Here is a 129632-nt window from a genome sequence, read left to right as displayed (position 1 = left end):
TCTGGGAGTTGAAGTCCACAAGTCTTAAAGGACCAAGGTTGCTGGCTGAGGAACTCTGGGAGTTGAAGTCCACAAGTCTTAAAGGGACCAAGGTTGCTGGCTGAGGGACTCTGGGAGTTGAAGTCCACAAGTCTTAAAGGGACCAAGGTTGCTGGCTGAGGGACTCTGGGAGTTGAAGTCCACAAGTCTTAAAGGGACCAAGGTTGCTGGCTGAGGGACTCTGGGAGTTGAAGTCCACAAGTCTTAAAGGGACCAAGGTTGCTGGCTGAGGAACTCTGGGAGTTGAAGTCCACAAGTCTTAAAGGGACCAAGGTTGCTGGCTGAGGAACTCTGGGAGTTGAAGTCCACAAGTCTTAAAGGGACCAAGGTTGGAGACCCCTGAGCTACAGGATCATAAATGTGGTTGGAGGCCTGAGGGCTAGAAGGGGTCTTCTCGAGGCCATACGTTCAGCCATACTGGCATTTCTGCGTAGCCCTTTCCTGCTCCAATGGAACGCTCTCCACTCTCCCTTGAAGTCCATACATCTTAAAGTTCATTAGCATGCCAACTGGGGAATCCTGGGAGTTGAAGTCCACAAGTCTTAAAATGGCCAAGGTTGGAGACCCTTGACCTATAGTAAATATTTCGCTTGCTCCTTCCTGCAGGGTCTTCGGCCAAGTGCTGCCCCCACACCCACCCATTTCTGCCAGCATCACAGAGCATCCCCTGCCTGCCATTACGCCCTTGGTTACCCATTTGACACTCCCTGCCTTTCGCTTCAGCCCATCTTTCCTTTAGCTGTGAATCCTCATTGGACCTCCAGCAAAAATAAGTAGATAAATCAAAGTGGTCCCACGGCCAAGTGCCAACCTTCTCCACAGCGCCTCCTAGTGGCCGCTCGCTCCAGCATTTCCCCCTTCTTAAGCCTTAAGCATCCTTCCAACCGCTGATGCTGCAAAGGACCTGCGCATACACACACACACAATAAACCGGTCGCACATGACACCCGTCCTGCTTTGCGCTGAGTCAGCAACGCTCCCTTGTCCTAGTACTGTGTGTTCACCTTGAGCATTAATTTTTGTTTTTCATCCATCATCGGCAAACAGGAGGGAGTGTGTGTGCGGGAGAAGATATTGGTTTCTGCCTTCTTTGGTCCTTTGGTCGAGGTGGGGCGAGGAAGGAGGGCCAAAGCTTAAAAAAATAAAAATCTGGTCCTGCACTCTGAAATCTTACCTGGGAGGAGATGATGATGATGATGATGATGATGATGATGATAATAATAATAATAATAATAATAATAATAATAATAACAACAACAACAACAACAACAACAACAATGGGCTGGGAAGTGGCTCAACAGACTAATGCAGTCTGTTATTAACACAGCTGCCTGCAATTACTGCAGGTTCTAGTCCCACCAGGCCCAAGGTTGACTCAGCCTTCCATCCTTTATAAGGTAGGTAAAATGAGGACCCAGATTGTTGGGGGCAATAAGTTGACTTTGTATATAATATACAAATGGATGAAGACTATTGCTTGACATAGTGTAAGCTGCCCTGAGTCTTCGGAGAAGGGCGGGATATAAATTCAAAAAAAAAGGGGCCTCTGGTGGCTCAGACTGGTAAGACAGTCTGTTATTAATAGCAGCTGCTTGCAATTACTGCAGGTTCAAGCCCCACCAGGCCCAAGGTTGACTCAGCCTTCCATCCTTTATAAGGTAGGTAAAATGAGGACCCAGATTGTTGGGGGCAATAAGTTGACTTTGTATATAATATACAAATGGATGAGACTATTGCCTTACACAATGTAAGCCGCCCTGAGTCTTTGGAGAGGGGCGGGATATAAATTCAAATTAAAACAACAACAACAACAACAACAACAACAGCAGAGTTGGAAGGGACCTTGGAGGTCTTCTAGTCCAACCCGCTGCTTAGGCAGGAAACCCTACACCACTTCAGACAAATGGTTATCCAACATCTTCCTTAAAATTTCCAGTGTTGGAGCATTCACAACCTCTGGAGGCAAAGTTGTTCCAATGATTAATCAAGTCCTACAGACAAGAAGTTTGCCCAGCCACAAAAGAGTAAAAGAATAAAAACCTCGACTAAACCAGCTTCAAACACATCGTGTCCCTGAATACAGGTAGACCTTGACTTGTACAACCAAAAACTGGACATGGTGATCCGTTTAACAACTGAACCTGTGGGCTCAATTATGGTCATAAGTTGAGGACTACCTGGTTGGGATGAGAATACAGGGAGTTCTCAATTTACGACAGTTCATTTGAAGTTACAATGTCACTGAAAAAAATAGTCATTTAGGACCGTTATTCACACTTACGACGGTTGCAGTATTCCCACCGTCACGCGATCAAAATTCAGCCGCTTGGCAATTGACTCATATTTATGACGGCTGGGGTGTCCCAACGTCACGCGATGGCTTTTTGCGGCCTTCTGATGCGCGAAGCCAATGGGGGAGCCAGATTCACTTAGCATCCGTGTTACTAATTTAACTGCTGCGGCGATTCGCTTAACAACGGTGGCAAGCGAGGATGTGAAATGGGGGCAGAACTCCGTTCTAACAGCCGTCTCGCTCAGTGACAAAAATGTTGGGGCTCGATTGTGGTCATACGTTTGGGGCTCGATTGTGGCTCTCACTCCACGGGAAGCAAAGTTTAGCTGATCCGTTTCAAAAAGAGCTGAAAGTCTTGCTACGCAGTGCGATCAAAATTCATCCTCCACTAGAGTTGAGGTAGGAAGTCCCCAACATATGACCACAATCAAGCCCCAACATTTTTGCCATTGAGCGAGACGGCTGTTAAAACTGAGTTCTGCCCCCATTTCACTTAACGACCATTAAGTGTGGGAAACGGCCATAACTCACTTTTTTCATGGCCACTGCAACTTTGAATGGTCACTAAACGAATGTTTGTAAGTCGAGGACTAGCTGTACTGGAGGCCACCAACAGGGAGAGGAGACCTCAGGCCGGAGGTGGGATTCACATAATTTACATATGTGTAATACAGATAAATTATGTAAATTTACATACAGGTACCTGTTCAGCATCGACCTGTTCAGCATCGACAATGTGTGCTTTGCTCGTGCACACAGCTTGCACGCATGCACGCGGCTTAGAAAACTTGGCTTAATAGGACGGCATACCGCCGGGGCAGGTGGGCGGGGGTGTTCTGTCTCCTTCCCCACTTCAGACCCACAAGCTGGCCTTCAGCCAGTGGATTCACGGCTCTTATCAGTCCTGGCAGAGAAATCGCAGCTGTCTGCCAAAGTTCAAACAAATGACTCACGTAGCAAGACTTTCAGCTCTTTTTGAAACGGATCAGCTAAACTTTGCTTCCCGTGGAGTGAGAGCAGTCCCAAAGCTCCTTATATATCCTGTGGGGTGGGCTCCTGCCCCACCCTCCCTTTTGATGACGCCGCCTCTCTAATCTTCTGAAGCGCGGGTCAAGCCAAGCTTGATTATTATTATCAGCTGGGTCTGAAGGCGTAGCCTTGGGAAGGGAGGAATCAGGGGATGACGGCCTCATTATGTCCTCCGACTGGTCTGGTTCTGGCTCCTGGAGCCGAGCCAAAGGAATCGGCGCTCCTGAGGTAAGCCGTACCAGCCCTTCCCCCTCACTCTCGGAGTCACTTTCAGGCATGGGGCCAGGTTCGGGGGTCACAACAGGAGGCAAGCCGACTCACAGTTTGCTACTATTGGTTCGCCTGAACCGGCCCGAACCGGCTAATACCACCTCTGCCTCAGGCTGAAGGCCTCGCGTCTGGGTTTCCAGAGGGCATCAGCCCATTTTTTAATATGAGGCGGGGGGGGGGTCTGTTTTCTTCTCTTCTGAGGTGCCATGACTGGATCCAGCGAGCCACAGAAACCGACACGGTGGCTTTTCCACCACTGTTACACCAGGCTGGCGGGGTGGGTGGGGGAAGCAGCACACAGCAAATTTTCTCTCTCCTCTGTGCAAGGCTGAGCGTTCAGGGGGACCAGCATGAAATGGATCTGCAAACAATGAGATGAGGAGGCTGACATTTGCACAGCCATCCTTGGCTTAAAGGTGAGGTGAGGATTTCTGGATTGGGCTTTTTCCAAGGAAGACAAGCAGGCTGCAGAGGAGGAGGGGAATTGGAATTGGGAAGCCGAGAGGAGGGAGGGAGGGAGGCTACTTTTTCCTAGAGCTGGTGAAGTTGGACCACGGATTGGGGTCTTTTCGCTGCCGTATGGATTTTTGGCGGCCCAGATTCTGGTAGCAAAATCTGTCATTCTTCTTCTCTTGCTATTGCCAAAATTCTCTTTTCTCCATTGGTCTTAGGGGAAGAAGCAGGCACTGCCGTTTGGGTGGCGAAAATGGTCCCTTCTGTGCTGTGGTCACAAAGGACGCCTCCCTGCATTTCTGTTACAGGAAAAGGTCGAGTAGCTGCACATCCAAGCTAACTTGTCCCACAAAAGATCAGGAGATGTTTGTGTCTTCTTCAATGCCCCCGCCCCTCCCTGCATCAATCCGATGAGCCTAGACTACAGGTGGGCAACAATGGCGCCTTTACAACTTGTGGACTTCAACTCCCAGAATTCCCAAATGAGCATTGCTAGCTCAGGAATTCTGGGAGTTGAAGTCCACAGGTCAAAAAAAGGCCATCATTGCTCACTCCTGGTTCGCTCAGGAATTCTGGGGGTTGAAGTCCATGAGGTCAAAAAGAGGCCATCATTGCTCACTGCTGGTTCGCTCAGGAATTCTGGGAGTTGAAGTCCACGGGGTCAAAAAGAGGCCATCATTGCTCACTTCTGGTTCACTCAGGAATTCTGGGGGTTGAAGTCCATGGGGTCAAAAAGATGCCATCATTGCTCATTCCTGGTTCGCTCAGGAATTCTGGGGGTTGAAGTCCACGGGGTCAAAAAGACGCCATCATTGCTCATTCCTGGTTCGCTCAGGGAGTTGAAGCCCACAGCTCGTGAAGGAACCATAGTTACCTACCCCTGACCTAGATGATGTATCAATGCTTAACAAAACTGGGAACCAATGATGGGAAAACAAAGGCCACATTTTGGAATCCAATACTACAGATAGTTGTCGATGTACAACCACAATGGGGCCATTGCTAAGCAAGGCAACTTGGTGAATGAGTTGTGCCCCATGTTACGACCTTTTTGCCACAGTTGTTAAGTGAATCACGTAGTTCAGGGGTGGGATCCTAACGGCTGAACAACAGGTTCGTCGAGCACGCACGCCAGAGCAGAGTTTCCATAAAACTGAACTTCCGCATTGCAAACAAGGAAAGGAGCAAGGAAAAGAGCTAAGGAGGGCCAATTCGATCTGCTGCCCCTGATCAGCTGGGCTTCAGAAGCAGAAATAGAGGTCAGTATAACCCGAGGGGCGGGGGGACCCACTTTCACAGCAACAAAGAACCAGTTCGCTCTCGGCAGGAAATGGGTACTACCGGTTCGGCCGAACTGGGCCGAACTGATAGAATCCCACCATTAATGTGGTTGTTAAGTGAATCCGGCTTCTCCCATTGACTTTACTTGTCGGCAGCTGGCTGGGAAGGTTACAAATGGCGATCACATGAACCTGGGACAGTGGAACTGACATAAATACACAACAGTTGTCAAATGCCCACATTTTGATCGCATTAACACGGGGTTGCTGCAGCGGTCCCAAGGGTGAAAAACAGTCACAAGTCACTTTTTTCAATGCCGTTGCAACTCTGGTCACTAAACGAATGTTTGCAAGTCCCTCCTTTACTCCCGTTCGAGGATTTGCAAGAACAGTCTATATTCTGATTATCCAACGCCAGCTCCAATTAAGGACTGTGCCTCCCAGCAGGCGTTAACACTGTTCAATAAATCCGTTCTCGAAAATGTGCCTCCAAAATTAATTAGAGATTCATTTTCACAACAGTCTCCGAACTGAATTCCAGAACCAACTTCCAGGAGTTTTCACACCGAGTCTGTTTTTTTTTTATTTAAAAAAATGATTTCTTTCATTTGCATGCTGAGTGAAGTTGAGCTCCTGGCGAAACCCGTAGCAGAGCTGGCATCAGCAGTTGGCATTGTTGGGCCCTTGCCAAGCTGCGTTGCTCAGCAGGAGCCCACTGTTAAATCTCCTTCCCGTGGCACCCCCTCAGCCCCACGGCTCTTCCGCTGTTTGATTTTGAGGCTTATCCACCTGGCCTCTTGAGTGAAGGAAAAAGTGTGAGGGGAGGGAAGCCAGTTTGGTCTAAATCAGGGGTCTCCAACCTTGGCAACTTTAAGACTTGTGGACTTGAACTCCCAGAATTCCTCAGCCAGCTTTAGATAGATAGATAGATAGATAGATAGATAGATAGATAGATAGATAGATAGATAGATAGATAGATAGATAGATAGATAGATAGATAGATAGATAGATGGATAGACAGACAGATAGATATTAAATAATATAAATATATTTATTAAACAAGCCACACAAATAGATGGATTCATGCAACTCGTAAGTTTAAGTCTTATAAACCAGGGGTCTCCAACCTTGGCATCTTTAAGCCTGGAGGACTTCAACTGTCAGAATTCCCCAGCCAGCTTTACTTTGCTGGCTGGGGAATTCTGGGAGTTGAAGTCCACAAGTCTTAAAGTTGCCAAGGTTGGAGACCCCTGGTCTAAGTGGTGAAGTTAGAAACCAGGAGACGGTGAGTTCTAGCCCGGATATAAACATGAAAGGCGGCTAGGTGACATTGGGCCAATCACGAGAAGACGATGAGTTCTAGTCTCGCTTTAGCCAATAAAGAGGGCCGGGTGATATGGGCCTAGTCTCTCTTTCTCAGCCCAACCCATCTCACAGGGTTTTTGCTGTCGCCAAAAAGATGAGGAGGAAGGAGATATTCACTTTTTTGAATTATTTATAAAAATAATAAAGGCGGGACTTAAAAAACAAAATTCAAGCGCATCCAGTCATCTATCCTAACAGAATTTTCAGGATGACTGACTATAATATATTTAAAGCTACCTCAGCAAATTACCTTCCCCGATTTTGCCTACAACACTTTCCTTCCATCCCTAAAGTGCTCTCTTCAGGTTGACGGTAGCTGAGCTCTGTAATCTAACCACAAGACAGATCAACGAAAACAAAATGGCAGCTGTTGTTGCTTGACTGTAGCCTCACACCTTGAATTTCATAGCCTTTCCTTGAGGAGTTTCAACCACCCAACTACTGGCCATTCTCTTGACTGATACAAGCGGATGCAGCCTTGTCCCAAATACATGAAAGCTAAGCCTTCAGAGAAGGCCTGGGATATTGCTGGTTGGTGGGGTTTTCCTGACCATGAGTGACCGTGTGCAGAGTGCCTTTTCTATCAGTTTGTGGATGCCCCAAAATCTGAGCGAACACATGGCTGCCAGTTACCCTAGACCAGGGGTCTGCAAACTTGGCTCTTTTAAGACTTGTGGACTTCAACTCCCAGAGTTCCTCAGCCGGCTTTGCTAACCAGAGCATATAAAACATTTGCTAGACCAATTCTTGAATACAGCTCGACTGTTTGGAACCCATACCACATTTCTGACATCAATACAATTGAACGTGTCCAGAAATATTTTACAAGAAGAGTTCTCCACTCCTCTGAATACAACAAAATACCTTATGCCACCAGACTTGAAATCCTGGGTTTAGAAAATTTAGAACTACGCCGCCTTCGACATGACCTGAGTTTAACTCATAGAATCATCTATTACAATGTCCTTCCTGTCGAGGACTACTTCAGCTTCAATTGCAACAATACACGAGCACACAATAGATTCAAACTTAATGTTAACCGCTCCAATCTTGATTGCAGAAAATATGACTTCAGTAACAGAGTTGTTAATGCTTGGAATACACTACCTGACTCTGTGGTCTCTTCCCAAAATCCCCAAAGCTTCAACCAAAAACTATCTACTATTGACCTCACCCCATTCCTAAGAGGTCCGTAAGGGGTGTGCATAAGAGCACAAACGTGCCTACCGTTCCTGCCCTATAGTTTCCTTTCGTTATATCCAATTAATATAGTCATTACATACTCATACTCATATATAAGCTTATATATTGTACAATTATTTCATGCTTATGCTTATATATACTGTGTGACAAAATAAATAAATAAATAAAATAAATAAATAAATAAAATAAATAAATAAATAAATCTTAAAAGAGCCAAGTTTGTAGACCCTTGCCCTAGAGATACTGAGCGTATTGCCCATCTTAGCATTATCTAGGACCAAAAGCTTTAGACCAAGGGGTGTCCAACTACGGGCAACTTTTAAGACTTGTGGACTTTCAAGGATAGCTGGGGAATTCTGGGAGCTGAAAGTCCACAAGTCTTAAAAGTTGCCAAGGTTGAATACCCCTGCTTTTAGACCAAGGCAATAAGGAGGGAACTGCCGTGAGCAACTTCTCCAGCCTGGCTCTCGACTAATGAGGTAAACAGCATCTTGGTACCACGTGACTACGGTTGCCAGGCAACAAGAAGCTGCTAACAAGGATGCCACGGTTGCTAGGCAAAGCCATCTGCAGTGCTGCGTCCCTTCCCAACTATCAGTTGCCCCTTCTCTCCTCCAAGGGAAGGGAGTTCCTTCAAAGGACAGCAACTGGCCCCCACTACGAGAGAAAAGGTCGGCTCTTCTTTCCCTCCTTGGCTATCCCACCCCGTGTCCATCAAGGGGTCCTGAGAATAGAATAGAATAGAATAGAATAGAATAGAATAGAATAGAATAGAATAGAATAGAATAGAATAGAATAGAATTCTTTATTGGCCAAGTGTGATTGGACACACAAGGAATTTGTCTTTGGTGCATATGCTCTCGGTGTCCATAAAGAAAAAATAAAATATATCCGTCAAGAATCATAAGATACAACACTTAGTGATAGTCATAGGATACTAAATAAGCAATCAAATCATGCCAGGAAACAATAAAAACAATATAAGTTGTAAAGATACAAGCAACATGGATATAGCCATAAGTGGGAAGAGATAGGTACTAGTAAGGATGAGAAGAATAGTAATACAGTCTTAGTAGTTAATTTGAGAGTGTTGTGGGAATTATTTGTTTAGCAGAGTGATGGCATTCGGGGGGAAACTGTTCTTGTGTCTAGTTGTTCTGTTGTGCAGTGCTCTATAGCATCGTTTTGAGGGTAGGAGTTGAAGCAATTTATGTCCAGGATGTGAGGGGTCTGTAGATATTTTCACAGCCTTTTTTTTGACTCGTGCAGTATACAGGTCCTCAGCGGAAGGCAGGTTGGTAGCCATGGTTTTTTCTGCAGTTCTAATGATCCTCTGAAGTCTGTGTCTGTCTTGTTGGGTTGCAGAACCAAACCAGACAGTTATAGAGGTGCAGATGACAGACTCCATAATTCCTCTGTAGAACTGGATCATCAGCTGATGATGGGGAATGATGGAGAAAAGAATTTTAGGTGTGATTCTGGATGGCCACTTGTCTGAAATGGGGTCTCCTGCCTGAGCAGGGGGTTGGACCAGATGACCTCCAAAGTCCCTTCCAATTCTGTTATTCTATGTTCTTTTCTCTCATCAGCCTTCAGACTTCAAATTTGGCCCAAATTCTTTCTCTGGAGCGAAAGCTTATTGGGAGACACGAGGATCCAAGGATCCCCATTTGCGCACCTGAGGGAGACCCAACTCTCTTCTGTGACACGAACAGGTCATAACACCTGAGATCATGAATAAGAAAATCCTTGGTCTGAAAAGAGACACAATGTTCCCTCTTTTCCAGCAACTAACTCACACCTCACAATCTATAAAGATAAGAGTCAGTTTGATGTACCGGTTAAGGAGCTGGCCTAAAAACTGGGAGACTGTGAGTTCTAGTCTCTCAACTTATGCATGAAAGCTAGCTGGATGAATTTGAACTAGTCTCCAAGAGATTATAAATTCTAGTCCTGCCTTAGGCATGAAAGCCAGCTGGGGACTTTGGATCAATCACTAGGTGACTGTGAGTTCTAGTCCCGCCTTAGGTATGAAAGCCTGTTGGGTGATTTGGGCCCAATCACCAAGAGACCGTGAGTTCTAGTCCCGCCTTAGGCATGAAGGGGCCTCTGGTGGCTCAGACTGCTAAGACAGTCTGTTATTAACAGCAGCTGCTTGCAATTACTGCAGGTTCAAGTCCCACCAGGCCCAAGGTTGACTCAGCCTTCCATCCTTTATAAGGTAGGTAAAATGAGGACCCAGATTGTTGGGGGCAATAAAAGTTGACTTTGTATATAATATACAAATGGGTGAAGACTATTGCTTGACATAGTGTAAGCCGCCCTGAGTCTTCGGAGAAGGGCGGGATATAAATGCAAATAAAAAAAAATAAAAAATGAAAGATAGCTGGAGGACTTGGGGCCAATCATCACTAGGCGACTGTGAGTTCTAGTCCCACCTTAGGTATGAAAGCCTATTGAGTGATTTGGGGCCAATCACCAAGAGACCGTGCGTTCTAGTCCCGCCTTAGGCATGAAAGGCAGCTGGAGGACTTGGGGCCAATCATCACTAGGCGACTGTGAGTTCTAGTCCCGCCTTAGGTATGAAAGCCTATCGGGTGACTTTGGGTGACCGGTCACTCTCCTTCACTCCCAGCCCACCTTGGGTTGTTGTCGTTTGGGAAAAGAGGCAGCGGAAGGAGTGTCAGATATGTTTGCCACCTTGAATTACTTATAAAGTAATAAAGGCAGGATAAAATTCAAACAAGCAAGCAAATAAATAAACATAAATAAATATGTGCAGGGAAAACAATCCTATTCAGTCTCTTCTTTTATCCTACAGTGTTTGGTTCACTCTCATCCTCGGTCCCTGTGGTTATTCTTTTTTTTTTATTCTTTTTTTTTTTTAGAATTTTTTAAGGCGATCATCCTGTTTCTCCCGGGAGCTTTTTAGATTGGACTAGGCTCTGCAAATTTTCCTTTCCTTCTAAAGGTTCGGGAGCCATTCTGCATACAGTGCCTCAGGCCAGCCTCTGCCTACAGCTTGGAAATTTGGGGCTCCGGTTTCAGGTGCTGCTTAACGGAATATTTAAATGCCAAATTCTCCCTCATTGACTTGCATGAGCGTCATTCATATTCACAGCACATTTGGAGTGGGGGGGGGAAGAGTATTTGCATCCAAGTTCAAACAGGAATAGACCCAGTCGTATGCCTTCCCGACACCCACACCACCTTCCTGGCAGGTTAACAACCTTGGATGCGTTCTTAAAGTGCATGTAAACAAGGTTATAAAAATAAAAGAAAAAGAAAAAGGAAGAATAAAAGGATTTATGGAGGAAAGCTAAATATGCCAACCTTCTAATTTCTGAATAATTCTGTCTGCATTTTGTTCTCAAAAGACTTGAGAAAGGTACCCTGGATAGATAGATGATAGATAGATAGATAGATAGATAGATAGATAGATAGATAGATAGATAGATAGATAGATAGATAGATAGATAGATAGATAGATAGATAGATAGATAGATAGATAGATATTAAATAATATAAATATATTTATTAAACAAGCCACACAAATAGATGGATTCATGCAGCTTGTAAGTTTAAATCTTATAAACCAGGGGTCTCCAACCTTAGCATCTTTAAGCTTAGCAGACTTCAACTCCCAGAATCCCCCAGCCAACTTTGCTTTGCTGGCTGGGGAATTCTGGGAGTTGAAGTCCGCCAGGCTTAAAGTTGCCAAGGTTGGAGACCCTTGTTATAAACCATGCCGGTTAGGTTCAACCAACACCAAACAAATTCTAGATCAGCATTTTGAAACTTGGTGATTTGGTTAAGGCACGATGCTAGAAACCAGGAGACTGTGAGTTCTAGTCCCCTTAGGTATGAAAGGCTGGGTGACTTTGGGCCAATTGCCAGGAGAACTGTGAATTCTAGTCCTGTCTTAGGCCTGAAAGCCATATAGGTCAGGGGTCTCCAACCTTGGTCCCTTTAAGACTTGTGGACTTCAACTCCCAGAGTCCCTCAGCCAGCAAAGCTGGAAAAAAAAGTTGAAAAAAAAAGTTGAAGTCCACAAGTCTTAAAGGGACCAAGGTTGGAGACCCCTGAAAGAGATGACTTTGGGCCAGTCACTCCCTCTCAGCTTAATCTATCTCACAGGGTTGTTGTGGAGAAAATAGGAAGATATGTTAAACAGGTTCTCAACTTCGAGTTATTGTAAAAATAATCAAGGTGTTTTGTTTTTGTTTTTTAAATCACTTTACAATGGGTAAACAACTCTTCGGCTTTATTTTGTCTTTATTTTAATTTAAATTGTACTTTTTAATGGTGTTTTTACGTCGTCTTTAATTATGTACACCATGCAGAGATACTGTACGGCTATATAAATGTAATAAATAAATTCCCAGAATTCCTCAGCCAGCAGAGCGGCTGGAGAATTTGATGAGCTGAAGTTCGTACATCTTAAAATCGTCAAGGCTGAAAAAGGCTGCTCCAGATTGTAGCTTGACGCGATATGTGACTATCCACCCAGACAATTGTAGATTTCAACCTAGGAGCTGCAAGCGGGTTTTGAAAAGGCTGCCTGCCTCAAACCCAGTGTAGCCATTCCTGGCCAGTATGGCTGGCACTGGGATCATCAGACAGACCTAAAGAAATATATTCAGTTGAACATTTTCTTGGTTCGTGCATTTTTTTTTTCTTGAATACATTTTTCAAGAGGGAACGAGTTCGCAGTTTCAAATGCAGGTAGTTCTGGAAAACCATTCCTCGAGCGACTGTTTGAAATTGCAAAGGCCCCGAAAAAGAGCCAATTGCCAGCAGTTGTGACCGTTACAACATTCCTCGCCGTCACATGACCAAGTCACGTATTTACGGTCATGCGACCGCCCGTTTGCAACTTTACCAGCCAATCAGCTTCTCCCGAGCCAAGTCAATGAAGGGAAGCTGGATTCACTGAACGACCGCATTGTTTCACTTAACAACTGTGGTGATTCGCTGAGCAATTGTGCTAAACAAAGGTCCTAAAATACGGGGCGGAACCCACCTAACCCTGCCTTGCTTAGCAATGGAAATTTCGGTCCCAATTATGGTCATAAGTTGAGAATTGTCTGTACTTCCTGTGAAGGTTCTCAAGATTCTTTCTTTCTTTCTTTCTTTCTTTCTTTCTTTCTTTCTTTCTTTCTTTCTCTTCCTTCCTTCCTTCCTCCCTCTTCCTCCCTCCCTCTTTCTTTCTTTTTCTTCCTCCCTCCCTCCTTTCTTCCTTCCTTCCTTCCTTCCTCCCTCTCCTCTTTCTTTCTTTCTTTCTCTTCCTCCCTCCCTCCTTTCTTCCTTCCTTTCTTTCTTTCTTTCTTTCTTTCTTTCTTTCTTTCTTTCTCTTCCTTCCTTCCTTCCTTCCTCCCTCTTCCTCCCTCCCTCTTTCTTTCTTTCTTCCTCCTCCTCCTTTCTTTCTTCCTTCCTTCCTTCCTCCCTCCTCTTTCTTTCTTTCTTTCTCTTCCTCCCTCCCTCCTTTCTTCCTTCCTTTCTTTCTTTTTATTTCTTTTTCTTTCTCTCTCTCTTTCTTCCTTCCTTCCTCCCTCCTTTCTTTCTTTCTTTCTTTCTATTTCTTTCTTTCTTCCTTCCTTCCTTCCTCCCTCCCTCCTTTCTTTCTTCTTTCCTTCCTCCCTCCCCACTCCTTTCTTTCTTTCTTTCTTTCTTTCTTTCTTTCCTTCCTTCCTTCCTTCCTTCCTTCCTTCCCTCCTTCCTTCTTTCTTTCTTTCTCTTCCTTTTTTCCTTCCTTCCTTCCTTCCTTCTTTCCATTCATTCATTCATTCATGATATTTGTGTCCCACCCACGGTCATAAGTCAGGAACTATCTGTACTTCCTTTGAAAGTTCTCGAGATGTATTTGTTTGCTTGTTTATTATTTATTCATTTATTCATGAGATTTTGCTTGCCGCCCATCTCATCTACAGGCGAGACTACAGGTAGTTCTTGACTTACAACCCCAACTGAGCCCAAAATTTCTGCGGCTAGTTAAGACAGTTGAGTTTTCCCCTCATTTTAGGACCTTCCTTGCCACGGACGTTAAGCGAATCCCTGCCGTTGTTAAATGAGTTAGGTGAATCCAGCTTCCCCATTGACTTTGCTGGTCAGAAGGTTGCCCCGGGGGGGGGGAATCCCACGACCCTAGAAGACGGCCAACCGTCATAAGTGTGAGTCAGTGGCAAAGCGCCTGAATTCTGATCACGGGGATGCTGCCACTGCCATGTGAAAAATGACCCAAAAAGTCACTTTTATTCAACCCTGTTGTAATTTTGGCCACTAAATGAATGGCTGGAAGCCGAGGACGACCTTGGTGTGAAAAATGAGCTACCTGTATCCAGTTCAAAGGGCCCCAGACCAGTGATGAAAACTGAACCGGTTTGCCAATTAAAAATAGAATAGAATAGAATAGAATAGAATTTTTTATTGGCCAAGTGTGATTGGACACACAAGGAATTTGTCTTGGTGCATATGATCTCAGTGTACATAAAAGGAATAGAATAGAATAGAATAGAATAGAATAGAATAGAATAGAATAGAATAGAATAGAATTTTATTGGCCAAGTGTGATTGGACACACAAGGAATTTGTCTTGGTGCATATACTCTCAGTGTACATAAAAGGAATAGAATAGAATAGAATAGAATAGAATAGAATAGAATAGAATAGAATAGAATAGAATAGAATAGAACATATGATCTCAGTGTACATAAAAGGAATAGAATAGAATAGAATAGAATAGAATAGAATTTTATTGGCCAAGTGTGATTGGACACACAAGGAATTTGTCTTGGTGCATATACTCTCAGTGTACATAAAAGGAATAGAATAGAATAGAATAGAATAGAATAGAATAGAATAGAATAGAATAGAATAGAATAGAATAGAATAGAATAGAATAGAATTTTATTGGCCAAGTGTGATTGGACACACAAGGAATTTGTCTTGGTGCAGATGCTCTCAGTGTACATAAAAGAAAAGATACGTTCATCAAGGTACAACATTTACAACACAATTGATGGTCAATATATCAATATAAATCGTAAGGATTGCCAGCAACAAGTTATAGTCATACAGTCTTAAGTGGAAAGAGATTGGCGATGGGAACTATGAAACGATTAATAGTAGTGCAGATTCAGTAAATAGTCTGACAGTGTTGAGGGAATTATTTGTTTAGCAGAGTGATGGCCTTCGGGAAAAAACTGTTCTTTAAAATGCTTTAAAAAGTTTAAAAAAAAAAAGTTCCGACGATCGCGCGTCGCTCAGCTGATCTTCGGAACTTTTTTTTTAAAAAAAATTTTTTTACTACCGGTTCAAGCGAACCGGCCTGAACCGGTAGCATTTCACTCCTGCTCCAGGCCTTTATTAGCTGGCTAAAAGGAAGAGCAGGTGAGAAGGGGAAATTTGCCATTTTTTCCCCCCCACCAGGCCTGCGATGTCTCCAGAAGCCGGCTAGCAAAAATAAAATAAATAAACCAACAGGTGTTCTTCATACCAGCAGGACACTGGCAGCGATGAGTAAAATGTTAGATTTAACTCTTTGCCTATCTACAGGTATTAAAATACGGAAGAATCCCACGGAGGGAAAAGGGAAACAACTCCACTGGGCGTTAAACAGGCACCGCGGCAGCTGTAGGATTGCGTAACTCTACCTGCGTCATGTTTTGAACACGATGCGGTGACAGGCAGGCAGTCCTCAACTTAGGACCGGTTGCTTAGTAACTGATGTTACAACAGATCCCCCCAAAAAGGGACTTGCGGATGGCTCTCCCCGTCCCCCCCGCCCTGCTGTCACAATGACTGCATTTTGGCAACTCGGCCTGCGTTTACAACCGGTTGCAGCATCCTACAGTCACAAGATCACGATTTATTACAATTTTACCATAAAAACAGAACTGCGGTAGTTCAGTGGCTCAGATGCTGAGCTTGTCGATCGAAAGGTCGGCAGTTCAGCGGTTCGAATCCCGAGTGCTGCGGAACAGGGTGAGCTCCCGGGACTTGTCCCATCTTCTGCCAACCTAGCAGTTTGAAAGCACATAAAAAATGCAAGTAGAAAAAATAGGGACCACCTTTGGTGGGAAGGTAACAGCGTTCCGTGCGCCTTTGGCGTTGAGTCATGCCGGCCACATGACCACGGAGACGTCTTCGGACAGCGCTGGCTCTTCGGCTTTGAAACGGAGATGAACACCGCCCCCTAGAGTCGGGAACGACTAGCACAGATGTGCGAGGGGAACCTTTACCTTTATCTTACCATAAAAAAAACCAGCATTTATTTCTGGTTTCTAGCAAAAAAAAAAAAAAAATCAGTGCCCTCTATGGTGAACCATGAGTTTGCTTAATGAAAAGGATTGTAATAATCGACGTGGTCATATATGGCGATCTGCTTAATAACTGAAACTGTGGGCTCAATTATGGACGTACGTTGAGGACTACCTGGAGAAATAAGGTTGGGGCAGGGGGACGTACAGGTAGTTCTCAATTGGCAGCAGTTCATTTAGTGACCATGCGAAGTTACCATGTCACTAAAAAAAGTAACTTTGGGCTGTTGTTCACACTCACGACCGTTGCAGCCTTCCCACGGGTCACGTGATCAAAATTCGGATGCTTGGCAACTGACTCGGATTTATGACGGTTGCAGTGTCCCGGGGTTCAAGTGATCCCTTTTGCAACCTTCTTGTCGTGTCCCACTCCTCCGCTGACGGCCGGGTCAGGGAAATCCGAATCAGGCTTGCCTCTGCAGCTCTGCCCAAAGTCCTAGCAAAGTCCTCAGAGCAGGCAGGAGACCAGTAAGTGACTTCAGCAAGATATGTTCGACTTTGCCTGACTCAGAGACTGCCAGAAAGTAGCTCCTTTATATAGGCCATGGGGTGTGGCTCCATGACTCAGCACTCATTAAGGCCTGCCCCTACCTTCCTTCTGTTGCCTCCGCCTATCCAATCTTCTGATGCGAGGATCACTCCAATCAGCTGTTGGTAATAAACCCTCCTCAGGCTCACATGCTGTGGAGGAGGGGGAGGGGTCTAGCTGCTCCGTTTGCCTGGGCATGGAGTCAGGGCTGGGGCAGGGAGATGCTCCTTCTTCTGCAGTTTGTCTGGGCATGGAGCCAGGACTGGGGCCGGGAGGCATACATTCCTCAGTGTTCGGGAGCAGGTAAGAAGGCCCCGGCTGCTCTGAGGGCGGGCAAGACACAACACTTCTGGTGAGCAAAGTCAAATGGGGACGCCAGATTCACTTAACAACCATGCTACTAATTTCTGCAGCCATTTACTTAACAACCAGAGTGGGAAAGGACGTAAAACGGGGCAACGTTCATTTAACCACTGTCTCAGTTAGCAACCATGCTGGGCTGGATTGTCGTCGTAATTTGAGAATCAGCCGTATTATCCCACATTTTGCCTGCAAGTTGAAAATGGCAGATGCCCTTCCAATGTTTTGTCACAAAGCCGACCATATTTTCATCCGTATCTCCCGACTTTCTGATGAAACTTTTCCACGGCCCTCCAAAACGGTGCAAAAAACACTGGATAATTCATTGTCCTCACACAACCTTGCAAATCCATTACTTAACCCCCCCCTCCCCCATTTAAAGTATTCTAGGTTCGTGAAACAGAAGGAGTCCACAAAGCTATATATGGAACAAAACTTAGCCATCTCCACTTTTCGGCTCCAATTTACACATTCAGCTAAGAGTGAAGATTTAAACGCCACCCTTGAAAGCGGCAGGAAAAGGCCTGAGCGGCTAAACATTTTATTTATTTCTTTGTATTTATTCATTTTGTGCCCTGCCTTTGTTATTTTTACAAATCACTCAAAGCGCTGAATAAATATATTATTCGACGGTATAAAAATCTAATAAATAATAATAATAATAATATATATTTATATATCTATTTATTCGTGCTTCTGGGAGCAAATTGCAATTGCTCCCAGAAGCACGAAGCTGAAGCCTGAAGATGACGAATGAGACTTCGTCGAAACATCGCCAAGACACTTCCAATTTTACGCGGGAGAAAACCCGAATAACCAAAGACCTACATACAAACACCCGCGAAAACCTCAGAAAACAAATATATATATATATATTTATTTTCCTGCTCTGCACTGATCCCACAGAGACCTAGTGTGTGTCGTTCTGTTTTTTAATTGTCTTGTTGCCCAAGAAACATTGGATAGGCAGAAAGGAATGCTACCGTGTTTCCCCGAAAGTAAGACCGGGTCTTATATTAATTTTTGCTCCAAAAAACGTATTTAGGGCTTATTTTTTGGTTAGGTCTTATTTTGGGGGGAATACGGTACTAAAGGCATCCATCTGGCTGACAACCTTAACTGGGGCTTATTTTGAGGGTAGGGCTTATATTATGAACATCCTGAAAAATCATGCTAGGGCTTATATTCCAGTTGGGTCTTATTTTCGGGGAAACAGGGTAATATGGCTAAATACTGTACCTTCCTCCTCCTTTTCCCCCTCACAACAGCAACCCTGTGAGATGGGTTGGACTGAGATATAGAGTGACTGGCCCAAAGTCACCCAGTCAGCTTCCCTGCCTAAAGTGGGACTAGAACTCCCAGTCTCCTGGACACCACCCAAAATCACCCAACCAATTTTTGTGCCTAAGACGGGACTAGAACTCCCTGTATCTTAATGATTGATCCAAGTCACCAAGCTGGTTTTCATTCCCAAGGCGGAACTAGAACTCCCAATCTCCTGGAGACTGGCCAAAGTCAGTTTTTCTACCTAAAAGCAGGACTAGAACTCCCAGTCTACTAGTGATTGGTCCAAAGTCAGCAAGCTGGTTTTCATTCCCAAGGCGGAACTAGAACTCCCAGTCTCCCAGAGACTGGCCAAAGTCATCCAGACAGCTTTTGTGCCTAAAACGGGACTAGAACTCCCTGTATCCTAATGATTGATCCAAGTCACCAAGCTGGTTTTCATTCAGTTCTTGTACATTCAGTTCTTTCATTCTTGTTCTTGTACCCAAAATAGGACTAGAATTCCCAGCCTACTAGTGATTGGTCCAAACTCACCAAGCTGGTATTCATTCCCCAAGGCGGAACTAGAACTCCCAGTCTCCTGGAGACTGGCCAAAGTCACTCAGCCAGCTTTTGTGCCTAACATGGGACTGGAATTCCCAATCTCCTGGGGATCAGTCCAAAAATCATCAAGCCGGTTTTCATAGATAAGGCAGGACTAGAGCTCCCAGTTTCCTAGTTCCTAGACCAGCAGCTTAACCACTTAACATTCCCCCACTTTTTAAAAAAATGAATTCTGCCCACCTTTTTTTTTTTTTAAAGCCAGCATGTTGGATCAAAGGATCCCATTCAATGTCCTGAGAGGGTCTTTCTTCCCACATTGCACAGAGGCATCATCAAATTTGCAAAAAAAACAAAAAACAAACCCTCCCTCCTTTCCACCCCCTTGCAAACATGGGAGAGCGAAACGAATCAAATTCGCACTCAATGCTTTACTACCGGAAAAAAAATATAAGCCAGTCTACAGGTATGACGCACAAATACACCCAAAGCAAAGAGTTTTAATTCAGGCCTTGCTTGCCACTAATCAAGAGATTTTTATTTTTTTTTAAATTTCCCCCCATTCAGGACGGCTATAACACAAGGAACAGCCCCTCCGTGGAGGCAGGCGGTGAAACCGAGCAAAAAATTAAAAACCAAAGAAAGCAAGGAGCTGCTGCTATTTAACATGAGTAGGTGGGAATGAATTAACATTCTTTGACATGTTTGTTTTCTATTTATAATGCACTCTTTGTGGTGCGCCTCTCTTGCCTCCGCCAAGCCTTCCTGGTCTGTATTTATCTGACAGTTCAACTGTATTAACGGTACTTTTCGGCATATCAAATGCTTCCTGGGCAAAGAGACAATTAGAAAACAGAACGGCCCCGTGGAATCGATACAGAGCAGGGAAGGAGGGGAGGGAAAAAAAAATGAGAATGAAAAGATAATGACGCTTAATAGATTAGCCTCCCCCTTTCCATCCTACCCCTTTTTCCACTTGCCCTGGAAGCTTAGAACGGTCCCCCCCCCCAAATGGGCTTAGTGTCTGGCAGTGTCCCCAAGGAGACCTTTCTCCAAAAAAGAAAAAGAAAAAAGCGGAAACCAAAATAGCTGATTTCATCCAGAGACCTTCAGAAGCCGGGCAAAAGGTTCCTTAAATCCGTTCCTTTTTGTACAATGAGCTGATGGAACCGTTCCAGTCTCTAAAGCTTTGGTACACGGTGAGGAAGCAACTGAGGACGTCAGGAGGACTTCAAGGCAAAGGGGGGAGGGGGCCTTCACGTAGGCCCCTTAACCAACCCCAAGGATTCCCCCTCGGCCACATGCACACACACACAACCCTCCCCCCCACCCCCGCAAAACGGACTTTCTTGGGTTCACACTGGCAGGGATGGACCAACGTGCTTTTAAAAAAAAAAGAAATTGTATGGTTTTGTTTTGTTTTTCATTGAAGAAATGTTGGCCGAGATAAAAACAAGGTGAGGGTTAGGAAGAAACGAAATAGGGAAGAATTGTGGATAGGGAAGAAAATAAAAGGGATAGGATGAGAAGGAGGGGAGGGGGAGGGGGGAGGAGGGGAAGGAAAAGGGGGAGGAGGAGGAGGAGGAGGAGGAGGAGGAGGAGGAGGAGGAGGAGGAGGAGAGGACGAGGGAGAAAGAAAAGGAGGAGGAGGAGGAGGAGGAGGGGAAGAAAAAGAGGAGGAGGAGGAGAAAGAGGAGGGAAAGGAGGAGGAGAAAGGGAAGGGGAAGGAAAAGAGGAGAAGCAGGAGGAGGAGAGGACGAGGAGGAGAGGACGAGGGAGAAAGAAAAGGAGGAGGAGGAGGAAGGAAGGATAAGAGGAGACAGAGGAGAAGGGAAGGAAAAGAGGAGGAGAAGGAGAAGGGAAGAAAAGAGGAGGAGGAGGAGGAGAAAGAGGAGGGAAAGGAGGAGGAGAAAGGGAAGCGGAAGGGGAAGGAAAAGTGGAGAAGCAGGAGGAGGAGAGGACAAGGAAGAGGAGGAGGAGGGAAAAGAGGAGGTGGAGGAGAAAGGGAAGGAAAAGAGGAGGAGGAGGAAGAGAAGGAGGAGAGGAGGAGGAAAAGCAGGAGGAGGAAGGAAGAGGAGGAGGAGGAGGGAAGAGGAGGAGGAGGAAAAGGAGGAGGAGGAGGAAGGCAAAGAGGAGGCAGAGGAGAAGGGAAGAAAAGAGGAGGAGGAGGAGAAAGAGGAGGAAAAGGAGAAAGGGAAGGGAAGGAAAAGAGGAGAAACAGGAGGAGGAGAGGAGGAGGAAGGAAAAGAGGAGGTGGAGGAAGAGGAGGAGGAAAGGAGGAGGAAAAACAGGAGGAGGAAGGAAGAGGAGGAGGAGGAGGAGGAAGGCATAGAGGAGGTAGAGGAGAAGGGGAAGAGGAAGGGGAAGGAAAAGAGGCAGAGAGGAGGAGGAAAATGAGGAGTAAGGAAAAGAAGAGGAGCAGGAAGAGGAGGAGGAGGAGGAGGAGGGGAGGAGGGGGGAAGGAAAATCGAAGGAGGAAAGGGGGAAAGAAAAGAAGAAGAGGAGGCAGCTTCTCATCTTTTTACACTGGCTATAAATGCATTTATATTTTACTCCCTTTTTCTAAGGTTACATCACCCCTTCCTTCTTTCCACAAGCTACCCCTTCTAATCTTGGTTGGGGTGACACAGTCCGAACCCTTCAGCTTGTACCCCCTTGCTATGAAAATTGTTTTTGGTTTTGGTTTTAAATTGGGAATTGGACTAAGCTCCCACGCTACCTAGTCCTCGGCTTACAACCATTTGCTTAGTGATCATTCAACACAACAACGGAAAACCGGGCAGGGGGGGCAGGAGTGGGAAGCAGACTTAGGACCAAACGGAGCAAAACTCCCTTAACACATGTTTCGCTTAGCAAAACATAAATTCTAGGGCTCCGTTGTGGTCGTAACTTGAGGACTCCCCGTACTGCAGAACCTTCAACCGCCTCTGGATTTTGCCTGCTGCAGAAGGAAAATACCGATAATTTAACCACGGGGCCCAACTGATTCAACTCACCGACCAGCTGTTCGGGGACGAACAAACTAACAATGATGTGTACCTCAGTTCTGCCGCCCCGTGGAGCAGCCATTGCCGGTTCTATTGATTAGGAACTTGGATTATTCCTCCTGTCATACATTTAGGACCGAACTTGTATTACAGCCCTTCTCCGTAGGAATCCCCGATTAGCTGCGGGCAAAGCCTTACTAAGAGTTTAATGGGATCAAAGAACTCCTGCCTACAAAGCCTACGATACCAGCAACGGGAAGGGGTTGCTGAGATAATCAGCTTACCGTAACGCTGGTTCTGCCAGCTGCCGTAGCCTTTTCCAGACCCAACTCGTATCTTTCCCGAGCAACGCGAGAGGCGTGAAACTAACCGAGTAGTAACCGGTTTGGCTGTGGGTGTGATTTGCGTCCGCCTGGGGTTCAGCGAGGATGAACGCTTGCTTACCTGGGGTCGCTTTGGCGAGGTTGATCTCCCAAGGGTGCTCTTCTGTCAAGAGGCACCTGGACTTTCTTCGTTTTGCCTTGACGATGTTCCGCTTCTCATCCAAGAAGCTTCTTCACTTCTTCCGTCAGAAGGGAAGGTGCTTCTCGGAGGAGAAGCGAAATGCCTTCAAGGAAAAAAAACAAGGAAGTCCCGTTGCCTTTGGAAAAAGCTCCTTTGGGACAACCATGACCTAGATCAGGGGTCTGCAAACTTGGCTCTTTTAAGACTCGTCGACTTCAACTCCCAGAGTTCCTCAGCCGAACTCTGGGAGTCGAAGTCCACAAGTCTTAAAAGAGCCAAGTTTGCAGACTCTTGACCTAGATGATTGAGAATCTCCATTGATCACCTTCTACGGAATATTCCTTCCCCAGAGGAGTGGGGTGTCCCCAGTGGTGGGGTTCAAGTCATTTAACAACCGGTTCTCTGCCCTAATGAGTTCTTCCAACAACCAGTTTGCAAAACTGCTCAGACAGTTAACAACCGGTTCTCCCAAAGTGGTGCGAACTGGCTGAATCCCACCGCTGGGTGTCCCCTTTCTCTTGGCTTCCCAAAAGGGGTTTAAACATGGTTCTGGGGCCTTGCATGGGGAGCCCAAAGAAGCACACCATATTAAGGTTGGTTGGTGCCATGAGACCCCCATCCCCCCCCCCACATTTGCCTTTGCAAAGTATTTTTTAACAGGGTTTAATTACAGCACTGATGATGTTACCTAGTTGGGTCACGAAACGTCTGCAAGAAAACAACCAAGCTCAGAGAGGACCAAGGACCCCCTCAGGTCAACCCTGAGCTACACATATTCTCCTTTATAAAGGTTTCATTATTCCCTGAGCTACAAATATAGGCGGTTTCATTATCCTTGCTTCCTTAAAAACGTCGATGTTTTTTACTATTTTTAATTCTAAAATTTTAACTCTTTTTTTAACTTTTTAATTTTTATATACTACTTTGTCTTACTTTGAATACGAAGCAAGGTGAACCTGAAGGCAATTCTTTCTGTAATGGCCGCTGTGTTTTGGAATATCTTGGCCCCAGAGATTTTCCTAGCAACCCTCTTTATTAGCCTTCTGTAATAGTTACAGTGATTTTATTTGATTTTGCCTGCAGTATATAAAAATTAAAAAGTATATAAGTATTTTTTTAAAAGTTTTTTTTTATTTTCTATAACATTTCCAACAATTTAACCAGTGTAAAGTAAAATCAATTGTCCAACAATTATTCCTTCCCTTAAATTGTACTCAATCGGGCCTGCCCAGCCGCCCCTCCCTTCCTTAATCCTTCCTACCCTTCTCTGCCTTCTTCTACTTTCCCCATCCTTCCTTCACCTCACTTTCCTACTTCCTCTCCTCCTTCCCTCCTTCTTCTTCTCTTATCCCTTCTTCCCCCTCCCTTCTTTCCTACTTACCTACCTACTTTCTTCCTTCTCTCTTCTCCTCTCTCCCTACCCTTATCCTTCTGGAGTGGTTGCTGAGCAGCCCCGACTTTACACCATTCCAGATTAATTAATTCTTCAATTATTCCTGTACATTGGCGATCAATCAGTTGTTGTTGTTGTTGTTTTTGTTTACATTTATATCCCGCCCTTCTCCGAAGACTCAGGGCGGCTTACAGTGTGTAAGGCAATAGTCTCATTCTATTTGTATATTTACAAAATCAACTTATTGCCCCCCCCAACAATCTGGGTCCTCATTTTACCTACCTTATAAAGGATGGAAGGCTGAGTCAATCTTGGGCCTGGTGGGACTTGAACCTGCAGTAATTGCAGGCTGCTGTGTTTTAATAACAGGCTATCTTACAGCCTGAGCCACACCGCGGCCCTTTTGTAATCTTCCCCCTTCCCCCCCCTTCCCCCCCCCCCGAGACTTCCCAGAACAGAATACAGGGTATTATATATATTTATTTATTTATTTATTTATTTATTTTATTAGATTTTTATACCGCCCTTCTCCCGAAGGACTCAGGGCGGTGTACAGCCGAAATAAAATACAGAGTATATACAATTAAAAGAAATTAAAAGAAACTATTAATAAATGGCCGATAATTTAAAAATTTACAAATATTTAAAATCCCTAAATCCCTAAAACCTAAAATCTAACAAACATAATCTAAAATATAACATAAAACACAATCCTCAATCAAAAGTATATAAGTATTTTTATATAGTATTTGTATATACTACCGTTCGTCTATAGACGAAAGGAACAGCAGTTCATTTAGTGATGGTTCAAAGTTACAGCAGCACTGAAAAAAGTGACTTGTGACCGTTTTTCACACTTACGACCATTGCAGCATCTCCTCCCCCCCCCATGGTCATGTGATCAAAATTTAGTTGCTTGGCAACTGACTGAACATTTATGACGCTCGCTCTGTCCCCAGGTCGTGTGATCCCCTTTTCAGCTCTTCTGACACGCAAAGTCAATGGGGGGGGAAGCCAGTTCCACTTAACAACTGTGCTCTTAACAGCTGCAGCAGTGACTCACTTAGCAACGGTGGCAGGAAAGGTTGTAAAAATGGGGGCAAACTCGCTTCACACGCGCCTCGCTGAACAACAGAAACGTTGGGCTTCGTTATGGTCGTCCTTCTACTTTGTTTGATGGTTTACTGCCGTGATGGCGAGCCTACGGCACGCGTGTGCCACTGGTGGAGCGTGGAGCCATATTGGTGGGCGCGTGAGCTCAGCTCCGGCGTGCATGTGTGCGCCAGCCAGCTGTATTTTGGGGCCTTCTGGGCCCACCGGAAGTAGGGAAACAGGCTGTTTCCTGCCTCCAGAGGGCCTGGGGGTAGGTGTGGAAGGCTGTTTTTGCCCTCCCCAGGCTCCTAGAAAGGCTCTAGAGCCTGGGGAGAGCAAAAAACGGATCTACTAGGCCCACCGTGCCATTTGCGCGCCAAAAGCGGGGGAGCGCGTGGGGTTGTTGGAGCACATGCGCGAGGTGGGGTGCATGGAATTATGGGTGTGCACAAGAATGTGCGCGAGTCCCCCCCCCCCCGTTTTTGGCACGCGATGGCAAAAAGGTTAGCCGTCACTGGCTTACTGTACACCACCCGGACATGTGAAATCGAAACGAAGAATTCAATATAAATTCTAGCTGAGTAGCCGAAGATCTAGCAAGTCCGGTTAGCCAAGACGTCTGCTCTTTTTAACAGCCCAAATTCTCCCGACACCCCTGAACGAAAAAGATACTCAAGGTGAAGAATCATTTGTAGCTCAACCGTCCTACAGGCATAAACCTATTTCTGAATTGTGCCACGGGGGAAAATCCCAGACAATCTAGTTAACAGGAACAAACCAGTGATAAAGCAGAACAAACATTTACTCAGTGCTACACAAGACTAATGCATTCTGATTGATGGCTGAGGGAGAATAAAAATATCGGGTAAAACATTTGGTACAGCTCATTATCCCCGAAGTCTTCCTTTCCTGGGTCCCTTGGACCCTTCAGATCACACCTGTCCGCCATGAGCTCCATTCTGTCTTTAGATAATCCTGAGAGATGGTCACACACCCAAGTCAACAGGCGAACTTCAAAAAATGGAGGGGCTGGAATTGGGTTTTCTCCCATTTCTAATACGACACTCAAGATGGAGACCTGTGGCCTTCTAGAAATTACTCTCCTACAATTCCCAGTATCCTCCTTGGTCTAGTAATTAAGGCACCAGGCTAGAAAATGGGAGACGATGAGTTTTAGTTTCGGCTTAGTCGTGAAAGCCAGCTGGGTGACTTCGGGCCAATGACCAACAGGCAGGGAGTTCTAGTCCCGCCTTAGCCACGAAAGCCAGCTGAGTGACTTTGGGCCAATGACCAGCAGGCAGGGAGTTCTAGTCCCGCCTTAGCCGCGAAAGCCAGCTGAGTGACTTTGGAACAATGACCAGCAGGCAGGGAGTTCTAGTCTCGCCTTAGCCGTGAAAGCCAGCTGGGTGACTTTGGGCCAATCACCAGCAGGCAGGGAGTTCTAGTCCCGCCTTAGCCGCGAAAGCCAGCTGGGTGACTTTGGGCCAATCACCAGGAGACTGTGAGTTCTAGTCTCGCCTTGGTATGAAAGCTGGCTGGGTGACTTTAGGCCATTCCTTCTCTCTCCAGCACAACCCACTTCACAGGGTTGTTATTGTGGGGAAAATAAGAGGAGGAAGGTGTGTTGAATATGTTTGCCGCCTCGAGATGTTTGTAAAAATGATAAAGACAGGATACAAAGTAAATAAATAAAATTTAAATAATCCCTCTGTACAGCAATGTTGGCTGGAGCTTCTGGGAGTTGTGGTAACATCTGGTAGGTTTTAGACTCCCGGTCTCTGCTATATCTAATCACACTCAGTGCTTCTTCTACTGCATACCAGATTATATTTCCAGGATCATGTACCAACCTATGTCACCATTTACCTTCTTAACAACACAAACAAATCCACAGACTGGGGTTTGTTTGTTTTTTCGTTTTTACAAAAGGAGAATGGTCCTAAAACAAAATAGGATACGTACTGCATACGAACGCATCGTGGCACTTTCCCACAGAACCACAATTGTACGAAGCAAAATACGATATTTTAATTTTCTACCGGTATTATTTCTCTACAACCCTGTGAGTAACGTGGAAATGGAAGAATGCAAAAAAAATCAGGTGTGGCTTCTAAAATATCCTTATTTGCTTCGAATGAATGGAAATAGGTTTTGTTTCTGAAGTCTCTTCTTCTCTGGACCCAGGAGAAAGTTTTTTTTTTTAGTTTTTTTTTAATTTACATTTATATCCCGCCCTTCTCCGAAGACTCAGGGCGGCTTACAGTGTGTAAGGCAATAGTCTCATTCTATTTGTATATTTACAAAGTCAACTTATTGCCCCCCCAACAATCTGGGTCCTCATTTTACCTACCTTATAAAGGATGGAAGGCTGAGTCAACCTTGGGCCAGGCTTGAACCTGCAGTAATTGCAGGCTGCTGTGTTTTAATAGCAGGCTTCTTACAGCCTGAGCTACCACGGCCCATTCTTTGTGCTTTGCTTTTTCCTTGAGGAGACGTCTGCTTTTAAAAAAAATGAAGAGTGTGAACACGCAAGTGGCATGGAGTTTTCTGGGAATCCGAGGAGCCGCCTCACCCCAATGGGACTAGCCCACCCCATTCATGCCAGCAGAAGAGGCCTGCCACGGATCCCATCTCCTAAGGAATTTGGATAGGCAGATTCAAGGAGAAGAGCTATTTCTGCTGTGGCGCCAGTCCCGTGGAACACCCTACCACTGGAGGTGAGAACTGCTCCCATCCTTTTTGCCTTGCCCAAAAGGTATTAGAACTTGGCTTTGCCACTTGGCCTGAGGCCCACCACTGGAAGTGATTGATGACGTAAGAAGAAGAAGGCCTCAACCCATGCCACCTGTCCCTTCGTCCTGTTGTTGTTGTTTTTTTGTGTACAGTGGTACTCTGGTACTCAATTGCTTTGAAACTCATTGAATTTGGTACTCGATGCATTTTGATGCATACATTTTGGCCCGGTACTCATCGTTTGTTTGGTACCCAACACACAAGCTAGAACGTGTCAGTCTCGGCTGCGTTGTGACTCACTACATTATTCCTGATGGGGAAAATGTGTCTGGTACTCATCGTTTTTGATACTCATCGCGCCTCCTGCAATTAATTAATGATGAGTACCGAGGTATCACTGTAGTTTTCAATTTTTAATTAGAATTAAAATACTTTATTTGGCCAAGGATGATTAGACACACAAGGAATTTATCTCTGGTGCAGAAGCTCCCAATGTACACGCAAAGCAACATGGTAATAATAACCGTAATATGATGCCAATAAGAGAAGAATAAAAATAATACTACAGCCATACAACAGCGTGGATAAATATATTTAGACATAGAACAATACTGGGAGGATTAGCCGCTCAGAAGACTGAGCACCTAAGTTGCATTATTTTAATATTTTAACTATTTTTGCCTTTTTATAAGCCACCTTTATAAGGGAGTCACCTTCTAAGGGAGATCTGCGGCATAAAAATTTAATAAATAAAATGTTAAAAGAAAATGCGTCTCTTTCCCAAGTGCCTTCCTCCGACCTCCGAACGGACGTTAAGTGCACTTCGGAGTAGAGAGCCCACCGCACAAAAATTTAATGTCCTAATTATTTCACTAAGTGCTTACTTAAACACGCATCGCCACTTCCTTACAGTCACTGCTGCCTGTTTTCGTCCATCTTTCCACTACGGATTTTCTTTTGAAATCCCAGCCCACAGTTTGCCGTGTAGGAGATACTCCTTGCACAAAAGGAGACTTTCTTGCTGCAAACTACACTCCAGCCTCAGTGGCTAAAGACGGCAGCCACCTCTCAGTCGTACTTTTCTTGGCTAACGTCTGAAGCTTGTTTCTAGAAAAAGAGTGAATTTCACACACACGCGATGCAGCCCCCGTGCAGAGACCAAATTCAAAATGGCAGAAATGCTGTGAAGGTTCTTTAAGTAGCTTGGTTCCTCCCCCCCCCTCCCCCACCAACTCCCCAAATGGTGTGAAGCTGGCTTAAAAATGAGCCTCTGAGCTAAACGACACTTTTTAGAAGTGTAGATGGAGGGCCCTGTAATCTCCCATCAGCCAGATCCTCTTTCGCCTTCTACTTTTCAAGCCATGTCACCGCAAAGACATTGAACAACAACAACATCACACAGCCCAAAGGAATGAAGCAACCTCCCCTTTCCCACTCTGGTTTCACTCTTCCTGAAAGCCCCGGGACAGATTTGATACCAAGGCCATGCTCGATCTGCTGGAACTGTCACACCAATTTGGTTTCTGACTTGGATCCCTCCATGTCTTCTCCACGGAGCTGGGTGTCCTCCCCGGCGGGATAGAGAGAGTCTAATCCAAGCTAGCAAGAACACAAGTATAACCTTTCCCTTCCCCCACTTCATCCAACAACTGGTGGCCCCCAACAGCTGCTCAGCTGGATGCCCTTGAGGTGTTGGGCTCAAAGGGAAAGGTGCACAATGTGATCTAGAGGTCAAGTTCACCAGGAGAGAAATCAGGCGACTGTGAGTTCTAGTCTCACCTTGGGCATGAAGGCTGACTGAGGGGCTTGGCTCAATCACCAGGAAATGGAGAGTTCTAGTACCGACTTAGCCATGAAAGCCAGCTGGGTGACTTTGGGCCTATCACCAGGAGACAGCAAGGCATGAAACCCAGCTGGGTGATTTTGGACCAATCCCTCTCTCTCAGCCTAACCCCACCTCACAGGGTTGTGGTTGTGGGTAAACAGGAGGAGGAAGGTACCTTATTTGTAAAAATGTTAGGTAGCTATAGCTAGCTAACTAGCTAGCTAGCCAGATGATAGATAGATAGATAGATAGATAGATAGATAGATAGATAGATAGATAGATAGATAGATAGATAGATAGATAGATAGATAGATAGATAGATAGATAGATAGATAGATAGATAGATAGATAGATAGATAGATGTGTGTGAGAGATGATAGCTAGCTAGATAGCTAGATAGCTAGAGGTAGATAGATAGATAGATAGATAGATAGATAGATAGATAGATAGATAGATAGATAGATAGATAGATGATAGATAGATAGATAGATAGATAGATAGATAGATAGATAGATAGATAGATAGATAGATAGATAGATAGATAGATAGACAGATAGACAGATAGAATTTCTGATGGGAAGGGAGCTGGCCAGCCACACACTGTAACAAGGCAACTTTCCAATTAAACCAGGAAGAGGGAACGGTGTGGGATGGTGTGAGAAATACTAAATGCTGGGAGAAGCCCAATGGCAGCTGAAGGAAATGTGGCTCTTCGTTTCCACCCACTATGGAACCTTTAAATTACCCATCATTTTCGTTGGTCCAGTCACGGCCCTTAATTGGGTGTTTTACACCAGCTAAAAAAAAACAAAAAAAAAACGGGCTCTGGTAAGCGAAAGGGAAATTACGTTCCACAAAGAAAATGTGCAGGCGTGCAGAAAACGGCTGCTCCCCGGAGAAAGCCCACAGCCATCTCCCCCACAGACGGTCGGAAATCGCCTATCATGGAGCAAATGTAACAGCCATTGCAATGGACGGTGGCGTCTCTCCCCCCCACCCCGCCTCCCCCCATGGAGGATCGGAGGAGAAGGAAACGGGCAATGAGGATGCAGGGTTGGTTCACAGCAAGGAAGTCACCCAGCGGATCCAGCTAAGAGCCAGAGAGAGATGGAATTAGGATGATAAGAACAGAATGGTATCTGGGAGAGGTAATGGGAAAATAAACTAGCATGCTAGCCTACTGCAAGAAAAGGTCCAGGGAAGAATGAAAAGGCATGAAAAGACAGCTTATCGAGTGGCGCGGCAAAAAAATTCCCCACTCAACGGAGGTGTACATTTGGATGATGAGCTGCAGGGTAACCAAATGTAGAAGCAGGACATGGCTCCTGCTGGCGTGGTGGTTTTAGCCATGCTGCAGAGAGAACGTTTGTCCCATTGTCCTAGCTAAGAGAAAACGGGAGATGAAAAAGCAGCAAGCTGCAGCGAGCAGCTAAGATGCCCTCTTCCAGAAATTTAAATTTTTAATACAAAACCACAGCCCGGAGGATAGATAGATCCCTTCAGGCAGGGGTTGTAAAACACCGGAGATTCTCTTTGACAGGCAGGATCGGATGGAGAGAATGGTTCAGATGGAGGACAAGAGGTTAGCTGACCGGAAACAACTAGGTTGAAAAGAGATCTGGTAGCCGGGTGGGGGGGGGTTTGAGGTTTGTCCCCAAGAAGCTTCATCTTCATTTCCTAAATCAGCTAGGATAGAGATCCTGCCCGAGTTCAACAGGCAGGTAATCTGGTCAAAAGATCCCAACAGGATTTTGTGCAGGCTAAAATTTCTGAGAAGCAGCTGTCATTATTCTTCAGTGAGAGATTGAAGAGAGCAACAAGTTGGACTCTTGAGCGTTTGGAGAGGGAGGGGACGAGTGTGTCTGTCTGTCTGTCTGTCCATTCTGGGGCAGGAAGAGGAATTGCAAAGCAACAGTTCCAGGTTTTTTTGCTCCATCAGAGAAGCAAAGGGAAAGGAGAAGAGAGAGTTTCAGGCTTAAAAGAAAAAAAGAAGGAAGCAAAGACTAGGGCAAGAGTGGGCCAACCTTGAAAATTTTAAGATCTGTGGACTTCTACTCCCAGAATTCCCCAGATAGCCATGCTGGCTGGGAGATTCTTGGAGTTGAAGTCCACGAGTCTTAAAGTTACCCAGGTTGGAGACCCCTGGAATAGGGCAAAGGAGCTGAGAACAGGAAACATATCCAAAGCCCTACTGATCTAGAAATGCTATTACTGTACTACTGTTAGTAAAGCAATGGCAGAGTGGACTAAGGAACTCTGGGAGTTGAAGTCCACGCATCTTGAAGTTGCTCAACAGGAGAAACGCTGCCATACATAGTGTGGCTCTGAAGACTGTCACAAATAGCAGAATTGTCACCTATGGAATATTGTTAGAAAGGTTTTAAGGACATAAGAAAGAGTTCCTATCAAATCTGCCTGAAGGGTCCCTAAAATCCTGCTTTTTTAAAAATTTAGAAACATATCAACACTAAATTTTTTGAAACTTTTCTATAAGCAGAATGTCACACCCTGAAGATCTCCAATATTTGGCTAGGATGAACCTTCCAAAAAAGGTGTTTATCAGGCTCCCATTCGCAGAGGAACACAAAACTAAGCATAGTTTATCATTCTAGAAGGATCCAAGGATTGCCTCTCTTATTTTTATTAAGCAAACTAAGTGGGTGGCCATCTCTCCATCTTGTACAGGTGGGCATTTGTGGGAAGGGGCAAGTGACATTCTGAACTGACAACTTCACTGATCTGATGGCATGAATCCTGTAATTTCCATCATTTCCAGGTGTTGTGCCTTGTGATTCTTGATGAGCGTATCTTGTCTTTTTATGTACACTGAGAGCATATGCACCAAAGACAAATTCCTTGTGTGTCCAATCACACTTGGTTAATAAAGAATTCTATTCTATTCTATTCTATTCTATTCTATTCATTTGTGTGATGGTAGCCTAATATACGTGGTTAATACTAGATCATGGTCAATAGTTTCATGGAAGTAAATTCCTTGGCTTATCTAGGCAATGCATGATCAAATCCTTCCCTTTAATTAATTAACTCGAAACCCTCTCATTTAGATTGATTGGATCAGCCCATTTTCTAACATTCTGAGAAAAGGAAAGTATCTTTTCTGTATCCAGTGTCTTCATGCATAATTGCGCACACATCTTTATCATGTCTTAAATAAGTGACAGATAAATAACAACTTTCCTAAGCAAAAAAAGTTGCTTCAGGCCCTGAATGACACTCTGGTGGATTTGTTAATACAAAGACTTTCTTCTCAAATCTGTTTTAATCATGATTTGCCAGATAAACCAGAACCGACTGGATTCAAAGCAATATAGAGTCATACACTGTGAGTTAGAATCACACAGACTGGACTTTTGCAATACACCAGCATCAAACAAATCGCTAGAAAGCCTTAATGGGATGAATGAACCCATCCCCAGAAAGTTTCCCCAGAGGTACAAAAAAAATAATAATGGATAAGGGGGTATTAAACAGACAACAGTCAAGTGTGGGGAGTTATTCTCCTACGCCAGAAGAGAGAAAAAAGTTCCAGTGCTTTGAAACAAAAGTTTTGCAAAATGAATTCCCTCTTTCTTTTTCCCTTCTAAAGCTTTCCAGATATATTAAGGACCGGCCAAGGGAGGGCTGATCAAGTGAAGCCTTAAAACAACATCCTCACTCCTCCCCTCCCCAAATGCAACTAGTAAGTTATGTATATTTGCTAAAGAAGGGCTGTGGGAGAGGTTGAAAAAAAAACGGCAATAAAGAAAATAAGGATCTAAGAATTGCAAGAGCAAAAAAAAAAAAACACCAAAAAAGTACGGTAGATTTTTGGAGGTTGGGGAGGGGAGATATTTGAATGAAGATTGCTCCAGCAAGGGGTCTAATTCAGCATTAAACTTTAGGCCTAAAAGCCTAAATCCAACAGCCCATTTTAAGCATCCCCTTCCACAGAAAATCCGATTTTTATATCCCCCATCTCAGTCGGAAGTCTTTCTGAGGACCAAGGTAGGCCAGTCAGAGGATGGAGGGGCCCAGTTCCGGATGGTGGTGGCACAGAGGCCCCAGGAGAGACTGGCTAGAGCTTTAGGCCAACCGGGGAGGGGAGGGGAGGAGGGGGAGGGAGGGAGGGAAGAGAAGCGAATGGCTCCTTGGCCTTGATGGTGGAGCCAGAAGGCAGGCCAGGTGATGCAAGGGAGGAGACTGAAGGAGTCCTAGGATGGAAGAGGCCACGAAAGCCCGATGGGGAGCCTTGTCGCTCTCAAGGATGCCCATTCCCAGCTGCTTCCCTGGGGACAGCCGGGCTGGCGAGATCAGGAGGGGATGGGGGGGAAACCGAGGCACAGGGTGGCCAGGCCTAAAAGGCACCAGGTTACCCTTCCACCCTACCTTTTTTTTTCTCCCTGCAAGAGATCATTTTTCACCCACTGCCACCCACTCCCCCACCCCCTCCCTCCCTTCCAGGGATTTTTTCCCCTCTCCCAGAATCGCTTCCTAAATCTGTCCATCTCCCCCCCCACACACACACACTTCCAGAAGGAGGAAGTCAACCCTCACTTCCTTTCCATCGCCCCAACTCTCCCCCACTAGCAACCCTACAAGCAAAAAAACCTCCCTTAGTGTAAAGTTGCACCTGTACAGTCTTTCCACATCGTCCACCGGATTCAATAATCCCTCCCCCCATCCCCATCCTTCATCCTCCTCCCCCATCTCCCCCCCACCCCCAAGTTAAAGCAAAGTATTTCAGACTTACGGAATCCGTGAACTGCGCGTCCCCCACCACCACCAGCCTCCTTCTCCTTGCAACTCCTTGTCTTGGGTGGGTGATGGGGAGAAGCCCACTTTCCTTCGCAGTTCGGTTTGGAGTTGAAGCCAACCGGTCCGTCTTGCCTCCGCCTTCTTGGGGGGGTGTCTTTTTTGGGGGGGGGTGGGGAGGGAGGGACGGGGGGGTTGTGCTTTCTCTGGAAAAGAAAGCGGTGGCAAGGGACCCCCCCCTCCAGCCAGCAGACACACACACACTCACTCACTCACACCCGAGACCCACGCGCGGCCGCATCCGTGCAATTTCCTCTCTTCAATGGAGAATCCACGGAGAAGAACTCCCGGCTCTTCCCTCCATCTGGAAAGTCCCCCGACGCCGCAAGGCTTTGGAAGGAAGGGGGTGAAGGATGTCGGCTGGAGCTGGTGGGGAGGGGTGGGGGGCTGGGGGAGAGGGAAAGGGAGAGGGGAGGGAGGCTGGGAGCGGTGGATCTTTCCTTCGGATCTTTCTTTCCTTCCTTCTTTCCTTCCTTCCTTCCTTCCTTCCTTCCTTCCAGCCCCCCTCCCGGCCGCTTAAGGGCCAAAGTCTGTGGGGCGCAGCGAGTCCTGGGTGTGTGGGGGGGGGGCAGCGGTGGGGAAGGATGGAGGAGTTGGGTGCGGGGGCTAATCAGATGTCTCTGGAGTCAAAGCGCCACCAGCCCCCTCCGGTCCAGGGGAGGGGGGGAGAAGTGTCCGTAAAAAAAGGAAACTCCCCATGATCGACGTTCCAGAATGCTGCATCGCCCCTTTTTCCTGGGAGGGGCCGGCAGCCGCCCCCCCCTCCGCCTCTCCCCTTGCCCTGAATGCAAGGCGGTCGCTTTTCTCTCTCTTCCCCCCCCCCTTTTTTTTTCTTTCTCTCTTTCTCTCTCCTCCTGCTGGCGAGAGCAAATGTTGATCTTCTGCAAATTGGGTGGGGAGCGACGCAGCGCCCCCTCCCCGCCCTGCTCTCTCTCCTTCTCTCTCCTTCTTTCCTTCCTTCTTTCTTTCCTTCCTTCCTCTCTTTTCCACCGCTCCGCCGGCGGAGGCGTCTTCTTCCCGGGTCCCTTCGGCGGCTGCCGGCGTCGATGGCGAAGCTGTTTTAATCCGCGGCTTGCTCCACGTCTGTCGGGCTCGCCCGGGAGCCGGTGGCGGGCGGGCGGGCGGGAAGGACGGACGGACAGACAGACAGACGGGAGGCGAGGCGATCTCGCTCCGGTCGCCCCTCCCCTGCCTCGGTCCTTTTACTCCCCCATCATCCTCATCATCCTCATCCTCATCTCCGAGCCGGGCGGGGGAGGAAGACGGAGGCTGCGAGGACGGGCTGCCAAAACTGCAGCAGCAACCCGAGCGCTCCTGGCTTTCCGACGCCCCGCCACCATCCCCGGCCAGCTGCGCCCCCGGGCAGGGAAAGGGGGGGGATCGCGGGGAGGGGGCGCGCAAACGGCCGAGGGAGGGTCTCTGGCCGGGGAAGCGGGGCGGGAGAGGCCGGGTTGCAAGAGGCGTTGGCCGGCGGCAGCCTTGCTCTTTTGCATCCGGCACCCGCTGCGGGGCGGGGGCGAAGAGGGGGGAGCGCGGTGGCGGCAGCGGCAGCGGCGGCCGGAGGGGAGGCAGAGAGGGCGGGCGAGGAGAAGGAGCGCATTGGCATGCGCTGCGGTGCTTCGGCGCCGCGCAGAGAATCCTGATGAGCCGCCGCCGCCGCCGCCGGCAGCCCGCTGCAATCCGGAGTCACTCCGGCTTGGGTGCCGAGCAAGCCACCTGTTGGGCTGGCCTTCCCCATAAGCAGTAGCCTTTAGACTTAGATGCCGCTTTTACAGCCCTCGCCAAGCCGTTGGCAGAGTCAGCCTGTTATCATCCACATCCACACACAAACACCCAACGATCTGGGTCGTGGGTTGAGCCACCTGGGAAGGATGGCATGGAACTTTGGCCCCTAGAGATTCTCAGTCATCCACGGTTGTCCCCCACTCTACCAAAAAAAGGCACCTTAGGAGTAGGAATGGATTTCCAGAGGGGAAAAAAAATGCAGACTACAGGACCCAGAAGCACCACTCAGGTGACCCTGAAGACACAGATCGACTTCCAAGTGCTTCAAGGACCCTCTACAAGGATGCGAATGACCAGCTCTCTGCAAGGAATATCAGTCCTTCCCTTCCCCACCATCCAGTCAGAGCTGAAGAAGCTTCTTGGAGGAGAAGTGCAATGTCTTCGAAAGGAAAAACCAGAAAGTCCATTTGCCTCCTGCAAAAGCTCCTTTGGGGCAACCTGTGACCTGGATGACTGAGAATCTCTGCAGACTTTTAGCTATACAATTTGGGATGAACGCCCTTGGAATGGTGTGGGAGTAGGAAGGAATGGCTTTCCAGAGGAAAAATTGCAGACTACAGGACCCAGAAGCACCACTCAGGTGACCCTGAGGACACACAGATCAACCTCCAAGTGTTTCAAGGACCCTCTGAAAGGATGCAAATGACCAGCTGTGCCTGCAAGGAGTATAAATCCTTCCATTCTCCACTATCCTATCAGAGCGGAAGAAGCTTCTTGGATGAGAAGCAAAAACGTCTTCAAAAGGAAAAACAAGAAAGTCCAGTTGCTTCCTGAAAAAGCACCTTTGGAAAGTTGGGCCCCTTTCTAGGGAAGGATGGTGGGGGCGGAGAGAGAGAGAGAGAAGAGGCTGGAAGCGGAGCGTGCCTCTGAGCATGTGCAAAGCTTCCCGGCCTGGCTTTGTAGAAGCGCCTTGGCAGGCCAGGTGAGAAATCTGCAGGGGTAAGGGGCGGGAGAGAAAGGAATTTGGGTTCTCCCAGGGATGGGGTGGGAAGCGGGGGGGGGGGGAGGGGGGAGGCTCTAAATGCTGCTGAACTACAGCTATCGACAACCTGAGGCTGTGGTGAGGGATGCTGGCAACTCTTCCCTGCCTGATGGTCTAAATGGGTGTTTGTTTATTCTCAATCCCACCAGCTTTAAAATGGATGGATTGCAACTCCCAGAACTCCCAGCTTTAAGATGGGTGGACTTCAACTCCCAGAACTCCCAGCTTTAAGATGGGTGGACTTCAACTCCCAGAACTCCCAGCTTTAAGATGGGTGGACTGCAACTCCTAGAACTCCCAGCTTTAAGATGGGTGGACTTCAACTCCCAGAACTCCCAGCTTTAAGATGGGTGGACTGCAACTCCCAGAACTCCCAGCTTTAAGATGGGTGGACTGCAACTCCCAGAACTCCCAGCTTTATGATGGGTGGACTGCAACTCCCAGAACTCCCAGCTTGAAGATGGGTGGACTGCAACTCCCAGAACTCCCAGCTTGAAGATGGGTGGACTTCAACTCCTAGAATTCTGGGAGTTAAAGTCCATATATTTTAAAGTTGCTGTGGTTGCAAAATACTGTACCTAATTTTTTATTTGCATCTCTCATTCTAACCCCATCCATCTCCTCTACTTTACAATGTTTGAGAATGGATATCTATGGCCAGAGTATCTATTTGTTATGTATTGTCTACCATGGTTTCTATATCATACCTTCCTACTCCATAGATCTAAGGCAGGTTACAATACAGAACAATAAGGCCTCTGTCCCAGAGCCCGCATCTGAAAACCTGCAGAAACCATGAACGCCATCCAGCCCCCCCCCCCAAATAAAATTATATTGTGGACTCTTGAGAAGAGCGCATAGCCAAAACCTGTCTTACTTTAGGGGACGAGAAGGGCCGTAGCTGGAAAAAACCGGAATCCTGGTTCTTCATAAGCAATGTTATGGTGACCCTGGTTGCATGCAATATAACAATTGAATATATTATATTCGCGGGCCAAATCCAGCCTTCTTGAGTTTGACACCTCTGACATGGGAGACTCAAAACCCAAACTGGAAATGATTCAGATTCAGCATGAAGCCCTTTTTTGGTTGCTAGGTTAATACCCATTTTGCTAACTCAGTGGTCCAAATGAAGTATGCAATTGAATGTCTCCCGGGGGCTGGCAAATAGCCTCCTCCATCACTTTATGCTCCGAGGCTTCTAAATGTACTGTTAGAAAAAAAAAATTCCGTTCGGTGGCTTTGGGCCCTGATCACAGCGGGACTCTGCTTAGGCTTTCTGTGTGTCTGCTTTATAAATTACTACTTGGCTAATCATAATGAGAGTGATCTGGTTACCCCTCAACCACCGATCGCATCGTGCGCAGTGTTAACGATATATATATATATTATGGGAGTTGCAGGTTCAAACAGCAAGAGAAAGGGAATTCAGCAGAGGCGGCAAAAGAGGAAATCTAGCCAATTTTGACCGTGGTTTTTAATCGTGTGGGTTCATATCTAGGGCCGCTTTTACAATTTTAACCTGTTTGCAATCCACCCAGGGGATTTTTGAGCCGGGCTCAAAATAAAAACCTGTTAAAATCACGAGGAGCCAGGGGCTGCGATCTACGACCGTTTGATCGTTATTCTTTGTGATCTTAGATCAGCTCTTGGTGGACATGGGCATTGTCTTTTCCTGGCTGATTAAAGGGATGGGGCAAGGAAATGGGTCCAGGCCGGGGGTCTCCAAACTTGGCAACTTGTGGACTTCAGTTCCCAGAATTCTCCTTCCCTGCATGCTGCCAGGGAATTCTGGGAGTTGAAGTCCACAAGTCTTCACTGCAGAGAATCTTAGCCAGAGGTGCATTTCAGCAGGTTCTGACCAGTTCTGGAGAACCGGTAGTGGAAATTTTGAGTAGTTTGGAGAACAGGTAGTAAAATTCTGACTGCCCTCCCCCCATCTATTCTCTGCCTCCCGCGTCCCAGCTGATCAGGAGAGAATGGGGATTTTGCAGTAAACTTCCATGCCCACCAAGCCACGCCCACAGAACCGGTAGTCAAAAAATTTGAAACCCATCACTGATCTTAGCTAGAGGTCCTCCCGAACCCCTGCGAACCCCCAGCAGCTGCCACCTCTGCTACCATCCTATATCTAATGTCTCCTCTCCGAGGAATATTATGGGGGCAAATGTGGTAGAGTGATAATTCAAACAAGAGAATCGGACTATCTGGACCTGCTTCAATCAGATTTCTGGACCAGTTCTAAGCTCTGTAACTCCACTGGCCTCATGGATGGTCTTTGATGGGACTTAGAAGGAATGTGACCATCTCTATACCACCGGATCCTCCAGGTGGGATTGAGACTGTCCTTCACAGCAGAGGTCTCCAACCTTGGCCACTTTAAGACTTGTGGACTTCAACTCCCAGAATCAAAGCTGGATGAGGGATTCTTGGAGTTGAAGTCCACAAGTCTTAAAGTGGCCAAGGTTGAAGACCTCTGCTCCTCAGCACCCTTCTGAGCCAAATTTGAACTCTGAGAGGAAATGGTGCTGAGTTACAGCGATTCTGCTGCTTCCTTTGTGGACCAACCCAAACAGGGATGACTGGAGTAAAGCAGTTTGTTCCTCAGGCATTGTTTTATGGAGTGGTCCAGAGCTCGCTTCTTCTCTTTTCCTCCTTAATGGCTTCTTCTCTTTTCCTCCTTAATGTTTGCGTAAAGCAACCGGGAGAGAGGTCATCCACCAGTTCAGTGAAATTCAAGATGCTATCTATCAAACTGTCTGGGCTGGAAAAGATGCTGCCCACGCAGCCTCAGCAACTCCTGAATACCCCGCTGAAAGTCCACCCACGACAAATAAAATACAGACTACAGAATAACAGAGTTGGAAGGGACCTTGGAGGTCTTCTAGTCCAACCCCTTGCTCTCTTCTTAAAAACTTCCAGTGTTGGAGCACCCACAACATCTGGAGGCAAGTTGTTCCGCTGGTTATTTGTTCTCACTGTCAGGAAATTTCTCTCCTTGATTAGTTTCCATCCATTGCTTCTTGTCCTGCCTTCAGGTGCTTTGGAGAATAGCTTGACTCCCTCTTCTTTGTGGCAGCCCCTGAGATATTGGAACACTGCTATCATGTCACTCCTAGTCCTTTTCATTCAACTAGACATACCCAGTTCCAGCAACCGTTCTTTATGTTTTAGCTTCCAATCCCGTAATCGTCTTTGTTGCTCTTCTCTGCACCCTTTCTAGAGTCTCAACTTTTTTACGTTGTGGCAATCAAAGCTGGATGCAATATTCCAAATGGGGTCTTACTGAGGCATTATACAAGGTTCCCCTCACACATGTGCTAGTTGTTCCTGACTCTAGTGGGCGGTGCTCATCTCCATTTCAAAGCCGAAGAGCCAGCACTGTCCGAAGACGTCTCCGTGGTCATGTGGCTGGCATGACTAAATGCCAAAGACGCACAGAACACTGTTACCTTCCCACCGAAGGTGGGTCCCTATTTTTTTGTACCTGCATTTTTTTATGTGCTTTCAAACTGCTAGGTTGGCGGATGCTGGGATGAGGAGCAGGAGCTCACCCCGTAACGTGGCGCTAGGGACTCGAACCCCTGAACTGCCAACCTTTCGATCGACAAGCTCAGCGTCTTAGCCACTGAGCGACCGCTCATAAAATGGTATTAATATTTCACATGATATTGATTCTATTCACAAGATTTTGATTCTATTCGCATTATCCTGATTCTATGGATTCTACAGGGTCCAAAACAGGCACCCCCTTTTCCATTTCTTTGCAACAGCCTCCCTCTCCCTCCCTGCCTCACATGGCCCTCAAAGGCTGCTAAAAACGGCTGTCCAGGAGGCCTTTGAGAGTTGTCTGCGTTACACTTGTTGGTGCCAAGCATAAGTGTTATTATTTCTATTGCATAAAGTTATGCTTTGGTTTTTTATGGCTGCTTGCTTTGGCTCTGGCGCCTAGGAGCCTCGAGGTAAAGGGTAAATAAATAAATTGGGGGACCCCCAGAGCGGTCCTTGTCGAAAAGATGGAATGTTTAATCATAAGTGCACTATTCAAACAAATGACTAAGAGAACAAATAGCATGGCTCGAAGTAATTTGAAAATCCTCCTCTTGTTCAAGGCTTTTGTATGCCACTAGAGGAGCAGGTAAGGATATAGGTTAGTTCAAATGTTAGCAAAACATGGCGGCTGAGGTTTAATTAACCAGGTTGCTGGAAGGGTAGGTGACAAATGAATTGAATTTGAAGCTGAACTTGGTGCTAATCAGTTCTGATGATGTTACAGAGTTTGGTAATGAAACATCTGCAGGAAAACCACCAAGCTCGGAGAACATCAAGGACCGCCACAACAACTGAATTGATGCAATAGCAGTGTTTCTAAGGCAAACCAGTTGGGACATTGGCTGAGACGCCCAGAGCTAAACTGAAGATTTCAGGAATGAAATTTTCATTCCAGCAGCAAACTGACAGATTGAGAGACACGTCAGACAAGCAAGTGAGAAAAACAAAACCAAAAACATTGTAGTGTAGTTTAGTCTGACCCTAAAGAAAAAACCAGTTTTATCGTTAACAGATGGGCACATGATTAGAGGAGTAAAAAAACTGCCGGTTGCAGAATTATAAGGCTAAATAAGAGTACAAGAGTTAAGACATGCAATGATTTATTTGCAAATAAAGTAAGTTCTTAAGTATAGGCCCATTGTCAGAAGGATGTACATCAAACCGAGAGCTTAAGGTAGGGGTGTCAAACTCAAGGCCTGGATCCGGGGCCCTCCCAAGCTCCATTTTCGCTGGCAGAGGGTTGTAGGAGGCCGTCGCAGCCGAAACGGAGCTTGGGAGCTCGTTTCTGCTGGCGGAGCGCTCTGGCCACCACAAGCGCCCCGACACAAGTGACGAGCTGGCCACGCCCCTGCCCCCCCCCAAGATCAAACACAATCTTGATGTGGCCCTCAATGAAATAAGAGTTTGACACTCCTGGTTTAAGGGAAGGTAGGCTGCACATAATGGTGTTTTTCAAACTTGGCAACTTTTAAGATGGCGGATTTATCTCCCAGAATTCCTTAGCCATCATGTTTGGACTTCAGCTCTCAGAATTTCTTAAAGCTGGGGAATTCTGGGAGTTGAAGTTCACACCCCTTCAAGTTGCTGAGGTTGAGAAACACTGATCTAAATTAATAAATGTGCAGAAATTCAATTCCTGAGAGAGGTTTTTAAATATCAATATCGTCAACATCTTGCTTGCTTGTATCTGACGAGTCTTAAATAGAACGAAACCAGTTGTACGGTGCTGGCTGCCTGATATTCATATATGTAAATATAAGTGTGGTCATGAATATTTGGTCCTAAATAAGGCTCTTTAACAATGGCTAAGTGGAAGGGAGGGAAAAACGGTGGATTGTTACCTAGGGTTACAACATGTGAGCCTTTTCCATTTAACTAACTCGGTGGTATTTTCCCATGAGTTTCACATCTAATTAAATTCCAGGGCCTATATAGCCCTTCTGACCAACTGTGTGGTCCAGTTTTACTTTTTAATCTTTAAATCATACCTTTTCATAGAGTGCAAAATGGCATCCTTCCACGGAAGGGATAAGCACCATACCCATCCTGATTAAAATCTGTACGTATTTACCATCAAGTAGTTTTAGAGCTGGAGCAGTTAACCTGTGCCATTTCATTAGCATCGTTAATTTAATAGGTGGCGCGAAGGCAGAAGGCTGGGGAGATTATACCTTAGGTGGCATAATGCCTTTAGATAGACAGGCAATTTCTGTTACTGTGCAGGTAATCCTCAACTTACGACCACAACTTGGGGCCAGAATGTCTGTCACTGAGCAAGGCGGCTTGCCCGGATTTTACATCTTTTTTTTTTTTTTTGTCACAGTCAAGTGAATCATTGCGATTGTTAAGTGAATCACATGGTCGTTAAGCGAATCCAACTTCCCCCCATTGCTTGTACAAAGCTGACTTTGTAGGTCACAAAAGGTGATGACACGACCCCCAGAAACTCTGTATGCCTGTTGCCAAGTGCCTGGATTACAATGACAGGTAGTCCTCGATTTATAACAGTTTGTTTAGTGATGAAGTTACAACGGACACTGAAAAAAGTGACTTGTGACTGTTTTCCACACTTACGACCACTTATGCGGTATCCCCATGGTCACGTGATCACAATTCAGATGCTTGGCAACTGATTCGTATTTATGACGGTTGCAGTGTCCCGGGGGTGGTCATGTGATCCCCTTTCGTGACCTCCTGACGAGCTAAGTCAAAGGGGAAAGGCCGGGTTCATTTCACAACCGTGTCACTAAATTAACAACTGAAATGATTCATTTAACAAATGCGGCAAGAAAAGTCATAAAATGGAGGGGGGGAATTCCCTTAACAAACGTCTCACTCAGCAGCGGAAATGTAGGGCTTTTCAATGGTGGTTGTAAATCGAGGATTACCTGTACCTATAGTCAACGCACCTTGGGAAGTCAGGTTGAGGAAACTGGGTTGTATTTTCTATGCGGAGTTTATGCAGTTTTGTTACACCAGGCGCGCACACAATTTTGGGAGTTCTAGTTCAGTTAAGTAGAACTGTAGAGCAGGGGTCTCCAACCTTGGCAACTTTAAGACTTGTGGACTTCAACTCCCAGCAGTCCTCAGCCAGCTTTGCTGGCTGAGGAATTCTGGGAGTTGAAGTCCACAAGTCTTAAAGTTGCCACGGTTGGAGACCCCTGCTGTAGAGGACGTGTCTGTAGAGTAGGTGTCTCTAAACTTGGAAACTTTAAGACTTATGGACTTCAACTCCCAGAATTCCTCAGCCGGAATTCTAGGAGTTGAATTCTTGCCAAACGTGGCAAGTCTTAAAAGTTGCCACATTTGGGGACTCCTGTTGTAGTAGTAACCCACCTCTTTGACAGGCAACCTAAGACCACACGGTGAGGAAGGCCTTCCAAGTCATTCTAACTCAGCGGCAGTTTCCTATTCTATAGAGGCAGGAAGTACACGAAAGCTGAATTGTAAATCCTGAAAGTAGAGACTACCCCAGACTTGCTTACAGGGCATGGTCCTATCGATTTTTCCTTTTGCAGACCCCTCAGCCTCTCTCCAAATGTCATCCAGCATAGCTACCATCCAGGCCTATTCTTGCCCTAAGGAGAAGGAATGACAGGAAAGCCAGCTTGCCTGCAAAAGGAAAAAAAAAAAAAAAGGGGGGGGGGGGAAAGCGCACGTCCTATTAGAATTCTGCCTTTCATTGATCTGGGTAATTAAAGCCAGTTGCAGAAAGGTTGAAATCCATGTTATACAACATCTTTGACATGTGCAAGCAGACGCCGCCTGGGGATACCGCATTAAAAGACCAGAGCTATCACTTCACTGCAAGTCTTTCAACAGCTATTAATGCCGATATGATATAGAAACCCAAAGTCATCCTGCTCCAAACAGTCGTATTTTATCCCTGCCTTCTCCCGATTTGCTTTTGCGATGGACAAAGGAGGAAATAAGGCTGCAAGGCCTTCCCCGACATCATTTTTCCTGCCTCTCCTTTCTGCTATCCTCCCTTCTGCCTCTCTCTTTGCAAACCTTTTTTTCCTCTCTCCCTCTCTCTGCCTTTCCAGCCTCCTCTATTTGTATATTTGGAAGATTTGCATATTTGGAAGGTTTGCATATTTTCCCCCCCCATATGCAATATATTTTGCACTCTTTCCAAATATTGCACATTTGGAAAAAGTGCAAGAGAAGAACAACTAAGATGACTAAAGGCCTGGAGACTAAAACATATGAAGAACGGTTGCAGGATATGGCTAGTCTAGAGAAAAGGACTAAGGGTGACATGATAGCAGTATTTCAATATTTGAGGGGTTGCCACAAAGAAGGGGGGGGGTTGTCAACTTATTTTCCAAAACGCCAGAAAGCAGGTCAAGAAAAAAATGGATGGAAACTAATCGAGGAGAGACGCAACCTGGAATTAAGGAGAAACTTCCTAATGAGAACAATTAACCGGTGGGACCCTTTGCCTTCAGAAACTGTGGGTGCTTCATCCTTGGAGGTCTTTAAGAAGAGACAGGACAGCCACCTGTCTGAAATTGTACTGGGTCTCCTGCTAGAGGTAGAAGATCTAGCCTTCTACTTTGAGGGGCTGCCACAAAGAAAGGGAGGTCAACTTATTTTCCAAAGCACTTGAAGGCAGGACAAGAAACAATGGGTGGAAAATAATGGAGGAGAGAAGCAATGCGGAACTAAGGAGAAACTTCCAACTGTGAGGACAATTAACCGGTGGAACAGCTTGCCTTCAGATGTTATGGTGCTTCATCACTGGAGGTTTTTAAGGAGAGACTGGATAGTCATTTGTCTGAAATGGTGTAGGGTCTCCTGCTTGAGCAGGGGTCTGGACTAGAAGACCTCCAAGGTCTCTTCCAGCTTTATTCTAAATTGAAACTGAAAGACGTGAAGCTCTAACCTGTCCATCAAAGACTCACCAAAGAGGGGGAGCCCTAATAGTCAAACATAGGTGCCTCCCTATGCCTTTGATGCATGGGGTTGTCTCAAACTTTCACTTGTCATAGAAATGTGCCTTTTGTTTTAGAATACAGGTAGCCTTCGACTTAACAACCACAATTGGGACCAAAATTTCCATTGCTAAGCAAGGCAGTTGTTGCGTTGCACCCAATTTTACGACCTTTTTTTTTTTTGCCATGGTTATTAAGTGAATCGCTCAAGCTGTTGTGAATCATGGTGATTAAGTTACAGATAGTCCTCGACTTACAGTCATTTAGCGATCATTTGAAGTTACAACAGCACTCAAAAAAAGTGTCTGAAAGAGAGTTACAAACGCCATTGCTCGCTGGGGAATTCTGGGAGTTGAAGTCCTCACATGTTCAAGTGGCCAAGATTGAAAACCACTGAATTGGATTCTCCCCCCCCCACCCCGTCTCTTCACGGCTAAACGCAATGATTTTTTTCTAAGTTACCAAGCATATTGCCTCATTTTGAGGAATAAAAGGTACTTCAGCTGGATGTTTATAAATCACAGGTGGACCAAACATCTAAGAACCCATTCCTCTCATGTTCTCAATTATCTGATCAAAAGGAAAACATCGCGTACTGCCTATGTGTGAGAGTGTAATTAATATACACACAGTCAAAAAGAAAACTAATGCATTAAAAGAACAATTGGATCTTTAAACAAAAAGATTTTTTAAAGAGAAAACAACGAACTAAACGAAAGGGAAATCTCATTCTAAGTAGGGAGAAAAACCTATTTAAAAACCAATTTAATTGTTATTAAAATGAATTATCTTCAACGTAATTTAGCTTTTAGACAATGCATTGAATCCAGACGAAATGGAACCATATTGTCCGGTCTTGTCTTTAGTACAAATCGTATTCAAAGCTTCTGAGAGCTAGCAAATTTGGTAAAGCCAACTTTTCAAATATGGAATACCTGCATTCTGCCAGACCGTAAGTCACCTTTTTCACAACAGTTGAGTCTTCATCTAAAGTCTTTCACAGCCTTAAGGATCTAAAGCGTCTCTGGAATACTTTTTTTTTGAAATTAACTTCTTTAACTCTTGACTGGCAAGGTTGAACAGGTGTGTACCTTCCTCGAAATGAAAGGAAGAAAGTTCTCGCCCACGCCCTGAACATATGCATGGAAAGCTTTGCTTCAGTGTCTGTTTCTAAAGCCTGCGTAGCACTGATGATGTTACCTAGTTGGGTAATGAAATGTCTGCAAGAAAACAACCAAGCTCAGAGAGCATCAATAACCACTACATGTCTGTTTCTTTCGTAAACTCATCTATCATCCAGCAAAGAGCGCCTCCTTTGGGGTGATACCTAAAATCTATCTCAATATTAGGATACACAGTATTGCTGTATTATTTATTTATTTAATAGCCACCCACATGATTCTAGGCAGCATACAGCATTACAAATAAATAGTATAAAGACCTCAGAAAGCCCCACCCACCCAACCTCCATGGCAGCAACAAACACAATGGTACAAGCCACTTCATCTTCTCTGAAGGCCCACTGAGAAAACCATGCCTTGAGGGTTCATTATTATAATAATATTATGTTACTATTATGTAAAATCACATCAGATACCTGCACAATTAGCACAGGAGCCCCCCGGGGCTGTGTGCTCTCTCCTCTTCTCTCTATACACAAATGACTGTATCTCAAAAGATCCCTCTGTTAAAATACTGAAGTTTGCAGATGATACAACAGTGATTGATTTCACTCAAGACGATGATGAATCTGCAAAGAAACGGGAGGTTGAACAACTAGCCTCGTGGTGCAACCAGAACAATCTTGAACTAAATACACTCAAAACAGTAGAAATGGTGGTGGATTTTAGAAGAAAACCTCCTATACTACCCCCTCTTACAATACTAGACAACACAGTATCAACAGTAGAGTCCTTCAAGTTTCTAGGTTCTATCATATCTCAAGACTTAAACTGGACACCTAACACCAAAAACATCAAAAAAGCTCAACAAAGAATGTTCTTTCTGCACCAACTCAGAAAGCTCAAACTGCCCAAGGAGCTGCTGATCCAGTTCTACAGAGGAATTATTGAGTCTGTCATCTGCACCTCTATAACTGTCCGGTTGGGTTCTGCAACCCAACAAGACAGACACAGACTTCAGAGGATAATTAGAATTGCAGAAAAAACAATAACTACCAACCTGCCTTCCACTGAGGATCTGTATGCTGCAAGAGTCAAAAAGAGGGCTGTGGAAATATCTACAGACCCCTCGCATCCTGGACATAAATTGTTTCAACTTCTACTCTCAAAAAGATGCTATAGGGCACTGCACACCAGAACAACTAGACACAAGGACAGTTTTTTCCCGAATGCCATCATTCTGCTTAATAACTAATTCCCAAAACACTGTCAAATAATTTACTAAGACTGTATTATTATTCTCTTCCTTACTAGTACCTCTCTCTTCCCACTTATTACTATAATCATGTTGCTTGTATCTTTCAATTATATTGTTTCCTAGTACGATTTGATAGCTTATTAGTAACCTTGACTATCACTAAATGTTGTATCTTTTTATTCTTGACGAATGTATTTTATTCTCCTTATGTACACTGAGAGCATATACAAATTCCTTGTGCGTCCAATCACACTTGGCCAATAAAGAATTCTATTCTATTCTATTCTATTCTATTCTATTCTATTCTATTCTATTCTATTCTATTCTATTCTATAGTACTCAGTAATTGTGTATAAACTGCTCCAGCATCCTTTCAGATGCAAGCATGGTCTAGGCGTGCATACACACATGCCTTTATGTGTCTACATGAAGCATACGTACAATTGTGCACAACCCTTTAAAAAAAAGCTTCTACATATTGGAGAATATAGTCCTTCCATCCAAGCTCAGTAACATCTGCTGCAAGGCATTCCTTCAAAAAAAAAATGTTAATGTGTTCCACTGAAGTGGAAGATTCACAGACAAGTGGAAATATATAAGCTTTAGAGAGCAAGAATGAGAAGAATTACCAGAACAGAAACCTTCCAGCAGGCTGTGACAAAACCGAAAGTGTATCATCAAAAAAATAAAAGCACAAGAAGAATTGCTCTGCAACCCTGGGAGAATGGAATATTTGTTATATGAAAATCCAAAGGCAAGTATTATTTGATCCGATCCATATTTACCCGACTGAGCCTGTCTGGTGCCCTCAGCACCATGGCCAGCTCCTTAGCTGGCCAAACCACTGAAGAGGAACTGGTTAACGGCTAAGATTTCCACCTTAGGGCATCCCATGGCATGAAGCTTTCTCTACTATTCTTGCCATGCAAGATTCAGAGGTCCTTCTCCTCCCACTTACATTCATTCATCATGTGTGGAAACAGGAAGGGGTAGAAGAGGAGAAACAACCTGCTCCAAAAGCCACATAGTACTCTTCCAATATCTCAGGGGCTGCCACAAAGAAGAGGGAGTCAACCTCTTCTCCAAAACACCCGAAGGCAGGACAAGCAGCAGTGGATGGAAGCTTTATCAAGGAGCGAAGCAACCTAGAACTAAAGAGAAACTTCCTGACAGCGAGAACCATTAATCAGTAGAACGACTTGCTTCCAGAAGTTGTAGGTGCTCCAACCCTGGAGGTTTTCAAGAGATTGGACAACCGTTTGTATGACATGATATAAGGTTTCCTTCCTGAGCAGGGGGATTGGACTAGAAGGTCTCCTCCAACTGTTATTCTGTTAAAGGAATTGCAGCTGGGATTTGTTGGCCTCAGTAGTGAGACGCAGGATGAATGGTAAGACTGGAAAGATAGATTAGAAGAGGGAGGGAAAACCTGAGAAAAGGAGAAACAACTTGGAGCCAGGATTTAACTGACAGTAACCAAAACAGTTTTGCAACCTAGAGCCGTGATGGTGAACCTTTTCGGCACCAAGCGCCCAAACAGGAACCCGTGTGCGCACGCGCAAGAACACGGAAACTGGTCTTCGGTTTTCCGGAACTTGCAAAGACCAGCTGGCTGGCATGTATGTGTGTGCCGGAAACCGGAAGGGCTGTCAGCGACTACAGAGAGGGCTTTGCGTGACACCTTTGGTATGCATGCCAGATTCGCCATCATGGACCTAGAGCGATTCTCCCGAAAATATTGGCCTGTAAAGAAAACGGGTTTCTGGCTGTATTGCCTATTTCGGACTTTTATTTAGCCTCTCAGGATCCATTTCATCTCAAAGTATGACTGGGCGTTTCTAATTTAAACTTTATTCCTGTAACCCATTTCAATCAGGGCCCCTATCTTTTAAGTTTTCTTTAGGAATGGCTATGGTGTTGATCTCCTCTGGGCCACTCAGTTGACTAATATTGGAAGCAGATTGCTGGGCCAAACCACTTCTTAGTAAAATTCAAGGAGAGAATTCTGGTCTACAGGCCCACCTAGTGGACATTATGCCAAACTGCCCTCCTCCCCAAATGAGGAAAGGCCCTTCAAGGTGCATTCGAATCAGCAAAATTTTTGCCAGTCTTAAAAAAAACAACCTTCAGAATAACTAGACGGATCCCTCTTTACTTTCCATTAAAGCCAAGACTTTTTGGCTAATTAACATTTGAGCCGATTATACCAGGGAAAAAAAGGGGAGGGGATAGATTGTTTCATTCAAAATTCTGTGACACATTTTAGTGTTATCTTAAAACTCTGAAAATGTAATCTATTATTGAATCTATTATTTTCTTCCTAAAGTTAATGACAGTTTTTGTTTATTGTTTTACTCTAAAAAAACATATTTAGGGCTGAATGACATTTCTGTAGCTGGAAACCTTTTATGTGATTAATCTCAACCAAGAATTTCCTCCCGTTTAAATAAATGTTATGACAGGCACTATCTTTCAAGATTAAGGTAGAGGAATGTGCTTTTGAAAATGCTATGCATTTAAAATAATCAGTTAATCAGCCACACTTTCCTATTTCATGAAGCATTATCTCATCAAGTAACTAATCAAATAAATATATATGTCTGGGAAAATTTCAGTGATCAGTTAACATAAATTATTACCATATTAACTCAGAGGTTGGTAGTTTCTTTTTATATTCAACCTTATTCCTTCTTCATTACCACATTTCACTCACACTGGGATCTTCTCCTTCCCAAACCAGAAAAAAAAAACCTAAAGTGCTCAATTGGAAGGGAAAAAAATCACAACTGCTTTCATTTCTATTTTATTTTAATATGAAATAATAAAATGCTCCCAACAGCCGAGGGAATGAGCCCAGTTAGCAAGAAACAAAATAATTATAATAATTCGTATCATGGATCATGAAGGATATCTTAGAGCAGGAAACCAACAGCAAACAGGGAGTGAATCTGATAGTGAACAGAGCAGACTCAAGAGGTATTTACAACCCAGCTCAATCCCAAGCAAGAAGGGGATCATCAACAACAACAACAACAACACCCCCCATACACACAAAAAAAAATAGCATTAGAAGGATTCAATTGTAGAGGTTGCCATGGGCATTGCAAGGGCCAAAGGTTGTCCAAGTCGGAAGAGAAATTGTTTCGTTCTGCTGAGAGGGGGGAAAAAACGGCCCAATACCAACCAGAAGGGAAGGGAAGCATCAGACCACAGAATGGCATGGAGTGCCCAGCCATCAGTACGGCTATCTGAGTGGGCAGTGGATGGGACAAAGCGACACCCAGCTCATTTACAGAACGGGTGGAAAAATAAAAGATGTGATCACATTCCAGGAATGCAGAGAGCAGCAGAAGTACGGAGAGACAGTGGAGAGGAGGAGTCGTTTCGGCAAACACCAGAGCCCGCGAAGGGGGAGCCAAAGAGCAGCAGCTCCCAGTCCACCTCAAGAGACCAGCTACCCCTCTTCACTCCCCCCAGCCTGACTCAAACGCCCCCAATCTGGACATTTTCCACCTGGATATTCTCAAAGTGAACACCTCCATCCGTTGGGTAGATCTCGATGGTCTCCACCACAGGGATGGTTTCCATAATGGTCACCGTGTTGCCATAGACGGGTTCGCTGGAGACCACCGAGGCCGAAGATGTTGCCGTCGCAGCGGCGGCCGCTGCAGCGGCGGCGGCAACAGCCTCAGCCATGACTTCCTGCTCATGCTGCAGCCGCTGCTGCTGGTGCATTTTACGATGCTTCCAGAGGTTGGAGAAGGAGCGGTAGGCCTTCCCGCAAGCATCGCAGTGGTAGGGGCGTTCTCCCGTGTGGATGCGCTTGTGCTCGGCCAACCGCACCGCAATCGTAAAGGCCTTCCCACACTCTTCACATTTAAAGGGCTTCTCCCCGGTGTGCAAGCGCCGATGATCCTTGAGGTGGGTGGACTGCCGGAAGGCCTTCCCACAATCCGGGCAAGGGTAGGGACGTTCCCCGGTATGGATGCGGCGGTGGACCTGCAGGGACGTCTCTGTGCTGAACAATTTCTTGCAGTCGCTGCATTCAAAGGCCTTCGGGCAGGCGGGGCGGCGGGGCCGGGGTGGGGGTGGCTCCAGCACTGGCAGCTCCTCCTCGACCCCTTCTGGGATCTGGATGTCCCCATGCAGCCGTTCATGGGCTCTCAGCTGCACCGTTGAGCCAACCTTCTTGCCGCACACAGAACACTCGAAGTGGCGACTCATCTTTCCACATTTGTGTTCCTTCAGCTGCTCGGCCGTGACAAAGGCAGCCCCGCAGCCAGAGGTGCAGCGATGTGGCTGTTGGCCAGTGTGACTCAACTGGTGAACCTCCAGCAGACGGCGAAGCAAGAAAGAACGGCCACAGGTCTGGCACTTGTAAGGATACTCCCCTGTGTGGTGATAGCGGTGCATAAGCAGGCGGTAAGGCCGGTGGAAGACACTGCCGCACTCCTGGCATTTGTAAGGATAGTGGCGGCTATGCACCAGGAGGTGCTGCTGCAGCGTGGACGACTGTGTGAAGCACTTTTGGCAGATGTCACAGCGGTAGGGACGCTCGCCTGTGTGCGTCAAACGGTGGCGCTGCAAATTGGCCGGAGAATTGAAGCTTTTGCCACACTCCTTGCAGTGGTACGGCCTTTCCCCTGTATGCGTCAAGAGATGGTTGCGCATATGGGACTTCTTCTTGAACATCTTGCCACATGTCAAGCATTTGTGGCGGCGCTCCATCTTGTGGGCAAAGCGCTGATGGCGCGACAGCTGGGTCTGCTTGGGAAAGGCCTTGCTACACATCTGGCACTGAAACTCGACAGATTTTTTCTCCTGGGCACCCTCTACGGAGGTGCCCACAGAACAAATGAGGGCCAGAGGGATGATTTCTTGCTTTTCTTCCGGTTGCTCTGAGGCTTCCGGGGGCTCTTCCTCAAGGGGCTGGTCCTCAGGAGGAGAAGAAGGCAATTCGTAGATCTGTGCTGAATTGGCGCTGTGGGAACGCCGATGATAGAGAAACTTGGTCATGTTGATGAAAGTCTTGCCACAGGTGCAGCGGTACAGGGGATTCGACGAATGGGTGCGCCGATGGGACAGCAGCACTGCCTCGGTGCCAAAGCCCAAGCCGCATTCTACACAGAGGAAGCGCGACTCGCCACTGTGCTCCTCCCGATGTTTCTCGAGAGCAGCTGGAGATGGCAGCACCTTGCTACAAAGTGGGCATTTGAAGGCACCCTGCCGGTGACTCCTCATGTGCAGCTGCAGCTTATGGGCTGATGGAAACAGCTGGTCACACTCGGTGCACAAATACTCCTTAATGGCCTGCTTCGCTTTACGGGGTGGCTGCTCCCCGGGGTTGTTTTTAAGTTCATAGCTGTGATCCGTGGCTGTGACACTAGTCTGGATTTGTGCCGGCACAGCACCATTTTGTATGCCCGTTAAATTTGGCGGCAATAATTCTTTCGGCTCTGCAGGGCAAGAAGCAGGCAACTCCCTAATTTGTGTCCCTGGGGTTGGCTGTATCACTTGATGTGAGGCTTGATGCTCTAGGAAGTCTGTGGTTGACTGAAACAGCTGGAAACACTCACCACATTCATAGAGCAATAACTGCACAGTTCCACAGGAATCCCCTCCTTCCTCTGGCTTACGATAGGAATGTTCCAGGTTTACAAGGGCCTGACTCTGAGGAGGAGGAGGTGGTGGTGGTGGTGGAGGAGGAGGAGGAGGAGCAGCAGCAGCAGCTGCTGGTTCTGGTGGCTTGCGGTGGCTCTGACGGTGGGCAAGCCACACATCCTGACTTGTAAACAGGGCTTTGCATTCTATACACTCGTAGTGGATTTGACTGGAACTCAGAGGTTTGACCAAAGGTTCTGGTTCATGAGTAACCATCTTCAAGTGCATCTCCTGATGTTCAAGCAACTGACTTGGAGACATGAGAATCTGCCCACACTCCAAACATTGGTACTGGCTTTCCTGCACAGTCACAGCTTGATAGAGACCAGCCTCGCCACTTGCCATCAACCCAGCTTCTGCCAACCCGACTACTTCATACTGCTGCTCCTGGGAGCACATGTGGCTCTGCTGATGCACCAAAGCATCCTCTAAGGAACTAAACTGCTGGCTGCACTCTGAGCAGACATAGCGGTGCTCTACATACAACAGAGTTTCTTCCGCTGATTCGGCCATCACGAAAGATGGCTCCCAGTGTACTGGGAAGAGAAAGAGAGAGGGGGAAAAATTAGGGAACTGATTGGTTGAGACTGCGCTTGGAACATCTGCTTGATTGATGAGAACAAACACTTAAGGTATTTTAAAAGCGCCCTCAGACTTTTAAAAGGGCCATTTGTAATGCAAGCACTTTCAAATCCATGGGTGGCAGGAAGCTACTCAGCAGCATTCTTTTCAGACAGAATTGCAAAGTGCTGTGATAAAGGAATCTATCTTTTTTAAACAAAAAAAAATAAACCTTTCTTGTTCAATTAATAACCTTTTTTTTTGAACGAGTAACATCTGTATCCTACATTATACCTACCATGAAACAGGCAGTCATTGGCAAATTCCGTAGCAAGAAATATGACTTGTAAAGCAAAAATTGCAAGCAGCACCATCCAATGTGGACTGTCCCACTGGAAATTAGTGTCAAATAAGGGTGTATAGAATTCTAGTCTTCATCAATCAACTACAGGCTGCAAGTTGATTAACAGGGAAAGTGTTAATTATCACCTGGCTTATTTGAAAGGGTTATTTGGTTTATCTGATTAGGTTTGAAGGCTTACTTCTATTCATTATTGCTTCAGGATATGAAAAATTAAATATTAAAGATGTCACTTCTTTGTAACAAGGACTTTCAGAAAGTAACCATGCAATTAAAAAGAGAGAACATTATTTGATTCCTGTTCAGATAATTTGCCTGTCTTCTCCCATATTATCTACTAAGACTGACACTGTCTCTTATTAAACATATTGTTCCTTAGTTTGGAATTCTCCCACAGTATTTGATTTCTACAACCACCCATCTCAATAAGTAACTCGGGGCAGTACACATCTTGAAAGCAAGTAAAACAGTACAAAATAAATATTTATGGCATCAAGTAAAAATCAATCTGAATGCCAATCCGATTTCAGGGTTATACTAAATTATTCAGGATGATAAAAACTCGTGAAGGGATTGCAAAAAGCTGCAAAAGGAAATTTCTAAATTGGCAAATGAATTTAAATAGCTCCATTTAAATGAACCACAAGATTCTCACCCCCCTCCTCTTCTGCCTTTATTTTCTCTAGCCTCAGGAAATCATAAGATGAAGAGAAAGTTATTAAATCATCTCAGGCAAGTGGGAGTCTCCATTTGACAGCTGCTAACAAGGAGGGCCCTAGCACTGCTCTAGAGTAGACTATCTTTTCTAAACACTTCTTACAATATAGAAATTATCTCCGATATTCAGCCAGAATCTAATTTCAATCCCATGGTCTTTCTCCCATTCTTATTTTCTTGGACACTGCATCTATCCTTTAATTGTTCGCCACTATCTCATCCCACCCCCTTACTGTATGTAGCATTTTCTTCCAACTAAACCAATCCAATTCTTTTTAATGTTGGTTTCCAGATCCTTATCAACTTAACAGCAATTCTCTGGCACCCCACTTGAACTTCTCTCTGTCCTTTTAAAGAACAGTGCCCAGACAGCACACCCAGTGCTCCAATGTGGTTTAGTCCAGGGGTCTCCAACCTTAGTAATTTTAAGGCTTGTGGACTTCAACTCCCAGAGTTGAAGTCCACAAGCCTTAAAATTACTAAGATTGGAGAGACCCCTGGTTTAGCCAATACAGTTTTATCTAGTTTTCTCTCACATACCTTCCAGGCCTAAATTCAAGGACTTTAGGCCTTAGAAACTCATCCAGTCTGGCCTCTGTTAGCAACATGCACCGTGTGTTTCGGAGCACAAGATCCTTTCTGAAAGCTTGGAGTTTAAAAGGCTGCAAAGAAAGACAGCAGGGAAGGTTGCAGATCATTTCATCCACCTCTGTTTCCAGCTTCTGACCCACCCACCACCCCTTCAGAAGCCCCACTCCTCCTTCAAGCCTTTAGTTCTTCAGGTACAGGATGAAGCAGAAGTCCCCCTCCACCCTCACTTTTCCAGACAGACCACCTTTGCTTCCTCTGCAACGAAGAACACCCCCTCCCGACGCCCACGCCCTCCCCCCATCCCATACAATGGAGGCTCCCTCATTTCTGACAGGGCCATTCCAGGGATGGGAAGCCACATCCTCAGATGCAACACCCCCCCACACACACACCCCAATCGCACCCTTGTCCTGGGGCCTGTAGCCCCCACCCCCGCCGCACCCCCCCAATACACACCCTCTTTTCTCTCTGTCGACTTTCACCCCCACGACGGAGGTCAGCCTCCCATGCGCCAGGAGGGTCTCCTCCCACAGCATTGCAAGTTGGGAGGAACATCTACACCCCTTTATCTCTCACATCCTCTCACGTTGTGCGCTCCGGGCTCCCTCCCCACCCCGGCGGGAGGGGTGGCAACCCGCCTGCCTCGCCGCTCTCCCACCCCACACCCCATAAATGTGGGAGGCTCCAGCCTCCCTCTTCTCTCCCTCCCCCTTAGCTCCCCCTTGCACTAGGGGCGCTCTCCCCCAGTCCCCCTCCCCTCACCTTTTTTTCCTCCCTTCTGTCCCCCACAGCCCAACCTTCTCGCTCACCCTCCTGGTCGAGCAAACCGTCTCTCTATTGGATTACAGGGCGCAGCCAATCCGGAGGCGGCTTACTCAACCGCCGGCCAATCGGCGGGCCCCTTGGTGCGCGGCGCGCGAGCCCTTGCCCGAAGCCGTCGGGATTCGCATAGGGCGACGTCACAATGACGTCGCGGCGAGGCTCGAGCCAGGCGGCTCCCTTTTCCTCTTGAGAAAGGTGGGCGGGGCGAAAAGGAAAAGCGAGGGAACCGGCCGGCTGGGCTCTACCAATGTGAGCAGGCGCGGGGGGGGGCGTATAAAGGGGGAACGAGAGTGGCAGTTGGACCGAACCAAAGTGCTGGGCAAGTGTGAAAGGGCTAATGGCTGCCTCAGCGATGGGAGGAAGTTTGAGCGATATATATACATATGTATGTGTATATATATATATATATATTTAGGTCTTTGGTTGGAAGTATATATATTTAGGTCTTTGGAAAACCTCAGAAAACAAATATATATATTTGTTTTCTGAGGTTTTCTGAGGTATATTTATATTTATATTTTTCATTCAGGAAATTTATCTCGCCTCAGAAATTCTCCCCAGACCTCTGACGCCTTCATGCGTCAAACAATGTTTTATTATGAATTACGAACTTATTTATTCGTCTCTGAAGCACCACAGTTAAAATAGGGCATATTGTATGACATAAATTATGCAGGATTAAAATATGTACAAGTTAAACAGGTCTGGAATTATGAACCAATGAATCGCTACATCTCTGCTGTGCTGCCTGGGGAATTCTGGGAGTTGAAGTCTGCACGTCTTCCAAGTTGCCAAGCTTGAGAAAAACTAACTTGGAAGAAAGAAGATAAATTCCATAAAGGAGACCTTTGGACAGATGTTTCCCCTTTATGTGCTCCAGCTGCAGATCTGAACTTGGAGGAAACGGAAGGAAGATCGATTCTGTTGCAGGAAGTTAGCACCCACCCCTCCCCTAGAAGAATGAAATATTCTAGGAAATATTAAAAAGGCAGAATAATTATTATACCTCCCTGGATGAGAAATGGAAAAAGATGTTTTTTAAGCAGGAAGCAGACTCGCTCTTCATAGCCCCCACCGTCCTCAATAGCCCACAGCAGATGTCAGCACAAGAGATAAAGAGATAGCTAGGTCTATTCATAAGCAAATGCCCTCACCCAAGATCCAACAAAGGTAGGATTAGCCCTCTACCCAATCTAGCAACAGAACTCACCACATGGCACCTGGGGAGATTGCATTACCGAGCAAGGCTCAACCAAGCCTGGGACACAGACAACCTACAAAGTTACCCCTGCATGGCCCCATGGGAGTCTGACAACCAATCAGAATACAAGCTCAAATGCTAAGCCCAACAGAGGGTATAAATCTCTCTGTCTCTCTTTCTCTCTACCCTATGTGCCCTTTTTGCCCAGGACCTCAAAACCATGTGGTGAAATTCGCTACCAGTTCGCATGCGCAGTGTGCACCATGTACCAAATGCAAGGTGCACATGTGCATGCCAAAAGGAGGCATGCAGTAAGTAGAACAGCTGGGGTGCGCTATCTTTTTTTTTACTTTTAAAATAATTTTTTTACAACCTATTCGGCTGAATAAGTTGTTAAAAATGCTTTTAAAAAAAAAAAAGGCTCTTAACGATCGTACGGCTCATCTGGGAATGTCAGAGCCTTTTTTTTTTTAACCTTTTAAAAGCATGTTTTAAAAGAAGCAGCAAACAGGGAAGCGGGCAACCGGGCATTGGGTGGGCATGAGCAGGGTTTTCAGGGATTTTTGCTACCAGTTCTCTGAACCACACACTGCCATCGCTACCGAATCAGCCGATCCGGTCCAAACCGGGAGCATTTCACCCCTGGTCCTGTCTACCATTAAACCATCTTTCCAAGCAGTCTCCATGTTTCCAGTGTCTTCCTCCCCACTTGGAACTGAATCCAGATGGACATTGCTTCCAACACTGTTAAGAGGGTCCTTGGGAAGATGTTGTGCACCAGTGGTGGGATTCTACCAGTTCGGGCGAACTGTTAGTTCCGACTTTCAACCCTGAGCGAACCAGTTCTCTCTTTCTTTGAAGTGGACCCGCCTGCCTGCCCGCCCCTGCGTTATACTCGCCTATATTTCTGCTTCCAAAGCCCAGCTGATCAGGGCAGCCAAGTGGATTGCCACTCCTCAGCTGTTTTCCTTGCTCTCAGCAAGGTTGAAGTTCAATTTTCTGCCAAGTGCGCACACGCTCAGCGATCCAGTTGTTAAACCGATAGGATCCCACCACTGTTGTACACCTCTGAATTTGGAGGGAGAAGGAGAGGAAGAGAGATTCCTCTGCAATATTTTTTCCCCCAGCTTGGTTGCCCAATCACCCATCTGAGGTCTTGATAGGCATCATGAAAAAGATGTGGAGTTGAAGCAATCGAAAGCGAAAAACAAAAATGATGAGGGGAAAGAGAAGACGAAGGGAGAAAGAAAGCTCTCTCTCAAAAAAGAAGAGTGAGCAAAGGGACTGCTTAGAGAAGGAACGATTGGAAAGGGAGATCTGAAGAACTGACTTGGTGAAAAAACACCATGAGGTTGTCCTACTAATTGCAGATCTTCTAAGGCAGAGAAAGAGATTCTTAGCAGTTGTTTCTTACCAATCAACTAGGATATATTAATATATTTCTTAAGTTTATTTGCCATCCATCTTGTTTCAAAACAATTCTGGGCGGCTAGATACTAGATTTATTCCCCTACCTCTTGATAGTTTTGGGATTTGGGTGTACCGTCATGGCTTCCATTGTGACTTTTTTGACCCCAATCTTGGGGCTACTTCCAATTGAATCGGCGAGAAAACATCCACTGAGTCTTATTGAAATTGCAGTTTAGCTACCGTGTTTCCCCAAAAATATGACCCTGTCTTATATTTTTTTGAACTCTGAAATAAGCCTTATTGCCATGCGCTCAAAAGCCCGATTGGGCTTATTATTAAGGGATGTCTTGTTTTGGGGGAAACAAGGTATTAACATCTTCTTTCTTTTGATCCAATCCATCCGTTTATATTTTTGTTCTTTCTTGAGGAGTAGGAATCGTCAATCCTTTGTTGTTGATATATTTTTGAAAAAAGATTCTCACTTCTGTATAAATATTAAAGATGCGAGCATCTTGTGATTTTGGATCAGGTGACTATAGGTGGAGACTGACATTTGTTACTGCAAAGATTTGTAGTATTAAAATAGTAGTGGAACAGAAGTTGGATCTACACACACATTGTCTTATCAGTGTGTTAACTGTCTCACTCACCCCTGGTATATGTGATGCATGCCCCAACTTGTCCTCCTGACACTGTGGTCTACCACACCACACTACTGTGGCTCTGTTGCTAAATACACACATTCCAGTTACAAATCTCCATTAGCAAGCCAGCATAGCATTTCAGAAACCACAGGAAACATCAATTTCAGACATAGCAACCTTATTTCTATGCTCTCATTATATGCTTCACAAGCCGGTGAGATGAAATTTCCCATGCATTCCTCCCATGGTTGTAGATTGTTTCACTGGAGAATTTGTCTATCACGCACCCTATTTTCCACCTCATTCTCAAGCCAGCCTGTAGAAAAACACTAACGGCAAGATATGCAGCTGCTATGTTACAGCAGGCTCAGAATTCGTTGGCTGAACAGATAAGGAGGCTTGTCTATCACGGCCCTCACCAGCTTCTCTAGCGCCGTGGCCTGAAAGACAACCCAAACCCCTTAATCCTCTGTTGGTGAGAACCATCCACGAAAAGAGCACATTGGGTGTGGAGGATTTATGAGTAACTTGCAAATTACATGCACCGGGTGTGACAGTGTTGACTCCTTTCCCTCCGAAATCCATTTTTCTCTTCAAGTGCTTTTACGATGAGCGATGCACTTGATCATCTGTTCCTCTTTGCATACTGATCCAAAATGTGTGTCTCGTGTTCTCAATCTCAAGCAGATCCTAAATGCATCTACGTCTTATTTGGTGGTGGGGCAGAAGATGAAATAGGGAACAATTGCCTGCACTTAATCAGCAGTTCCCAATTTTTCTACTTCTGCGGACCGGCACTGGCGGCAAGAGGGGGAAGAGGGGCACTGGTTTTGCACACGTGTTGATTGCGCAAATGCAGCTTTGTGCGCTCACGTGCTGGCCCACTGCTTGTGTGGCCCGGTTCCCAAGGGACCATGACCTGACATTGGGCTGCGGACCACAGGTTGGGGACCCCTAGTTTACATCCGATCTGCCTCCAGAGCACAAGAACACAAAATAGTAACAGGTTCTCCATGAGCCACTAGGACTTTTTGTTTGAAATTACCCCCCCCAACCAGATTGCAGCCACTAAAGCAATGTCAGAGGTGTAGCCGGCATGAAAGTGTGGCACCTGATCACTGTCCATCTGGTCGGGTTCCGTAGTTCTTTCTGGTAATTAGAACTTCCAGACACTGCCGAGTATTACTGAATTGAAATAGAGGAAAGTGAATTGGCAGAAATGACAGGAAGCTGTGTTAGCAAACTATGTAAATTTTGTCTTTGATGCCAGGTAGTTGAACGCCAAAGGCCTTGTGTAAACACAACTTAGGGGAAATGTCTGACCTGGCTGAATTTACAGCCAGTTGCAGGTTGAATTAAAAATGACTACGTACAGCAGCGGCCCCCAACCCTTTGGGTACCAAGGACAGGTTTCGTGGAGAGAAGTTTTTCCAGAGGACCGGAGGGGGCCTGGTTTCATGTGCTGCCTGCATCCCCTGGATGGAACTTCGGTTGTTTGCCAAGCGGGGTTTCTGGCATGCAGCGGACCAGTGCTGGTCCATGAGCCAGGAGTTGAGGACCTCTGACGTACAGGATTTAAAACTGTTCTCACGTTACCTCCTAATGCTGCTCCAGAGAGACTAGATCCCTTCTTTTAATATTTACTCATCTGCAAGCACAGTTCAGCAAAGGTTCCCTGCAATTAACAGGTTGTTCCTGTTTCATTACTCTTCTGTTCAGTTTGTTGAGGGATTAGTGGTGATTTACCACTTAATTAGAGTGCTTCTGTTCCCCCAAAAGGGGGAGAGGGCAGCTTTAATTACTTGTTTCTTTGATTTTTTTTCCCCTCTTTGTTTTATAATGAAAAACTGCTTTTTCACCATAAACTAGTTGGGGGGGGGAGAGTTAAAAGAAGCCAGTTATTAATCTCCAACCCTCAGCAGGAAAGAGAAATCGACTAATTGATAAACAATGAATTGCTAATGTCTTCCTAAGAAGTAAAAACAAGGAAAGGGCTAGCAATCTAAGGAAGAAACTTTTAAAATTAAACACAGATTAATCCTTTGGTAGGACTTTAATTCATACTACAAATGCCAATGCTACAACTGGAGCTTACTGTAAAAAATAAGACTTTTTTAAAAAAGCTTATAAAATACTGCCATGTGAAGATTTAGCCGAGTCACTAACTTGGTTTTTCTTTAAAAGGCGAGTGACCAAAAAGATGGTAGGTCAGGAATAATACAAAAGCCTTTGTTATGCCCTCAAAAGGTCAGATGGAGCCCTGGAAACCACTGAAACTGCAGCTAGAGTTAGACGTGGGATTGAAAAGATGATTGTTCAGCACAAAATCTTGCCTATAACAAGAGACAGGAAAAAAAATGTCTATGCTCTATATAGAAATCTCTGCCTTAATCTTGTACGAATCCACTTGTACGCTTGCATAAGGGACATTTTAAAAAACAGTCAATACAAGGGCATAAGTAGTGAACATGCACATATATATATAGTACCTTTAGAGTCAGTATTGATTCTTGGCAACTGGTTTTTCCTGACAAGATTTTTTGGACCTGGTTATCCATTGCCTCCTTCCTGGGGCTGAAGGTCACACTTAGCTGGCATTTGTCTAAAATAGGACTAGAACTCACAGTCTCCTGGTTTCTAGCCTGATGCCTTTAACCACTACACCGAACTGGATGATTTAATACTCCCAGTTCTTTCAACAAATTGTATGGCTAATGGGAACTGTCTACAATATAACATATAAAACCCAGCAACCACAATTGGGGTTTCCAGAAACCAGGATATGTAATTTATGACAAACGATTTAGAACTGGGTGAGATGGTGAATTACAAAACCTGTTTAGAGAGCCCTGTTAAAATGGTACGGTGGCGTTTGTATGCTTGTTAAACAACTTTTGAATTTATCATACACCAACATGGCACCATATGCCAAAATGGAAATTTGACCTGGGTACAGAATTTGGTAGAGATTTAGAACGTGATAGCTCAGGCTGAGGCTGTTAGAAGCCTGTTATTAGAACACAGCAGCCTGCAATTACTGCAGGTTCAAGCCCGGCCCGAGGTTGACTCAGCCTTCCATCCTTTATAAGGTAGGTAAAATGAGGACCCAGATTGTTGGGGGGGCAATAAGTTGACTTTGTAAATATACAAATAGAATGAGACTATTGCCTTATACACTGTAAGCCGCCCTGAGTCTTCGGAGAAGGGCAGGATATAAATGTAAATTTAAAAAAAAACAATAATTAGGTCTGTTTTTATGTATAAAAGGACATATTTTCAAAGCTCGTTCCCTTCAGATCTAATCTGAAATATCTGGAACAATAACCAAGAACGTAGACAATAATTTTATTTCTATCTCGTTTTCTTTTGTTGCCAACAGCTGTCCTTCTAAAATTGTAAATTCTCTTTCTGGACATTTTTACAAAGCCACAGTTCCTAAATGCTGAGGGCCCCTTTGCTAAGGTCCACCCTCGTCTCACTACAGCTATTGCAAGAACTTGGAATAGCCAAAGAGCCCTCTCTCTCTCCAGGTATCCGATACAGGAGTGCCAAGTCAGGCTCCACCCTTCAGCTCCACTATCTATCCTCTGTTGGTTTTGCAGCAAAAAAGGAAAGAAAGGTCACACTAGGGGTTGGGGGTAATGCTGCTGAATGGCTTAATGTGAACATTTGGATAGAGCAGCACAGCAACGGAGAACATCAGTAGTCAATGATGGGAGGAGAGATTGACAACCTTTTCCTCCCTCCAATACTTTTGATCTTTTAGAATAGGGGTCCAGAACAGTTTTGGACCAGTGACCACATCTGGAATGTGGAAACGTTATAAGCTCTATCGTTCTCATGAAAAAATCTGTCACAGTAATGGAACTGGTAAATCACAATATATGCAGGTAGTCCTCAACTTACAACCATTCATTTAGCAACTGCTCAGTTATGACAGCACTGAAGAAGAGAGACACCCAGTCCTTGTACTTACAACCATTACAGTATCTCTGGGGTCACATGATCAAAATCCAGGCCCTTGGAAACTGGCGAGGATTTATGACAGTTGCAACATCCAGGGATTATATGATTGACATTTGTGAACTTCACAGCCGGCTTCTGAAAAGCAAGGTCAGTGAGGGCATCCAAATCCATTTAATGACTGTGTGCTTCAAATGATTTGCTTAATGACCAGAGCAAAAAAAAAAAGTTTGTGAAATCGGGCACAACCTTGCTTAGCAACGGTCTCCATCATGGTTATAAGTCAAGGACTACCTGTACCTTTATATTAGAAGGCAAAGAAAGCAATCGGCTGTAGATCACATTATCTTCCAGTAATACCTTTGGGGCTTAACTGGTTGGCGAAGACGTATCCGCGGGCGGAACACCGTTTTCAGGTGCCAGGTTGCTGATCCACCCCTTTTTTCCTTCTCTCCTGCGGTCTGCAAGCTCTGTGCCACAAATGAGTCACCATAACAGATTCTCAACTTCTTTTCAACTCGTCTTTGGTTGCAAGATTTTTATTTTGTTTTTTTTTTTGTTTTTAATTTTAAAAAAAGACAGGGAAAAAAAAACACAAAACCACGACAGAACCAAATGAAAGAACAAATTAAAAAAGCACTCAGAATATTTGTTACATTATCATCATCATCATCATCATCATTTTTTTTTCAAGTCACTTCTAAGCCCCACAGTTACAAATAAATTAACAAGACAGGATCAGACCCCGGAAGATTAAAAATGTAAAAAAAAAATGAATACTAGGAACTAACTACCTTTGGCAAAGTTATCACACGATTTTCCCACTGCTCCCCAGGTCGGCTACAGCAACAGGCCAGTCATGTTGGGGTGGTGTCGGCAAGAAACTGGGTTCTAGTGCAGCATCCTTCATGCAAAAGGCCAGCCCATTTGATCCACTCCTCTAGGCGCTATCAAACTGACCGACTTTCCTGGGCATATAAACGAGATTCCCTTTTTTTTTTTCTTCACATTAACCTCAACACTGGTCAAAGTTGATCAGAGAGCAACCTGGAGAAGCCAGTTCATGGAAGGCAGAGGACCTTCCGATTAGACCCGAACGTGGTCCCAAGTCAAGGTTTCTAAAGGGAGATTCGTGTCCAACGAGAAACAAAAAAAAAAAGCCCAGCTTCAACTTTCTTCCGATACCAAAAAAAAAAAATGCTCTTGCATCACAGCTGAATTCCAGCTATCCTCCAATTTAACCCTGATGTACAAAGTGCCACTTACATCGGGGAAGCGAGGCCCGCAGAGCAATGTCCAGCCCCTATTGTCTTTTTTTTTTTCCTCTTTTCCTTTTCCTTTTTCCTTCTCTCTCACGTCTTCGTGGATGCAGTCTTCAGTCCTTTGTCATGGTTCCATCCTAACCACGTCGTCCTTTTTTCCCAGATTAAAAACGTCTCCCCTGGAACCCTAGGAGCTCAATAGATCAGATTTCGTTGGACCTGGGCTGTCCTGCTGGTGGTTTCCCACCATGGGGGTGAGAGGGATGCTGCGCCCGATTCCCCCACCGCCCCAAACAGACCTGTACGGCACACACCCTTAATAAAGCTTTTCTATTTGGTTTATCATTAAAGTATATGAGGTATATGGCGGGCTATCTCCAAAGAGCCTCGTGGTGGATGTCTTGGCACTGTAAGGAGAGGGAGGGGGGTGGTTAGCCTGTCTCCCTCCCTTGTGCCCCCCCCCCCACCAACCCTGGGACAGGCACTGGCACGCAGGCATGTGAGCAAATATTTGGTTTGACAGCTTTGGTTTTACTCTTATTTCCTTCCTCCTTCTAAAACTCCTAGAAGTGGGGGAGCTCAGCAGAACAGAAAGATGCAGCTATTTTTCAAGTGTCTTCTCTCTCTCTCTCTTTTTTTAAACCAGCCAGTTGAAGAAGTATGCGGACTAGAGCAGGGGTCTCCAACGATGCCAACTTTAAGTCTGGAGGACTTCAACTCCCAGAATTCCCCAGCCAGCTTTGCTGGTTGGGGAATTCTGGGAGTTGAAGTCCACCAGGCTTAAAGTTGCCAAGGTTGGAGATCCCTGGACTAGAGAGGTACAGTTGGTTATGGACTTTGACCTATCAATAAAATCATTGGCCAATTGAAAACTAAAGATCAGGCCTTTTTTTTTTTTGCTCTGGATCCATCAAACTCAAGCATCCCTACAGCAAAATTAGTTTTATGTTTCACGTCTTATATAATCAGCCATTTGGAAGGGAAGGGGGGAGATAGCGATGTCCCCCCATGGTTTAGATGTCTCTCCCGTATTTCCTTTCTTAAAGCTAAAGCCAACCTTTAAAAAGAGGTATCGTATCTACAACCTGCTTGTGTATATTTTTTCTTCTGTCTCACTCCGGTCAAACAATTGGCTGGTTTTTTGAAGGCAAAAGAGGGAGCAATTACCAGCCGCCCCCTTTTTCATCTTTCTGGAAGAAAAAACTGCTGCTCCTCCTCATCTCCAGGTTGATAGCAATCTAACCTACTTCCCAACATCCTTACTTGCCCTCTAAAATCTTGAGGGTTTTCCCTCCACGCCATTCAGCCACCACTCAGCTCCATGCATGGAGATAGGGTCATTTTTGGTCTAGAATCAATTCTTTTTTTTTTTTAAAGAAAAAAAAAACACATTTTGGTTTTTGGTATTTTTTTTGTTTTGTTTTTTGTTTCCTTTTTTTCCCTTTTTTATCTTTTTTTTTTGTTGCAAACCTTTACCGTTTGTTTTTTGTCTTTTTTTCTTAATACAGTAAGAAGCGATAAAGCGGAACATAGAATTTTTCTCTATTAAAAAAAAATAGATACCCCCCCAAAAAAAAGTAAAAAGGAAAGGAAAATAACAAAGATCACTAAAACAGTTACATTCCACCTAGAAACACGTTCAGTAGCACATGAGAGAGAGAGAGAGAAAGAGAGAGAAAACGAGAGAAATATTTCTCTCCAATGTTTTTTCCCCCCCTCAGATGTCCATTATACCATAACTGAAAATCTTAAAAAGGGTTGAATAAATACTTGGCGTTTCTCTCTCACTCACGCACAGAATGGGATGAAAACTTTTCCTTTTTTTCAAGTCAGTCTTTTAAACTAGGTGTTTCCTGGTTTGTTTGGGGTTTTTTGTTGATTTGTTTCTGTTTTTGGAAAGTTTCACAGTATTTTTTTTTCTTTTGTTATCTCAAACCCACCTGAACGTTAGAGCACAGCAAAAGCAGGAGATAAAATGAGGTTGAGGGTTTTTTGTTTCTGTCCTTTAAGAAAGGTTCAAAGTACTTTTTTTGTTTGCTTGTTTATCTTTTTTTTTTAACTCTGTCCTTTTGGTTTGGTTTTTTTTTGTTTTCTACCAGATCGCAGTATGCCATGGCTAACTTCCTTCTCTGCAACAGCAAAACTTTGGTTCGCAGGAGTTTGAAAATAAAAGACAAACATTCAAAGAGCCCCCAAAACATCAATTAACCCACCCAACGTATTAAAAAAAAAAAAAGATCCCAAACCATCCAGTTTAGAACGAAACCAAAGACCAAGAAAAGAAATGTACAAAAAAAAAAGTTTAAAAAATAAAATAAAATCAGTGTTTTGAGAAGCCATTTTTAAAGCTTTCCAGACTTCCGGGAGAAAGTCACAGGATCTTATGATCTTGCCTTCTCACTTCAGTTGATTTGGTTTTACTTATTTATTTGTCTCTTTGCCATTTATAAAATCTTGGCTTCTCAACACAACTTTCCATGAGGTATTTTTTTTTTAATCAGGACAGAGAAAGACGGTTGAGCCATTTTGTCTTAACCAGAGAAAGTAAAGATGTCCCCTTTATTCCCACACATTTTTTTTTCATCCTTTCTTCTTCGTTTAAAAGTTTCTTGTGGTTATTCATTTTAGCTTCTTTTGTTCGCTTGGTTGGTTCTTTTTGGTTAAAAGTTTCTCTCGCCTCCGAGTCTCTGTGATACCCACTTTCTGAGAAGATTTTTTTTTTATCCCTCTTCTGTCTTTGCTTTTATTTATATTCCCCAGTGGTCTTCGTTTTGGTGTTTTCTGTAGTGATGTCTATCAATTTTTGGTTTTTTTTCTGAAAAATGTAAAGAATGCTGAAATTCCCATATATATTTTTTTTGTTTTGGTTTTTGTCAGGCACTGGAATATGAGTATTTTTTTTCAGAACACAGCTATAAAAATAATAATAATAACAATAAAAATAAAAAACCACACATCCCATTTTCAGAAAAATAACCCCTGATACTAACCCCAGGCAAAACCAATTAAAAACAATTCCCCCCCGCCACTAAGCTCAATAGAAAATTAAAGCTGGCAAAGAAAAGGTTCAAGCCGATAGAAAAAAAGCATAGATTTAGTGCTGCCCATCCTTAAAAATTTGAAGACTGTGACTTTCAATACTGCCTCTTGTCCTGCAAAAAGTACTTATGTTATATACCCTCTGAGTAGCCCTGCTAATAGTAATAAAGTAATTCCAACCGGACGTAACTCCTTCATCCTTATTGTAGGAATGAGGGAGGTTTTTTTGAGAGAGACAGAAACAAGCATTGCAATTATCTGGGTTTTGATGCACCAAATGCTTGCAATGTATATCCATATCTCAGGAGGAGAGCGTTCAACAAAGAAATTTTGTAAAATGGTTCCCTACCTCCTCCTTGCTTCAAGCCCCAAAGAACTACCGGCAATACAGATTTTGGCTGGCAAGTAATCTGAATTTTGTGATCACAACTCCTTTGGTGGAGCCTATCCCTGGGCTGAATAATCCAATAACCTCTTTGCAAACAAGAAGCAGCGGAAATAATTTTATAAGATAACTCATTGCAGGACATCCATCAAGAAACCAGTTTCCAGAGTGGGAACCCGGTGTCTGATTTTCGTTTATTGCCTTTGAAAATCCTAGCCTTCATTTCTTATAAGAATCCCCCTATTTGTATAAAGCTTCTTATTTGTTTCATTTAAGAAAAAAAAAAAGAGCAAAAAAAAAAAAAAAGCAGAAACATTTGTTAACCATTTAAAAAATAAAGAAAATATTTATAGGAAGATCCTGAAATTAAATCAATCCATTCTTTTCCTACCCAACCCTTTCCGGATCCAAGGAAAAGAGAAAGAATAAATAAGAATAAATAAAAGCATTTTGAAAGACATTCGACCAGACACTGAAGATAGAAAAGTTTGTAAAAAGCTTTGGGTGAAGCTAGAACTGGTGATTTTTGGTGTGAGATCTGTATTCCCCTTAAGGATTTTTAAAGGTTCTTTTAAAAGTATTTTTTTCTTTTTCTTTTTTTTTTTTACAAAAAAAATATCCCCATTTATTGGTTTCCTTTCTGATACTGTCCAGGAAACGAGCAGATGAAAGAAAAAAAAGATAAATCATTAAAAAAATCAAACAGACCATCGACTGTCTCCTTTTGCAGAGGGGAAAAACAAATGAATGCCAAAGATTTGGGGAACTTTTGTTTTTTGGTTTCTTCCTTTTTTCCCCCCCCACTTTTTGCTTTGCTTGTTTGCTTATTTTTTGGTTGTTGGTTTTTTTGTTTTTGTTTTCATTTGGCTGTTGCTGACATTTCTATGTTTGGTTTTGGTGGTTTTGGTTTGCTTGGGTTTTGGTGTTTTTTTTTTTTGGTTTCATGTGTCGGTTTTGTACGTCCACTCCTGGCTACCCCCGCCATGTCAGAAAAGGCAGCGTGGATGCATGCGCCTGAGTCCTCACTCCGTCTTGGCATCCGGTTCGGTGGTTCCGGGTCCAACTTGCCCCATTGTCTGCGCCATGTCACTGGAGGAGCTGCATGAGGAACAAGAGGAGGAGGAAGAGGAAGAGGAGGAGGAGGAAGTCAGGGTAGGGGACTTGCTAGGCATAGAAGCAGCCACGGCAGCAGCTGCTGACACCAGCCCCACGCCTCCGGGGGCAGCACTCAGCAAAGGCAGGCCCGCGTGGTTGAGGAAGAGCGGCGAGGTCACGATGCTCTGGCTTCCAGTTGTGCCTGCAGTGGTACCCAAGATTAAGTTACCACTGGCATCAAGGCTGGTAATTGGCAGGCTTCCACCACTGGCCAGGGCTACACGAAGAGAGAGAGAGAAAGTTGGTTAGACCACATCTGCAATGGCTTCCCGTCCTTAGCCTTGAGATCAATATAGAATTGGTCCAAAGGAAAGACAGTGCCAAGACTGACCTCTTGAAGGATAATCTTGCAGGAAACCATTCTTATCATCTTCTTTTAACAACCCCATAATCCCTTGCGGGGTGGAGTCTGGGCAACAGAATGTTTACTGGCCCGATGCCCTTCCTGTCGCCAATGCGGAATTTTATCCAGCAGATATATCCTCATTGTGCCCAGAGAAAGAAATATCTGCCTCTACCTAGGATGGAACTCACAGCCTCCTGATTGTGAGGCGAGAGCTCCACCTCTAGGCCACTGCACCACTCACAGGAAGCCATATATTTTAGAGGCTTCCTCTTTGGAGACGCTTCTCTCATGTCAAAAAGACAGGTATAATTGAAATGGCACTTCCTTGTCCTCCGACAGTTCTGTCCTTTCTCTCCCCCCAACATGATTCACACGGAAAAGACGCACGGTGTGGGAAGACAGGTTGCACAATCAATGGTTAGCATATATGATGTGAAGGATGCATGTAATGGAGCGTGAAGGCTTCTGCTATGTGCAAATTCAAGATGGAATGGAGAAAGCCCTCAAGATGAATGAGAGGTGGGTGTGGGGGACTCCACCGACTGGCTGCACTCTCACACGCCTGTATCGCACTTGCACACCAGCTCACAAGCAATCTCGCGTCTCAGGTCAGACCAAGTGGCGGGGAAGAGAGGCGTAATTCAGCCAATGCCTCCTTGAAAGAGGAAACGGCGTGCTCTCTCTTTAATGCCCCGGATTAGACAATTTCTATCTGCGCAGTCTCAAAACACTGCAAAAGGTCTTATGTGAAGCCGTTTATCTGGGTTGTTTTTATTCAGGATTCATACCAAGGATCTTGGCTGCAAAAAAGAACCCAGATAAATCAGCTTTCCCACACCAGGGGTGAGGGTGGTCAAAGCGGCACTGGTCGCTCTTGTGGGTGATACTGTGTCATCACTCTTTGCCTTGCCAAGCCCAACCTCCAACCATCCCATAAGGATCTCCAGAGCTTCTCCTGTTTAATTCCAGGGTGGAGATCCATAAAGGGGATCATCCCTGTTAATTTGTTTGTTTGATTTAAAGCCCCCCCACCCCCTCGATTCCAGAACGACTCTGGTGGTTTACAATTATAATAGGAAAAAAAAATAAACAGAACCAATGAGTTTGGATAAATCATATGTGGAGGATACCTTACCCCAAACTGATAGGTAACTTTCTCCGTTGGCTTCTTATATGCGGTACACCCAGAGGTGGGATTCAAAAATTTTAGCAACCGGTTCTCTGCCCACTTGCTGGGTGGGTGTGGCCATGGTGGGTGTGGCCTATTCAGCCTCTTGCACCACAGTGGGTGGGGGGCATATTCACCCTCCCCAGGCTCCAGAGGCTTTCCTCCAGCCTCTGGGAGGTGAAAATGGCCTTCCCTGGGCTCTGGAGGTCGGAGACTTCAGGTACTTCCCGTAGGCCCATTTTTTGCCCTCCCAGAGCCTCCGTGCAGGCGCTGCACTTTACCTGTCATCCAAAATGGGCCACGTGGAGACTCCTGGGAGGGGCAGGGCGGGGTGAGCAGGGCCAGCCAGTCCTTGCAACTACTGGTTCAGTGAACCAGAACTAAAATTAGCATCCGGTTCACTCGAACCGGTTCGAAGCGGCTAAATCCCACCCCTGGGTACACCTTAAACATAGTTACCATTTATGCATTTTCTTTTGTCCTGGACGTCTCAGCTGCTTCTGACATCCCTGTCTATTCTATTCTTCTAGTCAAGTCTATGTCCCCTTTCACAAGGCTTGGTCCTTAATGATGGTCCTCAACTTAGGACCATAAATGAGCCCGGAATTACACCCGTACGTTGTTGCGGTCATTAAGAGGATCCATAGTTATTATACCCCCACCACCTCAACACACAAGCAGGTATCTTCCAAGGTTCGCCAGACATGCAGTAATCCGCAGATGCTGTGCGCCCAACATGCAACCTTTACAAACTCACATCCGTTCCTTCACATACATTTTCCCTCACGCCAGCAAGCCAGTGGAGTGGATGGCAGCCACGACACCATGGTGGGTTGTTGTTGTTTTTGGTCTTTTCTTTCACAAACCTTGTATGGTGGCCAGTGGGTTGGTGGCCATTAGCGCTGGGTTTAACCCTGCATTCACCCCTAGCACTGTGCTTCTGCAATCAAATCAAAGGCAGTGAGTTAAAGTGGGGGCTTTGAGGTGGCAAAGATGATTGTGCTGTTGTCATCCCCATACCCATTTTTTCCTCTCCGCTGTGCCCAGGAATGTATCAGTAGGATCCAACTTACAATAATTGAGTCAATGTAGATTTTATATCTTATCCTCTAGGGCAGAGGTGGGAGAACGATGGCCTTTTTATGACCTGTGGACTTCAACTCCCAGAATTCCTCAGCCAGTATGGGGAACGATGGCCCTTTTATGACCTGTGGACTTCAACTCCCAGAATTCCTCAGCCAGTATGAGGAACGATGGCCTTTTTATGGCCTGTGGACTTCAACTCCCAGAATTCCTCAGCCAGTATGGGGAAAGATGGCCCTTTTATGACCTGTGGACTTCAACTCCCAGAATTCCTCAGCCAGTATGGGGAATGATGGCCCTTTTATGACCTGTGGACTTCAACTAGGGCTGGGAAGTGGCTCACCAGGCTAATGCAGCCTGTTATTAACACACAGCTGCCTGCAATTACAATTACTGCAGGCTCGAGTCCCACCAGGCCCAAGGTTGACTCAGCCTTCCATCCTTTATAAGGTAGGTAAAATGAGGACCCAGATTGTTGGGGGGGGGCAATAAGTTGACTTTGTATATAAATATACAAATAGGATGAGACTATTGCCTTACACAATGTAAGCCGCCCTGAGTCTTCGGAGAAGGGCGGGATATAAATTCAAATTAAAACAAAAACAAAAACTCCCAGAATTCCTCAGCCAGTATGGGGAACGATGGCCTTTTTATGGCTTGTGGACTTCAACTCCCAGAATTCCTCAGCCAGCCTGACTGGCTCAGGGATTCTGGGAAATGAAGTCCACAAATCATAAAAGGCCCATACTTCCCCACCCCTGCTCTAGGGTAAAGTCTGCCCCCACCCTTCTACCTGAAGACCTGGCTCTGCTGGTTGGCCTGGGGTTCAAATGGTGGGCTTCCATTCTGGAGTTGGCTGCTTGATTGATGGCAGATTCCACTTCTCCCACCCTTCTGTTTTCCACCCATGCATCTTTTTCAGTTACGATACTGATGTATTCTCGCTGTGCTATTTTTCATTGTTTGTTTTATTGTTCTATTACCTTACTCCTGTTCCGTTAGCCGGGGTGAAATGTAAAAATTGTTACTACTGGTTCTGTGGGGGTGGCTTGGTGGGGATGGGGGGGTTAATGTGACTGGGTATCTGTGGCCAATTTTTTTCTTTTTTTTACTTTTAAAAGCATTTTTTCTACAACCTCTTTGGCCGAAGCGGTTGTGAAAAAATGCTTTTAAAAGGGTCTGACGATCCCAGCTGAGCCGCACGATCATCAGAGCCTTTTTTTTTTTACTTTTAAAAGCTTTACTTTTACTTTTAAAAAATTTTCGGCCAAAGAAAAAATGCTTTTAAAAGTAAAAAAAAACAACCCTCTGATGATCAGCTGGGCATGGAGGGGGGGGCAGGGATTTTTGCTACTGGTTCTCCAAACCACCCGCCACCATCGCTACCGGATCGAGCGATCCGGTCCAAACCGGGAGCATTTCACCCCTGAGATGAGGCCAATCAAGATCAACTTGTATTATTGCTGCCATGTGGGGGGAGGGGGGGTTATTTGGTGGATTTTTAAATGTTGCAAGCTGCCCAGCAACATCTATATTTGAGTTGGGTGGCTACATAAATGTGTTAAAGAAAGAAAGAAACCCAGAGGTTAGTCCCCATGACTCAAATGATAGCAGTCTTCTAGTATTTGAGGGACTGCCCCAAAGAAGAGGGAGTCAAGCTCTTCTCCAAAGCACCTGAGGACAGGACAAGAAGCAACGGATGGAAACTCATCAAGGAGAGAAGCAACCTAGAACTAAGGAGGAATTTCCTGACAGCGAGAACAATGAACCAGCGGAATGACTTGCCTCCAGAAGTTGTGGGTGCTCCAAGAGTGGAAGTTTTTAAGAAGAGGCTTGTCTGAAATGGTATAGGGTTGGACTAGAAGACCTCCAAGGTCCCTTCCAACTCTGTTATTCTGTTAAGGGGACGTTAAAGAAACTCCACGGAGGATCGCAGTCCAACCCCTGCAGGAACTCAACCCTCCAAAACCTTTTCCAGTCTTGCCACTTACCCCGTACTGGGATTCAGGCCTTGCAAGCTGAGAGCTGGATGGCTGCTACTCTGAGGGCTGGGATTTGTGCTGTTGCTTGGGGGTGGCGTGACCGAGTTGAGGGCGGTGCCCCCTGCTCCAACCGCTGTCCGACTGGGGGTTAGGGAGCAGATTGCTGGGGACAAGGTAGTAACTGTCCCAAAATAAGAACAGGAAGTTAAAATGAGAGCTTCACGCGGAGACGTCCAAGCAAGGTCTTCTGTCTTCACAGGTAGTCTTCCACTTTATGGCCACAATGGAGCCCAAAATTCCCGTTGCTAAGCAAGGCAGTTGTTCAGGTTGAACAACTATGTCCCTTTTGTGACCTTTCTTGCCAGGGACGTTAAGGGCGTCCTTGCAAGTTTTTTTTGCTAATAATGCAGTTGTTAAGGGAATCTGGCTACCCCACTGACTTTGTGAGAAGGTTGTAAAAGGTGAACACCTGATCCCGAAAGTCTGAAACCAGGTGCCCCCTTCTCCCTCCCCCCCCCACCCCGTTTCAGGCATTCAGTATGATCAATCCCTAATTTTGCCCTCTTAAAATCCAGAGCCTCAACAATCTCACAAAATTGTTGAGCTTGTTCAACAAATCACAATTTGTTCCAGCATAGATTGGAATCCTTGGTGGGTCAAAAATCAGGATGCACTTATATTCCTGTGCTTAATGACGTCAATTTAATACACAGTCCCAAGAAGGTCTCATCACTCCACCCCAGTAAACTATTCCAAGGGGAAATAAAAGAAAGGAAAATAAAGGTGGGGGGGCGTGTACCTGTTGTGCTCAGACTACTGGAAGCCTGGGAGAGGGGCAAACCTGTGCCTGGGCTGGTCACCTGAGGAACAAAAAATCATCTATTACAATGTCCTCCCTGTCGAAGACTACTTCAGCTTCAATCGCAACAATACACAAGCACACAATAGATTTAAGCTTAATGTTAACCACTCCAATCTTGATTGCAGAAAATATGACTTCAGTAACAGAGTTGTTAATACTTGGAACACTTTACCTGACTCTGTGGTCTCTTCCCAAAATCCCCAAAGCTTTAACCAAAAACTGTCTACTATTGACCTCACCCCATTCCTGTAAGGGGCGTCCATAAGAGCACAAGCGTGCCTACCGTTCCTGTCCTATTGTTTCCTTTCATTATATCCAATTAATATAGTTATTACATACTTATATATATGCTTATATATTGTACAGTTATTTCATGCTTATGCTTATATATGCTATGTGACAAAATAAATAAATAAAATAAAATAATAAAATAAAATAAAATATAGAGACAAGAATCTGTCACCAACATAATGGACGTAGACACAGGTTGCACGCTTTCTCTCTTGCACCACCAGGGGGCAGGAACAGTTTTTCCAAAAGGGCTACTTAGGACTTCTTGAACGGAGGAGATGGCATCAGCCATAGTGGACAGCACTGTGGAGGACAACCAACTGTATCTCTGAACCCCTGGCTGACCCAAGAGATGCTGCCAGGCCTTCTCCCAGGGCCTGGAAGCTGTTGGCAGTCTGGATGGAGAGGCACATTTGGCTTAACCACTATTTCAGCAGGATCAAGTACAGTGGTGGGTTTCAAATTTTTTTACTACTGGTTCTGTGGGTGTGGCATGGCTTGGTGGGCGTGGCAGAGGAAGGATACTGTAAAATCTCCATTCCCTCCCCACTCCAGTGGAAGGTTATTGCAAAATCCCCATTTTCTCCCGATCAGCTGGGACTCGGGAGGCAGAGAATAGATGGGGGGGCAGGGCCAGTCAGAATTTTTACTACCGGTTCTCCGAACTACTGAAAATTTCCACTACCGGTTCTCCAGAACTGGTCAGAACCTGCTGAGACCCACCACTGATCAAGTACCTGTAAGTTCATGGACCAGTCAATACTGAGGATTTTCCAAGCTTAGTTCTCCATAAGATTGCATTTCCCAGAAGGAACTGGAATGCAGTTTGGGGTGGATGGGGGGTGTTTATCTGCACTGGTTTACTTGCTCAGTGCTGAACGTTGTATGTCTATAAATTGAAGGTCCTTCTGACACTAATAAAGTACCTGCATGGATAGATCCTGCTTTATGACCCTGTAGTCCCTAACTAGGGTAGAATGGGGATGACCGAATGGACTTGAACATTTACTGGCCGGATGCCCTTTCTGACACCTACACAGAGTTCACAGCAAAACAAATGTTTCCTTCGCACCTTAGGAGAGAAGTATCCGTTGCTACCTAGGATTGAACTCTCAGCCTTCCGAGTGGGCAAACATAATGTAAGACGTGTCCCTCGAGGGACTTTTGCAAATGTCAGCGTCCCATGGGAAAGCCACAAGAGAGGTCAACCGAGACAGACGGTCACGTATGAGGGGAAAGTTGGGGAGTTTACCATGTGAGGGCTGTAGCCAGCAGGCTTGCTCTGGGCAGGCAAAATGGGAGCAGAGCTGCAAGGGTTGATCCGTTTCTCCTTCTGGCGGCGGTTGCAGAACCAGACACGAATCACCTCCTTCTCCATGTTCAACTGTTCGGCAATAAGTAAGATCTCCTCTGAGGTAGGCTTCTGGTTCTGTCGGGGGAAGATAGAAGGGTAAGACCAATATCCGCGGTGAGGGGAAACAGGGTATATGAAATCAGTTTTAAATGGAACACTTCAAATGGAAGCATTGAAAGAAAGCAACACAGGTGAAAACTTTTACCTAAGTTACTTTTCCACTGCACGGCATGACTGATAATAATTTGCGGGGAGGGAAGGGACGAGGGAAGGTGGGTTGCTTGGTGGGGGGAAACTTTTTACCGCTAGAAAGCTTTTTTCCAATGCAAAGCGGACATTGGTCTCAATGCTAGTCCGTTTCTTGCGACGTCGGCCCGGCAGCCCATCAAAACCAAGATTGGGACTGTTCAACTGGTTGGGGCTGGGAAGCGTGGAGTCCACGGACATTGTCTCTGCAACGGGTTGAAGAAAAACATTTATTCGCCTCTTGAGTAACACTCGTAAGGCACATCCCCTATACCGGGGGTTTCCAACCTTGGCAACTTGAAGACTTGTGGACGGCTGTCTTTAGAAGATCATTTGACGGCCGTCGCCAGGGGAGCTTTTTATCAAGTCCGCCTGATTCGCCAGTTGCGCCCCTTCCTGGATCGGGACTCTCTATGCACAGTCACTCATGCCCTTGTTACTTCCCGCCTGGATTACTGCAATGCTCTCTACATGGGGCTCCCCTTGAAGAGCACTCGGAGGCTCCAACTGGTACAGAATGCGGCCGCGCAGGGGATAGAAGGAGCATCTCGTTGCTCCCATGACCGGGAGGCATACATTCCTCAGTGTGCGGGAGCAGGTAAGAAGGCCCCGGCTGCTCTGAGGGCGGGCAAGACACAACAATGTCAGCTGGTGGCCCCCAGGGGAAGAGCGTTCTCTGTGGGGACTCCTGCCCTGTGGAATGAACTACCTGTGGGGCTACGCCTACTCCCTGATCTTCGGACCTTTAAGCGCGAGCTTAAAACTTTCTTTTTTCATCAAGCAGGGCTGGCCTAATGATAAATTTTAATCGAGGGTTTTTAGTGGGGTTTTTTAAGGGGGTTATTCTATTTTATAATTTTACCCATTTATTTTAAATATTCAGCTTATTGAATTAGTTTTTTAATGATATATTGTATTTTAAATTTTTTGGTATTTGTATTTTATCTATGCTGTACACCGCCCTGAGTCCTCGGAGAAGGGCGGTATAAAAATGTGAACAATAAATAAATAAATAAATAAAACTCCCAGAATTCCCCGGCAGCATGCAGGGAAGGGCAATTCTGTGAACTGAAGTCCACAAGTTACCAAGTTTGGAGACCCCTGGCCTAGACCCATCTCCTTGTCCCATCCCTTTAACCAGCCAGGGAAAAAAAAAAGTCACGCTCCACTATCTTTCCTTACCAGCGTCATTCAGCCATTTCTCCAGAAGGGGTTTGAGTTTGCACATGTTCTTGAAGCTGAGGTTCAGTGCCTCAAAGCGCGAGATGGTTGTTTGGCTGAAGTCGTTCCCATAAAGCTTCCCCATAGCCAAACCCACATCACCCTGTGAAGGATGGAGGGAAGAAAAGAGAGAGAAGCGATTACTGAGAGAATGCCAAGGCTGCATATTTCGTATTGCGTATTTCCACAATTCCCTCCACATACCGTATTTTTCGGAGTATAAGACGCACCTTAGTTTTTGGGGAGGAAAATAAGAAAAAAGCTGATTGCCGGGTGAATTGGCCTCCCGGAATACCCCTAATCAGCTATTTCCAGAGGTGAATTTTAGCAACAGGTTCGTTGGTTGTGAGCTCTGTGCCTTGTTTTTCTTTCAGCCTCTGAAACTTCTGAAACTCCATTTCAGAAAAAACTTTTTTTTCTGCCTCTGAAAGCCTCCAAAACAGAGCTTCAGAAAAAAGGTTTTTTTTCTGAAGCTTCGTTTCTGAGGCTTTTTTTTCTGAAGCTCTGTTTGGAGGCTTTTTTCCTGAAGCTTCGTTTCTGAGGCTTTTTTTCTGAAGCTCTGTTTCGAAGTTTCTTTTCTGAAGCTCTATTTGGGGGCTTCTTTTCTGAAGCTCTGTTTGGGAGCTTCTTTTCCAAAGCTTCTTTTCTGAAGCTTCTTTTAGCCTCCGAAACCTCCATTTGAGAAGCTGGGTGGGGCTACATTCAGAGTATAAGACGCACCCAGATTTTCACCTTCTTTTGGGGGGGGGGGAAGGTGCATCTTATACTCCCAAAAATAGGGTAATTCTTCTTCTTCTTTCATTAGGGAGAGCTATATCTTACTCTTCCTCATCTGAGCCAAGCATTCTGAGGTGTACCTGCGTGAAGCCCAGTTTGATGCGCCGTTGTTTGAAGGTGCGAGCAAACTGTTCCAGCTCTTCCAGGTCGCTGGGCTCCTCGGGGTGAGAAGGGGTCTCCAGGCATTTGGGCGGCTGTGAGTGACTGAGGTGAGACTCGGGGAGGCCAGGCCGAGTCACTTGCTGGAGAAAAGGAAGAAATCAAAGAAATGGGAATCCAAGAGACCCAGAAAGACCACACCGCAAGTCCAGGCAGACTGTATTACCAAACTCAAGTGGAGAAATAACCTCGCTAATTCATCAATTTATTCAATAGCGATTGCTACACCTGGGGCCAAGATGGGAGGCACTTCCCTCCCTTCATGAGTTGCAAATGCCATTGACTTCTTTCAGTGCTTGGCAGGTTGGGAATGGACAACTTTGCTCCCTAAGATTCAGGGCTTAAAATTAAATGCTTGCAACTGATTTAATACTGGAGAAAACGAAGCAGTATAATCATCTAAAATGGGGTGGGGGGGAAGAGGGCAAACCAAAATATTTGCATGGTATTTATTTCCTTCTTTTACCTCAATGAATGTTTTACATGTTCTTTCTTTCATTTTTTTTTTACACCAACCCTTCTTTCCTTCCTTCCTTCCTTCCTTCCTTCCTTCCTTCCTTCCTTCCTTCCTTCCTTCCTTCCTTGCTCACCTGTGCTGGGAGTCCTGCACGAGGCTGGTTCGGCAGGAGACTCCCTGGATTCTGCTGAGGTAGCTGAAATAAATTTGGTGTCGGAAGCAGCCCTGTGGGGAAGTGAGGGAAGAAAAGGCTCAGTTATCTCCGAAGAGACCCAATATATTTTTGTTCTTTGTGTGCCAAGTTACAGCCCAGTTAAGCCATAAGCAGCAACAACAGCTTGAAGTTTAGTGCCGCTTTAGGCATGAAAGCCAGTTGGGTGATTTTGGGGCCGATCACCAGGAGACAGTGAGTTCTAGTCCTGCCTCAGGCATGAAAGTTGGCCATGTGACTTTGGGGCCAATCACCAGGAGATGGTGAGTTCTAGTCCTGCCTCAGGCATGAAAGTTGGCTGGGTGGCTTTGGGCCAATCACCAGGAGACAGTGAGTTCTAGTCCTTAGACAGGAAAGTTGGCTGGGTGGCTTTGGGCCAATCACCAGGAGATGGTGAGTTCTAGTCCTGCCTTAGTTGGGCAGGTGACTTTGGGCTAATTACTAGGAGACAGCGAGTTCTAGCCCTTAGGCATGAAAGTTGGCTGGGTGACTTTGGGCCAATCACCAGGAGACAGTGAGTTCTAGTCCTTAGACAGGAAAGCTGGCTGGGTGGCTTTGGGCCAATCACCAGGAGATGGTGAGTTCTAGTCCTGCCTTAGTTGGGCAGGTGACTTTGGGCTAATTACTAGGAGACAGCGAGTTCTAGCCCTTAGGCATGAAAGTTGGCTGGGTGACTTAGGGCCAATCACCAGGAGATGGTGAGTTCTAGTCCTTAGACAGGAAAGTTGGCTGGGTGGCTTTGGGCCAATCACTAGGAGACAGTGAGTTCTAGTCCTTAGACAGGAAAGTTGGCTGGGTGGCTTTGGGCCAATCACCAGGAGATGGTGAGTTCTAGTCCTGCCTTAGTTGGGCAGGTGACTTTGGGCTAATTACTAGGAGACAGCGAGTTCTAGCCCTTAGGCATGAAAGTTGGCTGGGTGGCTTTGGGCCAATCACCAGGAGACGGTGAGTTCTAGTCCTTAGACAGGAAAGTTGGCTGGGTGGCTTTGGGCCAATCACTAGGAGACAGTGAGTTCTAGTCCTTAGACAGGAAAGTTGGCTGGGTGGCTTTGGGCCAATCACCAGGAGATAGTGAGTTCTAGTCCTGCCTTAGTTGGGCAGGTGACTTTGGGCTAATCCCTAGGAGACAGTGAGTTCTAGTACTTAGGCATGAAAGTTGGCTGGGTGACTTAGGGCCAATCACCCGGAGACCGTGAAGTCTAGTCTGCCTTAGGCATGAAAGCCAACTGGGTGACTTTGGACTAATCTTTCTCTCTCAGTCCAACCCACCTCACAGAGTTGTTATGGTGTGGGAAAGAGGAAGAAGAAGAAGTATTAGGCATGTCTGCCACCTCGAGTTGTTTATTAAAATAATAATAAAGGAGGGATGCTTTTTTTAAAAAAAAAAATCTCCTCACCTTGCTGTCCCTGCTGGGCCTGTGGCAGCAGGAACTGTGCAGGTGGCTGGAGAGGGTGCCCTGGGACAAGGACCAACTGCTGGAGCTGCAGCAGCTGCTGGATATCCTAGAAGAAAAAGAATCGGGAGGAGAAACAGGCTGAAAACATCTCCACTCAGTGCACAGTTTATTATTATTATTGTTTATATTTATATACCGCCCTATCTCCCAAAGGACTCAGGGCGGTTTACAGGCATTTAAAAAACAAAAAATACAATAAATACAATTCTAAAAACAATTAAAAAACTTATTCAAAAGCCTTAATTAAAAATATAAAAATTAAAACCCAAGATAAAACCCACAAACTAAAATCTAACTCAGTCCTGCGCAATTAAATAGATATGTTTTAAGCTCGCGGCGGAAGGTCCGAAGGTCCGAAAGCTGTCGAAGTCCTGGGGGCAGTTCATTCCAGAGGGTGGGAGCCCCCACAGAGAAGGCCCTTCCCCTGGGCGTCGCCAGACGACATTGCCTCGCTGGCGGCACCCTGGGGGGTCCCTCTCTGTGAGGCGCGGGTCGGTGAGAGGTATTCGGTGGCAGCAGGCGGTCCCGTGATAACCCGGCCCTATGCCATGGGCGCTTTAAAGGTGGTCACCAAAACCTTGAAGCGCACGCCGAAGGCCACAGGCAGCCAGTGCAGTCTGCGCAGGATGGGTGTTATACGGGAGCCACGAGGGGCTCCATCTATCACCCGCGCAGCCGCATTCTGGACTAACTGCAGCCTCCGGATGCCCTTCAAGGGGAGCCCCATGTAGAGAGCATTGCAGTAATCCAGGCGAGACGTCACGAGTGCGTGGGTGACCGTGCATAGGGCATCCCGGTCCAGAAAGGGGCGCAACTGGCGTACCAGGCGAACCTGGTAGAACGCTCTCCTGGAGACGGCCGTCAAATGATCTTCTAGAGACAGCCGTTCATCCAGGAGGACGCCTAAGTTGCGAACCCTCTCCATCGGGGCCACTGACTCGCCACCGATGGTCAGCCGCGGTCAGCCGCGGTTACCCAATTTTCAATGCGGTTGAACTTCCTGAGAGACTCCTGAGAATTATACTTGCCCTGAGACCACTGAGCACTTTTCTCCCCTGGAACCATGGCTGCCGTGAGCTTCCCGGAAAAAGAGGCGATGGCTAGGGCAGGAGTCTCCAACCTTGGCAACTTTAAGACTCATGGACTTCAACTCCCAGAGTTCCTCAGCCACTGAAGCTGGCTGAGGAACTCTGGGAGTTGAAGTCCACAAGTCTTAAAGTTGCCAAGGTTGGAGACCCCTGGGCTAGGGGACCAGTTTCAATGGACAATGCAAAGCAGGCCATGTCTCAGGCCATCCAAGAACCAGGGTTTTTTTTCCTTTGAAACACCCCACCCCCTGCAAAGCACTGCTTCATGCACAAGCCCTTACCTGTGCCGTGAGTTGGATTGGTTGGGACAAGGCCAGCTGGGGCGCCTGGGGCTGGCTCTGTGGTGCTGGCAGTTCAGACCCAGGTTGCTGAGAGGAGGCGGCGGCGGCGGCGGCAGCATTAGACTGCTGTACGGCAGCCGCCAAAAGCTGTGCTTGCGCCTGCTGCAGGAGCAGCTGCTGTTGAGCGGGCATCAGGGCAGTGAGCTGTATAAGAGAGGAGGCGGCAGGCAGGGCGGGCAGCAAGCAGGAGGCAAAGGGACAGGAAGGAAGGAAGGAAGGAAGGAAGGAAGGAAGGAAGGAAGGAAGGAAGGAAGGAAGGAAGGAAGGAAGGAAGGAAGGAAGGAAGGAAGAAAGAAAGAAAGAAAGAAAGAAAGAAAGAAAGAAAGAAAGAAAGAAAGAAAGAAAGAAAGAAAGAAAGAGAAAAAGAAAGATCAGAAAAGGGATGGAGGAAGGAAGTATCCGAGGAAAGGAAGAAGGATCAGAGAGAAGTAAGAAGGAAGGAAGGAAGGATCAGAGGGAAGGAAGAAGAAAGGATCAGAGAGAAGGAAGGATCAGAGAAGGAAGGGAGGGAGGAAGGGAGGATGGATGGATCAGTGGGAAGGAAGAAGGAAGGATCAGAGAGAAGGAAGGGAGGAGGGAGGAGGGAGGGGGGGGGGGGAGGAAGGAAGGAAGGATTAGAGAATGAAGGGAGGGAGTGAGGAAGGAAGGAAAGAAGGAAGGAAGGAAGGAAGGAGAAAGAAAGGCAGACAGAAAAAGAAAGAGAGAGAGAGAGAGAGAAAGAAAGAAGGAAGAAAGAAAGAAAGAAAGAAAGAAAGAAAGAAAGAAAGAAAGAAAGAAAGAAAGATCAGAAAAGGGACGGAGGAAGGAAGTATCCGAGGAAGGAAGAAGGATCAGAGAAGTAAGAAGGAAGGATCAGAGGAAGGAAGAAGAAAGGATCAGAAGGAAGGGAGGAGGAGGAGGAGGGAGGAGGGAGGGAGGAAGGAAGGAAGGATTAGAGAATGAAGGGAGGGAGTGAGGAAGGAAGGAAGAAGAAAGAAAGAAGGAAGGAAGGAGAAAGAAAGGCAGACAGAAAAAGAAAGAGAGAGAGAGAGAGAGAGAAAGAAAGAAGGAAGAAAGAAAGAAAAAGAAAGAAAGAAAGAAAGAAAGAAAGAAAGAAAGAAAGAAAGAAAGATCAGAAAAGGGACGGAGGAAGGAAGTATCCGAGGAAAGGAAGAAGGATCAGAGAGAAGTAAGAAGGAAGGATCAGAGGGAAGGAAGAAGAAAGGATCAGAGAGAAGGAAGGATCAGAGAAGGAAGGGAGGGAGGAAGGGAGGATGGATGGATGGATGGATCAGTGGGAAGGAAGAAGAAAGGATCAGAGAGAAGGAAGGATCAGAGAATGAAGGGAGGGAGGGAGGGAGGGAGGGAGGGAGGGAGGGAGGAAGGAAGGAAGGAAGGAAGGAAGGAAGGAAGGAAGGAAGGAAGGAAGGAAGGAAGGAAGGAAGGAAGGAAGGAGCAAGTCAGTCAAAGTCATTCCCTGCCCTCAGCAAAGAGCCAGAAATGTTCTCAGATAGCCAGCCATGCAGTTCTTCTTTTGACTCTCACACACTATGGAGAACTTGGCCAGGTGGGAGAGAAACGGCTGTGTTGCTGATTGAAGTGTGTGGAGGTTGAGGGAAAGGGGTACCTCTTGAAGTCCACTGGAAAAGGCACAGGAGGGATAAGGGAGGGTTGCTGCTAAGAGGGAGGCAGCAGTTGAGTTCTACTACGCAGGGTGGAATGACATCTCCTTCTCCAGCAACCTTTGGGGCAGAGCTGAGATATCTCCACCTGCTTCCCTGGCCTCCATCCTCCCCAGGAGAGTATTAACATATACAACCGAAGTGAACGTGGGGCTCCAAAACAGTCCATTTCCTTCCCTTCCTTGTGTGGGTCAGACAACCCCTCCCAATGTGATATAGACCAGTTGTTTTGGGGGATTACAAGTAGTCCTCAATTTACGACAGTTTGTTTTGGGACCAAAGTTACAACAGCACTGAAAAAAGCGACTTAGATTGGGGGTCTTCAACCTTGGCAACTTTAAGCCTGGAGGACTTCAATTCCCAGAATTCTGGGAGTTGAAGTCTGCCAGGCTTAAAGTTGCCCAGGTCGGAGACCCCTGACTTAGATGACCATTTTTCACACTTATGACCGTTGCAAGCATCCCCACAGTCTCTTGGCAACGGGCTCCTATTTATGACGGTGGCAGTGTCTGGAGGGTCACGTGATCCCCTTTTGCGACCTTCCGACAAGCAAAGTCAACGGGGAAGCCCAGGTTCACTTAACGTCCGTGTGACTATTTATTTCATTTATTTATTGGAATTTGTCAAACAAAAACGAGTAACGAGAATAAGAGAATAAAAATACAATGACAGGGACGATAGGCACGTTAGTGCGCTTATGCACGCCCCCCCCCCCACTGATCACTTACGTGTGAAGTTAGGGTCCATGGAAGTCAATTTGTGACTGAAACTGTGAAAATTTGTAGCTGAGACAACTGAATCAGGTAGGTCATTCCAGACTTTTGACAACTCTAACTTACCAGCCGCAGCGATTCACTTAACAACTGTGGCAAGAAAAGTCGTAAAATGGTACAAAAGTCGCTTAACAAACCTAACGACAGAAATTGTGGGCTCAATTGTGGCCCTAAGTCGAGGACTACCTGTACTTATATGAACATCTATGTTCCATGGTGGCGCAGTGGTTGGAATGGAGTACTGCAGGCTAATTCTGCTGACTGCCAACTGCAAGCAGTTTGGCAGTTCGATTCTCAGTAGCTCAAGGTTGACTTGGCCTTCCGTCCTTCCAAGGTCAGGAAAATGAGGAGCTAGATTGTTGAGGCAAATAGGCTGACATTGTAAACTGCTTAGAGAAGGCCATGAAGCAGTGTGAAGGGGTAGATAAGTGCTATTGTTAGTGCTAATCCTACAGTGAATATTTGAATTTTGCCAGCGTGGATTGCAAGCTCCACTTTCCTCAACCTTTGATGGCAATAGTCGGTGAGGAAATAATTCAAGAGGTTTCAATCTGTTCCACCTCACCTCGCTTCATCCAAGGGTGAATTGCAGAAACTGCCTGTTGCACTTACCCCAGCAAGTTGGCTGCCCGCTAACATGAGCTGAGCCTGGGGTAGGTGCGGCTGCTGAGCTTGTGGGGCTGGGGCTGGGGCTGGAGGCATTTCTGTAGAGTCTTCAGCTTTGATCTGGAAGGGAATCATGAATTAATCATGAATTGAATTATCAATTAATTGTTAATTACTATTTATTGAATTGTGGTGTTTCCACCAGTCTTAGACTGTAAATCTAACTGCAGATTACCCAATAGAATAATAGGCACCTTCCATGCAATTATAAAACATCTGGAGCAACACTTCATCGGCAGTGACAAAATCACCATCAGTCAATTGCAAAAGACAGCTTTACTCGGAACAGCTTACATCCTGCGACGATACTTCTAACACCATCAAACATCCACATCTGTCTATCCCAGTTGTTTGGGAAGGACCAGAGAGGCCAGGGGTCAGCAACCTGCGGCTCTGGAGCCGCATGTGGCTCTTTCATCCCTCTGCTGTGGCTCCCTGTTGCTGGTCGGCTCCGCAATTGATAGGTCTTTCGGTTAGGACAAGTAGAGGGAAAAGGACGCCGCACTAGGAGGGGACTCTATGGTAGGGGGTGATTCAGTGGAGGCCCTCAACTGCAGCCAAGATCATGTGCCCCTCGACGTGAGGAATTCCAAGCCAGGGGATCCAAATCCTGCAAAGTTAAAATCTCTGCTATGCTGCAGCTATTTAGTAAGGAGTTCTTTGTAGGGATGAGAAATAATGCAGTACAATACATTCACATCCCGCCCACTGACCAGTGTGAGATTATTTATCGTCACTTGGCTTCCTGTTTTGCTGCCAGGGTTGGGGCGCAGGGAATTCCCCCCTTAAACCAACCTTGATTCACAAGTTCCTATCAGGTTGATAACAAAAGCGCAGGGCACTTCCCATTGTGGAGAGGGGGGGGGGTGTCTTTCTTTGTCAGCTTACAATTTTGACCTGCAATGCCTGGCTCTGCCCTTTCTTGGGAGGGGGAGTTTCAGGATTTCCGGGGGGGGGGGAGCAGCCTGAAGGGCCGCCCAGAATTGTTTGCAATATTGCAGAAAGTGCAACTCTTAAAATTATGTAAAGAGCTGAGCTGTTGAAGTTATCTAATTCTATGTCTCAAAGAGAGAGAGAGAGAGAGGAAAAAAGGGAACAGATTGTGGTTTGGGTAATATGCAAATTTTTTCTCTGCAATCAGTTAATCAAAATGCAAGTGATTAATCCCACTAAACAGACACGCACAGAGAGAGTTTACAGACTTCTCATAGCATCCTTCAAGCAAGGGTTTTGGTCGCACTTCAAAGCTTAACAGACCCCTAGAGTCAGACAAGGATAGAGTGGCAATTTAAAAACTGGGGCGCTGAATTATGGCCTGTGACCTCTCCTTCCATCAGACCTCCAAGATTTAAGAAGATTATGCATATAATCACTGACAAATTAAGATGTTTGCTGAGCTGGTCATAAAGACTTAGTACACAGTTTTGAAGCATTCGCCTAGAGCAGGGGTCTCCAACCGTGGCAACTTTAAGCCTGGCGGACTTCAACTGCCAGAATTCCCCAGCCAGCAAAGCTGGCTGGGGAATTCTGGGAATTGAAGTCCGCCAGGCTTAAAGTTGCCAAGGTGGGAGACCCCCGGCCTAGACCCGGGTTTCTCAACCGTGGCAATTTGAAGATGGGTGGACTTCAACTCCCAGAATTCCCCAGAACAAAAGGTGACCACTCCTATGACCTCATCCCCCAAGAATCTACCTTTTTCCCCTCTCCTGTGCTGAAATTAAAGCCTCCACCTCCATACAGCTTCAGACCCCAAGTCAGTCCAAGCCAATCTGAATGCCAGATGCTTTTTCAGAGCAAGGTTTCTCAACCTGGGCAATTTTTAAGTGATGTGGACTTCAACTCACAGAACCACCCCCACCACCCCAGCCAGAAATGCTGGTGAGGAATTCTGGGAGTTGGAGTCCACCCATCTGAAAGCAATCAAAGGTGGAGAAACATTGGGAATTCTGAGAAGAAACGACGCCACCTCATGGATCTGTAGGTAGTCAAGAGAAAAAAGTGGGACTTACCTTGGTGCCCGTGACTGTGGGGGATGGGGAGAACGGGGAAGGTTTGCTCTGCTGAGTCTGGAAGGGAAAACATGAAGTAACTTCAGCGCTGGCAATCTAAGACTGTGGCCCCCCTCGAGGTATAACCATCTCCTTACTCCCACTGCTCCTGCCCAAATGTTCTCACCTGATGGTTTGTGTCAGGTCCATTTCTTTCTGTATCTAGAAGCAAAAAAGTTCAAAAAAAAAATTCACCACATAGGGTCCAAAGCAGTGGTGGGTTTCGACATTTTTTTACTACTGATTCTATGGGCGTGGCTTGGTGGGTGTGGCAGGGGAAGATTACTGCAAAATCCCCATTTCCTCCCGATCAGCTGGGACTTGGGAGGCAGAGAATAGATGGGGACGAGTCAGGTCAGAATTTTTACTACCGGTTCTCCAAACAACTCAAAATTTCCACTACCGGTTCTCCAGAACTGGTCCGAACTTGCTGAAACCCACCTCTGGTCCAAACTAAAAGAATCTCAAGAAGGGCCAACTTGATCTGAACTATCCACTCATCTCTCAATCTCCATAACAGATCCTCAGACAGAGGCTGTCCCATTTGTTTCTTTCTCGCAATTCCTTGATAGATCCTGTGCCTAACTCTGCTGCTCATAGTGACGGGAAGAATTCGAATTTCTGGTGAAGGCGTTTGTACAATTCTGTAGTGTTGTATCAATAGCTGAATCACTGGCTCTGGGACATAGATAACCACCCTCCCCATACATTGGGATAGAAAACAGACTTCCAGAACAACACATCAAAAAGGAATTAAAAAAATGAGGAAATACGCCTGGAATATCATGTATTGCCGAGTGTATTTTGAGTTCCCACTCTTCGTGCTCCAAAAACAAGATCAGTGTACGAGATCTTGTTATGGCCCCGATAGTTTTGATAGTGCTGATAAAGAAACACAGGCAATCATTTATTTTTGTCACCTCCAACCGTTCTCAATTTATTTACATTATTTGGTATTTAGATATAGATAGATGAGCCTTCAAGGCTGATCTGTGAAAGTATTAAATGACTGATTTGTGCGATCGGGCACCGCTGTTCATCATTCACAAGTTATCGGCGTGGTCTTGTTAACGTTCCGATTAGTTCAAGAATCATTCTGAAATGTGGTGGCTCTGTGAGCGTTCTGAGGGATTGCCACAAAGAAGAGGGAGCCAACCTATTCTACGAAGAAAACCGAAGGCAGCACAGATGCAATGGATGGAAACCAATCAAGGAGAGAAGCAAGCTAGAACAGAGGAGAAACTTCCCGACAGTGAGAACGATTAATCAGTGGGATGACTTGCCTCCAGAACAGGGGTCTCCAACCTTGACAACTTTAAGACTTGTGGACTTCAACTCCCAGAATTCTGGGATTCTGGGAGTTGAAGTCCACAAGTCTTAAAGTTGCCAAGGTTGGAGACTCCTGCTCCAGAAGTTGTGAATGGACAGCTACTTGACTAAAATGGTATAAGATATCCTGCTTGAGCAAGGAACTGGGCTAGATAGAAGACATCTAAAGACCCTTCCAACTCTGCTAGTCTGTTATTCTTCTTTTCTCTAAAATAGGGTGGGGAATATTTTCCGGCTGAAGGAACAAGTGGCTTTCTGAACATTCCTCCCCTAACTCGTCCCCTTCAACACCTTCTTTTGGAGCAAACTCTATCTGTCCCACCTTCCCGGCTAGAGATGATTCTCGTGCCATCCAAAATTGGGGTAATCCCATTCTTGGAAATCCAAGAGTCACAAAGCGCTTGCTCCCAGCTTCGCTTTGCACAAGAGAATGGGGCTGCCCAATGGAACAGAACTGCCTTATTTTCTTCCATCAGAATAGAGCTGGAAGGGACCTTGGAGGTCTTCTAGTCCAATCCTCTGCTCAAGCGGGAGACCCTGTACCATTTCAGACAGGTGACTATCCAGTCTCTTCTTAAAAACCTCCATGGATGGAGCACCCATGACTTCTGAAGGCAAGACTTCTCTTCTTAACCAATGAGGTTAATTGTCCTCATTGTTAGAAAGTTTCTCCTTAATTCCAGTTTGCTTCTCTCCTTGGTTAGTTTCCATCTGTTGCTTCTTGTCCTGCTCTCTGGTACTTTGGAGAATAAAATAGAATAGAATAAAATAGAATAACACAGTTGGAAGGGACCTTAGAGGTCTTCTAGTCCAACCCCCTGCTTAGGCATTTTCCTTTGCTTAGTTCCTTATCTTTCCCAGGACAGTAAATTTTAATAGTTTTTTTCCCCCAAATGCTTTGTTGCTCAGTACACTGAGAAGTCCTTCTCCCCTTCTTCATCATTTTGTTCCCCTTCATCTGTTACTTCGGATACTAATTCTGATCCATGTCCAAAACTAGTTCATGCAATACAGTAAGCACTGAATTGTTTCAAGAGTATATTAATACTATTTATTAGGCCTAATGGCTCCTTTATATATCTTGAAGATGACTGGGGGAAAAAATTATGTATAAAAAAAGCCAATTTCTGGGTTCCTGGCTTTTCTATTAAGGCTCTCCAACGAAAAGCTGGCGTCTGACCCTGCAGGGATCTTTTTTCTTTATTTATTCATTCACTTGCATTCTGTATTTTTAATACCTTCTTACATTTAAGAGGAAGAAGAAAATGAATTAGCTTCAAAGAGTCCACCGCTGCAGAGACTGAAGGGAAAGGCGCCTTCTCATTCCACCCGGCTTCCGCAAGAGCCTTTCTGTTAATGAATAAATGCCTTCTTATCCTTCCCCTCCAACCAACTTACCTGTGTGGTCTTCTTGCAGCTCCAGGCGCACCTTCTCCAGTTCCAAGGGCTTAGACATTCTTACTTCTGTGAGAAAAAAGAAGGAACAAGGAAAATGCAGATGAGTTTTGATAAAGGGACATAGAGGGTAAGTGAGGCCAGAAATCAATGCCAATAGCCATAGCACTTAGACTTATATACTGCTTCGTTGTGCTTTACAGCTCTCTCTCTAAGCCAGGGGTGTCAAATTCGATTTCATTGAGGGCTGCATCAGGGTTGTGTTTAACCTCGGGGGGGGGGCACAGGACACATGGCCAGCGTGGCGTCACTCGTGTCAGGGGTGCCTGTGGCCTGAGTGCTCTGCCAGCAAAAACGGAGCTCAGGAGAGCTGCGCACGGAGCTTGTGAGCTCCATTTTCATTGGCAAATGGCTGCAGGAGGCCATCGCGGCCAAAAACGGAGCTCACGAGGGCTGTGTGCGGTCCCCACGAGCTCCATTTTCGCTAGCAGAGGCACCGTGGGCAGGACCTTTGCTGTTTGCAGAGCAGCCCCACGGGCCAATCTAAACACCCTGTGGGCCGCATGTGGCCCGCAGGCCTTGAATTTGACACCCCTGCTCTAAGCGGTTTTACAGAGTCAGCCTATGGCCCCCAACAATCTGGGTCCTCATTCTACCAACCTTGGAAGGATGGAAGGCTGAGTCAACCTGGAGTTGGTGAGGGTCGAACTCTACCCAATGCTCCACCAGGGCTCTATCATGCGCCAAATCTAGGTAACATGGTAACATTGAACCAAACTGACAAATGAAAAACTGAGAGAAACCAACATTGATGGATTTAAAATGAAAAAAATGGAACGAAACAAAAACGTTATCAGGTTCGCTGCTTCCTACGTTGTAATATGACACTGCAGAATTCAAACTGTATAAAATCTGGAAATAAATGCCTCATAGATGTCAAATTATTCTAACAACCCACGACTCTGAAACTTCCAAAACTATCGCTTGCTAGTTCTCAGTGTTTTAATCTTTGTAAGCTGCCTAGAGTCACTTGTGTGAGATAGGTAGCTATATTTTTAAAAAAAGAAAAGGAAAGTAGGAAGACTATTGCCTGCATATATTTTTTTTTTTCTAAATCTCCTCCGAGAAATAAAATGATTTAATCTTGGTTTTCTTTTAATGAAAACTGTAATTCAGCAAAGCAGCTGGAAAAAAAAATCCCTGAGAGATCTAGGCTACACAGTATATTCCTACTCGGAACCAGGGGTGGGATTCAGCCTGTTCGGCCGAACCGGATGCTAATTTGACATCTGGTTTGCTGAACCGGTTGTTGCAAGGACTGGCTGGCTGCGCCCACCCCTCCCCTCCCAGGAGTCTTCATGTGACCTGTTTTGGATGCCAAGTAAGTGCAGAGCCTGCACAGAGGCTCTGGGAGGGCGAAAATCAGGCCTCCCGGAAGTTCCGGAAACGGGCCCATTTCTGGCCTCTGGAAGGCCTTCGGAGCCCAGGGGAGGCCCTTTTTGCCCTCCCAGAGCCTGGGGAGGGTGAAAACGCCCCCTCCCCCCACCGTGGTGCAGGAGGCCGAGTAGGCCACGCCCACCCAGCAACCGGGCAGGGAACCGGTTGCTAAAATTTTTGAATCTCACCCCTGCTTGGAACAAAGGAGACCTGTTTCTCTTATTTCCATTAGAGACCCTCACCTAAATCCAAACCTTTGGCTGAGCATGTCACAACAGATACTTGAAAGATTAAAGGTTCTGAAGCATTTGGGCCATGAATGCATGGATGGATAAATAGGAAAAAGAAAAAGAAAAACAGACATGAGTGTATACTTTGCAAGCTAAACATTTGGAACTGCAGAAATATTGGATGACCACTAGAATTTGCCATTCGGTAATTATCTAAGATTTTGCAGACCCCCTTAACATTTTCAAGAAGTTGCTACTTTTTCTATTCATTTTTTTCAATATCTAAATCCCTCCTCCGTGGTGGGCAGATAACCATGCAAGAAAATAATACAAAGCTTCAATAAATACAGTTAACATCCAGTGACCTCAGAAGTCACCCAAATCAAAAAAAAATGTTCAAACCAAATAATTCTCAGTTGTTTGTGAAATGCAAGCAGGGATTTGGGACCGGTTGTGGTCCATCAGCAGCCTGTGGAGCTGGCAATGGAGTCGGACAGCGATGAGGCTGAGGTGAGGCCAGGGCCATCGGGGAGTGAAGTGCGGACTCCAGAACCTCCAGAGACTGATAGTAGTGAGGCAGAGGAACAGGAGGAGCCTGTTCCTAATGCACGCATGAGAAGAGCTGCCAGAAGGCAAGAGCAGCTCAAGCAAAGAGGATGACTCGGAAGTAGGGCCAAGAGATCATTGGCCCCTCCCATAAGGCTTAATAACAGACCAGCAACGGCATTTGGGCTTTGCCAGAAAACAATGTTGATAGCTTTGTCTTCTTGCATTTATTTTTTTTATCTGTGACTTCTGAACGTTTGCCAAGAAAGGCCTTTGGCAGTTTGCCTAATTAGACCAAGGCTTGCAATAGGACTGAGGAATTTGTGTTGGGAGGAATTTGCTTTAATTTAGTTGAACGATGCTGAGAATGAAGTAATTCTCAGCTGTTCGAATAAAATTTGTTTTTTCATGACTGACTTTCCTATTACCTACTTGGGCCTGGGTCACAACAGGACCATCCAAGTTTTGGCAGAAGAGTACCCCAAGCATGGGGATCAGGACTGGAAGGCTCGTTGTCTAGTTTGTACTCCATGGCTCTTGTAAAGAAGGGGAACCCCCTCAATAGGCCCCCCTCTACATACCAGGACTAGATGGGCATGTTCTATCCTAGAAAGCACTGCCTGCTATCTTCCTAGGACAACTTCTGTTTTCAGGAATCTGTGGTTTGTGTGATGGGGGGGGGTCACAACCACGGACTTTAACAGTGGATTAAGACAGACGTGGAGAAGGAAAGTTATGTTGCTACCCATTAGCTTTGTGAAATGGCACTAAGATTATTGCTGGAGAGGAAACACAAGGATGGGGTTAGAATAGAATAGAATAACAGAGTTGGAAGGGACCTCGGAGGTCTTCTAGTCCAACTCCCTGCTTAGGCAGAAAACCCTATGCCACTTCAGACAAATGGTTATCCAATCTCTTCTTAAAAACTTCCAGTGTTGGAGCATTTACAACTTCTGGAGGCAAGCGGTTCCACTGATTAATTGTTCTAACTGTCAGGAAATTTATCCTTAGTTTCTCTCCTTGATTAATTTCCACCCATTGCTTCTTGTTCTACCCTCAGATGCCTTGGAGAAGAGCTTGACTCCCTCTTCTTTGTGGCAGCCCCTGAGATATTGGAAGACTGCTATCATGTCTCCCTAGTCCTTCTTTTCATCAAACTAGACGGCTGCGCGGGTGATAGAGGGAGCCCCTCGTGGCTCCCGCGTGACACCTATCCTGCGCAGACTGCACTGGCTACCTGTGGCTTTCCGGGTGCGCTTCAAGGTTTTGGTGACAATCTTTAAAGCACTCCATGGCATAGGGCCGGGCTATTTACGGGACCGCCTACTGCTACCAAACACCTCTCACCGACCCGTGCGCTCTCACAGAGAGGGACTCCTCAGGGTGCCGTCAGCTAGGCAGTGCCGTCTGGCGACACCCAGGGGAAGGGCCTTCTCTGTGGGGGCTCCCACCCTCTGGAACGAACTCCCTCCAGGACTTCGTCAACTTCCGGACCTCCGAACCTTCCGTCGCGAGCTTAAAACACACTTATTTATCTGCGCGGGACTGGATTAGATTTTAAATTTTATGGTTTTAAATGGGTTTTATTATTTATATGGTTTTAACAATTCGGCTATGGAATAAGTTTTTTACTTGTTATTTTAGTTTGTATTTATGTGTATTTTTAAGTGCCTGTGAACCGCCCTGAGTCCCTAGGGAGATAGGGCGGTATATAAATGTGAACAATAAATAAATAAATAGACATACCCGGTTCCTGCAACCGTTCTTCATATGTTTTAGCCTCCAGTCCAGTCCCCTAATTGTTACCTTCAAGTCTTACTTGTGGTTTTTCCTGAGATATCTGGTTACTTGATCCAGAGAACCAAGTTGGCCCTGATATATCTTTGCTCTTTCAAAATAAAGCAGAGGTCTCCAAATCTGGGCAACTTTAAGACTTGTGGACTTCAACTCTCAGAATTGCTCAGTCAGAATTCTGAGCGTTGAAGTCCACAAGAAATTGTCAAATTTGGAGACACCTGTTATAAAGCCTCTTCTCCCATTTATATCCTCCGTTGAGAAAACTAACCTGATATGTTGCTTCCATGGTTGAAAACCAAATTTATTATTCCCCTTCTGAGACAGGAAATTTGTACCAAGTAAGCCTCCTTTAACGCTAAGTCTGCTCATCCTCAGTGAATGGTGATAAAAGCCCCTATCATGGACATCGACTCTGTGACACTTTATTTAGTGATTTCTTTCCAAGAAATTATGCTAACTGGTTGTTGATATTATTTATACTGCCGGTCCTTTCATTAGATAAAGTAAGACAACGGTGTCTGGTAGCAGATGCTGGACATGGCCAACTCTAGTTATCTAGCAGCTTGGGTTTCTTGGCTCTTCTTCTGATTTAGATATTGCTACAGACAGTGTGTGCTAAATAACCTACTGTAGTCTAATCTAAACAAGGTATGGTAATCTAATAGAACAGGGATTGGAAAAAGGACGCCATCCTACCACTCGAGTCCATCAAACATCTGTTCAAGATCCATGGGAGGCAAAAGAATCTCCAGGTTAGTATTGTGACATCATCATCGGCCAAGATAATTCACTCTTCCCATCAATGAGGTTCTGCCATTTGATAGTTTCATAATCACCACTTTCTTTTAAATCTAGCGCGATAAGGAAGGAAGGAAGGATAGGGAGAGAGGGAGGGAGGGAGGGAGGGAGGAAGGGAAAGAAGGGAAGGAGAAAGGAAGTGTGGAAGGAAGGGGAGGGAGGGAAGAGAAAGAAAGGGAAGGAAAGGGAAGGAAAGGAAAGATAGTGAGGGAGGGAGGAACAAAAGGGAAGGGAAGCAAGGAAGGATAGTGAGGGAAGGAGGAAGAGAAGAGGAAGGAAGGAAGGAAGGAAGGAAGGAAGGAAGGAAGGAAGGAAGGAAGGAAGGAAGGAAGGAAGGATAGTGAGGGAGGGACGGAAGAAGGGAAGGAGAGAGGAAGTGTGAAAGGAAAAGGAAGGGAAGGGAAGGAAAGAAAGGATAGGGAGGAAGAAAAAAAGAAAAGGAAGGGAGAAAGGATAGTGAGGGAAGGGGGAAGGGAAGAGGCAAGGAAGGAAGGAAGGAAGGGAGGAAGGAAGGAAGGAAGGAAAAAAGGAAGGCCACTTGTTCAGTGTGATAAATGCTTCTCTGTGTTTTCCTATTCATGCAACACCAGTCAGAATCCCACTTGGTCTGTAAGCAAACACTGAAAGCTATCACTTTTTAAAAAACTGGACATCAGAGCAGGAGTTCAACCCGTGTCACCGCTGATTTTACCTTCATATAATGAATTCATAGGATAAGTCCAATAGATTCAGTCAAACGTGCACCTATTAAAGACACAGCAGGGAAGAAGGAACCAGTCCTTTTCAGCATCTCCCATTATATTTCTTTCTCTACTTCATAATAAAAAGCCATCTTTAGGAGGGAATGCCACTGCTATTCTCCACCCCACCCCTTTTCCCCATCAGAATTCCTACCTACAGTCTCTATGTCACCCCATATTTTTTTTAGCGTAATTTGGCCCAGCTGGTAGTTTCCAAAGCTTTTTGATATATATTTTTTGTGTGTGCAAGGTTGCTGCCACTCTGACTAGACCAGGAGTCAGCAACCGGTGGCTCTGGAGCCGCATGTGGCTCTTTCATCCCTCTGCTGTCGGCTCCACAATGGATAGGGGTTTCGGTTAGGACAGGTAGAGGAAAAAGGACGCCGTGCTAGGAGGAGACTCTATGGTGGGGGAACCGGACTTCCGGTCAGCTCCAGAATTGAACAGGGGGGCTTCCAGTTAGGACCTTTGTGGCTCTTTTGAGTGTTTAAGGTTGCCGACCCCTGGACTAGACAAGAGTTGGCTGTCGGAGAACTTAATTCCCATAGTAAAATGAACTTCAGCAACTCAAGGAATTAGGCTTGCAATCTTTTCAGCTGACACCCATAGAGAGGTAGCAAACATAGAGAGCTTTTTCCTGGTATAGTGAAGGTAAAAGTTCACACCCTAGTTTCTTTCTATCAAGCCCACATTAAAGACATAGAGTACGTGATGCTGGGCAAATGGCATTCTCGTATATCCACCACAATCTGCACAGCTGGCATTTAATGCTGCAAGCGTTTGGTAATATGGGAACGATCCTAGGTACGATAACAGCTGGTGAAATAACCCAGAAATGTCAATCTATAATCTGTGATCAAAGATAATAGAGAGGCGTTATGTACATAAGAATCAAATTGGATTTTGAGACTGAATAAAAGCTGAACGGGAGGTTTTTATGAGAGGTATGAAAATACCTCTTAGCTGTGAATATTGTTTAATGCAGAGTCAACATATAATGGAGCCTGTTTTCAAGTTAAATTCATTCTTTTCATCAACAGTGTCCCCGGCTATTAATTTTTTCAGAGCTAAAAGAAATCCGAGCGTGATTCTCAGGATCATTTGGGATAAAAGCACCCGGCCGTGGATTTTCTGAAGCAAATTTTCATCTGGAATTGTGTGTTTGTTCATTTGTCTCTAACAAGATTTCGGATATTAAACAAAAAGAATCTTTTCTTGACACACAGAAAACTAAGGGAGAACTCATTCTTGATTCGCCGATTGAAGGTCTACATCCCATGGATGTAGAAGATCAGTGGAGAACATTGATAGCAGTATTGGAGGGGCTGCTACCAAGAAGAGGAACTCAATTCGTTATTTTCCAAAGCCCCCGAAGGCAGGACAAGAAGCAACGGATGGAAACTAATCAAGGAGAGAAGCAACCTGGAATTGAGAAGAAATTTCCTTGACAGTGAGAACAATTAACCAGTTCAACACGTCAGAAGTTTTGGGTGCTCCGAGACTGGAGGCTTTTGAGAAGAGACTGGCAGCCACTTGTCTGAAATGGTATAAGGTTTCCTGCTTGAGCAGGGGGGTGGGCTAGAAGACCTCTAAGGTCCCTTCCAACTCTTGTCATTCTGTTATTCTGCTACAGCAGCTACCTGCTCTTTGAGCAGGACCTATCAGCGCGGAATGCAGATTCTTTATTTGTGTCAGAAGCGTCTTCAAACTGTTATTCTGCTAAAGATGGCTCAGTGTTAGAACACTGAATTTAGGATGCGTCTGAATCTCTTGTTCATTTTTCACTAGAGTCTGCAATACAGCACTATTAAAAGTCAATGTACTAAATTTTAAAAAGAGAACTGCAGCAAACGTTAACTCCGGCTGCATGTTTTCCCCTTGTATTCTGGAATTCCCAGAATAGTTCCATCTCTTTGCTGTAGTAGATTTAAAAAAAAAACACACACACACAAAACAGCTCATTGTTTCATTAGAAGGATGTTGATTGGATTCAGGAAGGTCAACGGTGATGCAAAAAATGAATTGTCATTATTTCTGTGTTATAGTTTGCTCGTATTGTGGATTTCCTTCATCTATTATTCTCTCTCGAACTGTTTTATCCCTTCACTATGAGCATTATTTGTATTTTCATATGTTGCAAGGCACCTTCTGAAGGTGGTTGTTTTTTTAAAAAAAGAAAGACTCTGCATCGTATAAATAAGCAAATGGTAGGTCAGGGTTGGTCCCTGGGTTGAACGTGCCTGGAGTGATCCGATTGCAGGCATCAATGATTTGTCTGACAAAGATTTTTTTTAAGAGGAGGGGGAGGAAAGATAGAAAGAAAGAAAAGGAAAAAAGTGACAGTGAGAAGGAGAGGTAGAGGCAAGAAAACATGGCTAAATTTGTAATTTTTGCTAAGCCATAAACTATTGTTATGTTATTTGGAGCTTAGAGACCCAATCTGGTATCATGGTTAAGAGGCCGGCCTACAAACCAAGAGCGTGTGAGTTCTAGTCCCGCTTTAGGCATGAAAGCCGGCAGGGTGACGCTGGGACACTCAATCTCTCTCAGCCCACTTCACAGGGTTGTTGTTGTTGGAAAAATAGAAGGACAAAATAGAATTATCTGCGTTTATCGCTTTGAGTTACTTACAAAGTAGTAAAATCAAAAAATCAAATAAAAATGTAAAAGGCTATCGTATTGGTTCCAAATAGCAATGGCTCGCACAAGATGTAACGAAACAAATCAAATTATAGTTTCTTTGTAAAATATCTAGTGAAAGTGAATAATGCATGCTCCAGATTTTTAAAAAAAGTAAGTTGAGTCTTATAGTCTAGGAATGAAGATGTATCCAGAATCAGATCTGAAAAAGGTGACATGACCATTTTTCACACTTATGACCACTGCAGCATCCCCCATGGTCACATGATCAAAATTTAGATGCTTGGCAACTGGTTCATATTTATGACCGTTGCAGCGTCCTGGGGTTATAGGATCCCCTTTTGTGACCTTCTGACAAGCAAAGTCAATGGGGAAGCCAGATTCACTTAACAGCCTTGTTGCTAACTTACCAACCGCAGTGATTCATTTTACAACGGTGACAAGAAAGGTCACGAAATGGGATAAAACTCACTTAACCCACGTCTCACTTAACAACAGAAACGCTGGGTTCGATTGTCGCTGTAAGTCGAGGACTGTCTGTAATTCAGATCCGCTGCTTTTTACTATGTCGTTTTTGCTCCGCTCCTGAACCTTTATAGCAGCAGCTGGTCTTACAGGCATAGACTAAGTGACATTTTCTCCCTTTTTAAAAAAAAAAAAAAAAATCCAGATGAGGAAATGTAATAGAGCAGGGGTCTCCAACCTCGGTCCCTTTAAGACTGGTGGACTTCAACTCCCAGAGTCCCTCAGCCAGCAAAGCTGGCTGAGGAACTCTGGGAGTTGAAGTCCACAAGTCTTAAAGGGACCGAGGTTGGAGACCCCTGTAATAGAGAATCAAGTGGGATGTCCGAAAACCCAAGCACTGAGGGTAAAGGAAAGCGACAACTTCTGTGATGTCATTCAGAGTTTCTTAATGGAGACGTTAAGTATTGTAGAGACTTGAGTTTGGATTATTCTTGGTGGAATACGCCGTACGTTGGAAAAACTGTATATCGGGTGGGATTTTCTTTTCAATTGGTCGTTCGGAAAACACAGGAAGTGCTGGCCAGTTTATCAGGACCAGGGATTTGCGCGCCCCCCCCCCAGTTCTCCAAACTGCTGGCCACTTTTTGTCGGCTTTCACTTCTGCTTCCCTTTCACATTTTTAGATGGTTTAAAAAAAGCCTCCAATTTACTGAAACTCAAAACTAAAAACAAGAAGCCCAAAAACCAAACCCCTTGCCAGCTCCGGGTAGAACCCCTCCTCTTTACTCCTCCTCTTCGTTGCCTGCTTGTTTTCTATGGCTGCCCTATTACAGACAAAACTGGGATTAAAAACACCGGAGTGGCCCGTGGGGGTGTGGGGGGAGGAGGTAGGTTCTCATCTACTTTGCAATTTTTTTGGGGGGGGGAGGGGGGTGAACCACTTTTGCCTGAAATATACTTTGCACACCAGGAAAAGCCCTACTAAAATAATTACCTTCCGAACAACAAAGCCAGGTGGGCAGACTGACCGCTCTGCAAAACACACGAGGCATGGTTTGGTTCCGAGGCAGCTTGTGTCTAAGAGACCAACATCTGACTTGCCCATATGGCCCTTAACAAATTTCTACATCTGCAGAGACAGGCAGCAAAACTTCACAGCACGGAAAGGAACCATGATTGTGTGTCGAACAGCGGCTGGCTCACAAGCTAGTCAAAAATCTCTAGCTGATCTTTGGTGTAAGGTTGCTCCATGCTTCCCAAGTCCCCTTAAGGCATGACTGAGTGGTGCAATTCCCCTTACATCCACTGTCCCATCCCACCTTCCAATCTTAGGCTTACTAGCCCCTCCCCTAATACGGTCCCCTCTTCTCCCTCCACCCCACGCAAGACAGGATTGGAGGCAGGATTGTTGTCTGGGACACACTCCACAACTCCGTAGAGCAGGGTTTGTCTCGATGAGCCCTGAAGCTTCGGGCAGAGCATTCGCGAGCCTCAAAGCAGGAGAAGCAGCCAGAATAGGCAGCATTGCTTCGGTTACCCGTGCCCTGCCTTTTTTGCCAGCCCACCCTACAATCAACTTTTTATCGGCATCAAGGAAATCTCCAGAAGTAGACGGCAATGCATTCCGGAGAAAGAGAGAGAGAGAGAGAGAACACAGTGAGATGCCTCCAAGTTGCAGTACACCTCTTATCGCTTACCTGTTGCCCACAGGCCTGAGTTCACCATGGCTATAATTCTTCTGATGTGGAAGAGACAGACCCCCAAGGGCCCTGCCTGCCAGTGACGGATGGCACTTGTTCCAGAGAGGAAAAAGCAGGTGGCAGGACAAGGAAGGGCCTCTAAGCTAGGGGCAGGCCTGGGGAGTCCCCAGGCTCTTGAGAAGCAAGAACAGTGAATGTGGCAGGAAGCAGCTGGGAGGAAGAAGACATGGCAGGGTGTGTGTGTGTGTGTGTTTGTGTGTGCTGGGGTGGGTGGGGGGGAGCGAAGAACACTGCAAGGACAGCAAATACAGATATACGTGTGCAATTGCCACGGTGCCCATAGGTGCCCATGCTTCAGTCTGCGGTGTCCAAAGCTCAAGGGCCCCCCCCCCATAGTTGAGTTCAAAGGATCGGCATGGCACAGGATCTATAGAACATGTATATGGGCTAAAATGCGGTTGGGCATTTTATGGTTCAGTGAGTGGCCTTAGCATGTTGTGAGCTGCAGGTAGTCCTTGGCTTACAACCGTCCATTTAGCAACCATTTGAAGTTACAACGGCACCGGAAGCGGTCCTTGGACTTAGGACCAACGTAGCATCCCCACGATCGCACGATCGATATTCAGGCGCTTGGCGAACGGCACGTCTTTATGAGCGCTGCAGGATGTGATCCCCCCATCTGCAAGCTTCCAAGCCGGCTTTTGAGAAGCGAAGTCAATGAGGGGATGGCATGTTCGCTTAAAGACGGCATGAGCTTTCGTTTACCAACCTTTTTGCAGCAAAAAAAAAAAAAAAGGTCGCAAAATTGGGAAGAACTCCCTTCACAACCAACTTTCTCAAGCAGTGGAAATGGTGGTCCCAATAGCCTAGCCTAGCATGCAAACCTGATCTGTTTGACTCTGGCTGGGTGTGTTGTGCAAACTCAGCCGCTGCAGTATATAGATCAATGCTTATGGCTTGGCAAAATATGTGGGTCCAGTCACTGTGGCTTATTCAACAACCCTCATGACTTAGCACGAACCCAACCACTGTCGTCCTGGTGACATCTCAGAATCTGTATTAGCAAGCACAGTATAACTCCATCCCCATCGCTTACACAAAAACCTACTCGTGAGTATCTTCATTGCAGGGAGCCACACAACTCACACTGCATGCGACCCAAAATGGATCCAGTTTTGTTAGATCTAAAATATTAATAGTATATGGAAGAGAATTGTTCGCCTGTTTTTGTATTTAGGGATATTTCAGTGCAGGAAATCTTAAAAGATCAAGTGGGAAGAATCAAGCTGGACTGGAGAAAAGTTCCCTGTTCATGGTCCATGAGACATTTTATGACTTTATGCACATTTAGTTGCTGATCTCCAGTATCTAAAAATATGGTTTGGAGCTTAAGTTCCAATGAGTCGCCTTTTAATGTCTGCAAGACGGCTGTATGTTAACGGTTAGACTTGCATTTTTGTCCACTCAACACTTGGGGGAAGCAAAATGCCACAAATTCTCCAACTCACCTGTTGTGGCCACACAATCCACAACAGTCGGGAGACAGCAACACCATGCTAGCAGCAGACTTATGATCTTCGTGTCTATTCTCAACACCAGACACTGAGGCCTCTACAGCATTCACTAAATTTTATTCCTCATCTCCCCAGCTAGATGTAGACACAGGAGTATTTCTACATGGGAGCATTCCACTGTCCTATTCAGAATAAACCCACATAATGCAAAAAATATATAAAAATAAAATAATAATCCTGTCTGGAGACAACCACATTGCAGATGTAACCCAATTCAAAGGTATTTCTCGGGTCATGGTTGTCCCAAAGGTGCTTTTTTTCAAAAGGCAACTCGATTTCTTTGCTTTTTTTTCTTTTCTTCTTCCCTTGAAGATGTTTCGCTTCTCATTCAAGAAACTTCTCCAAATCTCTGAAGAGGCTCCTTGGATGAGAAGCGAAACACCTTCAAGGAAAAACAAAGGAAGTCCAGTTGCCTTTTGAAAAAGCACCTTTGGGACAATTCAGAGGTACATCTGAAGGGCATTATAGAGCCAAGTCCACCAGTTTGCGCACACACACATCTCGGTGTGGCACAGATCGTAGTAGGCTTATACAAAGCTGAATTTTCTACTGAAGTTGGCAACTGGAGGCTCAAATGCACAGCTGCTCACGTCTATACAAATCTACTATCTATGCCCACAGCATTCAGATTAAGGGACTTTAACCACATTCACACCTGGCAAACACCTTTCCTGCTGTGTCCCTGTGACGTTGCCATGTTTTCTCCCCGACCCATGATAAGTCAGTTTTAAGTTGTCCTTAGCAGTGCCAGGGTTAAGTTGTTTTTCTCCTCTTCCAACATTAGTCAAGGGCAGCCTCGAGGTGTCTAAAATTTGTGAGGCTTTATGTCCCATTAACCTGAAAGGAAGTCAAGTGACTGATGCGACTGGCTACGGAGGCAGCAGAGGCAGGATGGGGATCTGCAATGGAAACTCAAATTATATTATGCTATAATTTTCTGCTGACTCAAGGGTGGATGGAGAGCAGTTTAACTCAGTAACAGGGAAATTTACCAAGCTACAGAATCAGTAATAATCCATCTTGCATAAAATGTATGCTATCCTGAGGGGGGGGGAAATGTATAATCCCTTCTCCCAAGGCCCAAGTCTTCCTGTTTAAAGATTTAAAGCTTGCAAACTTGGGAAGGAACTCTTATTGATCGCTTAAAGATCCACTGTCACATGACTAAACTAAATGAACTTCACATGAGATAGTTTCCTATATTTATACATTTGGTTTAATCACCTCAGTCCACTAGCCGTAAAATGGGAACGACGTCATTTTTCAAAGAAATGTCGTATAAAAATAGTTTTGTGAGTTTTTTAAAAAATGATCCTGGTCAATTTAGGCCCATAAAATTGGGTCACTGCTGATCTCTACAGGGAAAAGAAAGAAAGAGAGAGAGAAAGAGAGAGGGAGGGAGGGTGAAATAAAGAAAGAGAGAGAGAGAGAGAGAGAGAGAGAGAGAGAAAGAAAGAAAGAAAGAAAGAAAGAAAGAAAGAAAGAAAGAAAGAAAGAAAGAAAGAAAGAAAGAAAGAAAGAAAGAAAGAGACCAATGTCGGTTTTAACAGCCCAATTTTAAAATACCTGAAACAAATCCATCTAAGTTTAATGAAATTGATGTCTTCATCAAATGTCTAGGATCGTAATAGAAGCCACTGATGGCCACCTAGCTCTCTTTTGAGAGAACAATCGAGGATCTAATATTTGAACTCTCCCAATGCTTATTTTAAAACTTTGCTGTGAAGATAGACCCCATGCTGAGATCAGCCGTGCCGCTTCCCTAGCAGCAGATTAAAAATAAACCTCACCAAAAAGTTTTTGGGGACGCGTGTGCGTGGACCCAACATCCCCCAAGTGCGCAGAAAGCTGTTTGAGTTGACTGTCAAAGTTAACAGACCAAGGGAATGAGGCGCGGAGCAGTTTGGGAGCACGATTTCAGCCAAGTCTTCCGCTGATCTACGGTTTTGGCTCATCGGCCTTGGGGTGTGGTACCTTCTCCGTGTGCATCTCCAACGGCTCTTGCCTTCCAGGTTCGGAATTGCTGGCCAATCGAAATATGAGGACGTTTTTCTGCTTGGCATTTGACTGGGGAGGTAGCTACAGGTTGGAAGCACCATACAAGGCATTAAGAGCAGAGCTGTGTCTTGGGCGAAAGAAAGGGGGAGATTCATTAAACAACTAGCTATGTGTTTCCACCCCACCCTCTGCAGAGCTGCATGTGAGAAACCTGTGGCTAGAATAGCAATAGGCCTACAGGTCAGTAGTAAGGACCAAGAGGCAGGCACCCTGCCCAGCCCCGTCTCCCTGTTCCCAGGGCTGGCTGAGGCAGGCGGTAATGAGAGGAGACGGCCGGTGTCGCGGGCGCTCCCCCGGGGCTGTGGTTATTGTATGTGACGCGCCGGCTCCATCGCGCTGCTCATATTTCTCCCCCGATCAATACTTTTGACTCCCTACAAGACAATAATCGCTTGTCCGCGGCCGCCAGTCGATCAAATACATTATTAGAGTGCGCTCCCAGGGGACCAAGGAGCAGGGTGGGCAGGAAAGGGAAAGAGCAAGGGGGGGGGGGTGAAAGTAGAGAGCATGTTGGACGGAGGGGGCGGGGGGGCAGGATGGCAGAACAAGTTTGAAAAGAGGCGGAGGGAGGGGACAAAATAGAGAATCTTTGTGTCGTCTCTTGCCTATGAGGAGAAATGAGTTTTCCAAGACAGTCCACAAGGACTTAACACGACTGCACTTCTCGCTTAAACTGGTGCAAAAGTTCCTCAAGTTTTGTTCCAGGTGTTGAAACATCTGGCCCTCCTTAAAAGTGCTCTCGGGGTTCAACTAAGGGTCCGTGCCCAAGTTTCCAAACTTCAAAATTCAAACCTTGCTAAGTGACAAACTAGGAATGCACTGAAGCCTGATGAGAAATTTTGTTCAGGATTTTCGTAATTTCCCTGCAATACGTCTATGGAGATTCTCAGACGTCCAGGTGACCGTTGTCCCAAAGATGCTCTTTCAAAAGGCAGCTGGGCTTTCTTTGTTTTTCCTTGAAGGTGTTTCGCTTCTCATCCAGAAGCTTCTTCAGTTCTGAAGCTTCCATTCAAAACTGAAGAAGCTTCTTAGATGAGAAGCGAGAAGTCTCCAAGGAAAAAACAAAGAAAGCCCAGCTGCCTTTTGAAAAAGCACCTTTGGGTTTCCTTAATACATTTCACTCTAAAGCAGGGTTGGGAAACTATGGCCTCTTTCTGACTTGTGGACTTCAAGTCCCAGAATTCCTCAGCCACACATGGCTCAGGAATTCTGGGAGTTGAAGTCCACAGGTCATAAAGGGGGCCATAGTTCTCCACTCCTGCTCTAAGGGAACATACTTCAAGTTCTGTTCCAGGTGAGAGTGTCGTTCGGTTTTTGCTTCTGATCCAGAGCCCGCATCTTCGCTCCTCTGACGCCGTTTCTGCTTCCACTGAGCATTAAGCACAATTCAGCGTGCCATCCCAGCTGAAATTGTGATTAATCTTAACGAGGCTCGGCTGAAAGTAACCAGCTTCACTGAGTGTGCTTTAAAAGTCATGGTTTCCACAATGCTTAATTAAGATGGACATCGTCTGTCAGCTTCTAACAATATGGTAAATGTGAAAGGCATGTGACAGTTTCCCAATGCATCTTTGGGGCTGTGCCAGCGGAGAAAGAGAAGGCAGAATTCTCTATAGAGATTCTCAGTCATCCAGGTCGTAGTTGTCGCAAAAGTGCTTTTTTTCAAAAGGCAACTGGACTTTGCTTTTCCTTGAAGACCTTTTGCTTCTCATCTAAGAAGCTTCAGGACTGAAGAAGCTTCTTGGATGAGAAGTGAAAGGTTTTTAAAGGAAAAACAAAGTCCAGTTTGCCTTTTGAAAAAGTGCCTCTGAGAAAAGGCAGGATTCCAAGATTCAATGTAGTTTACCTCTTTCCCCTAAACTATGGTTTAGCTTGCCTGAATGTGGCCTAATCCTATGATGCAATATAGTTTAGTCTTTCCCCTAAAACACTAAAATAAAATAAAATAGAATAGAATAGAATAGAATAGAATAGAATAGAATAGAATAGAATAGAATAGAATAGAATAGAATAGAATAGAATAGAATTTTTATTGGCCAAGTGTGATTGGACACACAAGGAATTTGTCTTGGTGCATATGCTCTCAGTGTACATAAAAGAAAAGATACGTTCATCAAGGTACAACATTTACAACACAATTGATGGTCAATATATCAATATAAATCATAAGGATTGCCAGCAACAAAGTCATACAGTCATAAGTGGAAAGAGATTGGTGATGGGAACGATGAAAAGATTAATAGTAGTGCAGATTTAGTAAATAGTTTGACAGTGTTGAGGGAATTATTTGTTTAGCAGAGTGATGGCCTTCGGGAAAAAACTGTTCTTGTGTCTAGTTGTTCTGGTGTGCAGTGCTCTATAGCGTCGTTTTGAGGGTGAAAGCTATGATTTAGCTTGCCTGAATGTGGCCTAATCCTGGCTAGGTGGCTCAGAGGCTAAGACTCTAAGCTTGTCGATCAGAAAGGGCGGCAGTTCAATGGTTCGAATCCCTAGCATAGGTCTCCTGCGTGAGCAGGGGGTTGGACTAGATGACCTCCAAGGTCCCTTCCAACTCTGTTACTGTTGATCCTATTTTTGAAGCCCGCTCAGACGTCGCAATTTGCAGCAACAGCTCTCCCTACCCCAATCCCCAACCTTCCTAGCCGTAGGTCAACCAGAAGCTATTAATGCAAGTTAGTCTGTCTTCTTATTAGCCTTAAGAATGGTCCTTATATCTATGTAACCGGTTCATCGCCACACTAGCTTTGAGGCCCAAAGTCTAGCCCACAATTTTGTTGACACATTTATTTTGTGACAGAACATCAGAGGCTGTGAAAAAGGTCACTTTTAAGCATGTGCAGAACATAGCATTGAACCAGAAAACAACCTCACGATGCGCTGGCGCATCCGAGATGGAGTCAGAGGTAAAGTAACCAGGCCTAAAAAGAAAGGAAGAAATTGGGAGGAGGGGGGGAATTACGCCTCATGCTGTAGATTTAAGGGTTATCAACATGAAAAAAAAACCTCTTGGCCCTGCACTTTTGAAGGGTTATGCATCCGAAAGGGCATTTGGCAAATGTGTTCTCTCTCCTGCACGAGAAGTTGAGCCTTGATTAAAGGCAGAGCAGAGGGCGTCCAAGCTTGGCAACTTTAAGACTTGTGGATTTCAACAGCATGGCTGGCTAGGGAATTCTGGGAGTTGAAGTCCACAAGTCTTACACCTGCCAAGCTTGGACACACACACACACCCCACACCGAGGTAGACAATTCCAACTCCATCACAGTGGTCATCAGTGAGATATGTGGAAAGAAAGGGAAAAAAAGCCCAAAAGCCGATAAGTATTTCATTATTTTAAAAGTAGCACACACACAAAAAAAAACCCTTTCTGGCTGATTAACTTTAGAAGTTTCTGCCGTTGGGAGTTTCTTCAAGAAAGGTTCCTGCAGAGAGCTGCCAATGGGACTTCGCAGCCTAAGTGTCTTTATTTATTTATTTATTTTATTTATTTATTTTGTCACAACAGTATATATAAGCATAAGCATGAAAATAACTATATAATATATAAGCATATACATGAGCATAAGTATGTAATAACTATATTAATTGGATATAATGAAAGGAAACAATAGGACAGGAACGGTAGGCACGTTTGTGCTCTTATGCACGTCCCTTACGGACCTCTTAGGAATGGGGTGAGGTCAATAGTAGAGAGTTTTTGGTTAAAGCTTTGGGGATTTTGAGAAGAGACCACAGAGTCAGGTAGTGTGTTCCAAGTATTAATAAGTCTGTTACAGAAGTCATATTTTCTGCAATCAAGTTTGAAGCGGTTAACATTGAGTTTAAATCTATTGTTTAAATCTATTGTCTTCTTCTAAACATATGGTTCCATGATTCTCACCAAAATCCACTTTTCCAAAGAGAATTGCACTGTAGCTGCTTACTTTTTTAAGCTGGGGGGGGGCGGGGCGGGAATCCTCTTGGGGCTGAAATAAGTCTGTCTCTTGACCAGGTAAGAGGAAAGCTAAATGTTGACATTCTTTGAGAAGATCTCACACACCATTTCCTTCCTCTTCTCACCTAAACTTCTTAGTCCATATGCAACGGACCTCTTCTCAAAGTCACCTACTCATTGTGAAGTTATAAAGGCACCTGTTTGGATGAGACGTTCACCGAATCTATATACCAATGTCTGTAGCTCACTGGCTGACTTTATATTTGCATGCGGAATTATTTATGTATTTATTTATTAAATTTCTACGCCACCCGTCTCATCAAAGTGACTGTAGAATAATGCAAGTGCAGGCTTCGGCATTTCTACTCAAAGCCACTGTGCATAAAAGGATGAGAGAGTCATGTTAAAAATAACATGAAATAATAATTAAAAAAAACCCAAGCAGCAAAACAAAATGTACTCTACACAGGGGGTGGGAGGGGGCCTTCAAATGCGCTTTGTATTGGTGAAATCCTATTCTGACGTCTATGTTTGGCAGCTGAACCAATTTATTTGCAGCTCAGCTGCGAACCTGATTTTCCATTAGAAACTCTGGTGATCGGGGAATCCCATTGGTGGGAATTCTTGCTTAACCTTCCTCCTGGATCCTAGTTTCTCTCTCTCTCCTCATAGAACCACGGAACTATCGAGTTGGAAGGAACCAGAAAGATCCTCTAGTCCAACTCGCCACGTTGTGCAAGAAAAGCATTTCAACTATGAGAGATGGCTGTCCAGGCTCTTCTTAAAAACCTCTCGAGATGAAAGGGCCACAATTCAGAAAGGCTACTGCAGTGTTGAACAGATTTTTACCATCAGGAAGCTCGACTTGATATTCAGATTGAGTCCAGGTAGCTGCAATTGATACCTGTTATTTGTGGTGCTAGTTTTTGAGGTCATGAAAGACAGTTCATGGACCATCTTCCCTGGAGTCATCCCTTTATATGTACCTAAACGTGACTTTTATGTCTCCGTTTCTGCTAAATTTGTGTATCTGATTGAAGATTCCTCCAGCCTGTTCCTATAGTGCATGTCCTAAAGTACTTTGAATCATCTTTGTTGGCTGATTCTTAATGATCTCCAATCCGTCGATATTTTTCTGGAAACGGAGTCTGCAGAAATCTAAACGATTCAGCTAGTTACACGCCTCTCTTTATGGTACCCCTCGTATTAAGTCACAGGAAGATTCATCTAGTTTGGGACAGCCGCTTTTCCCAGCTCAAAGCCCTCCAGATGAGACGGATGGTAATGCTCATCGAGTTCAACCACAAACAGAAATAGCGACACACATTTCCGGGTCTGTAAAGGATGAAGAGGAAGAGCTCCACAAGGATTGGAAGCACTCCCCAGATTCTTAAACATGACTTTTTCTGTCAGTCCAACTATGGAGGCACTGCTGGAGACTGAACACGGGATCTTTTGCATCTATAGCAGGGGTCTCCAGCAAAGCTGGCTGGGGCATTCTGGGAGTTGTAGTCCGCCAGGCTTAAAGTTGCCAAGGTTGGAGACCCCTGATCTATAGCATTAGCCAAAATTAACCAGGTAAGCCACTGCAGCTGGACCTGACCAAGTTTCCTTAGCTATTTTGATTTCCCTTCACGCCAATTCACAGAACCTTTTTACAACGGGATATTATTATCGTTCACCATCCCTTCAGGTGGCTACATGGGGAATCTGGCAAAACTTTCCTGGATCAGAGGAGGAAGAAGTTCCACTCCATCATCTATCTGTTCCTATGGTGACCAAAGTAGTAGGAGCCTATACTGGGCAATGGACTCAGCGAAAGGCATTTTGCACTGATCCAAGAAGAAGATGCAACCATCCCGATTAGCCACCGACAATTGCTTTATTGTCCGTGAATATTCTATTTCTCCTTTATTTAAAGCCTCTTAAGCTAGTAATTCTCACCAACATATTCCTGTGAGATTCTATAGGTTACCGTTAGAGATTCTGTGGCTGTCTATTGTGAAAACAAGTGCCTTTGTCTGTCCTGAATCTTTCACTATTCAATTTCTGCGGAGGAGTCTGTTATAAAAGGAAGAAACATAAACACATCCATTTATCCCACACTATGCAAAATTTGTATAAGCTTCTATTTAGGTTTTTATGATATTATAGAAATATCTACATAGGAGAGTTTTTCTAGCCTCCTTTTCATTTTTTTTGTGTGTGGCTCTTTTCTCCATATTTTTTTTTCCTGGTTGTTTCAAGGGCAGAAATTCTAGAAACTGCAGTTCCAGCATATTTTTGGGGGGGAGGGGCTAAACTTAACCTAGATTAGCTGAACTAATGCTTATCTTTGGCCTCTGCATCTTATTACAAGCTTATCTCCACTTGAGCAGGTACACTAAGAATGCAGAAAAATTCCCTGACTGGATGACACCAAAAACTACCTTACTGAATAGAATAGAATAGAATAGAATAGAATAGAATAGAATAGAATAGAATAGAATAGAATAGAATAGAATAGAATAACAGAGTTGGAAGGGAATTTGGAGGTCTTCTAATCCAACCCCCTGCTTAGGCAGGAAACCCTACACCACTTCAGACAAATAGTTATCCAACATCTTCTAAAAACTTCCAGTGTTGGAGCATTTACAACTTCTGGGGCAAGTTGTTCCACGGATTAATTGTTCTAACCGTCAGGAAATTTCTCCTTAGTTCTAAGTTGCTTCTCTCCTTGATGAGTTTCCACCCATTGCTTCTTGTCCTGCCCTCAGGTGCTTTGGAGAACAGCCCGACTCCCTCTTCTTTGTGGCAACCCCTCAGATATTGGAAGACTGCTATCATGTCTCCCCTAGTCCTTCTTTTCATTAAACTAGACATACCCAGTTCCTGCAACCGTTCTTCCTATGTTTTAGCCTCAAGTCCCCTAATCATCTTTGTTGCTCTTCTCTGCACTTTTTCTAGAGTCTCCACATCTTTTTTACATCGTGGCAACCAAAACTGGATGCAGTATTCCAAGTGTGGCCTTACCAAGGCCTTATAAAATGGTATTAACACTTCACGTGATCTTGATTCTATCCCTCTGTTTATGCAGCCTAGAACTATGTTGGCTTTTTTGGCAGCTGCTGCACACGGCTGGCTCATACTTAGTCTGGAAGAGTTTCCACTGACAAGAAGGCCTCACAGGCAGGAGATGAAAGTCTGGGGACAGCATTAATTTTTGGCATCAGGCACAATTCCTAAATAACAATAATATCAAGTGGTATTGATCATAGGATAGAATCTATATGGATATCCCCCCAATATTTGAGAGACTGCCACAGAAAGGAGGGGGTCCAAAGTACCTGAAGGCAAGACAAGAAGGAATGGATGGAAACTAATTAAGAAGACAACCAACCTAGAACTAAGGAGAAATTTCCTGACAGTCAGAACAATTCATCAGTGGAACGACTTGCATCCAGAAGTTGTAAATGCTCCAACACTGGAAGTTTTTAAGAAGAGATTGGACAACCATTTGTCTGAAGTGGTGTAGGGTTTCCTGCCTGAGCAGGTGGGTTGGACTAGAAGATCTCCAAGGTCCCTTCCAACTTTCTTATTCTGTTATTCTGATATAGTAGCAAAGGCAGAGTGCCAACTGTTTTGAGGGGTAATGACTCCTCTATAAAAGCAGGCACCACTCCATATATTTAAATGACTGAGTGACCAAGCCACACTGCATTGAAGCAGGTAGGATCACCAAGTTGGTAGATGTTAGATACAGCACAGAGGAGACCAGCGTCTCTGCCCAAAAGTTTTAGAGAGGAAGGGGAATCAAAAGGGCTTGTTATGAGATATGCAACAGCAAAGAGAGAGAGAGTATTCAGGAAAAGGAGAAGGTTGAGATGTTCATGGAAGATCTTATGGAAGGAGACAATGAAGGGGATGTGGAGAATGAAATCGCAGAGATGTAACTATTTCAAAAGGGAGAGATGGTTATTGTGATGAGAAAGGAGAAAATAATTGGCAATTAGGAGTATTTTAGCTAAAATTGCAGGCCTATAAAAAAACTCCTTGAGCTGTTAAAGAGGGATGATGGGAGAAATTCATCATTTTTTTTCATAAATTGTAATATTTGGAATATGCACACTTTTAATAGCCTCAGTGTTGTGTTGATTATTGCAGGTGTGTTGGTTATGCTGTTGGTTATGCTATTTGGGGATGATGGGAACTGCAATCCAAACATTAGGAGTGTATCAGTTTCAGGACAACTGATGGAAGCACTTGGCTTTTTCATATCAGATACAGAAAAATATTAACAATTATTATATTGGCAATAAACCAACAATGATCACACCTATGCAAAAGATAATAATAATAATAATAATAATAATAATAACAACAACAACAACAACAACAACAGAGTTGGAAGGGACCTTGGAGGCCTTCTAGTCCAACCCCTTGCCCAGGCAGGAAACCCTACACCATCTCAGACAGATGGTTATCCAACATTTTCTTAAAAATTTCCAAGGTTGGAGCATTCACAACTTCTGCAGGCAAGTCGTTCCACTTATTAATTGTTCTAACTGTCAGGAAATTTCTCCTTAGTTCTAAGTTGCTTCTCTCCTTGATTAGTTTCCATCCGTTGTTTCTTGTCCTGCCTTCAGGTGCTTTGGAGAACAGCCCAACTCCCTCTTCTTTGTGGCAACCCCTGAGATATTGGAACACTGCTATCATGTCTCCCCTAGCCCTTCTTTTTATGAAACTACCCAGTTCCTGCAACCATTCTTCATATGTTCTAGCCTCATTTGTTGCTCTTCTCTGCACTCTTTCTAGAGTCTCACATCTTTTTTACATGGCGGCGACCAAAACTGAATGCAGTATTCCAAGTGTGGCCTTACCAAGATATTATAAAGTGGCACTAACACTTCACATGATCTTGATTCTATCCCTCTTATGCAGCCCAGAACTGTGTTGGCTTTTTAGCAGCTGCTGCATACGGCTGGCTCATATCTAAATGGTTGTCCACTAGGACTCCAAGATCCCTCTCACAGGTACTACTATTGAGCAAGGTACCACATATACGGTACCTGTGCATTTTGGTTTTTTTGCCTAAATGTAGAACCTTACTTTTTTCACTGTTGAATTTCATTTTGTTAGATAGCGCCCAATGTTCAAGATCTTGGAGCTTGCTAAATTGCAAAGCAACACATTTGTGCAGGACATAAAACTAATCTCAACTATAGTTAGTGATTAATTTCAGTCAGTAAAAAATAGGCCAGGAATGCTGCATAGAATGTCCATAGTTCTGTCCATAGTCCAAGAATCTCACTGTTTAGCTTTCAAAAAGCTGGTTTCTAGACCTTAATGCAATCAAGATAAATTTGAAAGGACTTGTAGAACTTGGAAGAGTCTTACCATGAAGCTGAGCAGAATTTTCAGGGCTCAGGAAACAAAGCAAGGAAGGAAGGAAATATAGCCATCTTCATATTACACTTTGGGTGAGTAAACCTTATGCAAAATGCTTCATTTTGCACACATATGCATATTTTTTACGCATTTACATTCACATTAGTTCCAACTTTTTCACACACATTTGGCACACACATGCACACTCGTACGTTATACGTTTATACAGGCTGTCCTGCACTTACGACCACAACTGAGCTCAAAAGTTCTACCGATATTGCTAAATGAAACAGTTAAGTGAATTTAGCCCCGTTTTACAACCTTTCTTGCCACAGCTGTTAAGTGAATCACTTGGTTGCTAAGGGACTCTGGCTTCCCCGTTGACTTTGCTTGTCAGAAAGTCACCCCCAAAAATCGGTGATCACATGACTTGGGGACACTGCAACCGTCATAAATATGAACCGATTGCCAAGCATCCGAATGTTGATCATGTGACCCGGGGGGGAAGTGCTGCAACGGTCATAAGTGTGAAAAATGGTCATAAGTTACTTTTTTTTTAATGCTGTTGTTAACTTCAAACAATCATTAAGTGAATGACTGTAAGTGGAGGACAACCTGTATATACGTGAGTTATTTTTTTTACACCTGTCTTAGCCTCTTCTTGTAGTAATGTAGTGGTGTAGGGTTTCCTGCCTAAGCAAGGGGTTGGACTAGAAGACCTCCAAGGTCCCTTCCAACTCTTATTATTCTATTCTATTCTATTCTATTCTATTCTATTCTATTCTATTCTATTCTATTCTATTCAAAACATAGATGGTCTCCCTGATAGTCTGTCTTGAGTATGCCTAACATCTGGGACAAGCCTGTTTTGTGTCAAGCAATCCTGCTCAAATTAAGCCAGGATTCTTTCCTGTCTGTGGATTATAAGGTGCTGGAGCTTCTGATTTCTCCTCAAACAATTCCAGCTTCATTACATGGAAGGACTGTGATGTATGAAAATCCAGAGCAGGTGGTTTTTTTTTCGTTTTTGTTTTTTTTTTGAAAACGAGTTTAACTAAGTGGAGAAAAGCTCATTTGTGTTTGAGGCTCTCTTTTGGCTTCACCCCGCGTCCCTCCTGCTCTTCTCTTTGTAAAAATACTTTTGATCCTTTCTCTCCCTTTTGCAATATTTTTATATAGTAACGGAAGACCGAAGAAAGCAAAAGGGGTCATCAAGTGGCTGGGTGTGTGTATAAATGACATTTATTAGATTTCTTTTTAATCTCCCTCTGCCCGCTTTTCCCGTTTGCACCTTGTCAATAATTATAAAGAACACGTCTTGTTCTTTTTTTTTTTTCCCGAGGGTCTTTGAAATGCTCTGTTTATTTTAAAACTAGAGGAATAACAAATAACGAACGTGGATTCCTCGGGGAGACGAATTCTAAGGCTATGTTTGCATGGGGGGGGTGGGGGTGGGGATATATGTGATGACGGTGAAACACAGATAATTTGACATTAATCAGAATCAAGAATTGGCATGCTTGTTTCAGGGCTTGGCTCAAGTAATAAAGATTGAGTCTAAACGTGAACTAAGTGCTTTTCCCCTTACCAAGAATTAAACCGCAGCCCATCCCCCTCCGGAATCGCTTGCCTCAGAAGGGTCTCCAACTCAGCCTATTCGGTACCCAGTTCTAGAAATGACCAGAGTGAATACATGACAGTGACTCATGCCTTGTGAGACACCCATAAAATCTCATCCGTGAAGACACAATGGATTGGGAAGATTGGGGGCTCAGCACGTACAATAAATTCCGTTTAACAAAAAAAAAGGGGTCTTAAGACGTAACAATCCCACATTCTTCCTATATTATATTCAGGACTTGGGATTGTTTGTCGATGTCGTGTCTATTCACGCAAATCCTCAATAGCTTCTTTTTCCTTTTTTTTTTTTTTAAAGGGAGGAAAGTTATTTTTTTCCTCATTGTGATGCGCTTTTAAAATGTGGTGAAAAGTAGGCAAATGTTTTTCTGTAAGTACGGAAATGGTGTGAGTCGAATGGCTGCATACAGAAGAGAGAGAGAGAGAGAGAGAGAGAGAAAAAGAGAGAGAAAAATCTACAACGTTTGTGTTCGTAGGGAGTGAACAAAAATCATTTTTGTACCTTCTCTCGCGCGGCTAAAGTAACGACGTGATTTGACGACGTGTCTGTGGGACAGCGTCTGTCGAGCTAGGAGAGTGCCAGACACAGACACGGTCTTTGTGTGCAAGACAATAATTGCCAAGTTTAAAAAAAGATGTTTAGGCGATGTCGATCGGCACCACTGCAAATGAAGGAGGGTAAATCGAAAGGGCCACCTGTTTTACAATACATTCAAGGGAGAATGAATGAATGGGGTATGAAATTGGGGGAATGTACATCACAATGAAGGCTGGTGTCAGAATTTAGCCGGACATGATCATGAATGAGGAAAAAGAGGCCACGGAACACCGTGGATAATTTTTTTTTAATGACATTATATTAACTGTTTACCTTTGGTTTGTATTTGTTTTGCTCGGAGTTTACCAGCACTGGGACAAATTGTAAATCTTGCAAAATAAATCCATAAAGAGGCCTATGCAGAATTTTCACAAAAATGCTTTTGTGAAAGGAGAGAAGCATGTTTCAGAGTCTATTCACACATGCACTCAAAGGTGAGGTGGGACACCCAACCTCTGTTCCTCCCATGAGGATGTAAATTTCCTGAATTATTTGAAGCCTGTATTGTTATCTCATTAAAACAGTCCACGCTGAGAACTTTTCTGAAGGTGGGGAGAAAAGGTGAGCTGACAATACAAGACTTATCCCGTCTCTGCGTTTCTTGTCTCAGCTTAATCACGCCACAAATGAGCTGTAAATAGTTTTATTTCCACACAGTGTGTACCACCGATTGTAAAAATGACACCACGGGACACAAACTCTGGTCTCCACACGGATGATCCTTGAGTGTTTCCCTTTTCCCCTCAAGTCCCAAACTTGCTTTTACAAAGCCTCCATTTTTAATGTCTTCTAACATTTATTATTTTTTCCCCAGTCCTCACAAAGGTTCGGCACTCTCTATGCTCCTGGAAGCACGGCACAATCCACCCCTGAAACTCTACGCATAAAACCAACACCATAAATTTTCGGTCAAGTTACATATTCATTCTCACACCGGGCAGGATTAGTGCTGGACACTCTATCATATCATCATCCAGGATGATGGAGACAGAGAACATCTCGGCATCTTCTCGCGCCTGCCTTCGGGTTAATTTTGCTGTGAATTATTTCTTGGTTTTACACTTGCAGTCTCCAGACTTGATTAGGGACCATACAGGATCTGAAGCACTGAGAGAGTCTATCCCTCTCCCTCTCCCCCACCCTCCACACACACATACACCCGTATGTGTGTGTGTATATGTTTGTGTGTAGTTGTGTGGGCAACTGCATGTCCCAACCTCTTTACCACTCTTGAACGGCTCTGCTCGGAAGTAAGGAAGAATGCTTAATACGTTCTAAGGAGGCAACTAATTTACGTGAAGAGATCTGGGGGGGTGCCCCCACAATGATAAGGGGAATTTCAGAAACGCAGGAAGGGCAGGTGGGGAGGGGCACACCTTACAGTGAACAATGCTTCTACTCAAGGAAACGGCGGTGGGGTAGTGGTGGGGAAATGGATAGGGACAGGGGAGAAAGAGAAATACAGAGGGGGACCCTGGAATTCTCAGTGAGATATTATTTTGGAAGGATAAAACTGAAGCCAGGATGATAAATAGGATTAATATAATGGGGCGTGGGGAGTCGGCCCCCGAGCTGCAGCATCCCTTTCCATCCCCCAGCGGCTGCGCTTTGTGGGGGGGGGGCATCCGTCAGCCCAAGCGCCTGACAATGAAAATGGTTTCAAGCCACGGCTGCCCGATCGATACTGTGCGGGGGGAGAGAGTGGGCTGCTAGCTACGGCAGGGCCAGGCCTCTCGTTCACTTGCTGGCTCTCGCTCTCTCTTTCGCCCTCCCCCCCCCACACCTTTTCCACCCAGCGATTTCTCCCTTCTCCTCGCTTCAGACGCATTTCATTTTCTTTCCTATTCCATTCCCTGGTTTCTGCGTTGCAGCAGACTTTGGGAGGGGGGTTTCTTGGAATGGGGGGAGGTGACATACCCACCCTGTCTGGTCTCTCTCTCTCTCTCTCTCTCTCTGTGTCACAATTTCGCAGTTCTCAGCATGCCTTGCCAAAGCTATAATAGTAATAATAATTTTTTAAAAGCAATAACAGCAACAAAACCTGGGGGAACAGCTGGGTTTCTTTCCTTTCACCCAACTCCCACCCACCCACCCTCGCCCCCAGCCCCATTAAATGAAAGCACACAGTGGAGAACCAAGAGATAACCCCCCAAACCTTCCTCGCTAGCCTTTGTAGACGTTGACAAAGAAATCAGTAACTGCCACCAGGGTACAGGTAGAGGAACCACCACCACCCACCCCTCCGCCAAGGTCACAAAAATGCCTACTACAACGGATGGGTGGGAAAACTGGACCCCTATTCCTCCTCCTTCCTGATTCCCGCAGCCTCCATCCAACCCAGCGACACAAGAGTTGTACCCCTCACCCCAATGCCTGTTGACTCCCAAAATCAGCACTGCACCTTCTTTCCCCGGGAGAAACCTCTGCTCCTTCTGGGCACACAACGGGCATCATCCCCAAGAAATCCAGGGTGTGTTGGACAGGTCTGGGCGGGCTGGTTTGAGTTTGGCGACCCTCTTGAGAAGCCTCTTAGGCCCGAGCGGGGACATTGCCAAATGCATCCATCTGTGTTAAAGGGCAGCAGACGGTGATTGCTTAATTTATAAATGGCACCGTAACCCCTAGGGAAGGATGGGGTGCGATCCGGATGTTGAACCCGAGGCACCAAAAATACCTCAGCAACTACACTACAAGGTCACTCAATCACGCTGGAGCAGCTGCAAGGGAAGACTATGGAGGGTTGGGAAAGACAGGGAATCCCCCCGACTTACAACCGTTTGTTCATAGTGACCGTTCGAAGTTGCAACAGCAATGAAAAAAAAGGGGACTTAATGACTGTTTTTCACTCTTACAACTGTCGCAGCATCCCCACAATCAAAAGCCAGCCACTGACTCCTATTTATGACGGTCGCAGTATCATGTGACCTTCCCTTTCTGACAAGCCAAGTCAATGGGGAAGCCGGGTTCACTTAACAACAAAGTTAAGTGGTTAACAACGGCAGTGACCGACTTAACAACGGTGGAAAGAAAGATCATCCAACGGGGCAAAAGTCACTTAGCAACTGTCTCCCTTAGCAACAGAAATTTTGGGCTCCATTGTGATCATATCCATCTATAGCAGGGGTCTCCAACCGTGGCCACTTTAAGACTTGTGGACTTCAACTCCCAGAATTGAACTCTGGGAGTTGAAGTCTACAAGTCTACAAGTGGCCAAGGTTGGAGACCCCTGATCTATATAGGATGGGGAGAGGTTGTGGTCCCCAGAGGCAAGTGGGATGGACAAATTCTAATTTGGGAAGCTCCAGCATCCAGCATCCCCAAGACCCAGTCCCCCTCCTGCCCCCCCTCAATTTTCCCCGCCACCTGTTGCTTCCGACCTTTTCTGTTCTCTTCCTTGAATATCTACTTTTATCTCTTCGAATGATTTCAAGGGCCCCAATTCCAGGCCGCCCCACTGTGCGTCTCTCTCTCTCTCCCTTCCCAGTTCAACCACCTGTCCCACCATTTCCTGAAAGATCTCCCTCCACTGACTGCAGATATGTTTCCCCAGCTCTTCCTAACCTGCTTTTATTGCTGCCCAATTAGTGTACAAGAAATCATCGTCACCTTAGATTTATACCCTACGTTTCCTTCAAGAGAGCTCAAGGCAACATTTCCCGCTCCAACTTTTCCCTCCCCCCAAGACATTTTTCCCTCCAATTTTCCCCCCAGAACAGCCCCGTAAAGTAGGTTGGGGTGTGGAAGCGAATGGTGCAACGTCGCCCTGCGGAGATTTCACAGCTGAGGTTAAACCGGCCTTTCTCCATTTCAGCTCTGAGTCCTTCATGCCTCCAACCCCGCACTGGCACTATAGAACTGTGCAGGTAGTCCTCGACTTATAGCCACAATGGAGCCCAAAATTTCTCTTGCTAAGTGAGACAATTGTTAAGTGAATCTCTGCAGTTAGGTTAATAACACGGTTGTTAAGTGAATCTTTGCTCGTCAGAAGGTTGCAAAAGGGGATCGCGTGACTCAAGGATACGGCAACTGTCCTGAATAGAGGAGACCGTTGCCTGGCGTCTGAATTTTGATCGCATGACCATGGGGATGCTGCAACGGTCATCAGTGTAGAAAATGCTCGTCATCACTTTTTTTTCAGTGTCGTTGTAACGTTGAATGGTCACTGAATGAGCTGTTGTAAGTCAAGGACTATCTGTATTGGTGGGATGAGCAGCCATATAAATCAGTATAAAGAAATGAAAGTTGTTCATACTTTCCCTGGATTTACATTGGCACCGCAAATACATTTTCAATCAAAGCTTCCTCCTTCTTTTCTCTTATTCAGTTTTTACTTTAATTGCATCGCCATTAACCGCACCAGCTGCCCAGAGTGATAAGAGGGGTGGTCAATAAATTTTATAAATAAATAAAATAAATTAAAAATTAAAAGGAGTGGAACACCATTGCCATTCTTGGAGTAACAAAGACCCTTGTTATTTTAAAAATCAAATTATATATTTCTTTTCACCTTCTCGATTGTCTTATCACTTACTTGTGAGGGTGTGTGTGGGGGGGGTTTCACTAAGGCAGACTATTGGGAGTGTGAGAAGCACGATGTCACCCAAGTGATTATGTCACTGTGCACATTTATGACATCATTACTTAATTTGTGTCACTTGCGCAGTGGCGTCATGATGCATATCAGGGGTCTCCAACCTGGGTCGCTTTAAGACTTGCGGACTTTAACTCCCAGAGTTCCTCAGCCAGCAAAGCTGGCTGAGGAATTCTGGGAGTTGAAGTCCACAAGTCTTAAAGCGGCCCAGGTTGGAGACCCCTGATGCATATGATGTCATGGTGGCCTTTATCGGTCATCCAGAGTGGTGGAAAACAGAAGATAAAGACATAGTAAGCATAGCCAGGAGAAATGGGTCACCAAGCTCTCTCCACCACCTGTTGGCTCCTTTCAACTGGGGAGCACCCCACAGGAGTTTTCAGGCACAGCATTATGGAAATCAATAAAAGCCATTCAAGAATGTACGTCTTGCATTTTATTTAAGATGGGCTTGGCTGAGTGAAGCTGCTGGGAAATTAGAGCCCAGGGTTCAAATGCCTATTTTTTTCTCTCCGCCACCTTCAGTAGCCTCCCAATTTTGCTGCCTTGTCAGGATTAAAACCTACAGACTGTAACGTCTTAACAATTCTCTCTCTCTCTCTCTCTCTCTCTCTCCTCAATACAGGTAGTCCTCGCCTTACGGCCACAATAGAGCCCAAAATTTATGTGGCTAAGTGAGACGTTTGTTAAAAGTGAGCTTCTCCCCATTTTACGACCTTCCTTGCCACCGTTGTTAAGTGAATCACTGCAGTTTGATAAGTTAGTAACACAGTGGTTAAGTGAACCTGGCTTTCCCATTGACTTTGCTTGTCAAAAGGTCACAAAAGGAGATCACATGACACACACACACACACACACACACACACACACACACACACACACACACACACCGAGACACGGCAACCGTCATAAATATGAACCGGTTGCCAAGCATCCAAAATTTGATCATGGGGTTGATGCAATGATCGGAAGTGGGAAAAATGGGCATAAGTCACTTTTTTCAATGCCATGGCTAATTTTGAAGTAACTTTGAAGGAGACCGAGGCTGGGTTCCGACAACACATTTTAAATTTTGCTTAACTTAACAAAGCACATTCGCCGACTGTGATTCCTACCAGACGCTACCCAAATCACGAAACCATGTTATGGTTGAATGTGACAGCCCGATTCCACAACATCCGAAGGACGGCTGGCTTCCCACAACATACCAAATGCAAATGACTCAACCTCATTTTAGCCTCATCTAGCACTGGTATAAATGCAGCTGTTTGGCATTTATTCCCCCATCTGGCCAAGGGCTTTCAACTCACTCTGGAGAACCACGGACGAGATTGGAACGCTCCAAATATCCCGGGTGCTTGGGAGGGCGAGTTTCTGGGTTGGAAACCAATCCAGCGGTCCTCTCAAGCTGCTTGCAATTCCTACTCCCACCCCCCCACCCCTACATACAATTTGCCCAATTGCCAGACCTGTCCATCAGGCCTGCGTCGGCTGCTAGGAGTCACGCTGTGAGGTGAGGATGCTGCACCCTCAGGGGTTCGGGAGTAGGGCTAGGGGGGTCATGGTAACACCCTCTCCTGTAACAAAGGGGGTTATAGCCTATGCACCCCCCCCCAGTCTGCCAGGAGGTCCCTGATGTCTCTGTGTTGTGAGCAAAGGAAGAAATCCTTACTTTCAGGAAGTCACCAAGGATGAAGTTCAGGCAGAATCTCTGGATATACAGTATTTTTTTCCCCCCCCAGTGCCTTCTAGTCAGTGCTGATTCCTGGATCAGTTCCTTGGTTTTCTTGGCAAAAAGAAGTGGTCTGCCCTTGCCTCCTTCCTAGCGCCAAGGGAGAAGGACTGACTCCAAGTCACCCAAGCATCTTTGTGCCTAGGATGGGACTAGAACTCCAGGTCTCCCGGTTGCTTCTACTATACCAGACTAGCTTTCTCTGGATAGACTACCACCGCAAAAACCAAAGGAAGCTAAGCATCACAGTCTTATTAAAGGCTGTTACCACAGGAAAGAGGTCTCTTCAAAAGTTCCTTGTTGTGGTGTTTTTATGTTCTTATCTCGTCTTTTTATTTGCTTTTAGCATTTCACTCTTTTGTATTTATATTCTTCCTTTTGTATCATCTACTTGAAGAATGCAAAGCGACTACGTGCTTATAATAATGCTTTTTTCAACAACAACAACAAACCTGTTCTGAATACAATACAACAGATCGGCATTATCTCTCAAGTATCAAAAATCACCACAAAAATGTAGATGAATTCAGAATTTCCAGTACCACCTGTTATGTAGATCGTTCCATTCAAATGTTCTTTAATTACAAGGCGTTTGAATCCTAATTCTCGTGTCCTTGTCATTTGTACCACGATAGGACATTCACTCTCAAAGTAACCACGATCCATTTATTACAAAACAACCATTTCAACTTTAATAGGATTTCTCTGGAATAGATGAAGTTTTATGACGGAATATGCTTCCCTATGTTATTAAACTATAAAACTGGAGGCTGAGGGGAATTCTTCTAATTTGGACCAAGGGAAAATGAATTTAGTACTCTGAGCTGGTCTTAAAAGTTGTCATTTCTACCTGACACTGACAGGTAGAAATGACAGTGGCTGTAGACTATGAAACTCTCTTTAACATTTATCTCTGACGGCAATCAAACGTCGCCTGCAATCTTGACACATACAGGTGTTGCTCCAGAGCAAAAGGATGGCCTCACCTATTATCTCATTCCCCCCCGCCCCAATCCACCATTTTCCTCTGTCCTGGACCTTAAGCTGTGTGGATTTCAGCACCCAGAATTCCCCAGCCAGCCAGAATTCTGGGAGTTGAAGTCCACACCTCTTAAAATGGCCAAAGATTGAGAAACACTGCTTTTGAGAGACCAATAAAATGGAAGCTGTAATGGAGAACAGGTGAGGACAGAGGAAGCTTTCCAGAAAGAATATTATTTGCTTCCTATCCCACATTCTCTCGTGGCCACTTTTTCTACCACTAGCAAGGGAGCTGCTGCACCCCCATCACCCTGCTGGAAGTCGCTCTCCACGGAGTTGCTGGTAATTAAAATCCTGTTAAACTTCATTAAGCAGCTCCACTTCCGACCTCATTAAATAACGAGGAGAGAGAGGGACTAAAATACGACTGCTTGCCAAATCTTGGACCGATCACTCACTTTAATTTTCTTTCTCTCTTCTCCCCCTCCCCTTCCGCTCTTTGTCCGGCACGAGGAAAAGGATGAAATGCAATTTTCCAAAAACTCTCCCTATAGGTTTGATTTGGCCGTTTGCTTTTTAAAACAAAAATCTGTAAGCCAGCCCTTGGACCAATACACGGTTTATGCAGTCAACCTTTTTTTTTAAATAGATCCTTATAATCACGGGACAGGCAAAAGAGGTTTCAGTGGACACAGAGAGTGATTTGCAGCAAGTTAGATGGGGATGATCAGCATAGACAAGTCTCAAGCTACACTTCTACTGACAATCACAGCTGCAGCAGCCTGATGATGGGAAATTTTTGCCGGGTGTGAACATTCAAAGTAAGAAACCACTGCTGGTTTATGGCAAATCTTCTAGTGATCTCTTAGTCTGTTCCCAGCTAAAATCTCTCTCTCTCTCTCTCTCTCTTTCCAGGATGAAGAGAGTCACCAAGAAGGGTTTCTGAACTCTGTAATTCTGCATACAGGTAGTCCTTGACTTGCAACCACAATTAAGCCAGGGATGGGTTCTACTTACCTTTACTACCGGTTCACAATAGGATCGTGCGCGCTTCTGCGCATGCGCAGATTGTCCATGATGACATCCAGGTGAGTGGGCAGAGCCTCCCGCTGGTTTTACTACCAGTTCGCAAGAACCGGACTGAACCGGGGGCAACCCACTACTGAACTAAGCCCAAGATGTATGTCGTTAAGTGAGTTTCGCCCCATGTTATGACCTCTTTTGCCACAATTGGCTAAGGGAATCACTGCAGTTAAGTGAACGATGCAGTCATTAAGCAAATTTGGCTTCCCCCGTTGACTTTGCTTGCCGGAAGCCGACCCCAGGACAGCGCAATTGCCATAAATACATGCCAGTTGCCAAGCGCCTGAATTTTAATCACATGACGATGAGGATGCTGCAATGGTCGTAAGTCACTTTTTTAAGTGCTGTTGTAATTTCAAACTGTCACTAAACAAATGGCTGTAAGTTGAGAACTATCTATAATGGCCTCCCATCTCTCACCAAATCAATTTAGGAGTATTGGCTTCTTACTATGGAAATGCCGAGTATGTAATTTCCTTTGTTTTCAGAGCCCAATGTTCTCAGCTAGGATAGGCAATCTGAAATCCAAAGATGTAGACATCTACAGACATTTCCTTCCCTGTCTCTTTGCCTACACCAATGTTTCTTAACTTTAAGAGATGTGGACTTCCAATCCCAATATTCTTAGCAGGCTAGCTAGAGAATTTTGGGAGTAGGAAGTCCACGCATCTTAAAAGACATCAAGGTTAAGAAATACTGCCCTATACAAAACAGACAATGGTGGTGGGATTAAACAGTGGTGGGATTCAGCCAGTTCGCACCTATTCAGGAGAACCGGTTGTTAACTTTCTAAGCAGTTTGGAGAACCGGTTGTTGGAAGAAATCTTATTTTGTTCGTTCCCACTTTACAGGGCTAATCCTGTAAGGAAGGCAGGAAGGAAACATTCTGCTGGTGTTTCTAGCCTAATCTTTATTGCCCTGCTTGCAGAAACTGCCTCTCTGGTTAACCCTTATTACATTGTAACAGCTAAGGCGAAGTGCTCATTGACATGAGTGACGTTGAGTTTGCACGCCCACACAGTCACATGACCACTGAGCCACGCCTACCCAGCTGTTCATTAGGGCAGAGAACCTATTGCTAAATTATTTGAATCTCACCACTGCTCTTAAGACATTACTTAATTGCTTCAACTACTAAGCAAGCCCCCCCACACACACACACAAGGTTTTAACACACTCAAAATAACGTGGATGTGCTTCATTTCGAGCTTCTAGTCTTTCCTCCCAATTATGGCCTAAGCTTGTGTGTAGCATCAAAGGTGTTTTGTTTGTCACCACCAGAGCTCCAGTGATCAGATCTATGTTCTGCCAAGGGATGTGGCCGGCAGGGGTGTCCAACCTTGGCAACTTTAAAGCTTGTGGACTTCAACTCCCAGAATTCCCCAGACAATTCTGGGAGTCGAAGTCCACAAGTCTTAAAGTTGCCAAGGTTAGTTATCTCTGGTAGCCTGGTTTGCTTCAGTTTCTCCCATCCAATCCTCGCTAACAACCTTAGCTTGAGAGTGGCTCAAGGTCACCCAATGTGATTTCCTGAGTGAATAGGAGTTTTGCGGCCATGCTTCTCCATGCAAAGAAATAAACAAAAACCCTCACAAAAACAATAATTAATATAATGCACTTTCTATTTCTGCCGTTTTCAAAATGAAGACTGTTTCATTTTCCTGTCTTTTAATTATCGGGCACTATTAATGATACAGGCATTTAACAAAATGTAATGACCCACAAGCCAAGCATCTGTGCAACAACCCTAGCCAGATTTACTGGAACAGACTAAAAAAGGCAATTCACTTGGACTTGATGCCACAGAAATGTTGAGGTGCCACAACCACATTTTGTTTTGTCTTGTTGCCTTTCTCTTCTTTCATCCCGAGCAGGTTTCTCTAGCAGATGCCCTCTAAATCTGACCAAGTTACCGATTCCAAAATCCCTAACTAGCATGACTCTTGGTATCTGATGCATCTGCAGGGCATCAGATTGGGGAAATCTGTCTCGTGTTGTTTTTTTCTTGGCTCAGGGTGACAGCAATCAATTTCTCCATGTTGTTCAATCATTAGGCTTCCATTGCATTCACACTCAGATAAATCCGAACTGTTTGGGGGACAGGGGAGGACCAGCAGTTACATATGAGAGCGGGAGACATTTTAATTATTCAGCCACAAAGCCTTCCAACTTTAGGGAAGACCAGCTAGAGAAGTTTCTTGCCTCCAGCATACCCAGAGCTTCCATATCCTCCTGAGCCTTCCCCCCATGGTTGGCTTTCTAGTTGGGAAATGCAATTTTTTTTTAAAAAAAAAAATACCCATTTGAACAGCATTTAAAACCAACGTTATTTTCCTTGGACGTTGTTTGTCACCAAGTAGTATTTTGTTTTATTTATTTTTTTAGTTGCATATTTATGTGATTTTTACACTGGGTTGTTTTAGGTTTTTGTAAGCTGCCTTGAGGGTCTACTTTGATGGAAAGGCCCAAGGTATGTTTTAAATGAATAAAAAAAAAACTAAATAAATCCTTGCTGTTTCAATTTAACAGGTCAGATAGAAAATCTCAAGGGTTTTTTTTTCCTTCCACACTTGTACATATCCTTCCAACCACAGCTTCTGAAAAATATTTCCTTTCTCTCTCTGACTCCTTCCCTCCATCGTCTCATTGTCCTTTGTCCTTCCCACCTAAGCTATTTTTACAATGCCTCTGAATACAGATGTATACTTGGAGAAGATTTAGAGGGGCTTTGCAGCCACTTTAGCATTGATAAGCTGAGTTTGCAAACTTTTTTTTTTTTAGTCTTAACATACAGTATTTTCGATACTAAAGTTAGTTCGATATTCTATACTGTGCAAATCAGGAGGGGAAAAAAAAAGTTGTCGGGAATTAAGCAGGTTGCCTGAACCCAACCACTGCAAGATTTCACCTTGGCAAATACGTGGCATTTAAACTGCCTTTGCTGAAATTAAAGGGCCACTTTTGTAAGGGAGAACTCCGGAGTCAATAGTGGCCCTGCTGCCCTTTACTTACAGTCTTGGGGGGGGGGGCTATCAGTTGGGCATGTGTGTTATGGGTAGATGGAGAAAGGTGGCCTAAATATGGTGGGGGCTGTTTTAGAGGGAAGTGATGAAGAGTTAAACCCTGCCAATATTTCTCTCTGAAAATATATTTCCGCTCTACCCTATTCTATAAGGCATTCATAACGTTCATAACATGTAGGGTCAAGTCTGCAATCTTTTGTGTGCTTACTTAAGAATCTTTTCCATTCCACCGGTCAAGCTTTATTTTGAATAAATATACAGAGGATTTGGCTGAAAGTTATGGAGATTCCAGACCATTAAAAAATAGCCTTTGCTTTTTGCTTGTCTGAAGAGTAGCCACCTGCACATCTTGTGTTAGACCTCACAATCTGAATTCTTTTCCAACGTGACCTGTTTCCCATTTGATGACGACACCAAGCAATTACGGAAGCTGGTATAACTAACATTGCTGCGATTCGCTATTTTATGCGGGATGGTCAAGAAGCAAAACGCACTTCACAGTTTTAATCCTGGCCACACACGTGCCTTTGCTTGTGGGACGGGTTATTCTCCACTTGTGGAAATGGAAGCAGTGGATGGATGGAAAAGTGGTGACAAATGATACGGGAAGAGGGAAACTTGCACGCATTCTCTTGCCTTGAAGATCCTTGGAGGAAGGGCAGATGTCATCTCTAATAAAAGTTATTTCACACCCTATCCCTGACTCTGGGTGTGGATTTGAAAGCTTTCACTTTTGGTTACATCGGGTGCAATGGAAGATGCAACCTGTTGATTTGAGAGGCATCTCCAATTTGATAAAATAAATAAAGACTGTCTCCCAGGAACAAGACGACAAACCGGCATTACAGTTCAGCCAAAGAAACAAGCAATGCTATGCTCAAACACTCGTCCCTTTCGCCTTCGCCTTTCCCTTCTTCCCCTTCTGGTTTCTTTGGGTACAGGTAGTGTAATGACCTAGGGTGTGGCAGAGCCAGAGAACCGGTATGAGTCCCTGCGCTGCCTAAGATGAAGAGGGTCTTCATCTGAACCCCCTCTTACTTGCTCTACTTCTCCCCTGCTCAGCCCAGACTGATTTTGCCCTTCCCCAGTTTCTTCCAACGGAGGCATGACAGATAGTCCTTGACTTCCAACCACAATTGAGTCCAAAATTTCTGTTGTTAAGTGAGACATTTGTTAATTTTTGCCCCATTTTAGGAACTTTCTTGCCACAGTTGTGAAGCAAATCACTGCAGGTGTTAAATTAGTAACAGCCAGTTACTATTACGAAGTTGACAAATGAGCCTTGCTTCCCCATGGACTTTGCTTGTCAGAAGGTCACAAAAGGGGATCACGTGACCCCAGGGATACATACTGTAACCGTCATAAATACGAGCCGGTTGCCAAGCATCCAAATTTTGATCACATGACCATGGGGATGCTGCACTGGTCGTTAAGTATGAAAAAAGGTCATAAGTCATTTTTTTTCCAGTGTCGTGTAACTTCGAAAGGTCACTAAATGAACTGTTGTAAGTCGAGGGCTACCTGTAGTAGCAGGTGTACTTCAGGTATACTTCAAGTGTAGCTGTTTTGTGTCCCTCAAGTGACAGAAACTACAATTAGGATGGTCTCATGCTTCAGTCTTTATACTCCACTTAGTAAATTTTACCTGCTCTTAAAGAGCTGTATAATAGCAAGAAAAAGATTTATTGTTACGTTTGTCGTTGCGCTTTTCGGGGAAACTTGAGACATTTCATGATTTTTTTCTTCTCTTTTTACTATCTTTTATATTTCATATTTATAACATGACCCATGCAGGGAACCACACGGGCTCTAAATTTAAATAAACAAAGAAAGAAAGAAAGAAGCCGAAGCTAGATCAAGGCTAGCATGTAAGAACAAAGTCGATGGGGGGAAATTAAACTTGCTTAATGACTGCAGGATACATTTAACAAATATTTGCTTAACAACCGCAGCAATAAAGGTTTTTCAAAATCCGGTAAAAGTCACTTAACCATAGCCTTGCGTAGCAACAGAAATTCTGGCCCCAATTGTGGTCATAAGTCGAGGTCGCACCTGTATTAGTTTTCAACGG

The 129632-nt window shown here is 45.1% G+C and overlaps 2 protein-coding genes across 6 annotated transcripts; both read right to left on the bottom strand.

The window, feature by feature from the left end:
* Positions 1-50636: 50636 nt before the first annotated feature.
* Positions 50637-56665, bottom strand: ZNF574 (zinc finger protein 574). Of its 3 annotated transcripts, none has more exons than XM_058196218.1 (3): positions 56645-56665; positions 55785-55906; positions 50637-54141 (listed from the first exon to the last, which is right to left on the bottom strand). In XM_058196218.1, the coding sequence occupies exon 3, from the start codon at positions 54116-54118 to the stop codon at positions 51428-51430; it is 2691 nt and encodes an 896-aa protein (XP_058052201.1). In that variant the 5' UTR covers positions 54119-54141; positions 55785-55906; positions 56645-56665; the 3' UTR covers positions 50637-51427. The 3 variants fall into 3 exon arrangements, with proteins under 3 accessions (XP_058052201.1, XP_058052202.1, XP_058052203.1); XM_058196219.1 differs by having other exon boundaries at positions 56598-56662; XM_058196220.1 differs by lacking the exon at positions 56645-56665 and adding an exon at positions 56292-56316.
* Positions 56666-64472: 7807 nt separating this feature from the next.
* POU2F2 (POU class 2 homeobox 2) lies at positions 64473-101092 on the bottom strand. Of its 3 annotated transcripts, XM_058196366.1 has the most exons (16): positions 100982-101092; positions 90635-90700; positions 88035-88069; positions 87869-87925; positions 85806-85919; positions 82700-82903; positions 81271-81376; positions 79796-79887; positions 79127-79288; positions 78231-78372; positions 77106-77254; positions 76701-76877; positions 75095-75155; positions 74305-74476; positions 72097-72170; positions 64473-69933 (listed from the first exon to the last, which is right to left on the bottom strand). In XM_058196366.1, the coding sequence occupies exons 1-16, from the start codon at positions 101007-101009 to the stop codon at positions 69584-69586; spliced, it is 1989 nt and encodes a 662-aa protein (XP_058052349.1). In that variant the 5' UTR covers positions 101010-101092; the 3' UTR covers positions 64473-69583. The 3 variants fall into 3 exon arrangements, with proteins under 3 accessions (XP_058052349.1, XP_058052347.1, XP_058052348.1); XM_058196364.1 differs by lacking the exon at positions 82700-82903; XM_058196365.1 differs by lacking the exons at positions 72097-72170; positions 82700-82903 and having other exon boundaries at positions 69749-69933.
* Positions 101093-129632: the final 28540 nt, after the last annotated feature.

This window comes from Ahaetulla prasina, chromosome 10, assembly GCF_028640845.1.
Source record: "Ahaetulla prasina isolate Xishuangbanna chromosome 10, ASM2864084v1, whole genome shotgun sequence".
In the NCBI taxonomy this organism is placed as follows: domain Eukaryota; kingdom Metazoa; phylum Chordata; class Lepidosauria; order Squamata; family Colubridae; genus Ahaetulla; species Ahaetulla prasina.
Note: the sequence above shows the minus strand (reverse complement) of the source record. Positions and strands in the feature narration are given on the sequence as shown.

Bases quoted from the DNA above. Each gene is read 5' to 3' on its own strand.
- ZNF574 (XM_058196218.1), bottom strand. From the start codon at position 54,118: ATGGCCGAATCAGCGGAAGAAACTCTGTTGTATGTAGAGCACCGCTAT.
- POU2F2 (XM_058196366.1), bottom strand. From the start codon at position 101,009: ATGGTGAACTCAGGCCTGTGGGCAACAG. The intron at 81,377-82,699 runs GTAAGGGCTTGT...TTTTTCTTCTAG, and splicing joins CAATCCAACTCACGGCACAG to GATATCCAGCAGCTGCTGCA. The intron at 69,934-72,096 runs GTTTGTGAAAGA...CTCTTCGTGTAG, and splicing joins CCCACTGGCCACCATACAAG to CCCTGGCCAGTGGTGGAAGC.